This window comes from Ranitomeya variabilis, chromosome 4 (genome assembly GCF_051348905.1).
Source record: "Ranitomeya variabilis isolate aRanVar5 chromosome 4, aRanVar5.hap1, whole genome shotgun sequence".
NCBI classification, from domain to species: domain Eukaryota; kingdom Metazoa; phylum Chordata; class Amphibia; order Anura; family Dendrobatidae; genus Ranitomeya; species Ranitomeya variabilis.
In genome coordinates, this window is record NC_135235.1 from 412,724,532 (window position 1) to 412,846,894 (window position 122,363).

Here is a 122,363-nt window from a genome sequence, read left to right on the forward strand (position 1 = left end):
TTCATCATATAGATAAGTCTATGCCTCCTGGCTTGCTGATAATAGACGTCTGGTTAATTAACCCCTTTCTGCCATCGGACGTACTATCCCATCCATGTGACCTGGGACTTAATTCCCATGGACGGGATAGTATGTCATACGCTATCAGCTGCCTCACGAGGGGAGCGCGGCCAGGTGTCAGCTGATTATCACAGCTGACACCCGGCACTATGTGCCAGGAGTGTTAACGGACCGCTCCCTGCACTTTAACCCCCGAAACACTGCGATTAAACAAGATTGCAGCATTCCGGTGGCATAGGGAAGCATCGCGCAGGGAGGGGGCTCCCTGCGTGCTTCCCTGAGACTTTCAGAACAACGCGATGTGATTGTGTTGTTCCTAGGGTCTCCTCCCTGCAGGCCCCCGTATCCAAGATGGCTGCAGGGTTCTGCAGGGAGGTGGCTTGTCGGTGCCTGCTGAGAGCAGGCGCCGGCAAACCTCCTTCACTGCCTGTCAGATAGCTTATCTTGTACAGAGCCCTGCAAAGTGTCAGATCACCGATTTGACTTTATACAGTGATGTCCCATCCTGGGACAATGTAAAAAAGTAAAAAAAAATTATATATATAATTTTTTTTTTTTCTGTGTAAGTACCGTATATATTTTTAAAGAAATACTAAATAAAGAAAAAAAACACATTTCTTTATGTAAATAAAAAACAAACAATAAAGGTACACATTTAGTGTACCACATCCATAACAAGCCGACCTATAAGTGTCCCACTAAACCCCTTCAGTGAACACCGTAAAAAGAGGCAAAAAACAATGCTTTATCATCATACCGCTGAACAAAAAGTGGAATAATACGCGATCAAAAAGACAGATATAAATAAACATGGTACCGCTGAAAACTTCATCTTGTCCAGCAAAAACGAGTTGCCATATCGCATCATCAGCAAAAAAATAAAAAGTTAAAGCCCTCAGAATAAAGCGATGCCAAAATTATTTTTTTATTATATAAAATAGTTTTTATTATAAAAGCGCCAAAACATAAAATGATTTAAATGAGGTATCGCTGTCATCATACTGACCTGAATAATAAAACTGCTTTATCAATTTTACCACACTTGGAACAGTATAAATGCCCCATGATGTCTTATCTGCTATCCATGAATTGCTGGTTTTTCTTTATTCTGCCTCCCAAAAATTGTAATAAAAAGCGATTAAAAAAAAAAAAAAGTAATGTGCCTGAAAATGATACCAATAAAAACGTCAACCCCGCAAAAAATAAGACCTCACATGACTCTGTGGGCCAAAATATTGAAAAATTACAGCTCTCAAAATGTGGTGAGTCAGAAACTATTTTTTTGCAATAAAAAGTGTCTTTTAGTGTGTGACAGCTGCCAAACAAAAACCCGCTAAAGTAAATCAAACTTCCCTTTATCACCCCCTTAGTTAGGGACAAATAATAAAATAAAAATGTATTTATTCCCATTTTCCCGTTAGGGTTAGGGTTGGGGCTAAAGTTATCGCTAGAGATAAGGTTAGGGTTTGGATTACGTTTACGGTTGGGATTAGGCTTAGGGGTGTGTTCGGGTTAGGGTACCGTCACACAGTGGCACTTTGGTCGCTACGACGGCACGATCCGTGACGTTCCAGCGATATCCATACGATATCGCTGTGTCTGACACGCAGCAGCGATCAGGGACCCCGCTGAGAATCGTACGTCGTAGCAGATCGTTTGGAACTTTCTTTCGTCACTGGATCTCCCGCTGTCATCGTTGGATCGGTGTGTGTGACACCGATCCAACGATGCGTTCGCTTGTAACCAGGGTAAACATCGGGTTACTAAGCGCAGGGCCGCGCTTAGTAACCCGATGTTTACCCTGGTTACCATCGTAAAAGTAAAAAAAACCAAACAGTACATACTCACATTCCGGTGTCCGCCAGGTCCCTCGCAGTCTGCTTCCCGCTCTGACTGTCTGCCGGCCGGAAAGTAAGAGCAGAGCACAGCGGTGACGTCACCGCTGTGATCTGCTTTCATTTTACGGCGGCACTCAGTCAGAGCGGGAAGCAGACTGCGAGGGACCTGACGGACACCGGAATGTGAGTATGTACTGTTTGGTGTTTTTTTACATTTACGACGGTAACCAGGGTAAACATCGGGTTACTAAGCGCGGCCCTGCGCTTAGTAACCTGATGTTTACCCTGGTTACCCGGGGTCCTCGGCATCGTTGGTCGCTGGAGAGCGGCCTGTGTGACAGCTCCCCAGCGACCACACAACGACTTACCAACGATCACGGCCAGGTCGTATCGCTGGTCGTGATCGTTGGTAAATCATTTTGTGAGACGGTACCCTTAGGGTTGGAGTTAGAATTAGGGGATTTCCACTGTTTAGGCACATCAGGGGCTCTCCATACACAACCCGACGTCCGATCTCAATTCCAGCCAATTTCTCCTTTTACCCTTGGTAAAATAAACAAATTGGATCTGAAGTTAATTTTTTGTGGAAAAAAAAAGTTAAATGTTAGTTTTTTGGTTTTTTTTTTTTATTTTTTTAAACATTCCAAAAATTCCTGTGAAGCACCTGAAGGGTTAAACTTCTTGAATGTGGTTTTAAGCACCTTGAGGGGTGCAGTTTTTAGAATGGTTTCACTTTTGGGAATTTTCTGTCATGTACACCCCTCAAAGTGACTTTAAATGTGATGTGGTCCCTTAAAATTAAAAAAAAAATGGTGTTGTAAAAATGAGAAATCACTGGTCAACTTTTAACCCTTATAACTTCCTAATAAAAAAAAATTTTTGGTTCCGAAATTGTGCTGATGTAAAGTAGACCTGTGGAAAATGTTACTTATGCTACGTTCACATTTGCGTCGGGCGCCGCAGCGCACAACGCAAACAAAAACGCAGCAAAACGCATGCACAACGCTGCGTTTTGCGCCGCATGCGTCTTTTTTTTAATTGATTTTGGACGCAGCAAAAATGCAACTTGCTGCGTCCTCTGCGCCCGGACGCAGGCGCCGCAGCGATGCATGCGGCGCAAAACGCAAGTGCGACGCATGTCCATGCGCCCCCATGTTAAATATAGGGGCGCATGACGCATGCGGCGCCGCTGCGGCGCCCGCCGCTAATGTGAACGTAGCATAACTAAGTATTTTGTGACATATCTCTGATTTAAGGGCATAAATTCAAAGTTGGAAAGTTGCGAAATTTTCAAAATTTTCGCCAAATTTCCTTTCTTTTTTTCCACAAATAAACGCAAGTCATATCAAAGAAATTTTGCCACTAACGTGAAGTAAAATACGTCACAAGAAAACAATGTCAGAATGACCGGGATCCGTTGAAGCGTTCCAGAGTTATTACCTCATGAAAGGTACAGTGGTCAGAATTGTAAAAATTGGCCGTCTCATTAACATGCAAACCACCCTTGGGGGTAAAGAAAAATGTTGTCGTCACAATCATACTTTATGGGGGCCATGAATGGAGCCTACGTAAAATTTATCATGCTGAACAGGGGTCCCTAACAATGGCTTTTTCTGCAGTGATGTCTAGTCACATGCAACCATCGCAGTCAATCACAGGCTGCAGTTGTCACATTTGAAGTCACATCATATCTGGAGGGCAGCATACACATACTGTTGGGCTATAAAGTCCTGATACGATAGAAATAACAGAAAATGGGCACAAGCTAAAAGTTAAAGGAGTGCAGTTTACACTACGTGGACGTGGCAATAAGAGAGACATCACCAGCTGCCACCAGATTCCTGAAGAGGCAAGTGGTCAAAAACCATTGTGACTGGTAAAGACCCACAGCAAGAATAGGTGGCAGCAGACAGAGGTTTCAGTTTGCGTAATAATGGTATGTTTACACTGCTTCTTTTTTTGGCTATCAAAAACATCCGTTTTTCAAGCAGAAGATGCTTTAGAAATTGCCACTTTTTTTTTGGAGTTTTGTGAACCTTAAGTGTCTTTTTTGTTTTGTTTAGAATCTTCTGTTTTAATCATTTTTTGGTCACCTTTCTAACGGCAGTTTCCAGACAGTCTTTGAATTCCTTTAAACTATAAAGAAAATGCTATTTTTTTATTTTTTTTTTAAAGCAGAAATGCTGGCAGATTGCTCAAGAAGATCACTGACATCTTTTAGAACCTTCCAGTTGACGTTTGTTCTGTCGAGTACGAAGTGTCTTCCAAGCAGAAATTGCCTGAAGAATGTACAAGTTACTTATTTTAATCACTTGGCGTCCTTGAAAGCTTGATCCGCTTAAAAGACGTTCAAAAACCTGAACGTATTAACAGTAAGTCTTTTTCCAATACAAATTAAGTGGACAGTTCTTTTAATAGTTTTTTTTTTGTGCTTTCTCCGCCATTTTTTGAGGGCACCTACTAAAACAAACGGAGGAAAAAGACGCAGTGTGAACATACCCTAAGCTGCATACTAAATACTGATGGTGTCCATGCCAAACTCTGACATACACCTTTACAGACTCAAATCCAGACAAAAGATATGTGACCCGGCGATGTAGAATCCACTGCACCCTCAAAGGTCTTATTTGTATAAGACTTTCATTTATTGAGAAATCGTTAAAAAATGTGAAAAAAAGCAGTTATATGCAGTCAGATCAAACCAATGGACATCTAGCGCAACATGTTTTGGCCTATAGCGAGGCCTTAGTCATGTACAGACTCAAAAGCGCAAGAAAAGTTGGGTTCAATATGTTCCAAACCACATAAATATGCAAAAATTTGTGGATGCTGTTCTGTCAAGCAATAAAATTAAACTGGATCTTTTCAGACCCATGTCTCGAGCAAGGATTAAGTATACACTGAAAAGAACACCCTGCCTACAGTGAAGCATGGTGGTGGCTCTGCAATACCTATAGTGAAACATGGCAGTGGCTATGTGATCTTCTGGGGCTGCTTTTCTTCCTTTAGCACTGAAAACCTGCAGCGTGTGGAGGGGAAAATGGAGTCAATCAAGTATCAAGAAATGCTTTCGAACTGAAGCTGGGGCATCATTGGACCTTCCAACAGGACAATAATCTCAAGCATAACTCAACATCCAACAAAGCTTGGTTTTAGAAGAAATCCTGGAAGATTTTAGAGTGGCAATTGCAGTTTTCTGACCTGTTTCCAAGAGAAAAAAACTTTGGTGTGATTTTTAAAAAGGCGGTTTCACCATCAAATACAAGAATATTAGTGAGCTGGATGCCAATTCCTAAGAGAAATGAGCTAAGATTCCTCAGGAACCCTGCCAGAACCTGATGTTTTATTATACATAATTTACAGCTGGTTATAACAGGCTAAGATGCTCTGCTAAGTACTAAAGATGATTGTCGGGAAGGGACTGAATAATTCTGAGCCTTCAGTAGTTGATAAAAGACATTTACTTGTTATATTACTTTTGTTTAGAGATCTTGTTTAGTTTATTGCAGTGATTAGAAAGTTTGTACATTTCAGACTGACTTGGGGATTCAAGATCTTTGATTTCAGCAGTATTATCTTCTCTGTATTATGTTTTTATAGCAAATTTATCTAAAATATTTCTTGTCTGATTCTTCTTTGCATCTAGTGTGTACGGGAGAGTCCTAAATGGATGAAATGATTAGATGAGAATGGAAAAAGAGAAAAACCTCATGACCAAAAGTATATTGAACCTCACACTGGAAATCATCTATCTGCTGACTGGAGAGGTGAGGGTTTCTGGAAATGTCACATGACCTTACTCTTAACTGTAAGCAACATGGTTGAAAATGGACATGTGGATGTTAAAATGTATATGTCATTGTTTGACACCACACTCAGGATTACACAGTAGTGAAGAAGACTCCCGGTCAATGTGTGACCACCAGCTGCTCTTATGTGCTAGGAGAATGGAGCAAGACCCAGAACCCCATCAAGGAGCCTCCATTTCGCTCCCTGACAACCGAATATCCTGATAAGAAGATCCTGGACCTCACCAACAAGATGATTGAGCTGCTGACTGGAGAGGTGAGCGCTGCTGGGAATACTGGGGCATTATACAGTAACACAAGGGAAGATGTGTCTGGATGATGACTGTATCATTGTGTGTCAGGTTCCTATAAGGTGTCAGGATGTCACTGTCCATTTCTCCATGGAGCAGTGGGAGTATATAGAAGGACACAAGGATCTGTACAAAGACGTCATGATGGAGGACCACCAGTCCATCATATCACTAGGTAAATCCAGAGTCTTGTTGATGGTGAAGAGCAGTTTTGACGGTCATCTACATAACCTGATAATCACATAACTATATTATTGTCATGTGTCTTAAGTCAATGTGTTTCTTTTTTTATTTTTTTTTATTTATTTTTTTTACAGATAAATCCAGCAACAGACATCTACCAGAAAGATGTGTTAATCCCTTGTGTTCCCAAGATTCTGCAGAGGAAGATCACTGTGAGCTTCAAGATGTTCATGTAACCCAAACTGAGGTTTGAGGTTTTTTATCTTTTCCACCACCACTTTAACCACCATGAAGCATACATACAGTGGTTTGTGAAAATATTCACCTCCTTTTTCTTGTTTTGCTACCTTACAACCTGGAGTTTTACTGTTTTTTTGTTTGCTTGTTTTTTTTTTTAAGGGTTTCAATCAGTTCATGTAAAGAACATGCCTACAATTGGGAACATTTTGTTTTCTTTTTATTCTGAAGCAAACAACAAATGGGACAAAATAACTGGAAACTTCAATGTGCATAAATATTCACCCCCTCCCCCTAAACTCAGTATTTTGTACAGCTGGAGGTCGCTGTGGAAAGCTCAGAGACTTATCCAAATCTTGCCACTTGGGTTTTTGCCCATTCCTCAAGGCAAAGCTGCTCCAGCTCCTTCAAGTTAGATGGTTTCCTCCGGTGAACAGCAATCTTCAAGTTTGACCACAGATTCTCAATTGGATTAAGGGCTGTGCTTTGACTAGGCCACTACAAAACATTTAGGCCATGTGCACACGTTCGGTATTTTTTCACGTTTTTTTCGCTATAAAAAGGTGATAAAAACGCGAAAAAAACGCTTACATATGCCTCCCATTATTTTCAGTGTATTCCGCATATCTTGTGCAAATGTTGCATTTTTTTCCGTGAAAAAATCGCATCGCGGAAAAAAAAAAGCAACATGTTCATTAAATTTGCGGAATTGCGGGGATTCCGCACACCTAGGAATGCATTGATCTGCTTACTTCCCGCACGGGGCTATGCCCACCATGTGGGAAGTAAGCGGATCATGTGCGGTTGGTACCCAGGGTGGAGGAGAGGAGACTCTCCTCCACGGACTGGGCACCCTATAATTGGTGAAAAATAAAAAAAAAAAAATAAATTTTTAAAAAAAATATAGTCATATACTCACCTTCGATGGCCCCCGGAGTCTTCCCGCCTCTCAGCGGTGCACGCTGCCGCTTTCGTTCCTATAGCTGGTGTGTGTGAAGGACCTGCGATGACGTGACCGCGACATCATCGAAGGTCCTGCACACACCATCTATAGGAACGGAAGCCGCTGAGGAGATCGGCTGTCTGCAGAAGGTGCGTATAACTGTTTTTTTATTTTTTTTATTTTTTTTAACATTATCTTTTACTATTGATGCTGCATAGGCTGCATCTATAGTAAAAAGTTGGTCACACTTGTCAAACACTATGTTTGACAAGTGTGACCAACCTGTCAATCAGTTTTCCAAGCGATGCTACAGATCGCTTGGAAAACTTTAGCTAATTACGCTTGCAAAATGCTAAAAAAAACGCGTAAAAAAAGGGAAAAAAACGCAAAAGGAAACATGCGGATTTCTTGCAGAAAATTTCCGGTTTTCTTCAGGAAATTTCTGCAAGAAATCCTGACGTGTGCACATACCCTTACACTTTTCCTCATAAACCACTCGAGTGTTTTAGCAGTATTCTTTGGGTCATTGTCTTGTTGGAAGGTGTATAAAAATCACAAGATTAAGCTGAACAGGCACCAATGTATTTATCATGATTGCCAATCCTCCCTCTATAGTGAACTATGTGCAGCACAGCAGAAGTAACAGTGGTGCTCGCATAAAGTTCATAAGTATGCTGACGAGGAGAAAAAGCGCAGCCTTGACACATTCTGAAGTATAAAAGTCCTTTAATCCAGATGATGGGACATACAGGCAGTGAGCAGGTGTAGAGCGGTGGTTCTAGGGACGACAGCAGTTTCACGCTTACACAACGCTTCTACGGGTCCTAGTCACCCGTACATTAAACTTAAATACTTGACCTTTAAATCCTTTAGATGCTGTTGTCATTTGTGATCGTGATATCTAAGGACTTTTAACAGCGCAAGAGGGCTCTTTGTCAGCCTATCGATGATGACATGATGGAAAGTTTTGGTTCACTGTTGGCAGCAGGGGAGCCTGACACAGGCCCTTATGTCTGCAGTGAGTGTATTTTGCTATTGAAATAATTGTATGTTTAAGTTCCTTCATGGGTCTAAAACATTATGTGAAAAAAAAGTAGCATACAACTAAAATCAAAGGAAAAAAAGCAATGTTTTCTTATAGGAAGAAAAACTAGTTTATAAAATTGGTATCCTGCTTCCCCACACCCCAAAAAAACATGAAAAAAGTGATCAAAGTCATGTTTCCCCTAAATGATAGCAATAAAATTTACATGTTGTGCCTTTAAAGAAAAAAAAAAGTAGCCCTCATACAGGTCCATGGATAAAAACATAAAAATGTTGTGGGCCTTTTAATGTGTTGATATTTAAAACTTTTTGGGCATGACATAAGACTGGTTCATCCAGGTGATGAACAGGGGAGGGGCAAAAGGAAGGCAGAACGATATCCTCATTGATGTAGAAGGAGGGAAACTATCTTGGGAAGGAATGAAGGAACCGGTCTGAGGACAACCTTGTCCTTATGGGGAACGATAAAAGGAGAACGACAGGAGAGACGCCAGTTCTGAAACTCGCCTGATAGACTTGATGGCCACCAAAAAGGAAAGAAGGGAAGTTGTAATGTCCTGTATGGGTTTGAATAGAAAATGCTGAATGGCACATAGGAGCAAGTTAAGGTCCCATGGATCTACTGGTGGCTGATATGGTGGTGCCAGATGATCAACGCCCTTGAGGATGGTCTTGACCTGGGGCTGAGATGCCACATCCCTCTGAAACAGGATTGAGAGAGCAGAGACTTGGCCCTTAAGAGTGCAGAGAGAAAGCTAGGAATCGAGACCAGACTGGAGAAAAGCCAGGATGGATGTAAGTGAGAAGGACATGGGAGAGGACGGATTGTCTTCACTCTAGTGAAAATAGTCCCTCCAGGTTCAATGATGAATGCATGAAGACACAAGCTTTCTCCCAATGAACATGGTATGTATGACCCGAGGTAAAAAAACTTGCTTCCTTCAAAATGCCGGTCTCAACCGCCATGCCATTAAATTCAGCGAATGAGAATTTTGGAAGATGGAAACCTGCAAAAGGAAATCCGGATGGTCTGGAAGTTTCCAGGGAGTGTCTGCGAGCATGTTTACCAGCTCTGCGTACAAGGCCCATCTTTGCCAGTCCGAAGCCACCAGAATTACTGGTACTCCATCTGACTTGATCTTCTTGATGGCTCTCAGAGTCAAGGGGAGAGCTGGCATGAGATATGGAAGGCGAAATAGAGACCAAGACAGGACCAGGGCATCCTGGCCAATCGCCCGAAGGTCGCAACATGGCTATGAAGCGAGGCACCTGTAGCATTCATCCGAGACTCCCATCAGATCTACGTTGGGGGTGCCCCATTTCTGACAAATCTGGTCGAACACTACAGAGTTGAGTGACGACTCGCCCGAGGCAAGACCCTGGCCCAATTTTTTACTCCCTGAATGCGGAGATTGCGGTTACATGATTTTTAGCCCAGACTAGTATCCTAGAGACCTCCGCCAGAAGAGATCTGCTTCACGTTCTGCCCTGGTGGTTTATGTATGTCACGCCCGTGGCATTGTCTGACTGGATGCGAACCAGGTGGCCTGTGAGGAGTTCCTGCCAGTGCAGAAGGGAGATGTAGATTGCCCTGATCTCGAAGATTGGTAGGGTAGCTTCCTGAGGGCTCCAGCGGCCATGGTCTGCATGAATCAGAAGTACTGCTCCACAACCGAGAAGACTTGCATCGGTTGTAACAACCTTGCAATGGAGAGGAAGAAAAGATCTCCTAAGGCGAAATTGACAAGTGAAGAGTCCGCCATGTAAATGACTGACGCACTCTAGGGGGTAGGATAATTGGATGGTCCAAGGAAGACACCTTCTTGTCCCATGCTGACAATAGGGCCATCTAAATTGGACGGGTGTGAAATTGGGCAAAAGGCATGGCATCCATGGCCGCAGTCATTTTTCGCAGCACACTCATACAGAGTCAAAGGGGGTGAGAGGATGGGTTTTTCAGAGAATGGATTCCCTGGTGCAGGGCTGAGATCTTCTCTTCCAGGAGAAAGAATTTGGCACAGTTGATGTCGAACAGCATCCCCAATAAAGTAATTTTTTTTGCACCGGAATCAGCGAAGACATTGTCTTGTTGACTATTCAGCCGGGCAAGAGTGTCCAGGGTAATCTGAAGACTATGACAACAGTCTCTGAAGGAAAGCCCCTTGATTAAAAGGTTTTCCAGGTAAGAGATAATGACAATCCCCTGGAATGCAGGATGGCCTTGACTGACACCATCACCTTCGTGAACACACTGGGAGCAGAGGCCAGACCAAAGGGCAGACGTGTGAACTGATAATGACTTCCCTGAACCACAAATCTGAGAAATCTCTGATGAGGCACACAAATCAGATTGTGGAGATGCACATCCTGAATATCCATCTAGTGGAGAAACTGCTCGGGTTCCTTTGAGGTGATTACCAAGCGGGAGGGACGCCATTTGGAAATAGCAGAGACGGGTGTGTCTGTTCACACGCTTGAGGTCCAGGATTTAGACCGAGAGCCGTCCTTCTTTGGGACAGTGAAAAGATTGGAATAGAAACCGGAAAAATGTTCTTGGGAGGGAACAGGGACGATGACTCCTGCTGGGAGGAGAGAGGAGATGGCTTGAAAGAAACCTGGGACCTGAGCTGGTAGTCTTGGTGGATGAGACATGAAGAACCATTTTGTGGGAGGGGATGAGAATTCTAGCTTGTAGCTGGAAGTCACGATCTCTCTGACCCAGGCGTCATCAACTACCGACAGCCATGCGTCCGGGAAGAGAAGACAGCCGCCCACTCTGGGAGGAGTTCCAAGTGGGTATCACCCATCATGCTGAAGAGAATCTATTGGATCGGGTTAGTAGCTTGTTTAAACGATGGCTTACGTCTCTCCCGCTGAGCGGGTGGACATTCCTGCTGGGAGAGGGTTCCTGTGGAGGGAATTTGCTGAAAGGGACAAAATTGAAAAGAGCGTCTCCTTGGAAAGGGGCGCTTGGGTTGAGGAAGGGAGTTGTTCTTAACCCTGTAGTGTCAATAATTATCTGATCCAGTTTGGTGCCAAAGAGTCTTGCTTCTTGAAAGTGAAGGTTAATGAGCGACTTCTTGGAGGCTGACTCCGCCTTCCAGGCCTTGAGCCAGAGAACTCTCCAAATTGTGACGATATTAGTAGTAACGCAGACAGAGCAGCTAGCAGCGTTTAAAGACTCGGTGAGCAGGTACTTCCCCGCTTGAGCGATCAAGGTCGGCCAGCTTGTCGGGAGGGCAAATGATAGTATGCCCTGCTGGAAAAGTTTTGCCCAGGCGGAAACTGATTTAGCCACCTACGTGGAAGTAAATACAGGGCAGAGGGATGCGCCAGCAGCCTCGAAGGCAGGTATGGTTAAGCCTCGACCTGTATGTCAGTAGAATCCATAAGGGAGGAGATATCCTTAAGACCGTCTTGGCTGACAGATGTGAGACAGGTGGACAGGGAATGGGCATGCCCAAGGTACACTAATGATTGGATGGGCTGGCCATGGGACGGCTTAAAATGAAACACGCGCTGTGACTGGGGCGTTTGAAAGAAGCAAGAGCGCCAAGGTTGCTGTGCGATGACAGGAAAAGAGAGGGTGGGCAGAAAGGGTACGATTATCAGTGCAGCTGGGGAGGGAATATCTGAAAAGGGCGCCGCTCAGAGCATCAGCAGCAACTCTTATGCACCCCCGCCGCATTTTGAAGGAAGAGGGGACAGTACCTGATGAGTAAGTCCCTATTTCTTCTTCGCATTCTTGAGGATGGCATCAGAGGCCTGCTTTCAGAAAAGGACGGCTTCCTGGTATTGATAAGGCGTCCCACTTCCCACACAGTCATGGTCCTTGACAGTGCAGAAGAACATGTCGACTCATGAGAAGGGGTAAGGTCACCTGGGATAGGGACCACCGTCTTCCTCCCAGCCCGCTCCAAGGAGAGGGCTGTGGTGGGATATAAGGCAAGGACCAACCACCGTGAATCACCCTGGACACTAAGAAGTGGCAGGGGATAGGGTCCTACCTTCTGCCCTTGAAGAACCTAAAAGAGAAAAGTGAAAAAGATTAATGGGAACATTAGTGCTACAGACACTAAGCTTAAACTGACTAGCTTTGTGTCTGTTGGTGGGTCTATACTAATGAGGAGGACCAAATTTTTTATTTTTTTTGGGCTAGTGTCAGCCTCCTAGTGACCGCAGCATACACCCATGGTTACCTGTGTTCCTCAAAGAAGCGCTTAAGTAATAGACTTTCAATCTTTTTTTGCTAATTAGTTCTTCCAGGCGGTGTTGTGCAGTGCCTAGAAGAAAACTATTCCTCCGATGTTCATTTGCATATTACCTCCCTTCCATGCACATCACTGTTCCATCTAATAGGTCATCAAAGTTGGATTGTTTGGGGTCCAACACCTGACATTCTCATCGGTCAGCTGTTCTCAGTGTTGTCATCGGCCACCGGCCAGAACTTGTCAATTACGAAGCTGCTCCTTCTTCTGATAGTGACCACGGCAGGGTACTGCACAGCCGCCTCGTATTCACATCAATAGGAGGTGGATGTGCAGTACCCTGCCGCGGCCACTATCAGAAGACTGAGCAGCTCCACAATTGAGAAGTTCCATTTTAATAATTTTTCTTAATGTTTTAATTTAATTTATTTATAGTTTGAATAAAATCTACAGGGTGGGCCATGTATATGGATACACCTAAATAAAATGGGAATGGTTGGTGATATCAACTTCCTGTTTGAGGCACATTAGTATATGGGTGGGGGAAAACTTTTCAAGATGGGTGGTGACCATGGCAGCCATTTTGAAGGTGGCTATTTTGAAGTTGGCCATTTTGGATCCAACTTTATTTTTTCCAATGGGAAGAGGGTCATATGACACATCAAACTTTTTGAGAATTTCACAAAGAAAACAATGGTGTGCTTGATTTTAACATGACTTTATTCTTTCATGAGTTATTTACAAGTTTCTCTTTGTTTACAGCCATTGACCTGTCGCAGAGGTTAATACATGAGGATCGGATAGAAATTGTGTTGGTCTGGTGAATGCAGTACCTGGGTCATTGCAGCAGATTTCAATGCAAGACACCCTACGCAAGAAAACTGTCATCATTCCCATTTTATTTAGGTGTATCAATATAAATGGCCCAGCCAAAAAAGTCTGCCTCATCACTGAACATAATGTTCTGTGTAAACTGAGGGTCCTGTTCCAATTTTTGTTTTGCCCATTCTGCAAATTCAGCGTGCCGATCTGGGTCATCCTCATTGAAATGCTGCAGCAGCTGGATTTTGTAAGGGGTGCCATTTGTCAGTAGCTAATATCTGCCGAAGGGATGTTCGACTGATGCCAGATCGGCGCGCTGAACTTGCAGAATGGGCAAAACAAAAATTGGAACAGGACCCTCAGTTTACACAGAACATTATGTTCAGTGATGAGGCAGACTTTTTTGGCTGGGCCATTTATATTGATACACCTAAATAAAATGGGAATGATGACAGTTTTCTTGCGTAGGGTGTCTTGCATTGAAATCTGCTGCAATGACCCGGGGACTGCATTCACCAGACATCAACACAATTTCTATCCGCTCCTCACATGTTAACCTCTGCGACATGTCAATGGCAGTAAACACAGAGAATATTGTAAATAACTCATGAAAGAATAAAGTCACCATTGTTTTCTTTGTGAAATTCTCAGTAAGTTTGATGTGTCACATGACCCTCTTCCCATTGGAAAAAATAAAGTTGGATCCAAAATGGCTGACTTCAAAATGGCCGCCATGGTCACCACTCATCTTGAAAAGTTTTCCCCCTCTCATATACTAATGGGCCACAAACAGGAAGTTGATATCACCAACCATTCCCATTTTATTTAGGTGTATCCATATACATGGCCCACCCTGTATATAAATGTATTAATAATCTGTATGATAAGAATTGTTACATATGCCGAACACCCACATGAATCCGGATTAACTCTTTGAACTCTATTCAGTCATGTGGCCGGGTTGGCGGGTTTTTTCAAAACATGACCGCTTATAAGATGAACTTTCGTGACCGCTATCCTTTTTTGTTTTTTGTCCTGATGAAGAGGTCATGTAGAACCTTGAAACGTGTTGACTTTTTTAAAAACCTGTAACATTAAACTTTCGATTTGATCTCTGCCTTGAGTGTTATCAGCAGGGCAAGTGAATTACACCACCGGCTTGCACATCAAAGTTCCACCCAGTGGCAGACGCCGGGAACAGCTGATCGGCAGGTGTCGGATAAAGTAGTGGACAGCGTCTTTAACTTGTGTTTTTCATGCAACTTGTATTCTCAACTTAGATGTGTTCACGTTGCTTTCGCCATTCTCTTTATAACGCTGTCAGTGGTTTTGTCAGGCTGACTATCTTAAAAACACATCTTTTTGGCAAAAACAAGCTCTTATTTGGCAATATTGATGGAAACATGCTAAAGTTCTGGTTCTAGGAATGTGTAGATTAAAAAAAAAAGTTCTTGTGACCTGTTGGTGCTGTCCTTAATGGGTACAAGATCAGGTACATAAATCAAACTTTATGTATGGGTTTTGTATGTTCAGGATGAAGATCTGATTCATATTAAAGTTGAAGTTACTGAGGAAGATGAGAATGACATGGTGACTAACGAATTTAAGGAGGAGGAAGACAGTGTATATATCAGCCCAGGTGAGTGACGAGTATTCTGACAACAGACAAATGATAATTGTTATTGTATTAACATTAATTTCCATAACCTCAGTTTAGCAAAACGATGCATCTACTAGACCTTAGTTTGAAAAAAATGCCTGTTGGTGGTTTTAGGATGTCGTATTCACGGTTTTGGCATTGTTCATATATCTTTTGCTTCAGGACTTCGATACATTTTTTTTTTCAAATTATTTTTATTAATTTTTTAGGAAAGGGTTACAATACAGACATAAGGGAATACACATAGAAATAGCAAATGTAACAAGAACAATGGGAGGAAAGGGGCCTGGAGAAACCGAATGTAGATAGGAGGGACATAGGAACATAAATACATATACATAAAAGGTCAACTGAACCTTTCGCACCTTATACAATATTTGCAGAAAAAAAACAACTTAAAGTCTATTCAATCAAAAATAAATGGTATAGATTCCCACTATACATATTTTGATCAAGTTTTATTTTTAAGGACTCCTATTTATGGGGATATATCAAGTTTCATATGGACCATTTCAAGTCGTAACTTGAAAATTAGTAATTTCTGATTGCATATTCAAACATATTATTGTTAATTATTCTGTCTATAACATCTGTAATTGAGGGAATACAAGTCTTTCCATCTAGACAGGACTTCAATAGGTTTTCTGACTTAATGGCTTTTAGATGTTTTTTTTTTTTTTTTTTTTTTTTATTGAGGTAGCATTTGTACAAATTTAATTTCTGTTTTGTTTTTCATTCAACAGGTTTATTGAGCACCACAGAAGCCATAGGTGGACATCTGGTTTTACCTCCAGATTGTAAAAGTATAGTTAACAACTTTACACAAGAATTTGAAGGACAGAATTTTTTTACACCTGATATATCCGCTATCCTGCCCAGTAGCAATTTGTTATTTAATCCGTATGTTGAGGAACATTCGCTGGATAGTTCATTCATTGTTTCAAGTACAGATCACGGAGATGATAAATATTATCCTTGTTCCGAATGTGGGAAGTACTTCAAAAATAGAGCAAATCTTCTTCGGCATCTGAGAATTCATACAGGAGAGAAACCTTTTCCATGTTCTGTATGTGGGAAATGTTTTACCCAAAAAAGTGGTTTTATTCAACATATGAGAATTCACACAGGGGAGAAGCCATTTTCATGCTCTGAATGTGGAAAACGCTTTAGATTGAAGTCTACTCTTGCTCAACATAAAAAAATTCACACAGGAGAAAAGCCATTTTCATGTCTAGATTGTGAAAAATGGTTTGCCAGAAAATCTGAACTTTTTAGACATGTGAGAACTTACCACACAGACAATAAACTGTTTCTGTGCACTAAGTGTGGGGAAAGATTTTCAAAAAAATCTGATTTTATTCAACATCAAAGCATTCATACAGGAGAGAAGTGTTTTTCATGTTCTGAGTGTGAGAAATGCTTTACAAGAAGGTCTAACCTTGTAAAACATCAGAGAGTTCACACAGGGGAGAAGCCATTTTCATGTTCTGACTGTGGGAAAAGTTTTGTGAAAAAGTGTAAACTTGATAAACACTTGAAAATTCATGCTGGGGAAAAACCATTCTCTTGTTCTGATTGTGGAAAATGCTTCATGTTGAAGTTTAACCTTGTTACGCATCAAAAAATTCATACTGGAGAAAAGCCATTTTCTTGTCTGGAGTGTGGGAAATTTTTCTCTCGGAAGGCAAACCTTGTTGAACATCAGAGAATCCATATGGGAGTGAAAAGATTTTCATGTTCTGTATGTGGAAAACGGTTCTCACACAAAACAGCTGTTGTCCAACATGAGAGAAGTCATGTAGGAGAAAAACCATTTACTTGCTTTGAATGTGGGAAATGTTTTACACGGAAAGCCAGTCTAATTGAACATCATAGTATTCACACGGGGGAGAAGCCATTTTCTTGCTCTATGTGTGAAAAGCGGTTTTCACACAAATCAGTCCTTGTACAACATGAGCGATCGCACATGGGAGAGAAACCGTTTTCATGTTCTCAGTGTGGAAAGTGTTATACACGGAAGGCTTACCTTGTTGATCATCAGAAAGTTTGTAAGTTTGGAAAGTCATCTGCATCTATTTGAGAAACCAGCTGCTGTCCGTGGATTTCTACCAAATCCTATTCATCAAAGAAGCCTGGTGATAGGGATGATATTCACATGGTTCTTGTTCCTAGTGATATCTCTTCATGTTCTGAAACATGTTAACCATAATTGATATCGCATGAAAGACACCACTTGAATGCTCTAAAGGGAATAGAATGGTAGACTTAGAAATCTCACATTGTATGACTTCAAAGCAGAATGAGTATTAGCATCTAAGCATAATTTTTTTTTTTTTTGGTTAATCCTGATCTCAAAATCTGTACATATCCATTATCTTCAACTTCCATATCAAATGTACAGTAGACAATAATCATTACTTTTTTTTTCGGTTTTATGTCTTCCTTTATTATAATTTTAACAATTATATGGTCAAAAGTATGTAAAAACCCTTTTGAGTTATTGAGTTGAGGTATTTCAGCTACAGTATTTGCAAACGGATGCATATGGTCATATAATCAACATAGACATTTATACATTGATTTAATGTTGTTCATAAACATATCATTGGCTACTACCTTTGCTGCAAATTAAATTAGTAAACTCTTTCAACTGCTCATTTTCCTGGTCAGCTATACAGTGGATATAAAAAGTCTACCCACCCCTGCTAAAATGCCTGGTTAAATGTCATGTCTTAAAAAAAAAACAAAAAAAAACAAAGCTACACCAAAAGAATAATTTCAGAACTTTTAACACCTTCAATGTTTACCATTATGTGTACAAATCCATTAAGACTGAAATCATTTTGAGAGGGGAAATAAAAATAGACTAAAAAATGTGGTTGCACTAGTGATGTTTCTCTTATAATTGGGGATGTGCTTGTGTTCAGAATTAGCTAATCACATTTAAACGTATGTTGAATAGGAGTAAGTACATCTGCGTTCATTTACAGTGATTCAGATTAACCCCTTATAGCAGTTCTGATTTTTCTGACATTATGTTCTCTTATTGTTGAAACTTATGTCGGGAGAAAGGTTCAAAAAAATGTAAAGGTCATTAAATATACCATGGAACACTGTGAGGTTGGACATCAAGAAGTGGCTTAAATTTGGCACAACAATGACATTAGCTAAAACTGGACGTCCCTCAAAAAATTGATGAAAGACGAGAAGAAATTTGGCCAGCGAGATTTCCAGGAGGTGTAAAGCACCATTAAAGCAGCTGCAGGCATTTCTGGCAAGTACTGAATGTGTGTACTGCGTGTGACGACAATCTCCTGTATTCTTGATTTGTCTGACATGTGTAGTAGGGTGGCAAAATGTAAGTCTTTTCTTATAAGGAAAGACATCCAAGTCTGGATGTGTTTTGCCAAAACCTGCATCAAGTCTGCCAAAAGCACGTGGGAAACGAAGTTATATTCTGATGAGAGCAAGGTTGATTTTTTTTGTCTATAATTCCAAAAGGTATGTTTGGTGTAAAGCCAACACTGTGCATCACCAAAATAATATAAAACCCACAGTGAAGCATGGTGGAGCCAGCAGTGTGTTTTTCGGCAGCTGGAAATAGGGCTTTAGTCAAGGTGGGGGATAGGGTTAGGGGTGTGTTGGGGTTAGGGGTGTGTTGGGGTTAGGGGTGTGTTGGGGTTAGGGTTGGAGTTAGAATTAGGGGATTTCCACTGTTTAGGTACATCAGGGGGTCTCCAAACGTGACATGGTGCCACCATTGATTCCAGCCAATTTTGCGTTCAAAAAGTCAAATGGTGCTCCCTCTCTTCTGAGCCCTGCCATTCACCCAAACAGTGGCTTTTCCCCACATATGGGGTATCGGCGTACTCAGGAGAAATTGCACAACAAATGTTATTCCATTTTCTCCTGATACCCTTGTGAAAATAAAAAAAAAAATTGGTTCCAAAGTAAATTTTTTGTGAAAAAAGTAAAATGTTCATTTTTTCCTTCCACATTGCTTTAGTTCTCGTGAAGCACCTGAAGGGTTAATAAACTTCTTGAATGTGGTGGGATGCAGTTTTTAGAATGGAGTCACTTTTGGGTATTTTCTGTTAAATTAAACCCACCCCCCCACCCCCAAAGTCGCTTTAAATGCAAGGTGGTCCCTGAAAAAATTGGTTTTGTAAATTTTGTTGGAAAAATGAGAAATCGCTGGTCAACTCTTAACCCTTATAACGTCCGAACAAGAAAAATTGTTGCCAAAATTGTGCTGATGTAAAGTAGACATGTGGGAAATTTTACTTATTAAGTATTTTGTGTGACATATCTCTATGATTTAAGGGCATACAAATTCAAAGTTTGAAAATTGCAACATTTTCAAAATTTTCGCCATATTTCCGTTTTTTTCATAAATGCAAGTCATATAGAAGAAATTTTACCACTACCATGAAGTACAATATGTCACGAAAAAACTCTCGGAATCAGTGGGATCCGTTGAAGCTTCCAGAGTTATAACCACATATAATGACAGTGGTCAGAATTGTAAATATTGGCTTGGCCATTAAGAACAAAATTGGCTCTGTCACTAAGGGGTTAATGCTACAACATGCAAACACATTTTGTATTTCAAAGAGTTTATTGAACCATCATACATTGGAAAATAGAAAAGTGGATAAAAAGAATACATAAGTGTTCAAGACATAATAAGCAATATCAAATTTGGCAGCGATGAGTGTGGACAAAATAAAAAAATATGCATACAAATGTATGTGTGTGTAGGGCTGCTATCAGGGCATTACTGCCCTTACTGCTGTAAGGGGCTCAGTGAGCAGAAATAAAGAGGGGAGGCCCGGATCAGTCCGGGCCACCCATCTTGTGCTTCTGTACACTGGGCCCGATGGTATAATAAATTATCGTTCGGCGACGCACATCTCGGCGCAGGGAGTCTTCTTAAAGCTCCACTGCCGTCAAAACTGAACTCTAATGGAGTCTCTCCATCTCTTCTGTGACACGCCAGCACGTACATGCACCACACGCTGGGATACCAGAAGTGGAGCTGCAGGATCTTCTATGAGAGGTAAGTATGAAAAACTTTCTAATTCAAATGGGTTTGGGGAGGAGCAAATTATGAATTGAGGGTATGGGATGGGAGACAGTGAATGATGACGTATTGAGATGGGGGAGTGTCAATGATGATAAATTGGGGTTTGGAACAGCAAATGAATTGAGGGTGAGGACAGCAAATGATGAATTGAGGGTGGGAGACTGGGGACAGCAAATGAATTGAAGGTGGGTGGTGGAGAGAGCAAATGATGATTTGTGGGTGGAGGGAAAGCAAATGATGAATTGAAGGTGGGGTACAGCAAATTGTAATGAATTGAGGGTGGAAGGAGAGCAAATGATGAATTGAGAATGGAGTAAAGCAAATGATAATGAATTGGGGGTTGGGGAGAGTAAATATTGAATTGAGGGTGGGAGATAGACAGGACATGACATAATGAATTGTGGCATGTAAATATAATGAATCGGGGGAGCTGGAGGTACAGAGTGGAGGGTGTTGAGGATGCGGGAGTGTGACTGGTAATGAATTCGGGGGTGAAAGAACTAATGCTAACTAATTTATATATTTATTGGGTGGGGAAAGTGGCTATTTATAGTTAGGTGGGGCCAGTGGTGGATTGTATAATAACTAGTGATGAGATAATAACTTCGAGTCCATGCGGCTGTTAGACAGCTGCAATGCAAGCAGAGATTGTCTAACATACATGCAATCCCTGCATGGATTGCGGCTGGCTAACAACTGCAAAACATGCAGCCGCAGGGACTTGAACATATTATCCGAGTACTTCAAGATACTCGAATAACACGGTATCCGAGCACATTCGCTCATCACTAATAGGGATGGGCGAACCCGAACAGTAAAGTTCAGCGTCCATACCGAACACCTACTGTTCTGGCACGGACATCGAACGTGGACTTCACCAGGAAGTCAGTGTTACTGTTTGGGTTTGGCCTCCTGACTATTGATGTTTTTTGCACTGTCATGTGCATGACAGCGCAGCAAACACCGCTTCTGATCAGCGGTAGAATCATAACCGCCGATCAGACAGCCGTGTTTCTCACGCTGTCAAAAGACCGCATGAGCTCGCAGCTGTGATTGGAGGTATAAAGTTTAAATAATGAAAAGAAAAAGGCGTGGGGTCCCACCATTTTGACAATTAGACAAGCTAAAGCAGACAACTGGGTGCTGGTATTCTCAGGCTGGTAAGGGGCCATGGATATTAGCCCCCCAGCCTAAAAATAGCAGCTCACAGCTGCCCAGAAAAGGCACATCTATTAGATGCGCCAATTCTGGCACTTTGCCCGGCTTTTCCCATGTGCCCTGTAGCGGTGTAGCCTCTCCAGTAGTAATCCGTGAGCTTGATGTCACCTGATAATACAAATGTGACATCAACCCCACAAATATGAACCCCACTTGCCACTGCTGCAGGGCAAGTGGGAAGAGCCAGGCAAAGCGCCAGAATTGGCGCATCTAATAGATGTGCCTTTTCTGGGCAGATGCAGGCTGCTATTTTTAGGCTGAGGGAGGCCAATATCCATGGCCCCTTACCAGCCTGATAAAACCAGCCCCCAGCTGTCTGCTTTAGCTTGGCTGGTTGTCAAAATTATTTAAATTAAAAAATATGGCACGGGGACCTCTCTATTCATGATAACCAGCCTTGCTGATAGCTGAGGGTTGCAGCCCCTAGCTGTGAGTTTTGCCTGGCTGGTTATCAAATATACAGGAGAACCCATACAGTTTTCAACTTTTTATTATTATTATTTATAGCGCAGGCGACGGCTGATGAATACTTCCATCAGTCGCTCCTGCTCTCACTGTTATTAGCATCAGCTGATGGGAGCAATAGTCCCATCAGCTGACACCAGTGACCGAAGGTAAACTTTATACCTCTGATCTCAGCTGCGCATTCACTGATCGGTGGTGATGATTTTACCACCGATCAGAAATGTTGGTTGCCATGCTGTCATGCACATGACAGCGTGGCAAACGGGATGTTCGGGCCCCCCATTCAAGTGAATGGGGTCCGGGTCTGGTTACTGTTCTGGTACCCAAACTTTTTGTAACTGTTCGGCCGAACATCCAGGTGTCCACCCATCTGTAATCACTAATAATAACTAATTATATATTAATGGTGGATGCACATCTGTATTCAGCTGCGTAGTGTATAAGTTGGAGAAAAAGTGGAGAATGTGCTCTAGAAGAAGTTTTCCTCTACATAACTGCGTTATTTTATGCAGAGACGAGTTCTGGCTGGAAGACGTGATGTTGGTTTATACTGGATCAAGAAAAAAAAGCAAAGATGAAGGACTTCAACTACAGACGTAACCAGTGAGTCAATCTATCACCTGTACACTTACACTATATACAGAGCTCTTGTGTATAATGTCACTGGTGATCACTGTATTACCTGTACACTGACACTATATACAGAGCTCTTGTGTATAATGTCACTGGTGATCACTGTATTACCTGTACACTGACACTATATACAGAGCTCTTGTGTATAATGTCACTGGTGATCCCTGTATTACCTGTACACTGACACTATATACAGTGCTCTTGTGTATGTCACTGGTGATCCCTGTATTACCTGTACACTGACACTATATACAGAGCTGTGTATAATGTCACTGATGATCCCTGTATTACCTGTACACTATATACAGAGCTCCTGTGTATAATGTCACAGGTGATCACTGTACTACCTGTACACTTACAGTATATACTATGTACAGTGCTCCTGTGCCTGTGTATAATGGCAGTTATGGTGATTAATAAAAAAAAACCCACAATACTAATATCAGTATTGTAGTATTCGGTTACCTTGTGGTGGTGATATGTGATAAGATCATGGTGTGGTGGTATTTGTCCCTTGTATGTGGTATTATTCCATCACTATGTGGTCTGGTCATGGTGTGACAGTATTTGTCCCTTGTATGTGGTATTGGTCATTTTAAAAATGTATGTGACACATTAAAGAAAAATACAAATGCACCTAAAAAGAGTATAGGATATTTTAAAAAATATTTAATAAGTTAGGGTATTGCACTGCCAAAAGAGTCTACCTTGTTTTGGTGGCAGCCTTAAAAAAAAAAATCTTTTGGCCAAAACAAAATCTGATGGCTATGTATGTAATATGGTGTTTGATGGTAACTGTTAATGTGTGATTGGTGAGTACGTGGTGCAGAAGTGGAGTTTTTCCAAAAGTGGCTGGTGGGACTGTGGAAAGTTTGAGGGGGGGGAGGCGGAGTCTCAAAGGGGCCCCAAAATGTTGCTGGGGCCCTGAAATTCCTGATGGCAGCCCTGTGGGTGTTTTATTATATACACATTAGATCACCAGTACAGTATAACAGGAAATAAAATAAGTCCATGGCCCTGAAGTACTTCCTACACCCTGCTTTCTATTCCCCACCATCCAAGTCAGAGCACAGGTAGTAACCAAGCAACAAAATGAATGAAAGAACAGGATAGAAGTTAGAAAGCGAGAAGACAAAAAGACAAGGCTAAGTAGCAATGGAAATTTAGAGAGCATAGTACTCCGGTCACCAACTCCTCAGGGGTAATCACCTATTTAGTTCATCAGTTCGCTATGTAGAGTAATCGCATATTCTTCGAATATTGCATTCATTGTATCCAGGTCTTCTCATAAAAGTGACCTTATCTATAAGTATACTAGAGAGCTTCTTGTTAATCATGATCCATTTCACCTTTCAGCGGGCGTACCTCAAGGAAAGAAGATGGACGTTGGTATTCCAGACCTGACCAGGTCAACTAAGGCAGTGGGGTTGCACCTGCCTTGGCTGGTGCGGGGTCCTGAAGTGTCAATAGTGGGTCCAGTGAGCCTTCATGGGTAAATGAAAGGAGCACAGCTGCGGCGCCCTAAGGAAGCCACGCTGTGTGGCGATACACGTTGGGTGTCTCCCCCTCCTCCACTACCATGACCGGGTGACTCTTATTTCAGGATCTAACAGGTTCTCTGCAGTCCCATTCCTCCCTCCCTCTTTTTTGATGTTGGACTAATTTGTCCTTCCTCATTGAACTATCTTTAGGGAGAGTTTGGGGTTTTGTGCACTATCACATTCTTTGTCATTTGTCAGCCTGCAGTTTTTTATCCTGTTTATTTGTCTCTGATACTATATATTTTGTGCATATGTATTTGCCCATTCGGGCATATTCCATTCTGTTGAGTCTTTTTAGATTTATATGTAAGATCATCCTGTCCAGCACTTAGTGACTTCAGCTGTTCAGTGTAGTTTACCATAATATACTTCCGGCACATTTAGTGGAGGTAGGTGCTTTCCTTGGGGGGCACCTACAAGTCCCCCTATGGTTTTTAACCTTACAGTTTTTTAATTGTTTGCCTTTTGTTGATATGTTTCAATAAATTTATATATACACCTTTTTGCTATACTGATTTTGGTGATCCTTCCTTATACACGCTACCTTTTTTCTCTTTTTGGTAACATGCATGTTTCTAGCGTGTGGTCAGTGATCCCATATCTAATTATTAGAAGTGCCCTCAAGTCCCCCCTTTTTCCTGATTGTCTCCTACTGCTCATGCACAGGGACGAACTTCCTTATGACGCGGTCACCAGGGTCAGATGACCGGAAGTTATTTTTGTGGAGAGCTGGATGACACTGGAAGGGATGCGCTGTTGGCTGATCCTGCTTTAGAAAGTGGTAGTCTGCCAGAAGAGAAATATGCCTATAGCTCTAACGGTCCCTCAAGGAAAAATAGGAGTCACAGGAGCCAGAATGGCAGCACAAGTAGCAGCAACTCCAGCAGCAAAAGGTGCAGCAGCATGGAAATTGACAGACGACTTCACGGCATCGTGAGCATGGCATTGGACGCTCAGACGGAAGAAGCAGCATGTCCACACAGCAGAGCAGAGGCTCCACAAAGGTGGATAACTCTCTGGCCTTTGGAGAACTATCGGCTGATATGATCCCTCCTACAAATCCGACACCTTTAGGTTGCTCCTGAGTGGAAATTGATCTTCGTACAAGTGCACTATGTAATAAGGATCCCCTTTTCTCATTTTTTTTTTAGTAGAATTCCATTAAATCCTTGACCCAGGAGGAGGGTAGTAAGGATAAAATGAAACCTAGGAAGTGTTGCCCAGAATCTGATGTTTTTGACAGTTCAGAGGAAAAGGGCGAAGAGAGAGCCTACAACCTGCAGTAACCACCGATCAACCAAACCGCTGCATGACCAGCTCTACCCTCACCTACTGTATCCTCACCCATCCCTTGTAGATTGTGAGCCCTCGCGGGCAGGGTCCTCTCTCCTCCTGTACCAGTTGTGACTTGTATTGTTTAAGATTATTGTACTTGTTTTTATTATGTATACCCCTCCTCACATGTAAAGCGCCATGGAATAAATGGCGCTATAACAATAAATAATAATAATTCTGTTCTCATGTCAAACTCCCCCCCTTCTCCACTCCTTTCCCTTCCCTATTTACATCAGCTCATCTACCAATTCTATGTTTGTTAAACTTTAAATTTAAACTTAAATAAAAACCATTAGAAAAAGAAAGTGTTGAGACAAATGAAAAAAACCCACTTCATGTGTGATTCCAGCCTGACACAATCCACACACATCCACGTGTCCCCCCACACATGTGCAGTGAGGGCACAGCGGGCAGCATGCACTCACCTCTAGAGTTGAGCGAATTTGTTCAGGTTCCCCCTTATTCGGCAAGCTATAGCGCTTATCAAATAAGCTGCAGAGGGAAGCGGCTTCCTGGATCGCTCAGCCCCGCAGCTGCACGTGTCCCAGTCACAACACATGGATGGAGAGCACAACAAACAGGCTGTCACACAGCCGGGACACATGCAGCTGCGGGGCCGCGATCCAGGAAGCCGGTTTCCTCGGCAGCTTATTTGATAAGCGCTATAGCTTGCCGAATAAGGGGGGACCCGAACACATTCACTCCTCTCTACCCACAACCAGGATGAAGCTTTAATCTGGAACCTACAGCCTGACTCCTCCTATACATGTGACTGATCACATGGTCATGACATCATCCAGGGTCCTGCTGCTCACTGAAAGGTCCTTGTCCTAACAATATTCATTTGCCAGAAGTAAAACACAGATGTCAGAGATTTGCTTGACGTTTTTCAGGTAAGAGGGGGACGGAGAGCTGGGCAGCGGCCGATGCGATTACATGTGTGTATATATGGCTCCAGCCTTCTCCCAGGCTGGGCACAGGGGCAGAAGTGTCCGAGCTCAGGTGTTACACTCCTCAGTGTTCAAATTGCAACACAATGAAGAAATAGTGGTGGAATGATGGAAATCACAGGCTGGAGTACACACTGTGGCTGCTATTAGTGAGGTTATTAATGGCTGTCTGATAAATCCATACCTCCCAACTTTTGAGCAGAGAGAAGGACCGATAATGCGGTGCACGTAGGGAATTTTGACCCCCGTCCACATCCATTTGCCATTTCTTTCTCCCCAGGCTGGTAGTAAGGGATAGAAGGTGGTAGAGGGGCGCTGGTAGTAAGGGGTAGAGGGTGGTAGAGGGGCGCTGGTAGTAAGGGGTAGAGGGTGGTAGAGGGGCGCTGGTAGTAAGGGGTAGAGGGTGGTAGAGGGGCGCTGGTAGTAAGGGATAGAAGGTGGTAGAGGGGCGCTGGTAGTAAGGGGTAGAGGGTGGTAGAGGGGCGCTGGTAGTAAGGGGTAGAGGGTGGTAGAGGGGCGCTGGTAGTAAGGGGTAGAGGGTGGTAGAGGGGCGCTGGTAGTAAGGGGTAGAGGGTGGTAGAGGGGTGCTGGTAGTGAGGGATAGAGGGTGGTAGAGGGGCGCTGGTAGTAAGGGGTAGAGGGTGGTAGAGGGGCGCTGGTAGTGAGGGATATTCAGCAGACGTCTGAGACTGCAGGGTGTAGACCCAAATCCAGGACAGTTGGGATTAGAGATGAGCGGATGGATTCCCAGGTCAGTGGTACCTGGCGGCAGGACGGGAGGCCGCGGATCTCTAACCTTCCGGTGTCCCCGGTGCGGGTTTTGATCACCCAGGGCCGGTGGGACGTCATCTGTGCGTCCTGCTCATCTCTAGCTGGGACCTGTGGATTATCTGTTCCTTCATTCACAGTCAGAGACGCCAGAACTTTATCTTTATGTAGCTTCTAGTGATGAGCGAACGTGCTCAGATAATGTTAAAGTCCCCATGGCTGCATGTTTTGCGCCTGTTAGACAGCCACAACACACGTGGGGATTGCCTAAGGCTATGTGCACATGTTGAATATTTCATTGCAGAAATTTCTGCATCTCTAGGAATTTGTTGGTGGCAAAAGCACAACAGAAAACACGTGCTTTTATGCTTTTTGTACAGCAATTAATGCTTTTTGGAGCTAAATAAAGATATTTGAAAACAGAAAAAAGATTTGTGATGTAATTTCCTTGTTTAACACCTTGTTTTTCATGCTTATTTGCCCTGTCCCAGCGCTCAGCTCGCTGCCCCAGAAATAGCATTTAAAGGGAACCTGTCACCCCCAAAAATCGTATATGAGCTAAGGCCACCGGCATCAATGGCTTATCTACTGCATTCTGTAATGCTGTAGATAAGCCCCTGATGTAACCTGAAAGGTAAGAAAAACAGGTTATATTAGACTCACCCAGGGAGGGTCCCGGTGCGGTCCGGTCCAATGGGCGTCGCGGTGCGGGTCCGGGGCCTCCCATCTTCATACGATGACGTCCTCTTCTTGTCTTCCTGCCACAGCTCAAGCGCAGGCGTACTTTGTCTGCCCTGTTGAGGGCAGAGCAAAGTACTGCAGTGCGCAGGTGCCGGGCCTCTCTGACCTTTCTGACTACAGAATGCTGTAGATAAGCCCCTGATGGCGGTGGCCTTAGCTCATATACGATTTTTGGGGTGACAGATTCCCTTTAATATTTGAAGCGCCAATTCTAGCACTTAGCCCAGGATCTTCCTGATGCCCTGGCTCAGTCACAGCAGGGTAAGGGTAATGGGATTAGGGTTTGATGTCAGCAGCTGTCGCTGATACCAAACCCTAAGTTTAGTAATGAAGAGGTGTCGGCCAAGAAACCCTCATAAAGCTTTACTTACAGACTTACAGGTTTAGTAAATAACACACCAAGAATAAAATACTTTTTTTGAAATAAAACACACATTCTTTAATTATTTAAATTAACCCAATATACCCACCTAGGTTGGATAGTAATACATGGGTTAAAACGATGTCCCATGTTGTCACCAGCCTATGTAGGAGCGTTCACAGAATGAACATATATGGGCTGTAACCAAACAGCATCTGGCAGAACTCTCTGTGCACCGCAATACTTGGCGGCGGTGACATGCTTGTGGATATTAGAGTTCATATCGGCAGGCTCCCACACTGACATTAGTTTTTTTAATAAATAAAATCAAATAAATTGTGTAGGCTCGCACATAATTTTCATACCCAGCAGAGGGAATGCCGATGTTCAGGTTCTGGGAAGGAGCCAATAGCCAAAGGTTTCCAGGCTATTAATGTCAGCTCACAGCTGTTTGCTTAGCCTTTACTGGCTGGTTTCCAGGGGTACCCCAGAAAAAAAATTGATGTAGGGTCCCCCTAAATCTACACAGCAAAGGCCAAACAGACAGCTGTGGGATGATATTAATAGCCTAGGAAAGTGCCATGTTATTGGCCCCCTCCCAGACTGAAAACATCAGCTCTCAGCCGCCCCAAATATGGCGCATCAATAAGATGCGCCATATCTGGCACTTAGCCTCACTCTTCCCACTTGCCCTGATGCGGTGGCAAGTGGGGTTTTAGGGTTGGGGGGGTTCATGTCAGCCTTGTATTGGCAGCTGACATGAAGCCCAGGGTTAAGTAATAGAGAGACATAATAAAAACACCCAGAATAAAGTCCTTTATTTGAAATAAATGACCACATGGTTTTACATATTTATTTAAAAATAAAAAACGCATTATACTCACCTTAACATCTAATCCCGATGCCCTTGTCCCCTTTAAAAAAAACAAAAAAAACCCCCATAATACTCACCTGTCCGCTGTGAAGAGATAATCCATAATGTTCCACGACGATCCTAATGACTTTGAGAGCAATCACATCAGCAGTCACTGATGTGACTGCTCTCAAGGACAGCAGGCTCACACTGACACAGGAGCGTGTGTTGCGTTGAGCTGCGGTTAGAAAGGTCACTGGAGTTCATTAGCTGATGAACGCCAATGAACTCACTGACGACACTTTCTCACTCAGCGGTGGTGCCGTAAGTGAGATCATCGGAGGCTCACCGGCTGATTAAATTCTGTGAATTTTCTCACCACAGTTCACTGCTATCAGTGTGTAGCCAACCAGCAGCCTGGTAGAGTAGTCGCACCAGCTGATGTGACTGCTCTATAAGTGATCCGAATCGTCGTGAGACAGTATGGATTATGGTGGATAGGTAAGGGATATGGTGGTTTATTATTTTTTCTCTTTTACAGGTGACATGAGCAACGGGGATTAGGCGTTAAGGTAAGTATCAGTGTTTTTTATTTTCGATTTTTTTTCAGAGGACTAGGGCTTCAGGGATTAGGAGTTAAGGTGAGTATAACTGTTTTTTATATTTATTTCAATATTTATTTTAACTTTTTTTTATTTTGAGCACAGGTGCTGGCTGATGACTACGCTCATTAGCGGTGCCTGCTCTCACTGTTATCAGCGACAGGTGTAGGCTGATGGGGATAGTAGTTTCATCAATCGACGTCTGTGACCGGCGATAAGCATCTTACCGCCGGTCAAAGTCACAAACTGCGGACTCACGCTGACAGCGTGATCCCACAGTGATCTGGCTGGCGGTAACAATCTGATCGCCGATTAAAGGCGCCATTATTTTGATCTGGCTGGCGGTAACAATCTGATCGCCGATTAAAGGCGCCAGTATTTCTTGCAATGGAAACACCCAATATAGGAGCTAAAATGTAGCAACTCTGTTGTGATAGTGCACGAGCTGGTCTAAAAAATGTCAATGGACTCACAAAAATTGCTTATGCCACTTACACTACTTCCGCTGCTTATGTTTTGGCGTTAACGAATTGACGTGCCTGTGGTTGGAAGTCTAGAACTGTGGTGTACACTGTGTGCCTCACTGCTGTCCTGGGCAAAACCTCTCTAAGGCTATGTGCACACGTCCGGAATTGCCGCGGAAATTTCCACTTCAATTCCAGAACTCCCTGTCATGGGAAAAACGCATGCGGAATTGGCATGCGTTATCCCCCTAAACACTAGTGTTTTGCAAGCGTAATTAGCTTGCAGAATGCTAGCGTTTTCCAAGCGATCTGTAGCATCGCTTGGAAAACTGATTGACAAGTTGGTCACACTTGTCAAAGTGTTTGACAAGTGTGATCAACGTTTTACTATTGGTGCTGCCTATGCAACATTAAAAATAATTAAAAAAATAATAAATCGTGCTATTCTCACCTTCCGGCGTCCCCGGCAGTCTTCCCGCTCCTCGCGATGCTCGCGTTCCCAGTAATGCCTAGCGGCAATGACCCCAGATGACGTAGCGGTCTCGCGAGACCACACATCATCACAGGTCATTTCCGCAAAGCATCCTTGGGAACGCGACCATCGCGAGGAGCGGGAAGACTGCCGGGGACGCCGGAAGGTGAGAATATCACGATTTTTAAATTTTAATTCTTTTTTTTTTTTTTTAACAATTATATGGTTCCCAGGGCCTGGAGGAGAGTCTCCTCTCCTCCACCCTGGGTACCAACCGCACATGATCCGCTTACTTCCCGCATGGTGGGCATAGCCACATGCGGAAAGTAAGCGGATCAATGCATTCCTATCTGTGCGGAATCCCCGCGATTCCACACAAAGAATAAACATGCTGCGTTGCCTTGGCACCCTGCTGTGTGACAATAGTCTGGAACTTTGAGACAATGTTATCCCATGTAAATGACCGGAATAGTGATGCTGATGATGGCATCGTCAGCACTAACCATGTTAGTAGCCATTCCGAAACTGTGCAGAAGTGTGCAAAGGTCCTTTATCTGTGCCCACTCCATAAATGTGATATATGCCATGTCCGTATTGTGTTGGCCCAGGCTACACGACATGACATACTGCATCAGGGCTCGTTGCTGCTGCCACAGTCGCTGCAACATGTGCGGGGTGGAATTCCACCATATAGGCACATTGCATATCAACCTGTTAACTGGCATGGACAAAGACCTCTGTATCGATGCAAGTCGATGACCCGAGGGGTGCGAACGGCGGAAGTGAGCACACAGCTTATGTGCTTTCTGCAGCAGCTCATCCAGGATAGTGGCGGAGAAATCACTGTACCACCAGGTTCCGGATGTGAGTCATGTAAGGCACGTGTGTGAGCTTGCCTCGGCATAGGGCCGCCACCAAATTTTCACCATTAACGGACACTGCCTTCCCTGGATCCAGTTTCAGTGGAGACAGCCATTGTTCAAACTCTGCCTGGAGAGCTGTCCATAACTCTTCACTCTTCAGCTGTATGAATGTGATCTCTAAGGTATATCAGTTTTAACACTATGAACTGGGATATAAATAAAGCAATGTTCACACTAGCCACCGAACAGAAAAAAAACAAAGACCGAAACATGATTATTATTAAATACCCTGCAGTAAATATATAAATAGCATAGTGCGTGAAAATAATATACGATATTTAGTTAACATCTTTTCTGATTTTAAAAAAATGCTAAATTTGATAATGTGGGCTTCATGCCTTGCTTCGTGCCTCATCTGCACATGTAGGATCAATGATCAGAACTGTCAGATAAGAGTTTTGAAAAGCGAGCCGTGGACCTTAGGGAGAGATTTTTGGAGTGTGGGTGCAGCAAGAGGAGCATTAGAAAATGATTTAATAGAGCAAAAAAGACTTTGACAAATGCTCTATTGTCCTCTAACCAGAATGATAAAAAATCTAATGAGAATGATATGATTTATTTTGACGCATAACCACCAATGGGATACTATGCGAACAATCCTCACAAGACATTGGTCTCTGCTCAGGACTGAGCCCACATTATCAAAATGTCTTCCCAAATCAAAAATGATGATGGCCAGGAAAAACAAGAACCTTAAAGGGAACCTGTCACCACGTTTTTGGAAGATGGGATAAAAATAGCGTTAAATAGGGGCAGAGGTGGGCGTTACATTAGTGTGTGTGTTATGCGTTTATTACCCACCTAAGTTGCCGAAATAACTTTGCAAAGTCTCCGTTTTCGCCTGTCAATCAGGCTGGTCAGGTCACATGGGCGTGGTGTCTTCACCCAGATTTGGCGTAGTTTTCCGTTGGTGGCGTAGTGGTGTGCGCATGCCCAAAGTCCGGAATCCTCTTCCAGGGGATTTAAAATAGCGCGGTGTTCGTTATTGCATTGGTGATCGGTGGGCGCGGCCATCTTCCTTTGGCCGCGCGTGCGCAGAAGCGGCGCTCTGCTGGCCGCGGCTTCAGGAAAATGGCCGCGGGATGCCGCGCGTGCGCAGATGGATATCGCGGCGGCCATTTTCCTGAAGCCGCGGCCAGCAGAGCGCCGCTTCTGCGCACGCGCGGCCAAAGGAAGATGGCCGCGCCCACCGATCACCAATGCAATAACGAACACCGCGCTATTTTAAATCCCCTGGAAGAGGATTCCGGACTTTGGGCATGCGCACACCACTACGCCACCAACGGAAAACTACGCCAAATCTGGGGGAAGACAACGCCCATGCGACCTGACCAGCCTGATTGACAGGCGAAAACGGAGACTTTGCAAAGTTATTTCGGCAACTTAGGTGGGTAATAAACGCATAACACACACACTAATGTAACGCCCACCTCTGCCCCTATTTAACGCTATTTTTATCCCATCTTCCAAAAACGTGGTGACAGGTTCCCTTTAAGGATATCCTCGTCAATAGCTACTAGATAGCAAAATCCCCAGATTTCTTCAAGGCAGGTAAGCCAAAATAGGGCTTTTACCCATGTGGTGGCTGCCTCGCCTGTAGAAATCTGGTACGGCAGTAGCGTAGCTACTGCGGGGGCAGAGGGGGCTATCGCCCCGGGCCCGGTGTTCAGAGGGGGCCCACCCGCAGCTACGCTACTGTAACTGTATTGGTGTGCACAGCGCGCCGATAGTTACATTCTGCGGCAGAGCAGGGAGAATCAATCTCCCTGCTATGGGGCCCCTGAGCAGGCAGGGAGGCGGTGCCAGCAGTGGGCCCCCCGCCTTTCATCGCAGGGTCAGCTGTATCGGCATCTAACCGATACAGCTGACCGCATTGATGAGGGAAGGAGCGACGCCGACACTGACAGGGGGCGCGATGACGTCACTGCCTGGCGCCCGCGGTCCGGAGATGAACGTGAGCAGGGAGCAGCGCAGGAACCAGGAAGAAGAAAGGTATTTATTTATTATTTTTCTTTATGGGGTCTGCCTTCTACTTCAGAGTTTGCCTGTGGGGGGGGGGGTTGCTGCCTTATACTACGGAGTCTACCTGTGGGGGGTGCTGCCTTATACTACAGAGTCTTCCTGGGGGGTCCTGCCTTATACTACGGAGTCTACCTGTGGGGGGTGCTGCCTTATACTACAGAGTCTGCCTGGGGGGTACTGCCTTATACTACAGAATCTGCCTGTGGGGGGGTGCTGCCTTATATTACAGAGTCTACCTGTGGGGGGGTGCTGCCTTATACTACAGAGTTTGCCTGGGGGGTCCTGCCTTATACTTCAGAGTCTGCCTGTGGGGGGTGCTGCCTTATACTACAGAGTCTCTGTGGGGGGGTGCCTGTGGGGGGGTGCCTTATATTACAGAGTCTACCTGTGGTGGATGCTGCCTTATACTACAGAGTCTGCCTGGGGGGTCCTGCCTTATACTACAGAGTCTGCCTGTGGGGGGGGGTGCTTCCTTATACTACAGAGTCTGTCTGTGGGAGGGTGTTGCCTTATACTACAGCGTCTGCTTGTGGAGCGGTTCGGCCTTATACTACAGGGTCTGCCTATTGGGTGCTGTCTTATACTACAGGGGCTGCCTATGGGGTGCATCATCAAGTTGTAATCAAGGTTACCTGGTTAGGGGCCCACTCAAAAGCTTTGCCCCCTGAACCAAAACCTTAGCTACGCCTTTGCCCACATTATTCACTTCATCGGACCGCTGTCAGGAATTTAAAATCAAGGATTATATCACATATAATACAGCTCAACTGTTAGAACACGTGAACATGTGTGAGATATCATAGCCACCCATGAAGTGAATGATATGAGCACCCTTAAGACGATGCCTAGGCATTTTAGGGCAGCCCATAACTAATCTCAATGAGCTAAAGGTATGGAGTATTGACAGGATTCGTACTGGTGTAAGGGAGGAGACAGCAAATGCTTATTAGCGGAAAAAGCCGCCATTCATTTCTTCTCCCCAGCAGCGTTCGCTGGAGAGAAGGAATGAAAAATCAATGTTTTTTTATTATTTTTGTGTTTAAAATAAAGATCCGTGCCACTGCCTCCCACCCCCTGTGCGCCCGCCCGCTGGCATTAAAATACTCACCCAGCTCCCTCAATGCTTCCTCTCAGCGTCGCAGCTTGTCCTGTATGAGCGATCACGTGGTGCCGCTCATTACAGGGATGAATATGCGGCTCCACCTCCCATACCGCTTACACAGGACAAGCTGTGACGCTGAAAGGAAGCATCGAGGGAGCTGGGTGAGTATTTTATTTCCAGCGGGCGGGCGCACAGGGGGTGGGAGGGGGGAGGTTACCGGGAACTTTATTTTAACCACACAAAAAACAAACAAACAATGATTTTTCATTCCTTTTCTCCAGCGAACGCTGCTGGGAAGAAGGAATGAATTCCGGCTTCAGCATTTAAAGCAGGGGACAGCGCTTACTGTAGCGCTGTCTCCTGCATGGTCCGCGTGGTACTCAGTCGGCACACGGGCGGCACACGGCTGCCGCACGTGTGCCACACTGATGTGCCACGTGAGGACACGGATAACTCCGGTACCGATTTTTCCGGTACCGGAGTTATCTGGACGTGTGAGACTGGCCTTACCTGGTAACCCATCCCCCCCAATCCCCATCTCAATATCCTTTATTATCAAACTGATACATCTCCTCTTGATAAATTTATACACAGCTTTACAGAAGCTCAACTGTACAAGTAGAAAGTCCTACAGAAGCAATTAAACGAATCCCAACCTACCCTGCAATAGCTCAGTAGACGCCCCACACATTTTTCGAATTTTGTATGTTGACCTCTCTTAATGTAGATATTCCTTTCCATGAGAACGATCATTTTTATTTTGTTCACAAATTCTCTTTTGACTTGTGGTTTTTCATCCAACCAATGCATCACAATAAGCTTCCTAGCAGCATATAGCAATCTTGCAATAGCCAACCTTCCACATTTATCCGTAGCAATATCATCCATACATCCCAGGAGGCAAGTCAGCGGGTTACGCACAATATTTACCCCCCTCACTTCCTGAATCAGATTGAGCACTTTCACCCAAAAGGGCTGAAGGCGAGAACACGACCACATCATGTGTAGAAGGTCAGCTCCTTCCTCAGAACACCTTGGACATTTTTAGTTTCCTCTCAGACCTGCCTTCATCATCCATAGCGGGGTCCTCTACACTCTCTAAAGACTAAATATAGCTGTGACACCCTTTTAGTCTCACTTATAGTCTTACAATATAGTGTAGTATGGACTCCCACTGAGATTCCGATAAGGAACCCAAGTCTGCCATCCATTTTTCCCTCAACATTAATGGATGTCTCGATAAAAGGTGTCCAACAGGCCTCTATACATTAAAGTAATGAACCCCCTTGTGTTCCTCCGAGGTCCTATGAGGCTCAGCAAACTATCTGACTGCAGAACCACACGCAACACTTCGTTTTGTTTATTTAGGGCATGTGTCAGCTGCAGATCCTGGAAAAAACATCTTCTGGCTCAAAGGAGCATTTCAAATGTCTTGAGAACACCACCAGTCTATGTGGGTGTTTAATTAATTAGATGGATTCAGTGTTCACAATGTCACTCTGCAGGGGCGATCCATTTATACTGACAATGGCTATGCCGATTATCATTGAATTACATCTGTTCCTGTATTTGTGAGACGACTCTAGATATATATTTTATGCCATCAATTATTTGGTTACCAGCACTCTTCCTACTCTTATAGTCATGTGTTGATCCCAGACATCAATTTCCAAGGTCTCTATATATGTATTACATGTTATTGCCCTTTTTTTGTGATTCCGATTTAATAATGATATATCTGCTTTCACTGACAGGCTAGATGACTCCTTGTCTTTAGTATTATAATCCTTGTTCAGAGTGTTCTGTTGATTTTATCTTAGCAGGCCGATTTGGCAGTTAGGCCCCACTTTTACACACGTGATGTTTTCTGTTCTGATTATATTGTTTCAATTGATGGTGAGATTGTTCGGATTATCATGGAGAATTATCCCTTATTGATAAAAAACTCATTATCTCTATCATTTATAGATTGGTTTAAGAGACCACATGACTGCAATTGGCCGACTGTCCGGGACCGATCTGTGAGTTATAATGGACAAGAGTCAGGTGACAGAGAAGATATTACATTTCACCCTGGAGATCATCTACCTGCTGATTGGAGAGGTGAGCGATTTTGGGACGCACAATGTCACATGACTTCATTTACGGCTATTACTGTCAGATTGACATGAAGCAGTTGGTGGAATGTAATCTAGTAATATGTCTTAATACCTTTAAAAGAGCTAGCGATTGTTCATTTTTTCGCTTTAGTTTTTCGCTTCCCTTGTTCCAAGAGCCATCACTTTTTTTATCTTTCAACATAGCTGTATGATATCTTGTTTTTTTGTGGGACCAGTTATATCGAATCACACTATTAATTTTACCGTATAATGTGCTGAAAAAATGGGAAAACAAACTCCAAGTTAAGGTAAAATGGCAATAAAAAATGCAATTCCAAAATTATTATTTTTTTTTTCATTTTGTTATAATGACGTCCATTGTGCGGTAAAATTACCTGGCAATTTAATTCTCTTGGTCAATATGATTACAGCGATGGCAATGTTATTTATGTTGAAGTGGTTAAAAAAAAATTAAGGATTTTGTTTTAAAAAATAAAAAAAATTGTAATTATGAGACCAGTAACTTTTTTTTTTTGTGTCCATGTGTTAGGGTTGGCGGAACGCACTGAGTATATATACAGTATGTGTTATAATAGGTGCGTTCGCAACTCGGGGTCCACCGTGCAGGAGAGAACCTGCTGCTAGCAATTGGCGGCACTATATGGCGGTATAAGCGAACTCTGTTACTTCACAGAATCGCTAAGGCTACGTTCACATTTGCGTTGTGCGCCGCAGCGCACAACGCAAACAAAAACGCGGCAAAACGCACGCTAAAACGCTGCGTTTTGCGCCGCATGCGTCGTTTTTGGCCGAAAGTTGGACGCAAAAAAAATGCAACTTGATGCGTTTCTTGCGTCCAACGCTTGCGGCCATGCGGCGCAAAACGCAGCACAACGCATGTCCATGCGCCCCCATGTTAAATATAGGGGCGCATGACGCATGCGGCGCCGCTGCGGCGCCCGACGCTGCGGCGCTGACCGCAAATGTGAACGTAGCCTAAGATAGGAAAACGCTGTGCCCTGTTAACCTCACAGAGGATCACAGCTACCTAACAGAGCAGAAAGCAAACAGTGGTCATGCAGTCAGCATAGCACACAAACACCTCCTCTCCGGTGGAGCCGGAATTCTAATGGCTATACGCCAGCCCTGAATTCATACACACAAAACTCCTCACCGGAGGTGCCGGTATTCTAGGGGCTTATTTCAGCCAACCCTGACCACATGCAGACATGACCACAAAGTAGCAAAGCTCATGACATAGGTTGATACTAGGGCATGGCGTGCGGCCATGCAAACCTTTTATAGCTGTAGCAGACAAGGACCTTCCTAGTGGTCCAATAGGAGCTGCTACAGGACCTGAGCGTGTGACCCCAGACCTCCAATGGAAGGTCGACCCTTGGGCATGCTCAGTAGAGGAAAAGCAGGATTTAGTCCCAGGAGCATCTGCCCGCCGAAGAATAGTGCTAGTTACAATGGCTGAGCCTGGAAGATCAGTAGTAACCAAGTGCATATTATCTGCCTGAGACTGATGTCTCCGCTGAGCAGGTTCCACTACGGCTGGAGGAGAATGGGAGACCGCAGCGGACATGGTTCGAGATTCCCCCTGTGCAGCAGCGGGAACTCAACACCTAACACCATGTGACATTTTGATCACTTTCAATTGCATTTTTTTAGAGAAGTACTGTGACTGATAAACATCACTTCTTGCATTTCAATTTTTTTTCACTGTTTGGAGTTTAGCACGTGGTTTTGTTAATTTTATATTGTAATAGATATCACTTTCTCAAGCATGGCAATACTAGATTTTTTGTTATTTTATTTATTTTTGAAGGAGACGAATTAAGATTTTATGTATATTATATTTTTGAAAACGTATTTCTTTATTTTTTAAATATCCTTAGGGGACTTGACTCTGCAATCATTTTATTGTTCATACATTATACCACAGTATTGCGGCATATAGTGAAATTTTGGTTCTCCAATGAAATCCTAAGTCTGTGAAACTCCACTACAGATTGGAACTTACGAGGGCCTTCAGTAGACCCCCATCTGCCATAGTAACTCATTGGCTCTCTGTGATACCGTGGTAGTTATAGGTAAATTTGCATTGTAGCTTTAGGCATATTCCAGCTATGTTAAACAGCTAACATCTACCTGGTTTCAAGCAGGCTCAGCTCCTGAGCCCGCTTCATACAGCCCTTAGCAACCTATGAAATAAAATATACGTACTAGGTCGGTAATGGGTTAATATTTATCAGGGTTTTCCATCATACACAGGATTACACCGTTGTAAGAAAGACCTCTGATAAGTGTGTGGTCCCCTGCATATTGGGAAGATGGAGTAGGACACAGAACCCTATCATGGATACTCCACCTCATTCACTGATCTTTGAGTACAATGATCAGAAGATCCTCAGACTCGCCAACAGGATCATTGAGCTGCTGACTGGAGAGGTGAGTGCCGCTGGGAATTCTGGGTCTTTTTTTTAACTCTCTTATATAGCACCAATAATTTGCACAGAATTTACAGATATCATCATCGCTGTCGCTCATGAGTCTCATAATTTAAATATTCAATCAGTATGTCTTTGCAATGTGGAAGGAAACCGGAGAACTATACTGCTAATCACTGAGCCACCGTATTTATTTCTTAAATATAACCCGACAAGCTGAAGAATCAAATGGAACCACAGATCATATAAACAAATAAAGTGCATATAGTATAGTATGCCCAGAAAATAATTAAAGGGGTTTTCCCAAAATTGCAAGTTTTCCCTTATCCAAAGAATAGAGGGTAACTTCCAGATGGCTGGGTTCCAACCAGTGGGATCCCCAGAATTTCTTGGGTTTCCAAAATGGGCCAGAAATGTATACAATCGAACTTTGGAAACCCGAGAATAGGGCTCTGCAGAACATCGTCTTGAATGGAGCCGACATATGCATGCATGGCTTAAGCTCCATTCAAGGGGACTACTGGATATAGCCGAACTCTTTACTCTGCTTGCTCCATAGACAATGAGTGGAGTGGAGGTCAAGGATGTGTACCTCTGTCCCATTCAAACCAGAGCTACAGAGTCCCATCATCACCATTACTGGTGTGCCCAGAGGATGGGCCCCCAGTGATCATTGAGTAATCCCCAACCCATTGGATAGGGGATAACTTGCAATTTTGGGAAAACTCCTTTGTATACTTCTATTCCTTTTATACTTTTTTGAGGGGACTTGCCAGATAGGTAAAGGGATGAAGTATGAAAAAATACAAATAACCAATAAACTGCTAACTAGATAAAGAGCCCTCCTTGCAAATTAGCTTTGTCTGGGGGTGGAAATATGTTTAAACCACTCAAGAATCAATGAATAATTGCAAACAAACCCAAGAGTAATCCAAATCAAATAAGGTGCTAGACAATTAATAGGTCTGCTGCTGTGATCACCCTAAAGACGCTGTGAGGTCATTGTTCAGAGACCAGCGTCCTACCTTACCAGTCTGATACGTGGGAGTAATCATTTTAGTTCTTGATGTCTGGATGATGACTGTATCATTGTGTGTCAGGTTCCTATAAGGTGTCAGGATGCCACTGTCCATTTCTCCATGGAGGAGTGGGAGTATATAGAAGGACACAAGGATCTGTACAAGGAGGTCATGATGGAGACGCAGCAGACCCGCACATCACCAAGTAAGTGGGATTTGAATTGATTGTAAAGAGGAGAGCAGCTTCGGTTATATAACCTTGGTGTATTCAGTCACTATATGTGTGTTTCCCACAGAAGGATCCAGTAAGAGAACTCCACCAGAAAGATGTCTCAGTCCTCTGTATTCCCATAACTGCACAGGGAAAAGTCTATATATTCCACAGGATCAACAGGTAGAAATAGTGGAGGTCTCCCCAAATATCAAACAAGTCTATACAATAAACCATAGCTATGTTTAATGATTTGATTTTATCTGTTTAGGTGGACAATATGGTTGATATTAAAGCTGAAGTTATAGATGATGAAAAGGATACATACGTGATAGCTGAGCAGCAATGTAAGGAGGGTTTGATTTGTAGTATCAGTTTTGAGGGTCACCAAGCTACACCCACTATGTAATCACACATTTGAATAATGTATTGAGTCACTGTGTGTCTTCTACAGATGGATCCAGTAGGAGAAATCCACCAGAGAGATGTTCCAATTCTCTGTATTCTGCGAACTGTCCTGCAGACAATCACAGTGTCCCACAGGATCCACAGGTAGTTGGCCTATAGGTTTTCTCATATAGCAAGCTTTCCTTATTAAAGTATTATTTATTATATAAAGATTATAAAAAATTATAGAGGGAGTCTGGCAGCAAAGAATGACCGTTCAAACCAAGTACAGGCTCTTGGTGCACCATGGTGTGGCCATACATTTACAGTAAGTGCACCTTCCCAAATACTTGTTTTCCATCTACCTACACCTTTCTCTGGCTCCATAAAGCCAGAGCTGTCAATCAAACAAGAGGGGGAGGTGTGGAGATAGATTGAAAATAGGTGGGAAGCTGCACTTAAATGTTTGGCCAAGCCAAGGTTGACCGAGCACCTGTACTTGGTTTGAACGGTCCTTCTGTGCTAACAGTCCCTTTAAACCTTTGTTTCTATTTAGGATGAAGATCTGCTTAATATTAAAGTTGTTGTTATAGAAGAAGAAGAGAAGATGTATACTAGCGATGATGGGCAATTTAAGCAGGAGGAAATTTCAGTAGATATCTGTCCAGGTGAGTAATGACCAAGATAAAAGGGTGTCATGTTTTGTCTCTATATCAACTTCAGTGGACACTATGGATGAGAGTTTGTCCAGTGGTGGGGTAGCGAACTTCAGCCTTTCTAGTATCCTTCAATTATTACATCATTGTTTAATAATGGTTAAATCACAGCAAATTCACAGCTGTACCAAAAATGGCCACTTTTCCAACAGGCAAGCAATTTTTAAAGGGCAGTTGCTTTTTATCTGACCAGATAAGTATGGGAAGAGAAGAAAGACGTGTCTTTTGGTTAATCCTGGTCTCACTGTTTAGTGCAAAACACAGACAGTGTAATAAAGCCATTAACTAACCATAAGGTATTTTCATAAAACCGATTTATAGTGTTAGAATTCTGGATTTAATCCTATATGACGGTCCACATGACATCCAATGGTCGGCATTGCTGAATGTAAGATTAACATTGTTTGGTTATCTTTAGCAGTAAATCAGCTAAGAAGGTGATTCTGGATAAGGGCTAAAAGATCCAGCCATCAGACAAAGCTCCCTAACACACATTGTTCTAATGCTTACTCTGTACTAGTAATGTGTAATGAAACCCTAATGCCAAAAATGATTTTAACCCAAAAATACATACATTAATGTACAAAAATGCCCTTAGAGGGTGTCCCTATCCTATACATTTTGGGACAAGAGTTCTAAGTTTTCAGTATATTGTGAAACTGTACACAAATAAGTGCTTCCTGTTCATCTTATGGCAGCACAGCAATGGGTTAATGCCGAACATCATTTTCAAATGGATTTTTTTTTTCTTTTTGATTATCAGGATTACCTCAACCTCAACCATATTAATTATAAACACATTAAACATGTGATTATACTGCAGCGCAGGTGCCACGGCCGTTGCCTGCCTGCAGAAGAGTTTTGCTGTTTTTTTAATTCAATATGTATATATAATATTCAGTATTTAAACTAGGGGGAGGTCAGTGAGGCATCAGTGATCAGTCAGCAGTCTTCATTATGAATAGCTAATCAGGGCACCACATGAAGACCCCACAGGCCGCCCGAAGCACGAGCATATCATTAGCTAAAAACTGAAAATAAAGATTAAACAACAACAACAAGATGGATTTCATCAACCAAGGTATCATTGTAATCAGTATAACGTGCAGACCTGACACTGTGTGTAGGTTACTGTGCATAATCCTGCTGACAGGTTCCCTTTAACCCCTTTCTGTCCTCTGACGGACTAGTACGTCCGAAGACAGAACCCCCGCTTTGATTCGCTCTTCGGCGGTGAGCCCGCATCAAAGCTGGGACATGTCAGCTGTTTTGTACAGCTGACATGTGCCCGCAATACTGGCGGGTGGAATCGCGATCCAGTTAAATGCCGCTGTCAAACTCTGACAGCGCCATTTAACTAGCGCTTCCGTCCATCGGGCCGGAATTGCGCACATCGCTGACCCCTGTCATGTGATCGGGGGTCAGCAATGCATCGGCACGACAACCAGAGGTCTACTAAAGACCTCTATGGTTGTTGATGCTGGATTGCTGTGAGCGCCACCCTGTGGTCAGCGCTCATAGAAATGCAGGAATTCTACTACATAGGAACGATCTGAGCATCGCTCCTATGTAGCAGAGCCGATCAGGCTATGCCAGCTTCTAGCCTCCCATGTAGGCTATTGATAAAAAGCTGGAAGGAAAGTAAATGCGCAATAGGGTCTTGTCTGGGTATTAAGAGATACCTCTAATCAATTTTTTTCCTGTTTTCTAGTACACGACATGCTAAAACCAATTATGTCGTCCAAAAGTACAACTCGTCCCGCAAAAAATAAGCCCTCACATGGCGATATTGACGGAAAAATAAAAAAGTTACGGCCCTGGAAAGAAGGGGAGCGGAAAACAATAATTCAAAACCGAAAAAAGCTGGGGTCATTAAGGGGTTAACGCTGTCCTTCCCAGCTATGCTAAAAAATATCTATCTATAGGTAGATATAAAAATATATATATATAGATAAGGTAAAATATATTCAATGTAATGTTCAAATAAATCTCTCAGTATTGAAGATGATTTTCATTTCATGGCTCCACATTGAACACCTTGACATACAGACCTTTGTCTGCAGTCTGGCTGCTGACCAGAATTTTACTTTTAGATTTTTGTAACTTTTTCATAATTTTTATGAAAACTAAAATCGTTTCATATTCTTTATGTAGTATGACACTTGGCAAACCCAATTATTGATGAATTATTCATTTCCACTACAGCAGATACAGCTAAGATATCCTAAACCGAATCCTTCTCTAAGCTGTAGTTCCTTACTTTATTAATGTATATGAAGCTTAGTTTACTGAGACTTGACTGTAGTTTCTAAAATAAAAGTTTATGTTCGGGGATTCAGCATCACTTTCTATTTTTTTCATCATTTAACAGGACTAATGAACATCAGAAATATCTCAAATGGACAAGTTATTTTATCTCCAGATTGTGAAAGAGATGTTAATTTTATACAAGATTCTTCAAGACAAAACATGACTCCAAATATGCTCCCAGAACCTTTCAGTCGAGTCATGTCATCTGATACCTTACCTGATAAGAAACATTCTATTGATCTTGCATGTATTGAAAAAAAAGGTGTACATCACAAAGCAGGAAAATTATATCCATGTAACGTGTGTGGGAGATACATTAAATCAAACACAAGTCTTATTCGACATCACAGAATCCACACGGGCGAGAGGCCATTTTCATGTTCTGAGTGTGGGAGATGTTTTACCCAGAAATGTGATTTTATTCAACATCAGAGAGTCCACACAGGAGAAAAGCCATTCTCCTGTTCTGAGTGTGGCAAATGTTTTAGGCGGAAATCTAATCTTGTTGAACATCAGAGAATTCACACGGGGGAGAAGCCATTTCCATGTTTAGAGTGTGATAAATGTTTTACAAGGAAATCCAAACTTTTTAGACAGCAAAAAAATCATCATGCAAACAAAAGGTTGTTTTCCTGCTCTGTGTGTAGGAAAAGTTTTACACAGAAATCTGATTTTATTCAACATCAGAGCGTTCATGCAGCTGAGAATTGGTTTTCTTGTCCTGAGTGTGGGAAGAGTTTTACTAGGAAGTCCAATCTTGTTAAACATCAGCTGGTGCATACAGGGGAGAAGCCATTTTCATGTTCTGAGTGTGGAAAGAGTTTTATGAAAAAGTCAAATCTTGTTGAACATCAGAGAATTCACTCAGGGGAGAAGCCATTTTCATGTAATCATTGTGGAAAATCTTTTACATAAAAGTCTAACCTTGTAACCCATCAAAGAATTCACACGGGAGAGAAACCATATTCTTGTCCTAAGTGTGGTAAATGTTATACACAAAAGGCTAACCTTATTGAACATCTGAGAACTGGCACTTGTGAAAAGTTATTCTCTTCATTATCAGGGAGATAATTAAATAAGTCAAACTACACAAAGGCCCCAAATTCCTAATTTCTGGATATTTGAGGACAAAACTCAAATGACTGGTGCACTCCTTAATCCAAGAAACCTTTGTAATGATACAGGGTGATTTGGTTCCCTATATGGCATTAACTGGCCCATCTAATAAATACCTTTGTGCTGTGTGAAGGGAAAGGGGTGGGCGTGGAACAAAACAAGATTACCTTTTCTAGCGCACATTCGCTCTGTCAGCACCATTATAGTCTATGATCCAGTTATGCAGGGGGTTCGGATATAAGCCCCGATGGAGCCACTGAACGGATGCCTGAACGCAGTGTGAATGTGCCCTCCTAAGGGTAAAGGCACACAAATATTGTAGCTTTATATCTTTAAAACAGAATTAAAGATGAGGGTATTGGTGGTAAAAGTGCTATTTGTAACAGCTCTCAAACTTGACAAAAGTCAGGCTTTAAACAGGTTTTTCATCTTATCAATTACTGGTGTCACTTCGGGAGGCAGTTCAAGGCTATGTGCATATGTTGAGTAAATGAATGCAGAAATTTCTACACCATTTCTGCATATCTTGGAAGCAAAAACGTAGCTGCAAAAATGCGTGTTTTTGATGCGTTGTTGACTGATTCCAGTGACGTCAATTCAGAAAAACGCTGGAAAAAAACGTACAGAGAGCTGACATGCTACAGATTATTTTCTGCACCAAATCTGCAAGTCAAAAATACTCAACTTGTGCATACAGGAAAGATATATATCTTGGTACCGTGTTAGCCAGTAGATAGAAAAATGTTTTGAATTGAGAGTCCTCAGTGGTACCACTGAGGACTCTCAATTCTAAACATTTTTTAGCTTGTGCATGACACTTCAGGTTTCTCATTCACTTTGTTGGCATCAGGATTGCTTCAGGTTATTGTACCAAGTCTGCAACGTGTACACAAGCCCCCTAACATCTGTTAATAGGAGAATTTTAATACGCTTCAGCACCCGGTGGACTTTCTTTGAGTTTGTATGGTGTACTGATTTGCAGATGAACTGTTGTTCTTTCAGAAGCTTTTTTTTTTTAACCCCTTTACCCCCAAGGGTGGTTTGCATGTTAATGACCAGGCCAAATTTTACAATTCTGACCACTGTCCCTTTTCGAAGAAATAACTCTGGAACGCTTCAACGGATCCTGGTGATTGTTTTCTCGTGACATATTGTACTTCCTGACAGTTGTAACATTTCTTTGATATGTCTTGTGTTTATTTGTAAAAAAAATGGAAATTTTGCGAAAATTTTGAAAATTTCGCAATTTTCCAACTTTGAATTTTCATGCCCTTAAATCACACAGATATGTCACACAAAATACTTAAAAAGTAACATTTACCACATGTCTACTTTATATCAGCACAATTTTGGAAACAACATTTTTTTTTGTTAGGGAGTTATGAGGGTTAAAAGTTGACCAGCGATTTCTCAGTTTTTCAACACCATTTTATTTTTTTGGGACCACCTCACATTTGAAGTCACTTTGAGGAGTCTATATGATAGAAAATACCCAAAAGTGACACCATTCTAAAAACTGCACCCCCTCAAGGTGTGCAAAACCACACTCAAAAAGTTTATTAACCCTTCTGGTGCTTCACAGGAATTTTTGGAGTGTTTAAAAAAATAAATAAATAAATAACATTCAACTTTTTTCACAAAAAAATTACTTCAGATCCAAATTTTATTTTCCCAAGGGTAACAGGAGAAATTGGACCCCAAAAGTTATTGTGCAATTTGTCCTGAGTACGCTGATACCCCATATGTGGGGAGGAACCACTGTTTGGGTGCATGTCAGAGCTCGGAAGGGAAGGAGCGACGCTTGATTTTTTTTCAACGCAAAATTGGCTGGAATTTAGATTGGAAGCCATGTCGAATTTGGAGAGCCCCTGATGTGCCTAAACAGTGGAAACCCCCCACAAATGACACCATTTTGGAAACTAGACCCCCCCCCCCCAAGAAACTTATCTAGATGTGTGGTGAGCACTTTGAACCCCCAAGGGCTTCACAGAAGTTTATTACGTAGAGCCGTAAAATTAAAACAATTTTTCCACAAAAATGACCTTTTCACCCCCAATTTTAGTTTTCCCAAGGGTAACAGGAGAAATTGGACCCCAAAAGTTATTGTGCAATTTGTCCTGAGTACGCTGATACCCCATATGTTGGGGTAAACCACTGTTTGGGCGCATGGCAGAGCTCAGAAGGGAAGGAGCACTGTTTGACTTTTTCAATGCAAAATTGGCTGGAATTGAGATCAGATGTCGTGTTGCACTTGGAGATCCCTTGATGTGCTTAAACAGTGGAAACCCCCCCACAATTGACCCCATTTTGGAAACTAGACCCCCCCGAGGATGTGTGGTGAGAACTTTGAACCCCCAGGTGTATCACTAAAGTTTATAACGCCCGGGCGTGAAAATGAAAAAAAGCATTTTTTCCACAAACATATTTTAGTCCCCAATTTTTTATTTTCCTAAGGGTAACAGGAAAAATTGGACCCCAAAAGTTGTCCAATTTGTCCTGAGTACGCTGATACCCCATATGCGGGAGAGAACTACTGTATGGGCGCACGTCGGGGCTTGGAAGGGAAGTAGTGACGTTTTGGAATGCAGACTTTGATGGAATGGTGTGCAGGCATCATGTCGCATTTGGAGAGCCCTTAATGTGCCTAAACAGTGGAAACCCACACAAGTGGGAAACTAGACACCCAAGAAACCTATCTAGATGTGTGGTGAGCACTTTGAACCCCCCAGTGCTTCACAAGTTTATATCGTAGAGCCGTAATATTGAAAATCATATTTTATCCACAAAAATGATCTTTTCGCCCCCAATTTTTTATTTTCCCAAGGGTAACAGAAGAAATTGGACCATAAGAGTTATTGTGCAATTTATCCTGAGTACGCTGATACCCCATATGTGGGGGTAAACCACTATTTGGCCACATGGCAGCGCTCAGAAGGGAAGGAGCCCCAGATTTTACTGTTATGGTTATCAGGTGCCATGACCCACTGGAAGAGCCCATGAGGTGCCAAAACAGCAGAACCCCCCCATAAGTCACCCCATTTTATGAATTATACTTGTCAATGAATTCATCTAGGGGTGCAGTGATCATATTGACACCATGGGTGTGTCACAGAATTTTATACCATTGGGCAGCCATGCGGAGAGACTCGGGAGGAACGGAGCGCTAATTGCCTAGTCAAGTGAATGGGTCTGTGCACATGTCAGTGCGTTTCCCCGGACCGTGTGTTCATGGGCAAAACACGCTGATATGTCCGTTTTTTAATGTCACCATGGGCCAAAAAACATCCAGCACATGTGCATACAGATTAAAACACATATGGATGTCATCCATGTGACACGCATCGGCGCCGGGGAAGAAGCGTTACAGTAAGCGCTGTTCCCCGGCGCCGGGTGCTGAACACTGCACTTCTCATTCTCCCCTGCTCTGCTGGCGATCAGCACAAGCAGGGGAGAATGATTCTTGTGCCGATCGCCAGCAGAGCAGGGAAGAATGATGAGAGCAGTGCAGCACCAAGCATCGGGGAACAGAACTTACTGTAACGCTACTTCCCTGGTGCCTGTCCTTATGGTACTGATGCGGCACACGCATGCCACATGCGTTCTGCAAGTATTACACACACGGACACTGACATCTCTGGTACCGGAAATATCAGGACGTGTGAAAGAGGCGTTATAGCAGATTTTTATGTTTGGCTACTGTCACACACTAAGACGCTTTTTATTGCAAAAAATAGTTTTTGCATCATCATATTTTGAGAGCTATAATTTTTTCCATATTTTGGCCCACAGAGTCATGTGAGGTCTTGTCTTTTTGCGGGACGAGTTGACGTTTTTATTGGTACCATTTTCGGGCACATGACATTTTTTGATCGCTTTTTATTCCGATTTTTGGGAGGCAGAATGAACAAAAACCAGCAAATCATGAATTTTTTTTGGGGGGGAGGTGGGGGTGTTTATACCGTTCCACATGTGGTAAAATTGATAAAGCAGTTTTACTCTTCGGATTAGTACGATTACAGCACTACCTCATATCATTTTTTATGTTTTAGCACTTTTATACAATAAAAGCCATTTTATCTAAAAAAAATTATCTTGCATTGCTTTATTCAGAGAGCTATAACTTTTTTTTATTTTTCCACTGATGGAGCAGCTGTATGGGGGCTTGTTTTTTTGCAGGACAAGATGAAGTTTTCAGCAGTACCATGATTATTTATATCCGTCTTTTTGATCGCGTGTTATTCCACTTTTTGTTCGGCGGTATGATGATAAAGCATTATTTTTTGCCTTTTTTTTTCTTATGGTGTTGACTAAAGGGGTTAACTAGTGGGACATTTTTATAAGTCGGGTCATTACGGACACGGTGATACCAAATATGTGTACTTTTATTGCTTAGATTTTTTATGCAAATATTTATTTATTGATAGAATAAATATTGATTTATTTTATTTTATTTTTTTAATATTTTTACAATTATTTAATTTTTTTTTTATTCCATTCTTGCGTTTACACTTTGTCCCACTATAGGACAATCATTTTGTGCAGGCTGATCGCTTCTATAGCATGCAGATCTGCATGCTATAGAAGCTGTCAGTGCTGCATGTATTTTACACTGACCTGAGAGACTTCCTGATCATCACTGCGCATGACAGGAAGTCTCTCAGCTCTGGAGACCCAGATGTCATCATGACAACATCGGGTCTCCATGGCAGTGATCGTGACATCGCGGCGTGCCGCGGGGTCTCCAATCCAAAGTCAGAGGGGCTGTCAGCCTCTGTGTCGGCTCCGGAACGCTGTGATCATGTTTGATCGCAGTGTTCAGGGGTTAAAGTGTCTTGAGTGGTCTGTGACCGCTCCTGGTACTTAATGCTGGGTGTCAGCTGTTAGAATCAGCTGACACCCGGCCATGATCGGCCGCACACCACCCGTGTGTGCGGCCGATCGACCATGACACACTATCCCGTCCATGGTCAGACGGGCCCAGGGCACATCTATGGGATAGTACGTCCAATGGACGAAAGGGGTTAATTAGGTCATTTTATCAGTGTTTTTTTTAGATAAGTACAATACAAATATGCAAAAACAACAGTAAAATCCCCAATTGCTTTTGATCACAAAAGTAGATGGTATTTGTGCAATATACATAATTTACATGGTTACAGTACTGGTACATTTTGAGAAGATTACAAAATACATTGTAGCAAAGCTTAAGATGCATAACTAGTAATTTGGTTTGTCTGATAAATTGTAGTTGTAAGAATCAACCTGAAAATAAGAGACCATGCATAGCATCAAATGGGGTCCTTTGTAATGGCTTGAAGGGAGAACAGGTGTATCTCCCCAAAGACCCCATATTCTCTGAAATTTAGCAACAGCTTTCCTTTTGAAATACACACCTTTTTCTAATCTAATGATATTCATTCTGTTGATGTATTTAGTAATACAAGGAAAAGCTGGCTGTAGGCAAATGCTCAATATTCCTTTTCATCCAGCAGTCTGAGCATGCCTGTAGCCACATCATTTTCATTAACATTATCCCCCAAATGCCCTAAAACCAACACTTCTAAAGAAATAAATACTGTGAGAATGACAATGTTAAAATACTGGAGGGGAGATTTGTGTCACTCAGAATGTTGACCTCAGTGATAGTATGCTGGAGGATTTTTCCAGGTTCATAAGTGCTGAGAGGGGTTAATCGGCTATATTAACCATTTCCCGACCTGTGACGCCACGTAGGCATCATGAAAGTCGGTGCCAATCTGACCTGTGATGCCTATGTGGCGTCATGGCGGGATCGCGTTCCTGCAGGTCCGGTGAACGGGTTAACTCAAATGTCACCAGACCTGCAGGTACAGGGGGACTTGTACTTGAGCTCAGGGGGGTTGCTTTACCCCTCTGTGGCTACGATCACTTCCGGTGACCTCTTTGACACCACCCCCAGATCTAATTGGAGCTAGAGTCCATGTCACGCTATCTCTCCATTCAGATGTGGAGGGGTGGAGTAAACGATGGCTGCCTCGCTGTCCAGCTTCATGCCGTCTGTGGAAGCTGAACAGCTTCATAAGTAAAGAAAGGGATACTACCCACATATGAGTGCTAATAAGTCAGGTGTGTAGCGATCCAACTAAATGGTATACTCACAATAACTGTGCTGCTAAGATCGCCACACATCATAAATATGCAAAGTGCAACATGTGAGATTGAATAAGTAAACTAATTACCCATATGTGTGAAAAGAGTCCCGTCTGGGTCCTGGGTCACGTACCCCAACGCGCGTTTCGCGTTCGTTTGTCACCGCTTCCTCAGGGGACGTGGCTTAATAAGGATCTCAGTCCTGTTTAAATAACGGTTACATCTGTTCACGTGATTAAGTGACCAGAAACTAGTGCGCGATTGTAAGAATGCTGGCAAGTCCCCACGCTGCGCCCCAAGCCTCTATCCCAGCAGACAAGTCTCAGTCACGTGAGCGGGTCGGCGCCACGCCCACATCATGCGACACAAGACCGCTGCCAGGAAGGAGGTGAGGCACAGCAAGTTATACAAGCCAGCGTGTATTATAAGTGACAGTGCCTACAAAGTGCATAAATACTGTGAAGTGACCAAATAGACAATTGCATTAAAATAAATATTGAAGCGGAAAATAGAATAGTGCGCATGCGTGTGCCGCAAAGGAAATTCCTTTGTATATCTCAGCCCTCTATCCCCATTGGTCGGCCTCAGTCGCACCCACATACTGTGGTGCAGGGACCAGCCTCTGGTAGAATATAATGCTGAGGTGAAAACCTATCAGGTCATGCCAATATCAGACTTAAAGTGACTAGTGCTGTAAGTACCAGATAGGGAAAATTATATATTAACATAAGATAAAAACCTATCGCATTGTACAGATATGGGATTTAAAGTGACTTGTGCAAAGAGTGCCAGATGAACAATATCAATTATCCACTATATAAACTAGTAGTACTGACAACTTTATTCCGCATAGACAAAATGCAACTACATAAATAATTAAAATATACAGACGCCATAGGCAAAGAGTATACTGACACGAGGGACATAACAGAAACATTAAAGATATGCACCACTATTTGCTAATAATGAATATATATGATCACAAAACTAGACAAGCCATAACAATCTGTCAGATACACTAAATAAGTGTCCATCTAATTATATTTAGTAACGAGCAATGCCTATCGTTTCTCATATCAGCTTGAGCATTCCACTTTGGATAGTTGTTATTTCCTCCATCCAAGGAGGAGCTCTCAAATACCCTTTTCTGACGTTTCTGTTACTATATCCCCTAGTTTGAAATCTAACTCTGAGGTCCGCTGCCTGGGCCTCAAATTTAGTGGTGGAGGAGCAGATCCGCTTCATCCTAAGATGCTGACCAACTGGGATGGCTTTGATAGTACTATATGGATGACCCGAATCAGCATGCAGAAGAGAATTGACCGATGTGGATTTCCTGAAGACATCCGTCTGCAAATATCGATCGCCATCGACCTCAATTTTGATGTCCAGAAAATCGTTGGATCAGTATATTGGGCACTATGACACCTATGGGCCTTAATGAAACGCATGGATTTTCTTCTTTCCTATGAAGGAAATGTCTGAGGGGACATATCTATTGTTTTTTTCTTTACCATACATCATCCGTTTTAATTTGGTATCTCTGCCTTTTATACATTTTTAGTGCGCTCATACTTTCGCCCATATCCATATGATTTCTGACGCTGGGGACGTCCATGAGGGAAAATTAAAGATTAGAGAATCCTAAAATCCTTGGATGGAGGAATAACAACTATCCGAAGTGGAATGCTCAAGCTGATATGAGAAACGATAGGCATTGCTCGTTACTAAATATAATTAGATGGACACTTATTTAGTGTATCTGACAGATTGTTATGGCTTGTCTAGTTTTGTGATCATATATATTCATTATTAGCAAATAGTGGTGCATATCTTTAATGTTTCTGTTATGTCCCTCGTGTCAGTATACTCTTTGCCTATGGCGTCTGTATATTTTAATTATTTATGTAGTTACATTTTGTCTATGCGGAATAAAATTGTCAGTACTACTAGTTTATATAGTGGATAATTGATATTGTTCATCTGGCACTCTTTGCACAAGTCACTTTAAATCCCATATCTGTACAATGCGATAGGTTTTTATCTTATGTTAATATATAATTTTCCCTATCTGGTACTTACAGCACTAGTCATTTTAAGTCTGATATTGGCATGACCTGATAGGTTTTCACCTCAGCATTATATTCTACCAGACGCTGGTCCCTGCACCACAGTATGTGGGTGCGACTGAGGCCGACCAATGGGGATAGAGGGCTGAGATATACAAAGGAATTTCCTTTGCGGCACACGCATGCGCACTATTCTATTTTCCGCATCAATATTTATTTTAATGCAATTGTCTATTTGGTCACTTCACAGTATTTATGCACTTTGTAGGCACTGTCACTTTTGCATAATACACGCTGGCTTGTATAACTTGCTGTGCCTCACCTCCTTCCTGGCAGCAGTCTTGTGTCGCATGATGTGGGCGTGGCGCCGACCCGCTCACGTGACTGAGACTTGTCTGCTGGGATTGAGGCTTGGGGCGCAGCGTGGGGACTTGCCAGCATTCTTACAATCGCGCACTAGTTTCCGGTCACTTAATCACGTGAACAGATGTAACCGTTATTTAAACAGGACTGAGATCCTTATTAAGCCACGCCCCCTGAGGAAGCGGTGACAAACGAACGCGAAACGCGCGTTGGGGTACGTGACCCAGACGGGACTCTTTTCACACATATGGGTAATTAGTTTACTTATTCAATCTCACATGTTGCACTTTGCATATTTATGATGTGTGGCGATCTTAGCAGCACAGTTATTGTGAGTATACCATTTAGTTGGATCGCTACACACCTGACTTATTAGCACTCATATGTGGGTAGTATCCCTTTCTTTACTTATGACTTAAATATACTGTGTATTACATTTACTACTGTCCTGTCTTGTTAACCTGGATCATTGGTTGTATCTTTGGATGCAGTCACAATATATTTGTATAAACTATTGATTACTGTATATTACATGCATGCTATTATGTGAAAATTATTGTAAGGAATTTTCAATAAATGTAATTTTTTGCTAATTTATTGGCCAGTTTTTGACTCTCGTTCCTCCGGTTTAACAATTTGCATAAAGAGTCGCCGTATATTTATAGAAAAATTAATAACTGACGCTCCTCTGTTTAAAACCTAAAACATGTAGGCCAAATTACATTTTTTTCACTGTTTCATCGCACTAGTAATTTATTTCCTGTTTCTCAGCATTTTTTATAGCAAAATTATGGTGTCATTCAAAACAATTCATCTCAAGTGTAAGCACTGGTGCTTGTCACCTTATGAACTTGGTCCATCTTACTCTTGGTAAACAAACAACAGCAAGTACTGATGGTTGAGTTTTGTTTTTGTTTTTAAATGTGGCAGAATGTTTATTTTTCTTGACATTCAGACCTCAACATGCCTCCATCTAAAAGATTAGCAAATTGTTAATGTTGTTCATTGAAACAAAGTACTATTGATACTATGTGGCACATCAATAGTCACAAGTTAAACAGGGAACGAAAAATACATGTTGACATATCTAAATACAATACCCTCATTAATCAAAACCAACAGATTTCATGAGGAGGTGTGCTGAAGTCAGACGCTTCTAATTTATTAAGACAGTCAGAAGCTCCTAATTTATTAAGGGTATGTTTCCACGTTCAGGAAACGCTGCGTGTTTGACGCTGCGCAGAGCTGCAGCGTCAAACACGCAGCGTCCAGATGTTACAGCATAGTGGAGGGGATTTTATCAAATCCCGTCTCCACTATGCGTCGTAACACGCACCCGGCGGCCCTGCGATTCCGGACATGCTGCGGGTCTTTTAAGATCGCAGCATGTCCATTTACCTTGCGGCGATGCTGCGCCGCCGCAAGGTAAAACACAGGGCCCTATGTGTGGGGTGCGATGATGTCAGATGTGTGCAATGAACACATCTGGCATCATCGCGTCACAGAAGAGGGCGGAGCGGGTTTGACACTCCGTCCAATCCGCCGGCCATCCTGAAGGTGGAAACATACCAGAGTGTCTGAAAATACTAAAATGAGTCAGGAGTGTCTGAAAATGGGCGTGTATATCTGTGCGCCTCGCCACTAATCTTCAAAAATCAGGAGACAAGGAATGGTCATAAAACAGGCTGCAGTCAGACAACAGGAATACAATAATCAAGCATGAGCAGATAGAACAATACAGAAGCAGAGTCCGAGGTTCAGGAGTTTAAACAGAAGACAGATCGGAACTAGAAATGAATCCCATAGCTCCCCGAGTAGCATCAACGAATCCAGGAATTAAACTTGCGTCTAAAAACTTTAGGCCAAAGTAACATTTTAGTGGAAAAAAATGTTCATTTTCCATTTACTCAGTCCAATGTTATACAAATTTGTGAATTGCCTGAGGGTTAGAAATGCTCACTACTCACCTAAATGGGGTCAGTTGGGGGGAGTTTCCACTGTTTAGGCACATCAGGGGCTCTGCAAACATAACATGGCCTCCGCTATCTATTCCAGTTAATTTTGCATTAAAGTCAAATGGTGCTCCTTCCCTTCCGAGCCCTGCCTTCCACCCAACAGTAGTTTTCCACCACATATGGGGTATTGCTGTAACAGAAGAAATCGCACAACAAATTGTATGGTCCATTTTCTCCTGTTGCCCTTGTGAAAATGAAAAATTTGGGGCCAAATTAAAATTTTTATTTAATTTTTAATGCTCAACGTTATAAATTCTGTGAGGCACCTGTGGGTTCAGGATGCTCACCACACCTCTAAATAAATTCCTTTAGGGGTGTAATTCCCAAAATAGGGTCACTTGTTGCGGGTTTCCACCGGCACAACAGGGACTCGGCAAACGCGACATGGGCGTCTCCTATCTATTCCAGCCAATTTTGCACTCCAAAAGTCAAATGATGCTCCTTCTTTTCTGAGCCCTGCTGTCCAAACAATAGTTTTCCCCCACATATGAGTGTACTCCGGATAAAGGGCTCAACAAATTGTTTAGTCCATTTTTCCCTGTTAGCCTTGTGAAAATAAAAAATTAGGGCCAAAGCAAAATTTTTGTGGGAAAAAGTAAAATTGCTTTGCTTCTAAATTGCTTTAATTCCTGTGAAGCATCTGAAGGAAACTTCTTGAATGTGGTTTTGAGTACTTTGAGGGGTGCTGTTTTGAAAATGGTGTCATTTTGGGGTATTTTCTGTCATATAGGCCCTCAAAGCCACTTTAAATTGGATGTGATCCCTAAAACTAAAAAGAAATTGGTTTTGTAACACTATGGAAGAATTGCATTTCTTTCACTATTCCATCCCACTTAGAAGTTATTCTCTGTATCTTAATATATTGCAGGGCTAAATGATGGTGTCATTCTATATTGCATCTCATCACTCAAAAAAAAACAGCAAAATAAAAAAAATTATGACACCTTTAAAAGAGGAGGGATTAACCCCTTTCCAACGATAGGCATAATAGTACGCCCACTTCGGACTCCCTCCCTTTGATGTGGGCTCCGGCAGTGAGCCCACATCTTTCCCGATACATGTCAGCTGTTTTCAACAGCTGACATGTGTCCAGAATAGCCATGGATGGAATCGCGATCCAACCGTGGCTATTAACCCCTTAAATGACACTGTCAGCGGCATTTAACTCGCGTTTCTGGCCATAAGGCCGGAAATCCGCCCACTGGTGACCCTTGTCACGTGATCGCGGGTCACCGGTTCGTTGGCATGACAACCAGAGGTCTCCTGGAGGCCTCTATGGTTGTCACTGCCGGATTGCTATGAGCCACCTGGTGGTATGTCGCAGAGACGATCAGATTATGGCAGCTTCTAATCTCCCATGGAAACTATTGAAGCATGCCAAAAGTAAAAAAAAAAAAAATGTTTTTAAAATATAAAACAAAAATAAAAGTTCAAATCACCTCCCTTTCGCCCCATTCAAAATAAAACAATAAAAAAATCAAACATACACATAATTGGTATCGCCGCGTTCAGAATCGCCCGATCAATAAAAAAAGGATTAACCTGATCGCTAAATGGCGTAGTAAGAAAAAAGTCAAAACGCCAGAATTACGTTTTTTTGGTCGCCGCTACATTGCATTAAAATGCAATAATGGGCGATCAAAAGATCATATCTGCACCAAAATGAGCCCTCGCCCAACCCCAGATCACGAAAAATGGAGACGCTATGGGTTTTGAATTTTTTTTCACCATTTACCGTATATACTCGAGTATAAGCCGACCCGAGTATAAGCCGACCCCCCCTAATTTTGCCATAAAAAACTGCGAAAACTTATTGACTCGAGTATAAGCCTAGGGTGGAAAATGCAGCAGCTACCGGTGAATTCATTATTGCCCCATAGATGCTCCATATAAAGCTGTGCCATATATAATGCTCCATACCATTGATTATTGCCCCATATATTATCCATATATAGCTGTGCCATATAGAATGCTCTGCACTGTTCATTATGGCCCCATAGATGCTCCATATAAAGCTGTGCCACATATAGAATGCTCTGCACCAGTCATGATGGCCCTATAGATGCTCCTTATAAAGCTGTGCCCTATATGCTCTGCACTGTTCATTATGGCCCTATAGATGCTCCATATAAAGCTGTGCCATATATGCTCTGCACCGTTCAGTTTGGCCCCATAGATGCTCATTATAAAGCTGCCCCATATGGAATGCTCTGCAGCGTTCAGTTTGGCCCCAAAGATGCTCCACATAAATCTGGGCCATATATAACGCTGCTGCTGCTGCTGCAATAAAAAAAAAAAAAAAACACATACTCACCTCTCTTGCTTGCAGCTCCTCAGCGTCCGGTCCCGGCGTCTCTCCGCACTGACTGATCAGGCAGAGGGCGCCGCGCACACTATATGCGTCATCGCGCTCTCTGACCTGAACAGTTAGAGCGGAGAGACGCCGGGAAGACAGAGCGGCGCCCGGCGTGTGGAACGAGGACAGGTAAATATGCGATACTTACCTGCTCCCGGCGTCCCGCTCCTTCCCCCGGACAGCTGGTCTCCGGGTGCCGCAGCCTCTTCCTCTATCAGCGGTCACCGGCACCGCTGATTAGAGAAAGGACTATGGGGCTCCACCCCTATGGGAAGTTTAATGAGCGGTCCCACGTGACCGCTGTACAGGGGAAGAGCTGCGGCACCCGGAGACAGTGTGACGGGCAGGGGGAGCGTCAGGATCGCCGGGACTAGGTGAGTATGCCTCAGCGCCCTCTCCCCCTCACCCGCCGACCCTGCCACAGACCATGACTCGAGTATAAGCTGAGAGGGGCACTTTTAGCCCAAAAATTTGGGCTGAAAATCTCGGCTTATACTCGAGTATATACGGTAGATAAAAAAAAAAACCTAGACATGTTTGGTGTCTATGAACTCGTAATGACCTGGAGAATCATAATGGCAGGTCAGTTTTAGCATTTAGTGAACCCAGCAAAAAAGCAAAACAAAAACAAGTGTGGGATTGCACTTTTTTTTGCACTTTCACCGCACTGGGAATTTTTTTCCCGTTTTCTAGTACACAAAATGGTAAAACCAATGGTGTCGTTCAAAAGTACAACTCGTCCCGCAAAAAACAAGCCCTCACATGGCCATATTGACGGTAAAATAAAAAAAGTTATGGATTTGGGAAGAAGAGGAGCAAAAAATGGAAACGAAAAAAGCTCCGGTCATTAAGGGATTAAGCGGTACTTACTTATCTTTTTCTGTTTCTTCTCTCTGTCAAAAATTATTTTGAAACACAGTGACAGCCACAGATCCCAGTCAACACAGAACTAGACAGTAGTGCAAATAGTAAGCTGCATAGTCAAGTATATCAGAAAAGAGAAATCCCTATGGCTCTTGCCATTCTGAAGTCAATAGGGTCGATCCATCAAGCAGTGTATAGCCAGAATTTTGATAACAAACTGTCACAAGAAGTTGCGTACATTTTTTTGTGACATTCGTTTTTACGGAAGTCCTGGACAACTTTTTCTTTTTTACTGAATCATGTTTATTAAAAAATTTTCAGGTTAGACAGATAAATTCAATTCCGCAAACAGAGCAGAGTAGATTATTAATACAATAAGAAAACAGACATACCAACGCAAGGGAGGGGGGGGGAAAGGGAGTAGGTACACATAGGTATACAACTGTAGATTATTTAGATCAAAGGTCTAAACATAAACTAACCTACTGAAATACAGGTTCCTGAAAGTCAAAGCGACATATAAACTAGACAGCTAGGCACAGTGCAAGATTTTCACGGGTCGGGAGTATCAGATCCCGGATCACAGTAGGACAAGCGTCTTCACGCTGGGATAAAGGAAAACCGGCTATCAAGCCACGGCTCCCAGATCTGAGACTTTTTTGTTTTTGATGACGCAGATAACACCAGTGCCCGTTCGTATTGGCAATGAAGGTTCATCCTATCAATCACAGATTGTATGGTCGGTGCGCTAGTCACTCTCCATTTGGAAGCCACTGCCAGTCTAGCGGCTATAAACAAATGTGAGAACACACCTCTCAGCCCATGTGGGATCTCATCCAAACCAATATGCAATAAAACCATACTAGGTCGCAGGGCCACCCGAATCCCAGTCACCTCCGCTATCACGTCCTCTAAACTAACCCAAAGATTTTGTAATTTCGGACATGACCACCACATATGGCTAAGCGTCCCCAACATACCGCAGCCTCTCCAGCACAATGGGGAGCATTGAGGGCCAAAATGGGCAACTTTAACTGGGTAATAGTACCAGCGTAAGTGGACTTTTTTTAATTGTTCCAGATGGTTTACACATGAGGATACTCTCCGAACCTCTAACACCGCTTCCCGCCACCCATCAGGCGCTAGGGTGACCTGCAAGTCATCCTCCCACTGGCTCATGAATTGCAACTTAACCTCTGGGTCAGGATCATTCAGGGCTCTATACAAAATAGATACATTGCGAGTACTAGGACCAGGCACCAAGAAAAGACCATTTACTGTACGAACTAGGTTGGTATTAAAAAAGGGCGTCAGTTGAGTAGTGTGCATAAGATGTCTTAATTGTAAAAACTGATAAAATCTATGCCGAATATCAGGGTGTTTCGCAACTAGGCGATCAAACGGTTTAATCATTGTGTCATCAAGCAGCTGATGAAGTGATTTTACACCAGCTAGTACCCATGGCTGTAAATCTATATATGGAATATGTGATTCTAGCGCCTTCAGTGACACTTCAGTTAACGGAATTTTAATAAGAGACGGGACCGTCTGTCTCCAAAAATGCAGTGCAGTAGACATGGTCGGTAGGGGGAGACTACCTGTCCGCAGACCCAAAGCTTCAACCTCCAGCATGAATCGGGTGGAGCCTCTAGTTGCATAGAAATTTTCAATTTGCAACCATCTATGATCCTTATCAAGCTGCCACCAGTCCCGCAACCCTGCCACCACCGAGGCCTTATAGTACGCCATCAAATTTGGTAATCCCATTCCCCCCAACTCATAAGGGTAGTACATAAGGGATTTAGCCACTCTAGGAGTTTTGTGGGCCCATATGTATCTATTTGTTAAGCGTTGAAAGTTTGTTATAATTTTGCTTGGAACCCTCAAAGGGAGACATCTAAAATAATATAATATCTTGGGGAGAATTTTCATTTTGAAAATGTTGATTCTGGCCACCCAGGATGTCATAAACATATGCAAGGTGTCTAACTCAGACTTAATCTCTCTGAATAGAGCAGAATAATTCACCTCTATAATATGTTGAGAACATGTAAGCTTTATACCAAGGAAAGGGATACCCTGATCAGTCCAACGAAAGGGAAACTTATTCTCTAATTCAGTTCTGACGACCAAAGGGACCGCGACAGGGAATACCAAAGATTTGGATGCGTTCAGTTTGTAATAGGATACTGACGCAAAATCCTCTAGTTCAGCCATGACTGCCAAGAACGACCGCTCCAGATCCACACAAGTTATGATAACGTCATCCGCGTATAGACCAATCTTATGAGCAGCCGGGCCCACCATCAGGCCTGAAATATCCGAGTTAAAACGGATTTTCTCCGCCAATGGCTCCATGCATAATGCAAATATAATGGGGGATAATGGACATCCCTGCCGCGTCCCATTGGTGATCAGAAAGGGGGCAGATACTACTCCAGAGGCGAGAACTCTGGCAGATGGAGTGGAATATATGGCCGAGATCGCTGATAGGATGGGGCCCTCCAAACCGAACTTCCGAAGAACACTTCCCAAATATCCCCAATGTACCCTATCAAAAGCCTTCTCAGCATCCAAAGACAGAAAGGCACTGGGAAGGCCCGACAGTTCCGCCACCCTGATGAGATTCAACATTCGGCGGGTACCATCCTTAGTTTCCCGGCCAGCCACAAAACCGACCTGGTCAGGAGAGACAAGAGAGGGGATTATCAAATGAAGGCGGGAGGCTAACAATTTGGTATATATCTTTAAATCACAATTCAATAAAGCAATGGGCCTAAAATTTCCAGGACTATCAGGGGTCTTACCTGGCTTAGGGAGAGTGGTAATAATAGCTTCCAGATTGGAGGCAGCAACTTTGCCTGATTCCCTCCAACTAGAAAACAACCTCAATAGATATGGGGCCAGAAGATCCTGAAAAGTGCGATAATATTCATTTGATAGTCCATCCGGACCAGGTGCGGTGTGCAGCTTACTACTTTTAATGGTTTTTTTAATCTCCTCCTCTGTAAATGGGGCATTTAACAAGAGTAATTGTTCTTGGGATACGCATGGTAAATTAACTGACTGTAGATATGAGTCGATTGATACCTGGGTGGGTTGACGGGTCTGCTGGTCAGAATGTAAGTTATATAAATGGGAGTAATACTTTGCAAATGTCTCTGCGATTTCAATCGGATTCCTAACCAAACACCCATTCTGCCCTAGCAAACCATCTAATCTGGATTTAGCCTCTCGCTTGCGTACCCTACGGGCCAGTATAGCTCCCGCCCTATCTCCAGTGGCATAAAAATGAGTTTTAAATTTACGTAAATTATGGGCATAGGTAGAAAGCAAATTCTCCCGCAATTTAAAGCGAACCCCGTATATCTCATCCGATACCGCCTGAGAGGGTGAGGTTTTATTCAGTGATTCCAATTGATCAAGTCTAGTTAAGAGGTCATCCCGTAACCCTCTATTGCGCTTCAGTATGGAGGCTTGTTGTATGAGATATCCCCGAATAACCACTTTATGTGCAGCCCATAGCGTTTCATCTGAAACTTCCCCATTATTGTTAATGTGGAAATAGTGGGTCAGCTCATTAGAAATACCACACGTCACCCTCTCATTTAGTAAGAGAGAAGGGTTCAGGCGCCATCTAAAGGCAGGATTCACATGATGTTTTAATGCTAACTGTAACACAATGTGAGCATGGTCAGACCAGGTAATTAGTCCTATGTTGGAGGAGATGCATCTTGAAAGAACCGTAGTATCTACCAAAATATGGTCTATCCGAGAGTATGTACGGTGTCGGAAAGAATAGAAGGTATAATCTTTTTCACTCGCATGGGAGTACCTCCAGAAATCATGTAGATGATATTCTTTGGTTAAGCCTTTCAACTCTCCCCTAGGCCGAACGCCACCTCATGAAAAGTCTAAATCTCTATCCATGGGGAGATTAAAGTCTCCGCAATATAACTTTTCACCCTGTGCCAAACCATCCACTCTTTGTAATACCTTGCGGATAAATGACTGTTGCGAATTATTTGGGGCATATAGGACTGTGATAGTGTGCAACTCGCCATTCAATGTGCATATGAGGATCAGAAATCTGCCCGCAGGATCCGCCACCCTCCGAATATATTTAAAGGCTAAAGTATTTTTAAAGATGATGCACACCCCAGCTTTTTTAGTGTTATTATTAGCGAAGTAGATATTAGAGAATTGTGGGTGACAAAGCCTAAAATTATCAGCTTCTATCAGATGTGTCTCCTGCAGGCAGATGATCTCCGCACCTGATTTTTTCACTTCTTTCCATAGGATGGACCTCTTACAGGGGGAGTTCAACCCCCTAACATTCAGAGACAAAATGGTAACACTCATAATTGAACATTCTAAACCTTGCTATCACACATACATCTTCATGAACCCACATCACTTGCATCAGTGTACCTGTGTTAGCCACATAAAAGATCACAGGAACCACATTAAAAAGACCCATCTCGGAGGTGTACCTAAAAAAAGAAAGACAAGGGAAACAAAACACAAAGAAAACTAGAAGAACTTCTAAACACAAAGTCATGTAGCCACTAGGCCAAAGGCCAGGCTGGTCAGGCGATAAACACCTAAAAGGTCAGTCCTAGACCGTAGGTGGATGCCAGCTCAGGGCAATTCCAAGAGTCACTCCCAAACAGGTAAAAATAACCAGGAGTTATCTTGGACGGTGTGCTGGAGCAGAGAAAAAAAAGGTGGAGAGAAAAAAAAACCCAAAACAACAAAAATAGAGAAACAGAATATAAGATCCGTAGCACCCTCACAGCATAGTCCTGCATCCGGACAGCAACTCATTCTCCTCTTCAAGTTTGAAACCAGTCCTGAGCAATTTTCTTTCCTGTCGGATTCTGACGGGGAGTGAAGGAAATCTTCCATTCAGTTAGCATGATCTCAGCCTGCTTGGGAGATTGGCAGACTACACCACGACCTTCATAGGAAATTATCAGCTTGACAGGGTTGAATCCCCATTTGTATCGGATATGAACATCACGTAGTGCTTTACAGACATGAGCAAATTCTCGCCTCCTTGCCAGTGTGGGCGCTGATAAGTCAGAGAACACTTGTAAGCCATGGTATTCAGCAGGGAGCTCAGGGGTTTTCCTCATCTTCTGCATGAAGGCGTCTTTGGTAGAATAGAAATGTACGCGCGCCAAAGTGTCTCTGGGCAAGGCTGGGTTCACATGCCGTGGCTTAGGGAGTCTATGTATCCTATCAATTAGGAAATCCCTGGGGAGCAAGGAAGGGAGCACAGATTGCATGAACTAAAGTCAGCTAGATCTTTGTCTGGAATGTCCTCTGGTATACCCCTGACACGTACATTATTTCTCCGTGATCTATCTTCCAAGTCATGCATCTTATCTTGTACCATATCCATATCCTCCCTCAAAGCTTTGTTTTCATCCACTAGAGCATTTATAGCTGTGGCATATTCGGCCATCTTGCTCTCAACATGTGCAGTCCTCTCCCCCAAGGATGAGACTTCCCCCCCTAATCTCTTGCAACATAGACTGCATGTCTTCCTTTAGAGAAGCACGGATGGAGGCTAAAAATTCCTTCATGTCTCCTTTAGTAATAGGAGACAAGTTGCTAAGAGTCTCAGATGTCTCCCTCCCTCCAGAGCCACCAGATGAGTGGGAGGAAGCCGAGGGGGAAGCTGCTGCCATTTTACCTGCCGCATGTGCAGACTGTCTTCTGGGGAAGAAATCTGGGAGCCTCGGTGGGGAACTGCGTTTCTGCGATCTCCCTCGGGTCATCATGTGCCCAAGATCTTCCAGGAGCCGTTACAGTGCACAGAGAGGAGAAGAGATAATAAAAAGTGCTGATATTAGCCGGTTTAAGTCCGGAGAAGCAGGAGCCTGTGAGTTATGCTGCTTCTCTCTCTAGTCGGCATGCAGGCCACGCCCCCCATGAGTCCTGGACAACTTTTTCAATGGTTCGGACAGGACGGGGTGCCAAAAGCCCTCAATAGATTCCGTATAATTTAAGCAACAAAAGTGCTGTAACTTACAAGAAAAATGTAACAGTCTGTGGCCGGTGGACATTTTTCGATGTGGCGAACAGTGGTTGAGAGATGGGATAAAATAATTAAAGAGGTGCACGCCTCCTAATAAATTTGGGGCATCTTACTCCCTTTGTTAATAATGGTGTTGAAAATGCCGCTCTTGATGAATTGGGGCCAATATTCCTTTATCTTCTTCAGTAAAATTGTACACAATGGTGGACACAGTTCGGCAATTCGGCCAACGGCTTGTTCACACTATGAGCACTTTTTCCTGGCCATGAAGACATAACTGTATTATACAAATCATAGATCTTATTTTTAAGTTACACACTCAAATTTTGCTGATTTTTTTTTTTTTTTTTTTGGGGGGGGGGGGGGGATAGGGGGTTTACAATGCACTATAGGTTTTGTCCGGTTAAAGCACCACTACACCACTTTTTTTTTTATTTTACTGCTGGAGTGGTGCTTCTAATGTAAGTTCCCTGACCCTTGTCTAAGGGTATGTGCACACGTATCTGTGTGAGGGCTGCGGATTTTTCCGCAGTGGATTTGATAAATCCGCAGGGCAAAACCGCTGCGGTTTTTCCTGCGGATTTATCACGGTTTCTATTGCGGATTCCGCTGCGGGTTTACACCTGCAGTTTTCTATTGGAGCAGGTGTAAACCCGCAGCGGAATCCGCACAAAGAATTGACATGCTGCGAAATGTAAACCGCTGCGTTTCAGCGCGTTTTTTTCCGCAGCATGTGCACTGCGGATTTAGTTTCCCATAGGTTTACATTATACTGTAAACGCATGGGAAACTGCTGCGGACCCACAGCACAACGTGTGCACATACCCTTATACTTACCAGCCGCTGCCTTCATCTGTTCTCTTCGCCGCTCCAGTCAGTCTCCTGCAGTTTGTGACCTATCGGATGACTCCAATGTTTCATAGAGCGAGAGCAGGAAGTCACTTTTCAATGCAAGTCTGAGAGCCTCGTTCTGGGTCTCATAGACTTGTACTGAGAACTTGTGATGTTACTTCTGACTTCCGGACAGTAAGAAGTTGCAATCACAATGTGGCGGCGCAGAGACCGGAGCTGATAGAAAGTAAAGACGGCGGAGGGTGAGTAGCAGTAGCGTAGCTACCGAGGGGGCAGAGGGGGCCATCGCCCCGGGCCCCGCGCTCTGAGGGGGCCCACCCGGAGCTACGCTACAGTTACATTCTGCGGCAGAGCAGGGAGAATCAATCTCCCTGCTCTGCCGCTATGGGGCCCCTGAGCAGGCGGTGGACCCGGTGCCAGCAGGGGGCCCCCCGCCGTCATCGCAAGGTCAGCTGTATCGGCATCTATCTAGCCGATACAGCTGACCGCGGTGATGAGGGAAGGAGCGCTGCGCTCCTCCCAACATCCCCCGCATCGTCTGACAGCGGGCGCGATGACGTCACCGCCTGGCGCCCGCTGTCAGGAGATGAGCGGGAGCAGGGAGCGCCGTTGGAACAAGGAGGAAGAGAGGTGAGTATTTGCTTTTTTTATGGGGGTGCTGTCTTATATACTGGATCTGCCTATGGGGGGTGTGCTGCCTTACATACAGGATCTGCCTATGGGGGGTGCTGCCTTAGATATATATGATCTGCCTTTGGGGGGTGCTACCTTACATACAGGATCTGCCTATGGGGGTGCTGCCTTATATACAGGATCTGCCTATGGGGGGTGCTGCCTTAGGTATATATGATCTGCCTTTGGGGGGGTGCTACCTTACATACAGGATCTGCCTATGGGGGTGCTGCCTTACATACAGGATCTGCGTATGGGGGGCTGCCTTATATACAGGATCTGCCTATGGGGGGTGCTGCCTTATATATAGGATCTGCCTATGGGGGGCTGCCTTATATACGGGATCTGCCTATGGGGGTGCTGCCTTATACAGGATCTGCCTATGGGGGGGTGCTGCCTTATATACGGGTTCTGCCTATGGGGGTGCTACCTTATACAGGATCTGCTTATGGGGGTGCTGCCTTATATATAGGATCTGCCTTTGGGGGGCTGCTGCCTTACATACAGGATCTGCCTATGGGGGGGTGCTGCCTTATATACAGGATCTGCCTATGGGGGGATGCTGCCTTATATATAGGATCTGCCTATGGGGGTGCTGCCTTATATATAGGATCTGCCTTTGGAGGGTGCTGCCTTATATACAGGATCTGCCTATGGGGGGGTGCTGCCTTATATACAGGATCTGCCTATGGGGGGTGCTACCTTATACTACAGGATCTGCCTATGGGGGGTGCTGTCTTATACTACAGGATCTGCCTAGGGGGGTGCTCCTTATGCTACAGGATCTGCCTATGGAGTGGGGTGCTGCCTTATACTACAGGATCTGCCTATCCTATGGGGGGGTGCTGTCTTATACTACAGGGTCTGCCTATGGGGGTGCTGCCTTGTATTATATTGAGGACTATCTGGAACATTATACTATATGGAGGTTATCTATGGGGGCCATCATACAGTGTGGAGATTACAGCGAAGAGGCCATTATACAGTGCTGGAGCCATCAGTTTGGAGGCTACTAAGGGGTCAGTATACTGTGTGGGTGGTACTATACAGTGAGGTGGCATAATACTGTGTATAGGGGAGCTGTACATGGGGGAGACTCGGGACATTATTAAATGTAAAGTGGGCACTTATTGTTATAGGGGAACTCAGGTTACTGTGACTATCAAAGGGGCACACAGGACAATATTACTTTCTAGGGGGCAAATTGTGGGTGCTGTTTTCTAGGGCACTTGCACCTGGCATTACTATATTATAGAGGGTTACTTTAGAATTTAGAGGGTACAGAGAGCCACACAGCAGGTGCAGTAATAGGGTCACATACGGCAGCAGAGGCTCAGTATCGGGGTATCAGGTGCAGTAATAAAGTCACATACGGCAGCAGCGGCTCAGTATTGGGGTATGTGGTGCAGTAATAGGGTCACATACAGCAGCAGAGGCTCAGTATTGGGGTATCAGGTGCAGTAAAAGGGTCAAATATGGCAGCAGACGCTCAGTATTGGGGTATCAGGCGCAGTAATAGGGACACATACGGCAGCAGCGGCTCAGTATTGGGGTATCAGGTGCAGTAATAGGGACACACGGCAGCAGCGGCTCAGTATTTGGGGTATCAGGTGTAGCAATACGGACACATACGGCAGCAGCGGCTCGGTATTAGGGTATCAGGTGCAGTAATAGGGACACATACGGCAGCAGCGGCTCAGTATTGGGGTATCAGGGGCAGTAATAGGGACACATATGGCAGCAGCGGCTCAGTATTGGGGTATCAGGGGGAGTAATAGGGACACATATGGCAGCAGCGGCTCAGTATTGGGGTATCAGTAGGATGAGGAGTTTGTGCAGGTTGGGAATAGCTGGTGATGGGGCTGGAATATGAGAAGTCAGATGTGTCTTTGTTGTATTCTCTGCAGACGAGTCCTGGCTGGAGAAGTTGTCATGTCGGTCTGGGCCAGATGGAAAAGACAGGAAAAGCAAACTATTCCATCAGAAAGGACATCAGCGGTAAGTCATTATCTGTAACTGTGCTGTGATCTCTTATATGTTCTGTAGGGCTGGTATCTACCATTGACCATATGGCGGTAATATCAGTGCTGGTCTTTATATAGAGATTATTTTCAGTAACATCGCTGTCATCTGCTGAGGTCCTCCTCCACTATTAGGGTGCGTCACCCAGTTGTTATCAAGGTTACCTGGTTAGGGGCCCACTCAGAAGCTTCGCCCCCCCTGAACCAAAACCCTAGCTACGCCTCTGGTGAGTAGACTACGAACAGGGACCTTAGATTAGAAACACCAATCCAGCGCTGAAAAAAACAAATGCTGCAGCGATGCTTTAAAATGTGAGAACTTACTAGGGGTCCCAAACACTTGAACCCGCACTGATTAGCAGATTGGGGAACATTTAACCCTTTAACATATCCTCAATCAACACTTCAGTCATCTTCTATGATGTTGCCAGAAAACAAAGGCAAGTCTCATAGGGAAAGAATGGAGAGCCGGCCGAGTATGTGCACTGCCTCACCACACAATGCCGCCTTCTGCTGATCAATAAGTCATAGGTCATCACTTCCACTGGACAACCCCTTTAAACTGACAACAATGTAGGTTCTACCATAAAACCCCACCAAGGAGTCATATAGTCTGGTAAGCTCAGTAATAAAGAGGAGGAGCCCATACACCCTAGTCGTTAGCAGTAGCCCGGACTCAATATTGGGGCTACCGCCGCAGAACCTACAACAGGCTCATTTACCACAAACGTGACTAGAATATCTTGCCACTCTGAGGGTCCTGTCAGCTGCCCAAACAGCCTGGGCTCAATAAAGACCACCTCTTCCCAGACGTCACCCTACATCAGCAGCAACGATACAGTCCTGTGCTTTCCCAAGTGCTGGCTTCAGCTGAGCGATGACATAGGCTTTCCACGGGACAGAATGAGGCGGCCATTTTCTCGTGGTCCTGAAGACGTCTTTTGCAGCTGACCCTCTCGCTCGTTTTGGCCGGGTAGGGAGTAAGCGCAGGACGTGTCCGCAGCACATTACCGGAGACGGCAGACAAACCAGGTGCGCCGACATTTTGTTGTGGTCCTTTGTTGACCGGCTGCAGACACCCGACTCCCGGGACATTCTGTGCTCTGCCCCTGGCTGCTCTCAGTTCCGCCTCCAGAGAGTGAGCCGGGTGCCTGCTCCTAGAGGTAATACCTAACGGTGCTGCACCGTGCCGTGTATGAGGCGGGTCACAAGGGGCCATGCTGCCTGCTCCCTGCTGCTGCCTGTTCTACGACTCGGTGCATGGGCTGAGCGGAGGGAAAGTGGCATGGAAATCCCCAAATTAGCAACATTTTTGCACAACCATGTGTTTCACAAATATTTTGAGACTTTAAAGCAATTTATGCCAAAATTGCCTTGCTGAATTGGTGCCATGATATTCTGGCTTTACACTAGGTTCCCCCCAGGGAATGTGAATCATAAGGGGTTACTGCCCTTAGTAGTCACAGCACTGTGCACCCTACATATACAGTATATAATTTATTTTTTTAAGCAAGAAAAAGGGGAAACAGGAACAATTGATCATTGGGGGTAGCACAGCTGTAGCCGGGGAGGTATGGTGCAACTAACGCGAAATTCCCTAATTGAACCACTGGCGTTACTAAGCTTTTTCTCTATTTGCGCAGGGATCTGCTTGACATTCAGGCCCCCTGGTCTCTGGCAGCCATGATTGTCTAGATGGAGCTGAAGACGCCCCTGTCAGGACTGGTAAGTGGAGGACTAGCCCCATGGTACATGGATATGCCGTCCGGTCCTAGGACAAACCACCGTGCATTATCCAGTGGTAGGGCTGCCACTTACTGCTTCCCTGACTGAACACCCATGGATTGTGCAGGCTCCTCACCCATTACCTCATGTTAGTAGGGCTGCCCTTGTACCCGGCATGACAGTTTATGTCAGTTTATGTTGATATAAAGCTAAAGCTGTAGAGCTTCTCTTTCCGGTGACTGGGGAGAAGAGTCACTTGTACCACAGCGAGACAGCATTTCCTGAGAACATCTTAGACAGGTTTGAGGCTGACGGAAGCAAAGGGAACCATGGCAAATTCGTGACTTGTGTGGGATCACTAAGTCATTCCATGGTAGCTTACGTTACAACACAATATAGTAACTTACGTTACAAAGATGATGGTAACTTACCTTACAATAAGGTTAATCCATTTGATGTAACTTACTGTAACGCAAGTTACCATCAGCTTAGTAACGTAAGTTATCTATATTTCTTGTAATAAAATCTGTTGCTTGTAACTTGAGAGGTTAAAATAATTTTTTTAAAGTTGATGGGACAGTGGTGTTTTAATATAATAAAAATAGTGCTTCTCCCCTGTTTACCAGAACAGAAAATTTGGCAGACTCATGAAGGACAATTGCCTTTCCTTTTTTTGTAACGTAAGTTACCAAGTAATAACACTGTATTTTGTACTTAATTTGATTGTTGAAAAATCAAACTGTGTTGAAATCTATTGAGAATAGTTTAATGTACAATATACATTCACTCCCTTTTGTGCCTGCCTTCAAAGAACAGTCTGCAGCCAGTTTTTGGCTTGTGAATGTAATGTAAGTTACCATGGAATGACCCAGTAGTGGAGTTTTTCGAAGAGCTCCAATGGTACAAGAGAAACTGTTTGGAACTTTGGAGGACAATAGATCAGACTCGTACAGATGCGCCTGAAATGGAGAGCGTCTTTACATTTTATGACCGTTCGCAACCTTTCATGTGGTATATAGCAGAGGTGAGGAGGTTATGACTAGAGATGAGCGAATTTGATCAGCTCCCTCATTCGGCAAGCTAAGCTGCAGAGGGAACCCAGCTTCCTGGATCGCTCCGGCTGATCGGCGCCGCAGCTGCATGTGTCGCAGCTGTGTGACAGTCACAACACATGCATGGAGAGCCTGTTTGTTGGGCTCAGGATGGACCTGAGCCAGGGCTTGCTTTTTTGTGGAAGCTTTTATTGGGAATATTTTACATAACGTTTGGGAACACATTTATCCTTCGCTCTACTCTGAGCACTTTGCAGTTTCCATCTAAATCTCCAAGTGACGTGACAGATGAATCCTCCAAGGAATCCATTCACTATAATGAGGCTGCAGAGTTACTCTGGACTCAGTCTGGCCTCTGTTCAGAGATGTCCTTTTATAAAGTGCACAAAACTGTGGCCAACCGCTCTTTTATGCAATCCTAAAAAGACGGACACCACCGGATCACAGGTCAGACGGCGTCCACAGTGCCTCCATGTTCCTCATTATAGGGAATCTTCCGCCAGAGGTTCCATCTGAATCACGTATTTCAGAGATTTACACGGAAACCCCGGTGTAAGCGCTCAGTGCGGAGCGCAGAATAAATGTGCGCCGAGCCTTACTGGGATTTTTGAGAGGCAGAATGAAAAAATCAGCAGACACTATAACAGCTTTTAAAAAAGGGCTGGATGATTTCCTTGATACACATAATATTGTGTGTTATCACATAGCAGTGCGGGTTATAGTTAGATTAGTGACGATATGTACAATTGGTGGAGAAAGGTTAAACTTGATGGACCTAGGTCTTTATTCAACCTACGTAACTATGTAATTGGTTCTATATTTTATGCCGTTCCTCATGCGGTATCAGTGATTAGGTGACTTTATTCTTCGGGTCGGTGTGATTACAGCGATACCAGATTTACTGTATATTGGGTTTTTTACGTTTAGCTGCTGTCCCACATGAAAAGATACTTTTTATTGCAAAAACTTGTTTTTGCATTGCCATATTTTGTGACCTATAATTTTTCCACATTTTGGCCAACAGAGTCATGTTAGGGCTTGTTTTTTGCAGGACAAGTTGACGTTTTTATTGTTACCATTTTTGGTCGCATAACTATTTTTTTGCTTTCTAATCTGATTTTTGGGACACAAAATGAACAAAAACCAGCAATTCACAAATTTTTTTTCTAGGGGGTTTATGCTGTTCCGTGTGCGGTAAAATTGATAAAGCAGGTTTATTCTTTGGGTCAGTACGATTACAGCGATACCTCATTTATATTGTTTTTCTTTTTTATGTTTTGGCGTTTTTGACACAATAAAAACTTTTATTGAAAAAATAAATATTTTTGCATCGCTTTATTCTGAGAGCTATAACCTTTTTTTATTTTCCTGGTGATGGAGCTGTATGGCATCTTATTTTTGTGGAACAAGATTTTGTTTTCAGAGATACCATGTTTATTTACATTAGTTTTTTTTATCACGTTTTATTCCACTTTTTGTTTGGCGGTATGATGATGATAAAGAATCGTTTTTTGCTTCTTCTGTTTTCTTTATTTTTTTACAGTGTTCACCAAAGGAGTTAACTAGTGGGACAGTTTTATAGGTCGAGTTGTTCTGGATGCGGCAATACCAAATATGTGTACTTTTTTTCATAAAAAAATTCATATGTACAATATATTTTTATTTTGTGATTTTTATTTATTTTATTTTTTTTACATATTTTTACAATTTGTTTGTGCATCACTGTCTTTTCCAGTTTCCAGCGATGCACCGGTCGGCTTCTCACTCCAGTGACATCTATTCTGATTTACTGAATCGCACTAATGTTTATGCATTTGCCGGAAGTGACTTTTGCAATGTAAATGTATGGAGAGTCAGAACAAGACTCCACCAGCTTACATTGTAAAGAGATTTTCGGCTCATGCTTAAACCACAGTGTGATCCAGCGAGTTGGAATGGATGTCATCTGAGTCAGGAGAGTACTGGAGTGGCACTGGAAACCAGAGAAGACATCGATCGGTGATTATATTAACACACTTACACTATATTACATATTTTACACAGGTTTAAGGAATAAAAAAACATTTGGGTGAGTGCTTCTTCAAACGGAATCTGTTGGCAGGTTTTTGCTATGTAATCAGAGGATAGCATGAGGTAGGGGTTAAAACACAGAATTCATTGATGTGTCACTTACTAAGCTGTGTGCTGTTGTTTACAATGGTTTTATAGCTAGAGTATTATCATTGCCAGGTCTGATGTGCACCCCAACTGCTAGTCCGACATTGCCGCCTCCATGGGAGGGTTTGACTCCAAGTAGCTGAACGCATGTGTAAGGGTACCAAATTCAGAACATTAGCCCCACCTCAGTACATTAAAGGGAATCTGTCACCTACTTTTTCGTATATAAGCTGCGGCCACCGCCATCAGGGGCTTATCTACTGCATACTGTAATGCTGTAGATAAGCCCCCAATGTAAGCTGAAAGATAAGAAAAACAAGTTAGATTCTACTCACCTAGGGGGGCAGTCCGGTCCAATGGGCGTCGCGGTCCGGAGCCTCCCATCTTCATGCGATGACGTCCTCTTCTTTGCTTCGTGTCGTGGCTCATGCGCAGGCGTACTTTATCTGCCCTGTTGAGGGCAGAGCAATGTACTGCAGTGCGCAGGCGCCGGGCTTCTTGGACCTTTCCCGGCGCCTGTGCACTGCAGTACTTTGCGCAGGAGCCGCAGCCGAAAGCAAGGAAGACATCGTCGCATGAAGATGCGACGCCCATCGGACCGGACCGCACCAGACCACCACCCAGGGGAGTATAATATAACTTGTTTTTCTTATCTTTCAGGTTACATGGGGGGAGGGCTTACCTACAGCATTACAGAATGCTGTAGATAAGCCCCTAATGGCGGTGTCCTCAGCTTATATACGAAAAAGTAGGTGACAGATTTCCTTTAACTTTACTCACTGATACCTAAGAGATACAAAGATTCGAAAATTGTAGCCATCACCAACGATATGATTAAGCTGCTGGGAATACTGCGACATTATATTATATGGATGATTATTGTATCATTGTGTGTCAGGATGTCACTGTCATTTTCTTTATGCAGGATTGAGAGTATATAGCAGGACACAAGGACATTGTGATGGAGAACAATATGAATCACATGTCACTAGGTAAGCAGAGGGTTATCAATTCTTGTGAAGAAATTTTGAATATCACCCAGGAACACCCAACTTCCAGCAAAACGTACTGTAAAATCAATGTATTCTGTATCTTCTGAAGGTGGGTCTACAGAGAAAAATTCATCAGAGAGATGTCACACTCCTCTCTTTTCAGAGGAAAATCATCAAGTATGTGACATTGACTTCTATTATGTTTTAGAATTTAAGAACCACGGGATTGAGGCAAAGTTTTTCCATGTGATTTATTTTTTTGGTTTCTTCAGGGTGACAATCTGATTGATATTAAAGTAGAAGTTATTGAGGAAGAAGAGGAGGAAGAAGAGATGTATGTGATGGATGATCAGCAGTGTAAAGAAGAGGAAAGTCCTGTAGAGATCAGCCCAAGTAAGTAATGGCTGCCCTATACATAAGAGTCCAGCACTTTATCTTACACCCTACTCCTATAGAAAAAAATATATAGCATTTGCCGAGTCTCAACCGCTGCTTTCCAAGTATAAGAATTCTGCTTTTGATCAAACTTTGCAATTCAAGTTAATTTGATATCGTGTTTCTTTTACATTTTCTACCTTTAGCTTGTGCTGCAGAAATATTACCCTTTTTGGTTCCTCATCAAAGACTTGAGTCTACTTTACATTTTTTTTTCTGAAGATTTTTTTTTTCTTCATTTTTGGTAAATGCCGTAAGATTTAGCTAATCTTTGCAATATGTATAGTCTGGCCAAGTTTGTAGAAATAAATGAATTGGCTACCCTTATTGATACGTGGGCATCTTATATCAGTTTACATCAATCCACTTTAAGACTATATTGAAGAATATTGTCAATTAATAATCACATGCAATGTATTGTTACTGTTTCTCATTTAGCTAGATCAATGAAGAGAAATAAAGAGCTTCAAGAGATATGTTCAAGTTCTCTTTCCTCCCCAGATGATGCAGAGGAAGAAGATAATCTTGATGTCCAACTGGATCATCAGGTACCATTAATGGAAGTCTCAATAAAGAAAGTGTCAATAGTTATTTAAAACCAGAAGTATTTGTATATCTTACTTTTTTTTAATCTATTTAGGATGAAGATTTTTTTGATATTAAAGTTAAAGTTGTTAAAGAAGAAGAGGAGACGTCAGATATGGAAGGTGATGTGCAGCTCAAAGAGGAGGAGATTCCAGTCGACATCAGCACAAATATGCCCCAAGCTCTTCACAGTAGAGATCCACCATTTGATCCCTCAAATAATGAGGAACATTCTCTTAATACAAGCACAGATAACTTTCGTGGAACCTTATATCCTTGTTCTGAATGTGGAAAGTACTTTAAAAAGAAGGCAAATCTTATCCGACATCAGAGAATTCACACAGGGGAGAAGCCATTTCCATGTTCTGAATGTGGAAAATGTTTTACTCAGAAATGTGACTACATTCAACACCAGAGAATTCACACTGGTGAAAAGCCATTTTCATGCTTAGATTGCGGGAAATCATTTACAAAAAAGTCCAATCTTGTTGAGCACCAGAGAATTCACACGGGGGAAAAGCCATTTTCATGTTTCGAGTGTGAAAAATGTTTTGCAAGAAAATCAGAACTTTTTCGACATGAGCGGAGTCATCACACTGGCAAGAGACTGTTTTCATGTACTGTGTGTGGGAAACGTTTCACTCAGAAATCTGATTTAATGCAGCATCAGAGCCTTCACACAGCACAGAAGTGTTATTCATGTTCTGAATGTGGGAAGTGCTTTACATGGAGGTATAACCTTGTCAAACATCAGAGAGTCCACACAGGGGAAAAGCCATTTCCCTGCCTCGAGTGCGGGAAGTGTTTTACCAAGAAGTGTAACCTTGATGAACATCAGAAAATTCATGCTGGGGAAAAACCATTTTCCTGTTCTAACTGTGGGAAATGTTTTACATCAAAATCTAACCTTGTCACACATCAGCGAATTCACACGGGGGAGAAGCCATTTTCCTGTTCTCAGTGTGGGAAATGTTATACGAGGAAGGCTAACCTTGTTGAACATCAGAAAGGTTGTGAAAAGTAACTGTAGTCACTGTTTCCTCCATTTGTCTTTCACTACTTAAGAAAACTCATGAGTAAAAGGAATGCTATGGATTAAAATGTTAACACGATCACCCTAAATATAAGTCCCCCTATTTTTTGTACTATTGGATGTACCTTACTGAATGATGCATCCCAGATTTAGACAGCAGAAAGTAGAAAAAAAACACAAAACATTTCTTACTACTGTATATACTCGAGTATAAGCTGACCCGAGTATAAGCCGACCCCCCTAATTTTGCAACAAAAACTGGGAAAACTTATTGACTCGAGTACAAGCCTAGGGTGGAAAATGCAGCAGGTACCGGTAAATGTCAAAAATAAAAAGATACCAATAAAAGTAAAATTAATTGAGACATCGGTAGGTTAAGTGTTTTTGAATATCCATATTGAATCAGGAGCCCCATATAATGCTCCATATAGTTCATTATGGCCCATAAGATGCTCCATACAAAATAGGCCCCATATAATGCCCCATACAGTTCATTATGGCCCCATAAGATGCTCCATATACAAATATGCCCCATATAATGATCCATGCAGTTCTTTATGGCCCCATAAGATGCCCCATATAATGCTCCATTCAGTTCTTTATGGGCCCATATAATGCTCCATGCAGTTCTTTATGGCCCCATAGATGCCCCACATAATGCTCCATGCAGTTCATTATGGCCCCATATAATGCTCCATGCAGTTCTTTATGGCCCCATAGATGCCCCATATAATGCTCCATGCAGTTCTTTATGGCTCCATATAATGCTCCATGCAGTTCTTTATGGCCCCATATAATGCTCCATGCAGTTCTTTATGGCCCCATGTAATGCTCCATATAATGCTCCTTGCAGTTCATTATGGCCCCATATAATGCTCCATGCAGTTCATTATGGCCCCATATAATACTCCATGCAGTTATGGCCCCATAGATGCTCCATATAATGCTCCATGCAGTTCTTTATGGCCCCATAGATGCCCCATATAATGCTCCATGCAGTTATGGCCCCATAGATGCCCCATATAATGCTCCATGCAGTTCTTTATGGCCCCATAGATGCTTCATATAGCATTGTGCCACATGTAATGCTGCTGCTGCACTAAAAAAAAAAAAAATGACATACCTCTCGTCGCTGCCCGCTGCTCCTCAGCGTTCCGTCTCTCCGCACTGACTGTTCAGGCAGAGGGCGGCGCGCACACTAATACGTCATCGTGCCCTCTGACCTGAACAGTCATTGCAGAGGACGCGGAAGACGAGGCAGCGGTGGAACGCGGAAAGGTGAATATGAAATACTCACCTGCTCCCGGCGCTCCTGACGTGGTCCCTGCATGTCCCACAGTGTTCGGCGCGGCAGCTTCCTGTAGTGAGCGGTCGCGTGGCACCGCTCATTACAGTAATGAATATGCGGCTCCACCCCTATGGGAGTGGAGTCCATATTCATTACTTTAATGAGCGGTACCAGTGACCGCTGAACAGGGGAAGAAGCTGCCGGCTCCCCAAGACTGTGGGACATGCAGGGACCACGTCAGGAGCGCTGGGAGCAGGTGAGTATTCGACAAGCGTCGCTCCCCCTCAACCGCCGACCCAGACCCCCCCCCGCCTTCCATGACTCAAGTATAAGCCGAGAGGGGCACTTTCAGCCCACTTTTTGGGGCTGAAAATCTCAACTTATACTTGAGTATACACGGTAATTGAAAATTTCCTGGCGGTGGCCATAGCATCATTTTTATGAAGATTTTCCAACTCCACGCTGTATAATCCTGAATGCTTATTGGATGAAGCAGATCAGGTCATGTGTATTTGTATAATGAGGGAGGGTGCGACCTAAGGATACAGCATCCTTAATCAAGGTGTGCAGAATAATTAGGCAGCTTTCTTTCCTCAGGCAAGATGGGCCAAAAAAGATTTAACTGACTCTGAAATGTAAACATTTTTACATAGGGATGCCATACTCTTGACATTGCTAAGATATTGGGGCGTAATCACAAAACCACAAAAAAATTTGTTGCAAATAGTCAACAGTCACAAAAAATGTGTTGAGTAAAAAAAAAAGCATATCTAACTGCCAAAGATAGAAGAATCAAATGTGAAGCGACCAGGAGGCCATTATCCTTCAGTGCTGTCATATTCCAGAACTGCAACCTGCCTGGATTGTCCAGAAGTACAAGGTGTTCAATGGTCAGAGACCTGGCCAGGATAACGAAGGCTGAAACCCGAACACAACTATACAAGACAGATATTTCAAAAGTTTTATGGACTGATGAGATGGACTCTTGATGGACAAGATGGATGGGCCCATGGCTGGATCAGTAACGGGCACAGACCACCACTTCGACTCAGACATCAGAAAGGTGGAAATGGGGTACTGCTATAAACTGGGATTATTAAAAATGAGTTAGTTGGACCTTTATGGGTTGAAGGTGGTCTCAAAGTTAACCTGCACATCTATTGCCAGTTTTTAAAAGACACTGTCTTCAAGCAATGGTACAGAAAAATGTCCTCAACTTTCAAGAAACCCATGATATTTATGCAGAATAATGCTTAATCGCATGCATCAAAGTCTCCACTTGGCTGCCAGTAACAATCTTAAAGATGAAATAATAATGATATGGCCTGACATAAACCCTATTGAGCACTTGTAGGCCCTTGTGGTTGGTGCTGCCCAGAAAGTTGTGACAACAGATTAAGAAACTGACACTCCATGGAGGGAAAGGTTATGACTGTTATTGAAAAGAATGGGGCTATATCGGGCATTGATATATTTTTTTTTAAATGTCAGAAATGTATTTTTGTACATTTAAAGTTGTTTGGCTATTCTCACTTTAACAGGTGAAAATAAATAAAATGTATATTTTTCATTTAGTTGCATAATAATTCTGCACACATAGATATTTTCCGAAGAAAGAGAAAAACTCACTTTTACTTATCCAGGTCTATTAACCTTGTGGATTGACCAACAGAACTGTAGTAAAACAAACAAAAGAATACAGCAGCTTCTGTAGGTCAAACACTTGGACTATGAGCTAAAAGCCTATACATTTAAAGAGCAGGTAGGATTCAGTGCTAATTAATTACTTGCCCTTTAAATTTGTAGGATTTTAGTCCAGGAGAGCCATCTTTAATAATTATTACTTTAGGATCCCATCAAAGAAAGTTACGCCTTGTGGTGCCGCTGGTGGCCACATAAATTGGCTAATGTGTGCACTAAATACTTTCATTTTATAAGTATATTCTATATAGCAGTAATGCAGTCTAAATTTCATATATTCCATGTACATCTTAGCGCTTACAGAGGCTGCTGTATTCTTTTCTTGTATATTATGCAGTCATAGCAGCTTGCACCTGTTCACATCTGCCTTTTTCTGTTCAGAGGGCTGGTCAGTTTTTTGGTTATTGACAGCACTGTAGTTGTTCGATAATATAAAAAAATACAGATTGCCTAATAATTATGCACACAGTGTAAAGAATTGGAGGGGTGAATATTATAAATTTTAATGCATAAAGGTAGAATTGAGATGTAATAGATCTATTGTCAGTGTTCATGTTTATCATACACACAGTTTTATAGCACACAATATATAGTGCAGTGCACACACAGTACATTCACAATACAGCTGCATACACAATACACACAACGCTCTGCTAAATGTGCGCGTGCACACACAGCTCTGCTGCAACCTAGCTAATGCTTAAACTACCTCATTTTGACGTTCCATTCAGGCATGCGACTGATCACATAACCTTAAAGGTCCTTGAATCTAACAGGACCTGCAGCATCCATGCATCTTAAAGCACCACTCAAGCATTTTTTCACACGTAAGTGCAATACATGTAGTCACATTCTCATCTGTAGCGGTTTTCGGCACCACGGGACTGTGGGGCTGTGTTGTGTCCTGCCAATTCACATAGGGGGTTGCTGTCTGAAGCAGAGGTCACTTTTGTAAATCTTAATGCAAGTCTGTCGAAATTCAGGACCAGGCTGTATAGCTGCATTCTTGGTTTCACAGACTAGTATTGAGAAAAGTGATTTCTGGAACATGCACAGCGATCCAGCTGTCGAAAATCAGCTATCTTCAGCTTGCAAAAATAATTATGTGGTGCCTGTTAAATATTAATTGAATTATTCTCAATTCTGTACTGAGCACATTGTTTTTCGCTGACATTACAAAAGCTATTCCTGTATATATAGCTCAGAGTAAGTTAACACCATAGAGAGAACACGTGCTCTACTATGAGACATATGCAGTATATAATCACATCTCTTAGGAGGTGGGAGGGCTGTCACCTTGGGCCTCTTCTTCATTCTCCATTGACGTCAGACGACACACAGAAGAAATGAACAGCTGGTATGTGAGTTAACAAGGATGACTAATACCATACTCCATGTTGGGGACAGAGACCATTTACCATTCAGAACTTTGGGAAAGATGTGGAACAAACGCTGATATGGACAATCTGTTTGTAACTATTTAAATTATTTTATGTTTTGCTGCAATGTGTTTTTTTCTGTGGACAATCCAATAAACCACTACATTTTTAATGAAAATATCATGACATTTTTCTTTAAGGCTATGTGCACACGTTGCGGATTGGGGTGCAGAATTTTCCGCGCAAAATCCGGAACTCCTGGCAGAAAACGCAGGTGCAGATTTGACGCTTTTTTTTAATGCGGATTAATGCGTTTTTTACCACTGCAGATTTCTATAATGGAATGATTCAGAAACGCTGCAGATCCGCACAAAAGAAGTGACATGCTACTTCTTTTGATCCGCAGCGTTTTTCATGCGGAATTTTCCACACCATTAGCATAGCATTTTTTTTTTCTATTGATTTACATTGTACTGTAAATCACTTTGCGGATCTGCGTTTCTGCGCGGAAAAAAACGCTGCGGATCCGCACTTAATCCGCATCGTGTGCACACAGCCTAAGGCCGGCCTCACACTAGCGAGTTTTACGGACGTATGAGCGCATAAACTACGTCCGTAAAACTCGCAAAATAAACGGCACAATTATTCTCAATGGGGCTGCTCCTATTAGCCGTATATTACGGTTCAGTATTATACGGCTTTCTACGGCCGTACAAAATCGCAGCATGCTGCGTTTGTCACCGTATTGCGCAAAAAAATCGCCAATGAAAGTCTATGGGGGGCGAGAAAAATACGGATTCCACACGGACCAGCAGTGTGACTTGCGAGAAATACGCAGCGGTGTTAGTGAAAAGTCGGTAATTCAATTGCCGGCTTTTCATTTCTCCTGCACAAACCCGACAGGATATGAGACATGGTTTACATACAGTAAACCATCTCATATCCCCTTTTTTTTTGCATATTCCACACTACTAATGTTAGTAGTGTGTATGTGCAAAATTTCAGCGCTGTAGCTGCTGAAATAAAGGGTTAAATGGCGGAAAAAATTGGCGTGGGCTCCCGCGCAATTTTCTCCGCCAGAATGGTAAAGCCAGTGACTGAGGGCAGATATTAATAGCCAGGAGAGGGTCCATGGTTATTGGCCCCCCCGTGGCTAAAAACATCTGCCCCCAGCCACCCCAGAAAAGGCACATCTGGAAGATGCGCCTATTCTGGCACTTGGCCACTCTCTTCCCACTCCCTGTAGCGGTGGGATATGGGGTAATGAAGGGTTAATGCCACCTTGCTATTGTAAGGTGACATTAAGCCAGATTAATAATGGAGAGGCGTCAATTATGACACCTATCCATTATTAATCCAATTGTTGGAAAGGGTTAAAAAACACACACACACACATGATTTAAAAGTATTTTAATGAAATAAACACAGCGGTTGTTGTAATAATTTATTGTTCTCGCAATCCATCAGGAACACCCTCGCTTGGAAAAATAATAAACGCACAAGATGCATACCTTCTGGTGAACCGTCTCGTCCCACGAAGTAATCCATCTGAAGGGGTTAACTAATATTACAGGCAGGAGCCCTGCTAAATGCAGCGGTGCTCGTGCCTGTAATCCCCCGGGTGCTGAAAGGAAAGCAGGATCTGTACTTACATTGAGTCGCGGTGAGGCGCCCTCTGGTGGATGTTCTCATGAACTGCAGCCTGGGAACTTTTTCCCACGCTCCAGGTCATATGAGGACATCCACCAGGGGGCGCATCACCGCGACTGAAGGAAATGTAGGTCAATGACCTACATTTCATTCATTCGCCGGGGGATTACAGGCACGGAGCACAGCTGCATTTAGCAGGGCTCCTGCCTGTAATATTAGTTAACCCCTTCAGATGGATTACATCGTGGGACGAGACGGTTCACCAGAAGGTATGTATCTTGTGCGTTTATTATTTTTCCAAGCGAGGGTGTTCCTGATGGATTGAGAGAACAATAAATTATTACAACAACCGCTGTGTTTATTTCATTAAAATACTTTTAAATCATGTGTGTGTGTGTTTTTTAACCCTTTCCAACAATTGGATTAATAATGGATAGGTTTAATAATTGACGCCCCTCCATTATTAATCTGGCTTAATGTCACCTTACAATAGCAAGGTGGCATTAACCCTTCATTACCCCATATCCCACCGCTACAGGGAGTGGGAAGAGAGTGGCCAAGTGCCAGAATAGGCGCATCTTCCAGATGTGCCTTTTCTGGGGTGGCTGGGGGCAGATGTTTTTAGCCACGGGGGGGCCAATAACCATGGACCCTCTCCTGGCTATTAATATCTGCCCTCGGTCACTGGCTTTACCATTCTGGCGGAGAAAATTGCGCGGGAGCCCACGCCAATTTTTTCCGCCATTTAACCCTTTATTTCAGCAGCTACAGCGCTGAAATTTTGCACATACACACTACTAACATTAGTAGTGTGGAATATGCAAAAAAAAAGGGGATATGAGATGGTTTACTGTATGTAAACCATGTCTCATATCCTGTCGGGTTTGTGCAGGAGAAATGAGAAGCCGGCAATTGAATTACCGGCTTTTAACACATATCGCGCTGAATGAAATCTAAATACAGAATATATATATATGTGTCTCAATGACATATATATATATATATATATATATATATATATATATTGTATATATGTTTTCCCGAACATTTGAGCACATAAATCCATTAGATGTCGGTTTTGCAAGCCTGCGCGAAAATCTCGCAGTACGGATGCCATACGGATTACATACGGAGGATGCCATGCGCAAAATACGCTGACACACCCTGACTACGGATCAATATTTTGGGAACATTTCTCCGTATTACGGCCGTAGTACGGACGTATAATACGTGGCGTATTGTCTTACGCCCAGTGTGAGGCCGGCCTAAGAGTAACGCATCTGGTAAAGAGTACTGATTAAATAAATGTGCGAAATAAGCATATTTAACAGCTCCATACCGGGGCTGAAAACAAATGATGACACTGATCCGATGAGCATGTAACTACAGGTCCTTCTCAAAAAATTAGCATATAGTGTTAAATTTCATTATTTACCATAATGTAATGATTACAATTAAACTTTCATATATTATAGATTCATTATCCACCAACTGAAATTTGTCAGGTCTTTTATTGTTTTAATACTGATGATTTTGGCATACAACTCCTGATAACCCAAAAAACCTGTCTCAATAAATTAGCATATCAAGAAAAGGTTCTCTAAATGACCTATTACCCTAATCTTCTGAATCAACTAATTAACTCTAAACACATGCAAAAGATACCTGAGGCTTTTAAAAACTCCCTGCCTGGTTCATTACTCAAAACCCCCATCATGGGTAAGACTAGCGACCTGACAGATGTCAAGAAGGCCATCATTGACACCCTCAAGCAAGAGGGTAAGACCCAGAAAGAAATTTCTCAACAAATAGGCTGTTCCCAGAGTGCTGTATCAAGGCACCTCAATGGTAAGTCTGTTGGAAGGAAACAATGTGGCAGAAAACGCTGTACAACGAGAAGAGGTGACCGGACCCTGAGGAAGATTGTGGACTGAGTCTGGTGTGGAAACATCCAGAGCCACCGTGCACAGGCGTGTGCAGGAAATGGGCTACAGGTGCCGCATTCCCCAGGTAAAGCCACTTTTGAACCATAAACAGCGGCAGAAGCGCCTGACCTGGGCTACAGAGAAGCAGCACTGGACTGTTGCTAAGTGGTCCCAAGTACTTTTTTCTGATGAAAGCAAATTTTGCATGTCATTCGGAAATCAAGGTGCCAGAGTCTGGAGGAAGACTGGGGAGAAGGAAATGCCAAAATGCCTGAAGTCCAGTGTCAAGTACCCACAGTCAGTGATGGTGTGGGGTGCCATGTCAGCTGCTGGTGTTGGTCCACTGTGTTTCATCAAGGGCAGGGTCAATGCAGCTAGCTATCAGGAGATTTTGGAGCACTTCATGCTTCCATCGGCTGAAATGCTTTATGGAGATGAAGATTTCATTTTTCAGCACGACCTGGCACCTGCTCACAGTGCCAAAACCACTGGTAAATGGTTTACTGACCATAGTATTACTGTGCTCAATTGGCCTGCCAACTCTCCTGACCTGAACCCCATAGAGAATCTGTGGGATATTGTGAAGAGAAAGTTGAGAGACGCAAGACCCAACACTCTGGATGAGCTTAAGGCCGCTATTGAAGCATCCTGGGCCTCCATAACATCTCAGCAGTGTCACAGGCTGATTGCCTCCATGCCACGCCGCATTGAAGCAGTCATTTCTGCCAAAGGATTCCCGACCAAGTATTGAGTGCATAACTGAACATTATTATTTGATGGTTTTTTTGTTTGTTATTAAAAAACACTTTTATTTGATTGGACGGGTGAAATATGCTAATTTATTGAGACAGGTTTTTTGGGTTATCAGGAGTTGTATGCCAAAATCATCAGTATTAAAACAATAAAAGACCTGACAAATTTCAGTTGGTGGATAATGAATCTATAATATATGAAAGTTTAATTGTAATCATTACATTATGGTAAATAATGAAATTTAACACTATATGCTAATTTTTTGAGAAGGACCTGTATGTATTACACTCACATATGTGATCCCTAACCAAGAGACTGGCCAAAAAAAGTTTGGAGTGGTAATTTAAGTCTTGCAGGTCCTGCTAGCTTCCCAGACTAATCAGTGATGGGCAAGAGTAGGGGAAACTATACCACTGTATCGTTTTCTCTGTGATTGGGAAGGACATGGTCAGTGATCTCCATTGTAAAAGCGGTCTCCAGACTACAAGGCCACACTGTTTTGTTGCTAAAATGTTCATCTTTTTGTCAAATAAATACATTATTCAATATTTTCTGCTTGAATTAATTTTAAAGTGACACTCTAGGGAGATAAAAAAAAATGTTTGTACTGTCCCAGCCACTATGAAGATGAGATGGCCAGTGCAGTTCCATTATCTTTATAACACTTGTAATTCTGTGTGACAGCAGCTGCTCCCCCATCCTGTCTGGGTCCTGGAGTTGTAAAATGCAATTATTTAAAAATCATACAATGTGATTTTCTGGTTTTTATTTTAAGATTCTGTCTCTCACAGGTGAAGTGTACCTACGATAAAAATTGCAGATCCCTTCATTCTTTGTGTGTGGGAAAAGTTGCAAAATTGGCAGTGTATCAAATACTTATTATATACAGTGGGGAAAATAAGAATGAAAATTACATAATCACATTATTCCAGAACCATGAAAATTTTGGTCATCTGAGATCTAAGTCCCCTTTCACACATCAGTTTTTTGCCATCAGTCACAATCCGTTGGCTCCACGGATCCGTCACAGATTGTGAAAAACTGATGCAATGGATCCATTTTTTTGGACGGATCCGACTAGTGGATCTGGCTAATTGGATAACTTAGACAAGAACGAGCAGGACAACCATAGTCTTCTATACAATTTCTCTTTGCAGCTCTGGAAGCATTCAGAGAAAGCAATGCAGAAAAGAAGGGGAAAGACCAAATACAGAAAATGATCAAAGAGATAACTGAATCACAAGAGGATGGATGCCTGGGAACCATACTTGATAGCTGCCACTCTGCCAAACATTAAGCAGAAGAGACAGTATTTCTCAACATAAATGTACAGTGGCTTTAAAATGTATGCATGAAATATATAAATGCACTAATATGCAACAACAGAGACCTTAAAACAGTTTAGGATAGGAATATACATAAAATGCTAAACATAGAGATTAATGCTGTGCCTATCAATGTGAATCACCTTGTGGATGGGAACGTGGCATAAAAGGTTCCCTTGATGAGTGTTATTCCAAAGATTCTTGATAATCTATGCACGGGATATATTCTCTGGTCACAATGGAGCGTAAAATTCTGTCCATAGCGCCCTGGCAGGTGGCACTTAATCAGACATACAGTAAAAACCTACCGCTGAAGCACTGACGTAACCTGCTACAGGTTCTCCCGGAGGCAATAGTAACATGCGCATTTCAGAAGTAACATCCTTCCTCGGGGATTATGACTCCAATCAGCTTGACACTCTTTTAAAGGTGAGTATGGACATCCTTGGACAAGTCGTGCGCCAATATTGTTATCCAATTATACTTACCAGAAAAGCAAACGATTCTATCTCACTATTAAGACCCGCTGTTTTTAGAGTAACTGAAACTTCCCTGACTATAAGTGACCACTAATGGTTGCTAACGGTTAGTGTCAATAAACCAACATAACTTCCCTGGAGTGTGTCCCACGCGTTTCATCAATATTTCTTACTGCTTTGAGTCATCAGGGACTGGCAGTACATAGCGTAAATAAGATACATTCAAGCTCATGATGCCCATCAATAATGTGTCTGCAATGTCAAAGGTATTGCTGCTGGTCATGGGTGGACATACCGCCTGTGCAACTGCACAGGGGCCCAGAGTGGGAGGCGGCCACCGACGGGCATACAAAGCAATGAATGTGAATGACAGGACATGACAGGAGAAGCAGGGGGGCCCGCTCTGCTGCACGCATGTGATATGACGGTTAAACGGGCCACCCTCCTCACCTACTAGTATATATTATGCTGCTGTCACTGCTGCGGTGAGGTGATGGGTAGCAGACGCTGGACCAGGAAGAGAGGAGGGAGGGGGAGAGCCTCTCAGTCACAGCGAGTCACTGAAGCTTGCTCAGAGCTGCATCCCTCCACCTGCAGAGAGCTGCACATCACAGGAGAGGGGAGGAGTCAGGAGTCACATGATCAGGGGCCTCCGTGTATTGCAGGACTCTGCTGTGCTGTTATGGTGCTAGATGGTAAGCTTATGTGTGGGTTCAGGAGTTGTTTACAGTGTGGATGCAGCAGAGCCATGTGTGTGTACGAGTTGTACAGAGCGGAGCCTTGTGTGTATGAGGTGTACAGAGCGGAGCCGTATGTGTGTATGAGGTGTACGGAGCAGAGCCGTGTTTGTATGAGGTGTATAGAGCGGAGCCGTGTGTGTGCATGAGGTGTACAGAGCGGAGCCGTGTGTGTGTATGAGGTGTACGGAGCGGAGCCGTGTGTGTATGAGGTGTACGGAGCAAAGCCATGTGTGTGTGTGAGGTGTACGGAGCGGAGCCGTGTGTGTGCATGAGGTGTACGGAGCGGAGCCGTGTGAGGTGTACGGAGTGGAGCCGTGTGTGTATGAGGTGTACGGAGCGGAGCCATGTGTGTATGAGGTGTACGGAGCGGAGCCGTGTATGCAAGGTGTACGGAGGGGAGCCACGTGTGTAGGAGTAACTATGTGTGGGCATTATACTGTATGCAGTATCATGTGTGGCCATTATACAGTATGTAGTATCATGTGGGGCCATCATACAGTATGTAGCATCATGTGTGGCCATTATACAGTATGGAGCATCATGTGTGGCCATTATACAGTATGGAGCATCATGTGTGGCCATTATACAGTATGGAGCATCATGTGTGGCCATTATACAGTATGGAGCATCATGTGTGGCCATTATACAGTATGGAGCATCATGTGTGGCCATTATACAGTATGGAGCACTATGTGTGGCCATTATACAGTATGTAGCATCATGTGTGGCCATTTTACAGTATGGAGCACTATGTGGCCATCATACAGTATGTAGCATCATGTGTGGCCATTATACAGTATGGAGCATCATGTGTGGCCATTATACAGTATGTAGTATCATGTGTGGCCAGTATACAGTATGGAGCACTATGTGGCTATCATACAGTGTGTAGCATCATGTGTGGCCATTATACAGTATGGAGCACTAAGTGTGGCCATTATACAGTATGTAGCATCATGTGTAGCCATTCTACAGTATGGAGCACTATGTGACCACCATCACTATGTGTGATCAGCAATACTAAATGGCTGTGGTTGGGATGTGAATATGGGTGTGACTAGTTGTGAAATGGGTGTGGTCAGAGGCGTGGCTTAAAATTTGCCGCGATGCGCGCGCCGCAAACTTTATCCCTCTTTACCCTCTTCAAAAGTTGGGAGGTATGGTTTAACTGCGCCCCTACTTGTATATGTTTGAGGAAAAGGTGTGTGTAAATGGGCGTGGCTTAAAAATGGGTTGGTTTTCCTACACACAAACACAGAACCTTGTGTTAAAAATTTGAATCCCACCCCTGCATATATGTTTACATAACTTTGTTGTGCTATGGAGGGGGGGCCCTGGAAGATTTCCTGCACAGGGGCCCTCTGCAGTCTGTGTCCACCCCTGCTGTTGGTTGCCCGAAGTTTCTGTCTGTTACCCAAAGAATTAAAATAATTTGTAAGGTGGGGAATGAAGACAGAGGCGTACTTCTTATAGTATAAAGCTGAAAGGCCATATTGGCCTGGTCTTTTAAACTGAGTTTTAGTTGATGGATAGCTGTTTCTATTTCGGAAGACATGATGGCCTGATTTAAGAGATCAATTATGTTGGAGTTGAGGACTGGAAGGGAAATAGAGTTAAGGAATGCTTCTATTTTTTTGTGTGTTGCCCGGGGAAGAGTCATTTTATAGTTGCTCGAGTTGCTGTTGGAGCAGGTGTGTGATCTGTTGTGGTTTGGACTGGAGGTAAGATCTGTGTTGGTGTGCAGTCATATTGAGGAGCATGGTATTGAGAGGCATTTCAAGCATCTGGCAAAGTTGGAGTTGTTTTTATTATTTAAGGCACAAAAACGCTGTTGGAATCAACAAAGGGCCCAATCTACATTTTGGAAAGACAAAGATCAAGTTCAGAATGCACATGTGTAAGGTCTCGATATGTAGAGGGGAATGCGAGCTCTTCATCTAGGAACGCTACGGCTACGTGCACACGCTGCAGATTTTGCTGGGGAATTTTCCGCAGCGGATTTGCAAAATCCGCAGTGCAAAACCACTGCGGTTTTCACTGCGGATTTTTGTGCGGTTTCTTCTGCGGATTCCTCTGCGGGTTTTCAACTGCACTTTCCTATTGGTGCAAGTTGAAATCCGCAGCGGAATCCGCAGAAAGAAGTGACATGCTCCTTTTTTTTTTCCGCAGAGAATCCGCGCAGATTTTTCAGCATCGTGTGCACTGCAGATTTTGTTTTCCATAGGGTTACATTGTACTGTACACCGTATGGAAAACTGCTGCGGATCCGCAGCGTCAAATCTGCTGCGGATCCGCCGCAAAATCCGCAGCGTGTGCACGTAGCCTACTACTGACACCTTATTCTCAAAATCAGTTCTAGCAAGTCTTTCTTTTTTTCTTGTGAGCAGTTTCTTGGATGGAGAAGCCTCTGAAAACTGATTTAGGAGCTTCCCAAAGGGAAATTGATGATGTGGCTGTCTGCTGGTTCAAAGAAAAGTAATAATCAAGGTGGTTACCCAATGTTTGGAAAATTTCTGGATAGGAGAGCAAGAAATCGTTCAGAATCCAGTTGAATGAGCGAGGATGTGGATATTATGAGGAACAGGTCAGTTGTATTTGGGATGGTCTGACCAAGGAGTGGAAAGGATTGAAATGTTTGTTATGTTAGGTATGAAGGCTAAGTGAGCGAATATATGGTCTATTTTAGTATAGACTAAATGACGTGGCGAAAAATAAATGTAATATTTGACCGAAGGGTATATCTTAGTCCATAAGTCTATCCACTTATGTTAGGAAAGTTGTTTGCTGAGAGAGACCAAATCTGATGAAAGAGGAGTTGGTGGGGGAGTTGGGGCTGGGAATCTGAAGACTTATTGAGTTTAGGATTAAGTATACAAAATGGGTTTCCACAAAGCAACTTGCAGTTTGAGCATGTTCAGAGACTAGGCCAAGCAGATTTTTATTTATTTTACTCACTTATATAGCGCCATAAATTCACAGCACTTTACAGACATTATCATTTTCCCCACTGGGGATCACAATATAGATTCCCTATCAGTATGTCAGATGGGAGAGAAAGGTAGATTGGTGGCATACTAGGAAGCAAAGGTAACCAGTTTTTCTGAAATGGTACCTATCACAAATAGGTAGCAGCCTTCTTTGTCTTCCACTGATGATTTAAATAAGAAAAGTCTATCACATCCAAACAGAAAACTGGTGTGTACAGGTGCAAACTAAGAGTAGTTATCTTTATACATAAGTACCGTATATACTTGTGTATAAGCCGACCCGAGTATAAGCCGAGGCACCTAATTTTGCCGCGAAAAACTGGGAAAATTTATTGACTCGAGTATAAGCTGAATGTGCATTGTCCCCTAGTCCTTATTCTGGTTTTCATGGCTCCTCATCCCCATCCTCGTCTGCATGGCTCTTCATCCCCATCCTTGTATGCATGTCTCCTTATCCCCTTCCTTGTCTCCGTGGCATCTTATCCCCTTCCTTGTCTGAGTAGCTCCTTATCCCCATCCTTGTCTGTGTGGCTCCTTATTCCCATTCTTGTCTGCATGGCTGCTTATCCCCATCCTTGTCTGTATGGCCCCCATGAGAAAAGCATAAAAAAACATTCTACTTACCTTCCCTGCAAGCCCTTGCAGCATCTCGTTCCAATGCAAGCAGTTCCACTTCCTGTGGCCGAGCGATCTCGCATCCCCCGAGCGATCTCACGCCCCCGCTCAGTAAGGTAATGAATATTTACCTCTCTCCATGCCTATGAGAGTGGAGATAGGTGAATATTCATTACCTTAATGAGCGGGCACTCGCAATAGCCCAGCAGCTTCTGGAAGCCGGTGACTGCTGCTGACACCGTGCACGCGCTATAAGAGAAATGAATATTCATTGCCAGTGCAGTGAATATTATTTTTTTTTTAGCAGTGGGCACAGGTTTTAGCCGCAGCCACCAGCTCCTGTCATCCACCGCTCCCTCTCCCCGGCCGTCTTCTGAGACAATGACTTGTGTATAAGATAAGGGAGGCATTTTCAGCACAAAAAATTGGGCTGAAAAACTAGGCTTATACATGAGTATATACGGTAACAAATAAAGTTGCACTCTGTAGCGCTATAGCATTTAAGCATGAAATATGAATTGCATTACTGCTCTAGGTAATAGAAAAAATGGAAACAGCACATAATTTGGCCAATTCATGCATGTCCAGCAGCTAACGACAAGGCGTTCTCCTGTTGCTGGGGACCTACCCTAATATGAATCCTCTCCTAGGCCTATGAACTTTAGGTATGATGTTTTAGATAAATGGGTCTCTTGCAGGAAGTTGGAAAAAAAAGTTTGCTAGTTGAAAAATTATTACTCTCAGTGGGAAAAACAAAATAATAATCTTGTAGTTATACCTTTTAATGGTGAACAAAAATCAAATAAATGTTACACAGCAAGCTTTATAGACTTCTTAGGTCTCTTCATCATGCACTGAAGGCAGATCACATCTGCTTGTAGTGATCTATAATAGCGGAAAGCTTTAATACATTTCTACAAGGAGTTAAAGGGAACCTGTCACCCCCAAAATCGATGGTGAGGTAAGCTCACCTTCATCAGGGGCTTATCTACAGCATTCTGGAATGCTGTAGATAAGCCCCCGATGTTACCTGAAAGAGGAGAAAAAGAGGTTATACTATACTCACCCAGGGGCAGTCCTGCTGCGGCCCGGTCAAATGGGTGTCTCAGGTCCGCCCCGGCCCCTCCTATCTTCATTCCATGACGTCCTCTTCTGGTCTCCGCGGCTCCAGCGCAGGCGTACTTTGCCCTGTTGAGGGCAGAGCAAAGTACTGCAGTGCGCAGGCGCTGGACCTCTCTGACCTTTCCGGCGTCTGCGCACTGCAGTACATTGCTCTGCCCTCAACAGGGCAAAGTACGCCTGTGCGGGAGCAGCAGCGTGAAGACCAGAAGAGGACGTCATGGAATGATAGATGGGAGGCGCTGTACCGGACCTGAGACACCCATCGGAGCGGGACCGCCCCTGGGTGAGTATAATCTAAATTCTTTTTCTCCTCTTTCAGGTAACATCGGCGGCTTATCTACAGCATTACAGAATGCTGTAGATAAGCCCCTGATGCCGGTGAGCTTACCTCACCATCGATTTTGGGGGTGACAGGTTCGCTTTAAGGCCCCACACATTGTGTGATATGATGGTTAGCGGCATGGTGCTGGTGGTAATGGAATCGCATATATAGCAACCAACTGTGGCCTATAATTGGTATTAGAAGTCCAAGTGTGGGAACAGTAAGTTGTTTTGTATCCTCTCAGGCAAGGGAGGAGGTTAAAGGTTACGTAGAACATTTGAACTAGGGGTTGCGACGTAAATGAAATGTAGGAAATGGGAGGAGGTGGGGTGTGACAGGTATTACAGATGGCTGAGCACAGTGTGTACAGTAGTAACACTGGAGGGTCATGTAAATTTGTAAGGAACGATGCAATTGAATATGTAGTAGCTATAGTGGGGTTTTGGAAAGGGTTGGGATGAGCTGGGTTAGCTTTGGCAGGCCTATGATGCAAATGTTACACTTTTTTTTAAATCTTTCAGTTTATTGTTGAGGGAGTGGATTTCTTCATGAAGCATCTCCATCTTATTTTCATGGCGTAATAAGGGCTGCAATGGTAGAAGAGTCCATCTGGTCTTCAAGATCGGAGGTGTGAGATCCTAATTCTCTGATTTCTTTCGAAAGTACAAAAAACAAAGTCAACACTGGCGCTCGCCCAGATACAAAACTCCCTAGCTGCGAGATTCAAAACCGGGTAGTGCCCACCCGCATGTATACTAAAACAGAAAAATAAAGTAGAAACCGCGCTTAAAGGAAAGAACTAGCGCTGCTGTAACGGTTCACATATGCAGCTCTCAAAGCGGTGCAACACCACTACTCTCCCTGAGAATATCGGCCGTAGTGGTACACCCCCCCTGCTCATAATAAACCCTACAACAATGCCACCCAAGGACTGCTGAAGCTGATCCGCTTACCTATGCGAATATAATGCTTGCGGCGTGTTGGTTATGAATCCTGGGGTTTCCAGTTATATCCACAGTGTACGGTGGAGCCCTATGTCGTGCTCCTCTGAGGATACGGGGAGTTGTCCGTGGTGTATGACACGAACTATGCCAGATGGAGGGGTACGCTTCGGAACCAGGAGCGCTCCGGCCGGTAGCGTTTCCTGGATACCACGAGGAATAAAGCGAAAGAGAAAGCAAAATGGCTGGTAGGCACCGCCTACTAGTGACGACACTAACAGTATGGATCGCCGTAGCGCTCCCAAGACAGGGGGAAAGGAAGGCCTAACCAACGCGTTTCGAAGAGACTAAGCTCTTCTTCATCAGGGCTGTGATGTTTGGCTGTGGTGTTTGGCTATAAATGGCCAATGCTGCTTAGGGAGTCTGGTGGGGCTGATGGTGAAGCAGCTGTGATGGTTCTTCTCCCCACAGGCGGAGCGGGGGGCCCCAGGGCTATCAGACCAATCTATGAGGGGTTGTGGATGTTGGGGTGCAGGAATAATTGGAGGACACAGGGACTATAGTTTCTTTTCCTTTAATTGTAGGTGCAGTCCGGAACACAGGTGGTATTAGATATAGATATTCACATGCAGGCTCCAGACGTAGTCAGCTCCATTCATCTTTTAACTTCCATCTTTTAAATTACATCTTTTTAGTTACTGTGAATTAGACTGAAATTAACTGGAAGGTAACAGAATAACAAACCTCTAAAATGTTTCGGTTATTTTTCTCTTTCACCCCCATACTACTTTCCTTCTTAAAATCTCCTGCAATCCCTCCACTTAGCAAAGAACTACTCATTTCTCCCTAAATACTCCCCAGCCATCTCACCTCCTCAGAACTGTTCCTCCACATACAATCCCTTTCTCTAGACACACGGCCGCCTCATGTCCTATCCTGCTCCCACCTTCTAATTAGTGATGAGCGACTATACTCATTACTCGAGATTTCCCGAACACGCTCGAGTGTCCTCAGAGTATTTTTTGGTGCTCGGAGATTTCGTTTTCATCACCGCAGTTGAATAATTTACATCTGTTAGCCAGCTTGATTACATGTGGGGATTCCCTAGCAACCAGGCAACCCCCACATGTACTTATGCTGGTTAGAAGCTGTAAATCATGCAGCTGCGTCAACAAAAACGAAATCTCCGAGCACTTACAAATACTCGGAGACCCCACGAGCATGCTCAGGAAATCTCGAGCAACGAGTATACTCGCTCATTACTACTTCTAATGCTCTGCTACTCCTCATCTCTGGTGACGTATCCCCAAACCCCGACCCTCAACACATCCCCACACTCATTTCTAACCCCCTGCCACGATCCTCTACACGTTTTCTGTTGTGAATTCCGTTCTCAGACTCCCTCCTGTGGTCATGAATGGTACTTTGGTTAGTTCTGCTCTTGGACTCCCTCTGGTGGCTTCGAGCGGAACTGCTGGTCACTGAGGTTGGCTTTATCAGCTGCCCTCGTTTATTTCTATGCTGGCTTCCCTATTTAACTCCACTCAGATCGTTACTTCATGCCAGCTGTCAATGTTTCAGTATTGGTTCAGATCTCTCTTGGACTTCTCTGAGGACCTGTCTACTCCAGCAGAAGCTAAGTCTTTGCTAGTACATTTGTTGTTACTGCTTCCTGAATATATTTCGTAGTACTGCTAAATTCTAGTCCAGCTTGCTATCATGACATTCCCTTGCTAGCTGGAAGCTCTGGGGGTGCAGAGTGGCACCTCCACACCGTGAGTCGGTGTGGGGAGTCTTTTTGCTTACTCTGCGTGGCTTTTTTTGTAGTTTTTTGTGCTGACCGCATAGTTCCCTTTTCTTTCCTCTGACTATTTAGTTAAGTCTGGCCTCCTTTGCTAAAACCTGTTTCATTCCTGTGTTTGTGACTTTCCTCTTAACTCACAGTCAATATATGTGGGGGGCTGCCTTTACCTTTGGGGAATTTCTCTGAGGCAAGGTAAGGCTTCTATTTCTATCTTTAGGGGTAGTTAGCTCTTAGGCTGTGAAGAGGCGTCTAGGGAGAGTTAGGTACGCTCCACGGCTATTTCTAGTGTGTGTGATAGGAGTAGGGTTTGCGGTCAGCAGAGTTCCCACTTTCCCAGAGCTAGTCCCGATTTTGAGTTTACTCATCAGGTCATTCCGGGTGCTCCTAACCACCAGGTCCATAACAGTACAGCTGGCCCACAAAGTGTTAATGCATCTCAAAAGAGGGATAAGAGAAGTTCTGAACCCATTTTTTTTTCTTTGCAGTGTGTTTTGTCTCTCTTTTCCCCTTAACCTCTGGGTGGTTCAGGACTCAGGTGTAGATATGGATATTCAAGGTCTGTCCTCTTGTATGGATCAACTCACTGCAAGGGTACAAAGCATTCAAGATTATGTAGTTCAGAATCCAATGTTAGAGCCAAGAATTCCAATTCCTGATTTGTTTTCTGGGGATAGATCTAAGTTTCTGAATTTCAAAAATAATTGTAAACTGTTTCTTGCTTTGAAACCCCGCTCCTCTGGTGACCCCATTCAGCAAGTAAAAATTATTATTTCTTTGTTGCGTGGCGACCCTCAAGACTGGGCATTCTCCCTTGCGCCAGGAGATCCTGCATTGCTTAATGTAGATGCGTTTTTTTGGCGCTTGGATTGCTTTATGACGAACCAAATTCAGTAGATCAGGCAGAGAAAATCTTGCTAGCTTTGTGTCAGGGTCAGGATGAAGCGGAGGTATATTGTCAGAAGTTTAGAAAATTGTCTGTGCTTACTCAATGGAATGAGTGTGCCCTGGCAGCAATTTTTAGAAAGGGTCTTTCTGAAGCCCTTAAGGATGTTATGGTGGGGTTCCCCACGCCTGCTGGTCTGAATGAATCAATGTCCTTGGCCATTCAAATTGATCGGCGTTTGCGTGAGCGCAAGCTTGTGCACCATTTGGCGGTGTCCTCTGAGCAGAGGCCTGAGCTTATGCAATGTGATAGAACTTTGACCAGAACTGAACGGCAAGAACACAGACGTCAGAATGGGCTGTGTTTTTACTGTGGTGACCCCACTCATGCTATCTCTGATTGTCCTAAGCGCACTAAGCGGTTCGCTAGGTCTGTCACCATTGGTACTGTACAGCCTAAATTTCTTTTGTCTGTTACTCTGATTTGCTCTTTGTCATCCTACTCGGTTATGGCATTTGTGGATTCAGGCGCTGCCCTGAATTTGATGGACCTGGAGTTTGCCAGGCGCTGTGGTTTTTTCTTGGAGCCTTTGCAGTATCCTATTCCATTAAGGGGAATTGATGCCACGCCGTTGGCCAAGAATAAACCTCAGTACTGGACTCAGTTGACCATGTGCATGGCTCCTGCACATCAGGAAGATATTCGCTTTTTGGTGTTGTATAATTTGCATGATGTGGTCGTGTTGGGTTTGCCATGGCTACAGGTTCATAATCCAGTATTGGATTGGAAATCAATGTCTGTGTCTAGTTGGGGTTGTCAAGGGGTACATGGCGATGTTCCGTTGGTGTCAATTTCTTCTTCCACTCCTTCTGAAGTCCCTGAGTTTCTGTCGGATTTCCAGGATGTATTTGATGAGCCCAAATCCAGTGTCCTACCCCCTCATAGGGATTGTGATTGTGCTATAAATTTGATTCCTGGTAGTAAGTTTCCTAAGGGCCGACTTTTCAATTTATCTGTGCCAGAGCATGCCGCTATGCGGAGTTATATAAAGGAGTCCTTGGAGAAAGGGCATATTCGCCCGTCTTCATCACTGTTGGGAGCAGGGTTCTTTTTTGTGGCCAAGAAGGATGGTTTTCTGAGACCCTGTATAGATTACCGCCTTCTCAATAATATCACGGTCAAATTTCAGTACCCTTTGCCTCTGCTGTCTGATTTGTTTGCTCGGATTAAGGGGGCTAGTTGGTTTACCAAGATTGACCTTCGAGGGGCGTATAACCTTGTGCGTATTAAACAGGGCGATGAATGGAAAACCTCATTTAATACGCCCGAGGGCCATTTTGAGTACCTGGTAATGCCATTCGGGCTTTCAAATGCTCCATCTGTGTTTCAGTCCTTTATGCATGACATCTTCCAAAAGTATCTGGATAGATTCATGATTGTATATTTGGATGATATTTTGGTCTTTTCGGATGATTGGGAGTCTCATGTGAAACAGGTCAGAATGTTATTCCAGGTCCTTCGTGCTATTTCCTTGTTTGTGAAGGGGTCTAAATGTCTCTTCGGGGTTCAGAAGGTTTCCTTTTTGGGCTTCATTTTTTCCCCTTCTACTATTGAGATGGATCCTGTTAAAGTTCAGGCCATTTATGATTGGACTCAACCTACATCTGTGAAGAGCCTCCAGAAATTCCTGGGTTTTGCTAATTTTTACCGTCGCTTCGCTAATTTTTCTAGTGTGGTTAAACCTTTGACTGATTTGACAAAGAAAGGTGCTGATGTGGTGAATTGGTCCTCTGCGGCCGTTGAGGCTTTTCAGGAGCTGAAACGTCGTTTTTCTTCGGCCGCTGTGTTGCGTCAGCCAGATGTTTCGCTCCCTTTTCAGGTCGAGGTTGATGCTTCTGAGATTGGAGCAGGGGCTGTTTTGTCTCAAAGAAGTTCTGATGGCTCTGTGATGAAGCCATGTGCCTTCTTTTCTAGAAAGTTTTCGCCTGCTGAGCGTAATTATGATGTTGGCAATCGGGAGCTGCTAGCTATGAAGTGGGCATTCGAGGAGTGGCGACATTGGCTTGAGGGAGCCAAGCACCGCGTGGTGGTCTTGACGGATCACAAAAACCTGACTTATCTCGAGTCTGCCAAGCGGTTGAATCCTAGACAGGCTCGATGGTCGCTGTTTTTCTCCCGTTTCGATTTTGTGGTCTCATACCTTCCAGGTTCTAAGAATGTGAAGGCGGATGCCCTTTCTAGGAGTTTTGTGCCTGATTCTCCTGGAGTCCCAGAGCCGGCTGGTATTCTCAAAGAGGGGGTAATTCTGTCTGCCATCTCCCCTGATTTGCGGCGGGTGCTGCAGGAGTTTCAGGCTGATAGACCTGACCGTTGTCCAGCGGAGAAACTGTTTGTCCCTGATAGGTGGACTAGCAGAGTTATTTCTGAGGTTCATTGCTCGGTGTTGGCCGGTCATCCTGGGATTTTTGGTACCAGAGATTTGGTGGCTAGGTCCTTTTGGTGGCCTTCCTTGTCACGGGATGTGCGTTCTTTTGTGCAGTCCTGTGGGACTTGTGCTCGGGCTAAGCCCTGCTGTTCTCGTGCCAGTGGGTTGCTTTTGCCCTTGCCAGTCCCGAAAAGGCCTTGGACGCATGTTTCTATGGATTTTATTTCAGATCTTCCTGTCTCTCAAAGGATGTCTGTCATCTGGGTGGTTTGTGATTGCTTTTCTAAGATGGTCCATTTGGTACCCTTGCCTAAATTGCCTTCCTCCTCTGATTTGGTGCCATTATTTTTTCAACATGTGGTTCGTTTGCATGGCATTCCGGAGAACATTGTGTCGGACAGAGGTTCCCAGTTTGTCTCTAGGTTTTGGCGGTCCTTTTGTGCTAAGATGGGTATTGATTTGTCTTTTTCTTCGGCTTTCCATCCTCAAACAAATGGCCAAACCGAACGAACCAACCAGACTTTGGAAACCTAACTGAGATGCTTTGTTTCTGCTGATCAGGATGATTGGGTGACCTTCTTGCCATTGGCTGAGTTCGCCTTTAATAATCGGGCTAGTTCTGCTACTTTGGTTTCGCCTTTTTTTTGCAATTCTGGTTTTCATCCTCGTTTTTCTTCGGGGCAGGTTGAGCCTTCTGACTGTCCTGGTGTGGATTCTGTGGTGGACAGGTTGCAGCAAATTTGGACTCACGTAGTGGACAATCTGACGTTGTCCCAGGAGAAGGCTCAATGTTTCGCTAACCGCCGTCGTTGTGTTGGTCCCCGACTTCGTGTTGGGGATTTGGTTTGGTTGTTTTCTCGTTATGTTCCTATGAAGGTTTCTTCTCCTAAGTTTAAGCCTCGTTTCATTGGTCCTTATAAGATTTCTGAAATTCTCAACCCTGTGTCATTTCGTTTGGTCCTTCCAGCTTCTTTTGCCATCCATAATGTGTTCCATAGGTCGTTGTTGCGGAGGTACGTGGCGCCTATGGTTCCCTCCGTTGATCCTCCGGCTCCGGTGTTGGTTGAGGGGGAGTTGGAGTATGTGGTGGAAAAAATTTTGGATTCTCGTATTTCGAGACGGAAGCTTCAGTACCTGGTTAAGTGGAAGTTCTATGGTCAGGAGGATAATTCCTGGGTTGTTGCCTCCGATGTCCATGCTGCCGATTTAGTTCGTGCCTTTCATTTGGCTCGTCCTGATCGGCCTGGGGGCCCTGGTGAGGGTTCGGTGACCCCTCCTCAAGGGGGGGGGTACTGTTGTGAATTCCGTTCTCGGACTCCCTCCTGTGGTCATGAATGGTACTTTGGTTAGTTCTGCTCTTGGACTCCCTCTGGTGGCTTCGAGTGGAACTGCTGGTCACTGAGGTTGGCTTTATCAGCTGCCCTCGTTTATTGCTATGCTGGCTTCCCTATTTAACTCCACTCAGATCGTTACTTCATGCCAGCTGTCAATGTTTCAGTATTGGTTCAGATCTCTCTTGGACTTCTCTGAGGACCTGTCTACTCCAGCAGAAGCTAAGTCTTTGCTAGTTCATTTGTTGTTACTGCTTCCTGAACATATTTCTTAGTACTGCTAAATTCTAGTCCAGCTTGCTATCATGACATTCCCTTGCTAGCTGGAAGCTCTGGGGGTGCAGAGTGGCACCTCCACACCATGAGTCAGTGTGGGGAGTCTTTTTGCTTACTCTGCGTGGCTTTTTTTGTAGTTTTTTGTGCTGACCGCATAGTTCCCTTTTCTTTCCTCTGACTATTTAGTTAAGTCTGGCCTCCTTTGCTAAAACCTGTTTCATTCCTGTGTTTGTGACTTTCCTCTTAACTCACAGTCAATATATGTGGGGGGCTGCCTTTACCTTTGGGGAATTTCTCTGAGGCAAGGTAAGGCTTCTATTTCTATCTTTAGGGGTAGTTAGCTCTTAGGCTGTGAAGAGGCGTCTAGGGAGAGTTAGGTACGCTCCACGGCTATTTCTAGTGTGTGTGATAGGAGTAGGGTTTGCGGTCAGCAGAGTTCCCACTTTCCCAGAGCTAGTCCCGATTTTGAGTTTACTCATCAGGTCATTCCGGGTGCTCCTAACCACCAGGTCCATAACAGTTTTCCCCACCATGATAACCTCATACCCATTCATCCAGCCCCCACTCCCCTGGTCCCCCCACCTGGTGCACTATGGAATGCATGCTCCGTCTGCAACAAACTGCCATTGATCCATGACATCTTCATCACCAACAAACTCTCCTTCCTCAGCATCACTGAAACCTGGCTCACCCCCTCTGACTCAGCCTCTCCAGCTGCACTTTCCTATGGCGGATTCCACCTTTCTCACACCCCTCGCCCCAGCAACAAACGTGGTGGAGGGGTTGCCTTGCTCCTGTCTGACACCTGCTCCTTTACTCCAATCTCGCTACCACCCTCCACTTCTCTTCCCTCCATCCGCATCTATTCCCCCTCCAACCTCCAGCTGGCTGTCATCTACCACCCCCTAGAAATAGCCATCTCCACCTTTCTCGACCACTTCACCACTTGGCTACTTCATTTCCTCTCTGCTGACATCCCCACTATCATCATGTGTGAATTCAATATCCCCATTGACACTTCCACCTCAGCTGCCTCTAAACTTTTATCACTGACTGCCTCCTTTGGCCTCACTCAATGGTCCTCTGAGGCCACTCACAAAGATGGCCACACACGACCTCATCTTCACCCGCCTCTGCTCCCTTACTAATCTCATTAACTCACCCCTCCCCTGTCTGACCACAACCTACTGACATTCTCTTCCCTCTCCTCTCCTAGTGTGCAACCCCCACTCCACAAACTCACTCACCCTAGCAGAAATCTCAAACACCTCAACTTACAATCACTCTTTGAGTCTCTTCTCCCTCTTACAGACATAGCCTCCCTTCATGACACAGATGCTGCTGCCACTTTTTATAACACCACAATAACAGCAATACTCAATTCGGCCGCCTCGCTCATGCATAGCAAAACTTGTACACTTAACAGGCAGCCCTGGCTGACAAGCCTGACCAAAGAACTGAGACGGGCTTCCAGGATCACTGAGCGGAGATGGAAGCGATCCCGCTCCGCCGACCACTTCACTGCCCTCGGCAGCTTCAAGTCCACGCTCACTGCTGCAAAACAAACTTCTCATCTCTCCTATTCTCCCTGTCTCACAACCCTAAACAGCTTTTCAAAACTTTCAATTCTCTACTCCGTCCCCCCGCACCCCCTCTCATTTCTGCTGAAGACTTTGCCTCTTTCTTTAAACAGATGATCGATACGATCAGAGAAAGCTGTGGCCCGCAGCGCCCAATGCCCCCCTTAGCTGCTCAACCTTGTTCCTCCAAAACCAGCTTCTCCACCATAACAGATCAGCTCTCCACCCTCCTGTCAAGATCACACCTCACCACTTGCATGCTTGACCCGCTACCATCCCACCTCATCCCTAACCTTGCCACTGTCTTCGTCCCAATCTTAACGCACCTCTTCAACCTCTCACTCACAACAGGTGTCTTCCCCTCATCCTTCAAGCATGCCAAGATCACACCCATCCTCAAAAGCCCTCCCTTGACCCTTCCTCTGTGTCTAGCTATCGCCCGATATCTCTTCTCTCTTATGCCTCCAAATTACTGGAACAACACATCCATCTTGAACTGTCCTTCCACCTCTCCTCCTGCTTCCTCTTTGACCAGTTACAATCTTTCTTCCGACCCCATCACTCAACTGAAACTGCCCTAACTAAAGTCACCAATGACATACTAACTGCCAAGAGCAAGCAACACTACTTTGTCCTCCTCCTGTCTTCTGCCTTTGACACTGTGGACCACTCCCTTCTGCTACAGATCCTCTCATCTCTTGGCATCACAGACTTGGCCCTATCCTGGATCTCGTCATATCTGACAGACGGAACTTTCAGTGTCTCCCTCCCCACACCACCTCCTTACTTCGACCCTTGTCTGTCAGTGTTCAAGGCTGTTCTAGGACCCCTACTCTTCTCTATCTACACCTTCAGCCTGGGACCGCTCGTAGAATCCCACGGTATGCAGTACCATCTCTACGCCGATGACACGCAGATCTACCTATCTGGACCTGACCTCACCTCCTTACTTACCAAAATCCCACACTGTCTGTCTGCTATCTCGGCCTTCTTTTCTGCTCGCTTTCTAAAACTGAACATGGACAAAACAGAATTCATCATCTTTCCCCATCTCACTCTACCCCTCCACCAGACCTATCCATCAATGTTAATGGCTGCTCACTTTCCCCAGTCCCACACGCCCGGTGCCTTGGGGTGATCCTTGACTCTGCCCTCTTTCAAGCCACACATCCAAGCCCTTGCCTCCTCCTGCCATCTCAAACTCAAAAATATTTCCTGGATCCGCGCATTCCTTGACCGCGGCACCACAAAAACCCTAGTGCATGCCCTTATCATCTCCCTCCTTGACTACTGCAACCTCCTACTCTCTGGTCTCCCCTCTAGCACTCTGGCACCACTCCAATCCATCCTACACTCTGCTGCCTGACTAATCTACCTATCTCCCCGCTATTCCCCAGCCTCTCCCCTATGCCAAGCCCTTTACTGGCTTCCTATCACCCAGAGACTTCTGTTCAAAACCCTTACAACATACAAAAACATCCACAACATGTCTCCTCCATACATCTGTGACATGGTCTCCTGGTACTTACCTACACGCAACCTCCGATCCTCTCAAGATCTCCTTCTCTACTCCCCCTCATCTCTTCTTCCCATAACCACATCCAAGACTTCTCCCATGCTTCCCCCCTCCTCTGGAACTCTCTACCCCAACACATCAGACTCTCGCCTACCATAGAAACCTTCAAAAAGAACCTGAAGACTCACCTCTACCGACAAGCCTACAGCCTGCAGTGATCCTCAACCTACTGAACTGCCGCTCAACCAGTTATACCCTCTCCTAGTGTATCCACACCCATCCCCTGCAGACTGTGAGCCCTCACGGGCAGGGTCCTCCCTCCTTCTGTACCTGTGTGCCTTGTTTTTTTGCTCATGTTTAATTTATGTCTATATTTGCCCCCTTTTCACATGTAAAGCACCATGGAATAAATGGCGCTATAAAAATGCATAATAATAGAGATCCGGGCAGCCCAGTTCAGAATTCCCCTAGCCAGGTGGGGTGGGAAGCCTCCCTACTGTGTTGCTCTCTGGGTTCCTGATGCTTGTAGTTCTCCTCAAGTCCCTCTTTCAGTCTGTCCACTTAGTGAAACACTACCCGCATGGCAGGCAGCTTGAGCCTGTTCCAGGTGTCAATCCCTCGTGGTGACTCCAGGCTCTTGTAAGCGGCTGTGCCTTCGAGTGTCAGTTGTGGCCAGACCTGCAATCTTCTGCCCTCCGGATTTGGCTGAGGGGCCTGTAGTTCCCACACAATCAGTCTCCGATGTCCGCTCTGTTGCTCTCAATCCTGTGGTGAGCTCAGTTGCAGCTCCACTCCAAGGCTCTCCTCACATGCTTCCTCTCCCTTCACTGTCTCTCACTAAACTCACTAACCACACCTCCAGACCCCAGGCTCCTCTCCTTTGCCTCTTTTCTCACTGTCCCTGCACACACTAACAGACTGCCTAACCCCACCTCCAGGCCAGAATTTTATAGGGAAGATCCCCTGCAATCAGTTTAGAGCTCCCCCTTCTGGTCTGGAGTCAGGACGGTGTTGCATGTCAGTATTACCTGATTAGGGGATCCTTCTTTGCTTCCAGGCATGACATCACCCCCCCTCCCCCGTGAGGAAGGCAATGCCATTGTGGCAACCAGACTCCTGGGGTGCCACTGAAGTACATAGGATATACGTTGTGATTTACGTTGTGGACACTGGAATCATTTCCGAGTCAAATCCATCTGGTATAGAGCAGGATGATTCAGCAAGAGTGTAGTCTGGAAGACATATTGTCACCAAGATCTGCTGGAGGTTGATTCCTGATTTTCGGATGCGCTGAAACAGTTCTGCACAACTTCGATATGAAGGCGGTTAGGCATATTGTGAGTTGTGCTTTATGGGGGTGGAAAGAGGGTTAAGTTATCACAGAAATCCCAGGCTTCTGGCTGTTAGCAATATTGGGCAGGTTTGTTCTCAGGTTCAAGGACATAGCCAGTCAGAGGGGTATCTAGGTTTCCTGGCCCCTGGGGCAAGAATTCAGAAACACCCCCCCCCCCCCCCCCCCCAGCAAGCACATATGCGATTTGCACAATTAGTCACGCGCTGGCGAACTGCTCTTCCTAATTTTCTAAATGTTCAGTGAAAAACAGAGAAGCAGTAAGAGATCGTTTTCATGTGACAATGAGTTTTAAAATCGCATGAGTGAAGCGTCCATGTGATGACTACTGGAACCTGCAGAGCTGAATCCTGACAGTGAGTATATTACACGCTGTTAGGATTGGCATGCTACAGGGCTTCATTTTATAAGTAAAGGGGTTGTCCACATTTGAGATGAAAGTCAGCAGTTACTCGGTGTCACTGCAGGCTTCTGAATTCTCACAGCGCAGGCACTGCACACTTTTAGGATTCTCCCTTGCACATGTGATTTGTATACTTCTGGCCACACTCCGACTAGACTTGTCCAACCTCGCTCAATTCATTTTCATAGAGTGAGGCCACGCATGTCTAGTTGGCATATAACCGCATGTATGCAAATCGCCGGCACAAGAGAATCCTGACAGCGTGCACTGCTCACTGTGAGAATTCAGAAGTCTGCAGTCACATGGAATGACTGCACTCATAAATTTGGGCAATATCTTTAACCCCTTTTCCACCTTGGACGTATAGTTATGAAATTCACCCGCAGCTGTTAATTTGATAAATTCCACTCTCAATCTCTGACAGCGGCATTTAACATGCTCGCACCGGAAGCGTGTCACTAATCCCGCCCATCGGCGACCATGTCACATGACCCAGCGGTCAGCACTCGTAGCAAGTCAGCATTTTAGCTACATAGAGCAGGGCTGAAGTCTAGTGCATATTCTAAAAGGATTCGACCATTGGTAGATGTAGTGGGACTAGTTGTAAAATTCATCTTTCGTCCCACAGATGTATCCTCTGCAGCACTGGAGTCAGAGTCTGTCGTCCATCTGTCTTGATTAGAGCCTTCTTCTATATTGCTTGAATGGTAGATTTTAAATACATTTATTTTTAAAAAACATTTCTATTAGGCCGGCGTCACACTCGGCGTAAGACAATACGGTCCGTATTTTACGGCCGTAATACGGAGAAATGTTCCCAAAATAGTGATCCGTAGGCAGGGTGTGTCAGCGTATTTTGCGCATGGCATCCTCCGTATGTAATCCGTATGGCATCCGTACTGCGATATTTTCTCGCAGGCTTGCAAAACCGACATCTAATGGATTTATGTGCTCAAATGTTCGGGAAAACATATATACAGTATATATATATATATATATATATATATATGTCATTGAGACACATATATATATATATATAAATATATATATATAGTCTGTATTTATATTTACTACAGCGCGATATCTGTGAAAAGCCAGTAATTCAATTGCCGGCTTTTAATTTCTCCTTCACAAACCCAACAGGATATGAGACATGGTTTACATACAGTAAACCATCTCATATCCCCATTTTTTTGCATATTCCACACTACTAATGTTAGTAGTGTGTGTATGCAAAATTTGGGCAAGGTTAAATGGCGGAAAAAATTGGTGTGGGCTCCCGCGCAATTTTCTCCGCCAGAGTGGTAAAGCCAGTGACTGAAGGCAGATATTAATAGCCAGGAGAGGGTCCATGGTTATTGACCCCCCCGTGGCTAAAAACATCTGCCCCCAGCCACCCCAGAAAAGGCACATCTGGAAGATGCGCCTGTTCTGGCACTTGGCCACTCTCTTCCCATTCCCGTGTAGCGGTGGGATATGGGGTAATGAAGGGTTAATGCCACCTTGCTATTGTAAGGTGACATTAAGCCAGATTAATAATGGAGAGGCGTCAATTATGACACCTATCCATTATTAATCCAATTGTATGAAATGGTTAAAAAACACACACACACACACACACACACACACACACACACACACACACACACACACACACACACACACACACGATTTAAAAGTATTTTAATGAAATAAACACAGCGGTTGTTTTAATATTTTATTTCTCTCTCAATCCATTTGCAGACCCTCGCTTGGCAAAACAATAAACCCACAATATACATACCTTCTGCTGACCCGTCACGTCCCACGAGGTAATCCATCTGAAGGGGTTAAAATAATTTACAAGCAGGAGCCCTGCAAATGCAGCTGTGCTCGTGCTTGTAATTCCCCGGCGAATGAAGGAAATGTAGGCCATTGACCTACATTTCCTTCAGTCGCGGTGATGCGCCCCCTGGTGGATGTCCTCATATGACCTGGAGCGTGGGAAAAAGTTCCCAGGCTGCAGTTCATGAGAACATCCAGCAGGGGCGCATCACCGCGACTGAAGGAAATGTAGGTCAATGACCTACATTTCCTTCATTCGCCGGGGAATTACAAGCACAGCTGCATTTGCAGGGCTCCTGCTTGTAAATTATTTTAACCCCTTCAGATGGATTACCTCGTGGGACGTGACGGGTCAGCAGAAGGTATGTATATTGTGGGTTTATTGTTTTGCCAAGCGAGGGTCTGCAAATGGATTGAGAGAGCAATAAAATATTAAAACAACCGCTGTGTTTATTTCATTAAAATACTTTTAAATCATGTGTGTGTGTGTGTTTTTTTAACCATTTCATACAATTGGATTAATAATGGATAGGTGTCATAATTGACGCCTCTCCATTATTAATCTGGCTTAATGTCACCTTACAATAGCAAGGTGGCATTAACCCTTCATTACCCCATATCCCACCGCTACACGGGAATGGGAAGAGAGTGGCCAAGTGCCAGAACAGGCGCATCTTCCAGATGTGCCTTTTCTGGGGTGGCTGGGGGCAGATGTTTTTAGCCACGGGCGGGGGGGGCAATAACCATGGACCCTCTCCCGGCTATTAATATCTGCCGTCAGTCACTGGCTTTACCACTCTGGCGGAGAAAATTGCGCGGGAGCCTACGCCAATTTTTTCCGCCATTTAACCCTTTATTTTAGCAGCTACAGCGCTGAAATTTTGCACATACACACTACTAACATTAGTAGTGTGGAATATGCAAAAAAAAAAGGGGATATGAGATGGTTTACTGTATGTAAACCATGTCTCATATCCTGTCGGGTTTAGGCAGGAGAAATGAAAAGCCGGCAATTGAATTACCGACTTTTCACTAACACCTCTGCGTATTTCTCGCAAGTCACACTGCTGGTCCGTGTGGAATCCGTATTTTTCTCGCCCCCATAGACTTTCATTGGCGATTTTTTTGCGCAATACGCTGACAAACGCAGCATGCTGCGATTTTGTACGGCCGTAGAAAGCCGTATATTACGGATCCGTAATATACGGCTGATAGGACTAGACCCATTGAGAATCATTGTGCCTTATGTTATGCGAGTTTTACGCACGTAGTTTCTGCGCTCTTACGTCCGTAAAACTCGCATGTGTGACGGCGGCCTTACAAGTAAAAATTTGCTGATTATTAAAGTGATTCTGATCTCTAATAAACTTTTCTTTTATTTCCACTTGTGCAGGTACCAGTTTTCAGCTGATTGTCAGTGAGCTCAGTTTTTAATTCCATTTTAGCTTTTTCTAATTAATTTAGTAAGTCCAAAGATTCCTTTTCATTTCTTTTTTAAACCAATTTGAATAGTCTCTGAGAACAGTCCAGGTGAATTTGTTCCCATCACTCGTTGCCTGCAGTCCTCATTGCACCCGTGCCGATTCATCATACGATTTTAGAGACCTAGTCAAAAATAAATGAATTTTTTTTTTCCGAGAGGTTTATCTTGTTTTCTAAAGTTTTTGTGCCCTTGACTTGATTATGTTCTTTGAAGTTGTGGTCTGTAAAAATTCCCTCGCATCTTCCCTACCAGCCATTAAGCAAATTCTCTGATGGTGGCAGTGCCTCGCTTCCATGAAAAAGTGCAAGTGATACGGTACAGGAGTCAAGCTCTATATATACTTATATTTATATTAGTCCTCATACAAGAAATAGCCTTTTGCAGGAAATGTTGGAGGTGCTACACATAAGACATTGCTTGAAATGTGTAACAAACAAAGTAAAATGGCATTCGCCACGAGCTGCAGTAAGAGTCCTTTAATCCAGTATACGTGCCCATGCCACTTTTCTTTGTTCTCTACACACGTTTCAAGCAATGTCTTAGGGTATGTTTCCACTGGGCATATGACATCAGGATTTGCTGCGGATTGGACGCTGTGTACAGCTGGTGTCCAAATGTTACAGCATAGTGGAGGGGATTTTCTGAAATCCCTTCTCCACTATGTGCGCACGGCCGCATCAGGCGGCCCTGCGTATCCGGACATGTGGCACGTCTAACTTGCAACGACGCTCTGTCTCCGCAAGATAAATAACCCAATCTATGAATACGATGAGGTGATTCCGCTTGTGCTCAATGAGCACAGGCGGAATCACCGCGCGTATAAAGGGGGGCAGCACTTTGGGCGGAGCGGGGAATCTGCTGCGTCCAAAGCGCAGCCATTACGCCCAGTGGAAACATAGCCTTATGTGTAGCACCTCCAACATTTGCTGCGAGAGACACATACACACACTTGCAAAAACACACACACACACACACTAGGACTGGTGGCTACACAGCTTCACCCATGTACCGTATCACTTTCATTGGTTGTATTGCATTTAAATAACAGCAAAAGTCATGTAGCAGCACCAGGATGATGCTATAAGTGAACCGTGGAGGGCTACCTGCGGCCTCAAAGTGGTTGTGGAACATGAACTCGTACATATGCTGCTCTGGCAGCGTTCTTTTTTACCTTCTTAAACTTTGCCTTGGTCGTTACAACTTTTCCATTTCCTTATATACTTCGAACAGTCACTGCCTATGTGTATTGTCCACAGCACTCTCTGCAGTGGCCTTATCCATACATAATTATTTCCCGAGACCAGGTTGCCACTGTCCCTTCCTTTTTCTTTTGTGAACTTTCACCTCTATATGTGTATTGCTTTTATTAGTATATTATTCTATACAAATATTAAAGTCCTGCATCTATCCAGTCTAAGGTTTTGCACATCAATTGACACAGTACATGGATATGACAGGCTGAATCATATGGGTTTAGGGACTACAACAATGGATCTTCTCAAGGCTATGCATTCACCTTATAGTTTGCAACTTTGAAGATAATTTAACAGCTTTATTGAAATTGCTAAAATTTGACAGACCTGGTTTAGGCCTCATTGTTGCACATAAGTGTTCTATCTATATTTTTCACAGCTACAGCATGTAGGCATTATCATCTATGCTGCTATTCACATGAGACGCAAAATCAATTACATTTCTAAAATCTCATTTACACAATGTATTTTACTTATTTTTGAGCTGCGGTGCATTTTTTTTTAACCCCTTCATGACCCAGCCTATTTTGACCTTAATGACCTCGCCATTTTTTGCAATTCTGACCAGTGTCCCTTTATGAGGTAATAACTCAGGAACGCTTCAACGGATCCTAGCGATTCTGAGACTGTTTTTTCGTGACATATTGGGCTTCATGTTAGTGGTAAATTTAGGTCGATAATTTCTGAGTTTATTTGTGAAAAAAACGGAAATTTGGCGAAAATTTTGAAAATTTCGCAATTTTCACATTTTGAATTTTTATTCTGTTAAACCAGAGAGTTATGTGACACAAAATAGTTAATAAATAACATTTCCCACATGTCTACTTCACATCAGCACAATTTTGGAAACAAATTTTTTTTTTGCTAGGAAGTTATAAGGGTTAAATTTGACCAGTGATTTCTCATTTTTACAACAAAATTTACAAAACCATTTTTTTTAGGGACCACCTCACATTTGAAGTCAGTTTGAGGGTTCTATATGGCTGAAAATACCCAAAAGTGACACCATTTTAAAAACTGCACCCCTCAAGGTGCTCAAAACCATATTCAAGAAGTTTATTAACCCTTCAGGTGTTTCACAGCAGCAGAAGCAACATGGAAGGAAAAAAATGAACATTTAACTTTTTAGTCACAAAAATGATCTTTTAGCAACAATTTTCTTATTTTCCCAAGGGTAAAAGGAGAAACTGGACCACGAACGTTGTTGTCCAATTTGTCCTGAGTACGCTGATACCTCATATGTGGGAGTAAACCACTGTTTGGGCGCACGGCAGGGCTCGGAAGGGAAGGAGCACCATTTGACTTTTTGAATGAAAAATTGGCTCCAATCTTTAGCGGACACCATGTCGCGTTTGGAGAGCCCCCGTGTGCCTAAACATTGGAGCTCCCCCACAAGTGACCCCATTTTGGAAACTAGACCCCCCAAGGAACTTATCTAGAAGCATAGTGAGCACTTTAAACCCCCAGGTGCTTCACAAATTATTCCGTAAACATGAAAAAGTACTTTTTTTTTGCAAACAAATTATTTTAGCCTAAATTTTTTCATTTTCACATGGGCAACAGGATAAAATGGATCCTAAAATTTGTTGGACAATTTTTCCTGAGTACACCGATACCTCACATGTGGGGGTAAACCACTGTTTGGGTACATGGTAAGGCTCGGAAGGGAAGGAGCGCCATTTGACTTTTTGAATGAAAAAATTATCTCCATCGCTAGCGGACACCATGTCACGTTTGGAGAGCCCCTGTGTGCCTAAACATTGGAGCTCCCCCACAAGTGACCCCATTTTGGAAACTAGACCCCCCAAGTAACTTATCTAGATGCATAGTGAGTAGTGTTGAGCATTCCGATACCGCAAGTATCGGGTATTGGCCGATACTTGCGGTATCGGAATTCCGATACCGGGATTCCGATACTTGCCGCGTATCGGATACCGGAATCGGAAGTTCCCAGATTCAAACTGCACAAATTCAGCCAATGAGAATGATTCCAAGTGTGGGCACATCCTGTTCAGCATGGAGGGCATGAAACTACTGGCATGGCTGTGATTGGCTGCTGAAATGATGTCATGATGCAGTTTAAAAGTCGCTGGCGCCATTTTGCGCTCACTCTGCTGTGAATTCAGTTAGTGACAGGACGCTGTTTGTTGACTGAGGGCCAGTTTAGAGATAGCGATTTGCTTCTTTGTGCTTTTCAAAGGCTAATTTAGCAACCGCTGTGTTCACCTACTATTCACCTTGCTTTTGCCTTGTAGCGCTGTTTTCACAGCGATCTGCAAGGTCTGTGTGTGTGTGTGTGTGAGTGCAGCCCACTCTCTAGTCTGAGTGCAGCCATAGGCCATCCATAGCTGGTTGTATTCAGTTCAGGGAGGGTGGTTCATTGCCTCATACTGTTTTTTTTTTTTTTTTCAAGTAGTGTAGTCTGCTGCTCATTTTTTCAAAAAATTCCTATTAGTGTCTTTCCACCCGTCTCCAGCTAACTTGTGGAAAAACACTACATAGGATAAAGTAGAGGAGGGTTTTTGGGCCTTGCAGCGCCGTTTACGGCTGTCTGCACGGTCTCCGTGTGACTGCAACTCGCCCTGTAGTCTGTGAGCAGCCATAGCCTGGTTGTCTCCAGCTCAGGGTTCTTCACTGCGTCATACCGTAAAATCAATTTTCCTTTTGTTTTAAGTAGTGCAGGCTGCTGCACATTTTTTCAAAAAATTCCTATTAGTGTCTTTCCACCCGTCTCCGGCTAACTTGTGGAAAAACACTACATAGGATAACGTAGAGGAGGGTTTTTGGGCCTTGCAGCGCCGTTTACGGCTGTCTGCACGGTCTCCGTGTGACTGCAGCTCGCCCTGTAGTCTGTGAGCAGCCATAGCCCGGTTGTCTCCAGCTCAGGGTTCTTCACTGCGTCATACCGTAAAATCAATTTTCCTTTTGTTTTAAGTAGTGCAGGCTGCTGCACATTTTTTCAAAAAATTCCTATTAGTGTCTTTCCACCCGTCTCCGGCTAACTTGTGGAAAAACACTACATAGGATAACGTAGAGGAGGGTTTTTGGGCCTTGCAGCGCCGTTTACGGCTGTCTGCACGGTCTCCGTGTGACTGCAGCTCTCTCTGTTGTCAGTTCAGTCCCCAAAAAATAAATAAATAATAAAGTTCACCAAACACACCAGTGACACCACTTAACATTTGTGTAGGCCACATTAGCTCATATTAAAGTCTAGTCCACACTTTAGAAAATGAGTGTTTCTTATACCTGTTAGGAGTTGTTCAGGAATAAGCACACAAAGCCTTTAGTACTTTTCTGCTTATCTTTATCAGTCAACCAAGATGAAGAAGGCAGTGAGTAAGGCACGTGGGCGTGGGCGCGGAGCAGGGAGAGGACGTGGGGATTCTGTGCCTGCTGCGGGCACCGGTGACTCATCAGCACCCACTTTCACCAGGGAACAGTCCTTCATGCGCAGCTTTGTCGCAGAGCGCCGTACACCGCTGCTGCGTGAAGAACAAATTGAAGCCGTTGTCGGATGGATGGCAGCTAATGCATCAACTTCAATTAGTGCCACATCCTCTCAGACACAAAGCACTGGAGAGCAGCCATCTGTCTCTTCACCACCTGCCAAATTGCCCAGGCAGACAGAGAGCCCAGGACAGGAGCCATCTCTACTTCTGTTCTCTGAATCTCTTGGCTTGGAAACAGGGGGCCAGCCAAGCAGCATTGGAGAAATGGAAGAAGAGGCAGGGTGCAGTGATGCCCAACAGCTTTTTCTCTCTTCCTCTGAAGAGGCGGGTGGGCCAGTGCTTCCGGTCACCACATCGCAGGCTGCATCCGCTGATGATGACACTCAGGTGCCACTTTCTGGTGCGTGCTCTGCTGCTGAGACTACCCAGGAGGAGCAGTTGGGGGCAGAGGGTAGTGTAGATGATGAGGTCCTTGACCCATCTTGGCGTGAGGGACAGGAAGGTGGTGGGAGCAGCTCTGAGGAAGAGATTCCCCGTACGGCCCAAAGAGGGAGAGGGAGGGGGAAGACTGCAGATCCTGCAGCCTCCGCTTTGGCACCCGTTAGGAGCATGTCTCTTCCAAAAGCCAAAAAGGGCGCTCCCAAGACTTGCAGTGCCTGGTCCTTTTTTGACACCGTTGCAGATGACATTTGCTATGTCAAATGCAAGGTGTGTCATCACAAAGTAAAAAGAGGTCGAAATGTCAGCAACCTCAATACCTCCAACATGTGGAAATATGTGCGCAACAGGCACGCGGCGGAGTTACAAAAACACACTGAAGAGCTAGGCCAAACAACAGCGGCAGCTACCACCTCTTCAGCTCGTGTTGCCTCTTCCTCCAGCTCACACGCAGCTGGTTCGGCTTCCTCCCAGGATCGCCGTGAAAGAACCTCTGGCCCTGTTGTCCAGAGACCCGCTGTAATTCCACCCGCAGCATCACGTTCCCAGTCATCCACACACTCCCAGCCCAGTGTACAGCCATCGGTAGTACAGGCATGGGAGAAAAGGCGGCCTTTCTCGTCAAACCACCCACGAGCACAGGCTCTGACTGCAGGCATTGCCAAACTTCTGTCACTGGAAATGCTGTCATTCAGGCTGGTGGAGACTGACAGCTTCCGTGACTTGATGTCATTGGCAGTCCCACAGTACAATGTGCCCAGCCGCTTTTACTTCAGCAGGCAAGCCGTCCCTGCCCTGCACAAGCATGTGGAGGGACACATAAAACACGCGCTACTGAATGCCGTCAGTAGCAAGGTCCACCTCACCACCGATGCGTGGACCAGTCAACATGGACAGGGGCGATACCTTTCCCTCACTGCCCATTGGGTTAATGTCGTTGAGCCGGGTACAGATCGTGCGAGTGGCGCAGGACGTGTCCTGCCCACTCCAAGGATTGCAGGAATCCATTCTGTACGCATTGACTCCTCCTCTTACACCAGTTCCTCAGAATCATCGCTGCAGGAGCCGTCACAGTCCACCTCCACATGGACCCGTGATGAACGTTTACCTGTTACGACCGACACGAGCACAGCAAAGGCCAAACGTCAACAGGCCGTCTTGAAATTAATTTCTTTGGGGAATCGAAGCCACACAGCGCAGGAGCTCTGGAATGCCATCAAGCAGGAGAGCGATGTGTGGTTTGTGCCAGCGAATCTCCAGCCAGGCATGGTAGTGTGTGATAATGGCCGAAATCTGGTGGCAGCTCTGGGCCTCGGCAACCTCACTCACATCCCATGTCTGGCACATGTGCTCAATTTGGTCGTGCAGAGTTTTTTGAGGGACTATCCGGATCTTGATGCACTGCTGCACAAGGTCCGCCTAGAGTGTGCTCACTTGCGGCGTTCCAGCACGGCAAAAGCGCGCATTGCGGCTCTGCAGCGCCGACACCACCTGCCGGAACATCGCATCATATATGACCTACCTACCAGGTGGAATTCCACGTTACATATGTTGGAGCGGTTGTGTGAGCAGCAGCAAGCTGTAATGGAGTACCAGCTGCATCAGGCGCAAAGAAGTCGCACTCCGCGCCGTTCAGACTTCACAACCACAGAGTGGGCCACTATGAATGACGTCTGCCAGGTTCTGCGTCCCTTCGATTATTCCACGCGGATGGCGAGTGCAGATGATGCACTAGTCAGCATGACTGTCCCCCTTATCTGCCTGCTTGAAAAATCACTGCAAGCGCTAAGGGATGATGTTGTGGAAGAGGTGGAGGATGAGGATTCAACATTTCCATCATCTTCTGGACAGTCAGCGCCACGTGGTTCCTCACAAACGCGTAGGCAGGGGACAGTTTGTGAGGAGGATGAGGAGGAGTCAATGGAGGAGGAAGACATCCGTCCAGAGGAGGGAGTTACACAATTGTCCAGTACTCAGTGTGTACAGCGAGGGTGGGGTGATGATGAGCGGGCAGAGATCACGCCTCCAGCAGGGGACAGCGTTTCTTGGGCAGTTGGCAGTCTGCAGCACATGGTGGATTACATGCTGCAGTGTCTGAGAAACGACCGCCGCATCGCCCACATTCTCAACATGTCTGAATATTGGGTGTTCACCCTCCTCGATCCTCGCTACCAGGACAACGTAGAAAGCCTCATCACACCGTTGAACCGGGAGCGAAAAATGCGGGAGTACCAAGACACACTGGTGAATTCCATCATCTTCTCCATTCCAAGTGAGAGAAGTGCTGCTAGTGCATTACAAAGCAGCTCAGTGCGTCCAGGCAGTGGTGGAGGCTCTGCACAAAGAGGGAGCAGAAGCAGTGCCTCTGCCCAAGGCAAGAGCAGTATGGCCCAACTGTGGCACAGTTTTCTGTGCCCGCCACAAAAGTCAACACCATCACAGACGGCTCCAGTCAGCAGGAGGCAACGGTTCCGTCAGATGGTGACAGACTACATGTCTTGCCCTCTTGCTGTACTCCCAGACGGCTCTTCACCTTTCAAGTTTTGGGTCTCAAAGCTGGATACATGGCCAGAGCTAAGCCAGTATGCATTGGAGGTGCTGGCTTGCCCTGCGGCTAGTGTATTATCGGAACGCGTCTTTAGTGCTGCAGGTGGTGTACTAACTGACCGTCGCATGCGACTATCCTCCGATAACGTTGACCGGCTTACTTTCCTGAAAATGAACAAGGCCTGGATCTCGCCGGAACTTGCCACTCCTCTTCCTGATTAAATAATTAGGTGACTGTCTACGTTATCCAGGTCTCCTGTTGTGTTCATCTTTCTACCACCTGAACTTAAATTCCTGGGCTCCAACACCGCCAGTTGAGGCTCAGAAGTGCCGTCTGCACAGTCAAAACATACGACCCAGTGTTATTGGGTTTCAGTAACGTCAGCTGATCCCCAGCTGTGTAGCCGGCAATGTGTCCTGCGACCGCCACGCTGACACAACAACTGAAATGTAAGGGAACCTGTCCCCCCCCCCCAAGGCGTTTGTTACTGAAGAAGCCACCTTGTGCAGCAGTAATGCTGCACAAGGAAAAGGTAGCTATTTTTGTTTAGCTCCTTGCACATGCAGAACTTAACACTTATAAAATGTGTCCACTGATACCATAAAACCGTCCCGGAGGTGGGACTTTCCTTCGTAATGTGACGCAGCACAGCCGTCATTCTTACCCCCCCGGCGCGGTGCGCCGGCTGCTCAGCGTTGTTTGATTCCGTCCCAGAGCCTGCGCTGTTATGTTATCCCTTGGCCAGGCACACTTAGCGCTGCCCATCTTCTGACATCATTTGTGTCAGGCTGGCTGCGCCTGTGCGGCCGCGCTGGCCAAGAGCCCGCCTCGCAGTGTCTTCTGATTTAATCCCACTGGGGGCCTGAGATCCATGGACATGCGCAGTGCATATCTGAACCTCCACCTCTCACTCATCTCCCTACGGCTTCTTCAGACTGTGCGGTGTCAGCTGGTTTCTAATAGCATGCCACGGCCGTGACACCGCACAGTCTGAAGAAGCCGTAGGGAGGGGAGTGAGAGGCGAGGATATGCACTGCGCATGGCCATGGATCCCAGGCCCGCGGAGGGATTACATTAGACGACACTGCGAGGCGGGCTCTCGGCCAGCACGTCCGCACAGGCACAGCCAGCCTGACACCAAATGATGTCAGAAGATGGGCAGCGCTAAGTGTGCCTGGCCAAGGGATAACATAACAGCGCAGGCTCCGGGAAGGAATCAAACAACGCTGAGGAGCCGGGGCACGGCGCCAAGGGGGTAGGAATGACGGCTGTGCTGCGTCATATTACGAAGGAAAGTCCCACCTCCGGGACGGTCTCACGGTATCAGGGGACACATTTTATAAGTGTTCAGTTCTGTGTTTGCAAGGAGCATAATGAAAAGAGCCACCTTTTCCTTTTGCATCCTTTGTGCTGCACAAGCTGGCTCTTTCAGCTACAAACGCCTTGGGGGGGTTAAAGGTTCCCTTTCGACTTTCTCCAATCAGGCTTCGGCCTACACTGTGTTCCTCTCCTCCTCCTCCTGTCCCTGGGCTCCAACACCGCTAGTTGTTGCCTGGTAGTGCTGTACGCACAGTCAACAGTCGCTCCTCTTATTGGGGTTCAGTAACGTCAGCTGTTCCCCAGCTGTGTGTGTGGCAATCCCTCCTATCTCCTCCACCTCCTCCTCCTCCTCCTGTCCCTGGGCTCCAACACCGCTAGTTGCCGTCCAGAAGTGCTGTCCGCACAGTCCCAACAGTCCCTCCTCTGTTATTGGGGTTCAGTAACGTCAGCTGTTCCCCAGCTGTGTGTGTGGCAATCCCTCCCATCTCCTCCACCTCCTCCTCCTCCTCCTGTCCCTGGGCTCCAACACCGCTAGTTGTTGCCTGGTAGTGCTGTACGCACAGTCAACAGTCCCTCCTCTGTTATTGGGGTTCAGTAACGTCAGCTGTTCCCCAGCTGTGTGTGTGGCAATCCCTCCTATCTCCTCCACCACCTCCTCCTCCTCCTGTCCCTGGGCTCCAACACCGCTAGTTGCCGTCCAGAAGTGCTGTCCGCACAGTCCCAACAGTCCCTCCTCTGTTATTGGGGTTCAGTAACGTCAGCTGTTTCCCAGCTGTGTGTGTGGCAATCCCTCCTATCTCCTCCACCTCCTCCTCCTCCTCCTGTCCCTGGGCTCCAACACCGCTAGTTGCTGTCCAGAAGTGCTGTCCGCACAGAGCCAAACACCTCGCCAATGTGTTAGTGGGGTTCAGCACCGCCAGCTGTTCCCCAGCTGTGTGTGTGGCAATCCCTGCTATCTCCTCCACCTCCTCCTCCTCCTGTCCCTGGGCTCCAACACCGCTAGTTGTTGCCTGGTAGTGCTGTACGCACAGTCAACAGTCCCTCTTCTGTTATTGGGGTTCAGTAACGTCAGCTGTTCCCCAGCTGTGTGTGTGGCAATCCCTCCTATCTCCTCCACCACCTCCTCCTCCTCCTGTCCCTGGGCTCCAACACCGCTAGTTGCCGTCCAGAAGTGCTGTCCGCACAGTCCCAACAGTCCCTCCTCTGTTATTGGGGTTCAGTAATGTCAGCTGTTCCCCAGCTGTGTGTGTGGCAATCCCTCCTATCTCCTCCACCTCCTCCTCCTCCTCCTGTCCCTGGGCTCCAACACCGCTAGTTGCTGTCCAGAAGTGCTGTCCGCACAGAGCCAAACACCTCGCCAATGTGTTAGTGGGGTTCAGCACCGCCAGCTGTTCCCCTGCTGTGTATACGGCAACGTGTACTGCGACCGCCACGCAGGCACAAGTTAAATTTAAGGGAACCTGTCCCCCCCCCCCCAGGCGTTTGTTACTGAAGGAGCCACCTTGTGCAGCAGTAATGATGCAAAGGAAAAAAGTGCCTCTTTTCGTGGTGCTCCTTGCACATGCTGAACCTAACACTTATGAAATGTGTCCCCTCCTACCGTGATACCGTCCGGTAGGTGGAACTTTCCTTTGTGATGTGACGCAGCACAGCCGTCATTCTTACCCCCTTGGCGCCGTGCGCCGCCTCCTCAGCGTTGTTTGAATCAGTCCCGGAGCCTGCGCTGTTAGGTTAGCCCTTGGCCATGCACACATTTTGCGCTGCCCGTCTTCTGACATCATTTGGTGTCAGGCTGGCTGCGCCTGTGCGGCCGCGCTGGACGAGATCCCGCCTCGTAGTGTCTTCTGATTTAATCCCACTGGGGTCTGAGATCCATGGACATGCGCAGTGCATATCTGAACCTCCACCTCTCACTCATCTCCCTACGGCTTCTTCAGACTGTGCGGTGTCAGCTGATCCCTAATAGCATGCCACGGCCGTGACACCGCCCAGTCTGAAGAAGCCGTAGGGAGGGGAGTGAGAGGTGAGGATATGCACTGCGCATGGCCACGGATCCCAGGCCCGCGGTGGGATTACATTAGACGACACTGCGAGGCGGGATCTCGGCCAGCGCAGCCGCACAGGCGCAGCCAGTCTGACACCAAATGATGTCAGAAGACGGGCAGCGCAAAATGTGTGCATGGCCAAGGGCTAACCTAACAGCGCAGGCTCCGGGACTGATTCAAACAACGCTGAGGAGGCGGCGCCAAGGGGGTAAGAATGACGGCTGTGCTGCGTCACATCACAAAGGAAAGTTCCACCAACCAGACGGTATCACGGTAGGAGGGGACACTTTTCATAAGTGTTAGGTTCAGCATGTGCAAGGACCATAATTAAAAGAGCTAAGTTTACCTTTTCCAGCATTAGTGCTGTACACGATGGCTCTTTCAGCTACAAACGCCTGGGGGGGGGTTAAAGTTTCCCTTTCAACTTGCTCCAGTGCAGGCTTCGGCCTACACTCTGCTCCCTCTCCTCCTCCTGCTGACCCTGGGCTCTAACACCGCCAGTTGGGGCCCAGATGTGCTAGCTGCACAGAGCCAAACACCAGCCAATGTGTCAGTGGGGTTCAGCACCGCCAGCTGTTCCCCTGCTGTGTAGCCGGCAACGTGTCCTGCAACAGCCACGCAGACACAAGAACTGAAATTGAAGGAAACCTGTCGCCCCTCCCCCAGGCGTTTCTACGTTTTACAGCCACCTTGTACGACAGTAATGCTGCATGTGTGCAAGGTGGCTCAGAAACTTATTCTCCTTGCCCATGTTGAACGGAACACGTCTAAAATGAGTCCTCTGCGACCATTAAAACGTCCCTCAGGTGTGATTTTCCTTTGTATTGACACACAACAAGCTCCTTGGTAGCGCTGCCCATCTTCTGGCATCATTGTTTGGCTGCCTGCGCCTCTGCGGCCGCCTTGCCCCACACAACGCCCCTCGGTGTCTTATTTATTTGGACTGCGAGGGTGTGATTGATGGGCATGAACGGTGCATTTCTTCGCCTGTCCCTCATCTCCTTCCGCCTTCTTCGGACTGTGCGTCTTCATGGCCGTGGCATGCGATAAGGGATCAGCTGACGCCGCATAGTCTGAAGCGGGTGTAAGAACCCAAGCGAGAGGCGAACATATGTACTGCGCCAGGCCATGAATCCCAGCCCCGCAGTGTTTTAACAATGTTAAGACACTGCGGGGCTGGGATTCATGGTCATCGCAAACCGCAACGGCCGACATTACATGATGTCAGAGGATGGGCAGCGCTAACAGCGCAAGGCCAAGGGATAACACGAAAGCGCAGACTCCTGTGCAACAAATAACAATGCTCAGGAGGCCGCGCAAAGCACCAAGGTGGCATTTTTGCCAGCTGTACTGCATCTCTTTACGAAGGGAACTCACGCCTCAAAATCAGTTTGACTGTGTAAGGGCCTAACTGTTATACGTGTTCCTTTCAGCGTGTGCAAGGAGCAAAATTAAAAGAGCAACCTTTGACTTGTGCAGCATTACTGCTGCATAAGCTGTGTCTCTTCTAGTTTGTAACACCTGAGGGGGGGTTAAAGGTTACCTTTGAAATTGGTTCAATTAGGCTTCGGCCTACACTCCGCTCCCTCTCCTCCTCCTGCTGACCCTGGGCTCTAACACCGCCAGTTGGGGCCCAGATGTGCTGGCTGCACAGAGCCAAACACCTCGCCAATGTGTCAGTGGGGTTCAGCACCGCCAGCTGTTCCCCTGCTGTGTAGCCGGCAACGTGTCCTGCAACAGCCACGCAGACACAAGAACTGAACTTGAAGGGAACCTGTCCCCCCTCCCCCAGGCGTTTGTATGTTTTACAGCCACCTTGTACAGCAGTAATGCTGCATGTGTGCAAGGTGGCTCATAAACTTATTCTCCTCGCACATGTGGAACTGAACACGTCTACAATGTGTCCCCTGAGACCATTAAAACGTCCCTGAGGTGTGACTTTCCTTTGTAATGACACGCAGCAACCCCCTTGGTAGCGCTGCCCGTCTTCTCACATCATTGTTTGGCTGGCTGCGCCTCTGCGGCAGCCCTGCCCGACACAACGCCCCTCGTTGTCTAATTTATTTTGACTGCGAGGGTGTGATTGACGGGCATGAGCAGTGCATATCTTCGCCAGGCTGTCACTCATCTCCTTCCGCCTTCTTCAGACTGTGCGGCTTCATGGCCGTGGCATGCGATAAGGGATCAGCTGATGCCGCACAGTCTGTAGCAGGTGTAAGGACACGAGCGAGAGGCGAACCTATGTACTGCGCCAGGCCATGAATCCCAGCCCCGCAGTGTGAAACACTGTAAAGACACTGCGGGGCTGGGATTCATGGGCATCGCGAACCGCACTAGCCGACATGAAATGATGTCAGAAGATGGGCAGCGCATGGCCAAGGGATAACGGAACAACGCAGACTCCTGTACATCAAAATGCGATGCTCAGGAGGCCGTGCCACGCACCAAGGTGGTGTTTTTGCCAGCTGTGCTGTGTCTCATTACGAAGGGAACTCCCGCCTCCAAGACAGATTGACTGTATAAGGGCCAAAATGTTGTACGTGTTTCATTCAGCTTGTGCAAGGAACAAAATTAAAAGAGCAACCTTTGACTTGTGCAGCACTACTGCTGCATAAGGCGTGGCTCTTCTACTTTGTAACACCTGAGGGGGGTTTAAAGGTTACCTTTAAAATTGGTTCAATTAGGCTTCGGCCTACACTCTGCTCCCCCTGCAGATCCTGGGCTCTAACACCGCCAGTTGGTGCCCGGTACTGCTAGCTGCACAGAGAAAAACACCAGCCAATGTGTCAGTGGGGTTCAGCACCGCCAGCTGTTCCCCTGCTGTGCAGCCGGCAACGTGTCCTGCAACAGCCACGCAGACACAAGAACTGAAATTGAAGGGAACCTGTCCCCCCTCCCCC

The 122,363-nt window shown here is 44.6% G+C and overlaps 2 protein-coding genes across 3 annotated transcripts in view; both read left to right on the forward strand.

Moving 5' to 3' along the window:
- The window catches only part of LOC143765003 (uncharacterized), a 44,204-nt gene extending 26,352 nt beyond the window's left edge, over positions 1 to 17,852 (forward strand). Inside the window, exons 2-8 of one of the 2 annotated variants that reach the window (XM_077251193.1) lie at positions 3,239 to 3,348; positions 5,545 to 5,665; positions 5,778 to 5,963; positions 6,049 to 6,172; positions 6,315 to 6,427; positions 14,968 to 15,073; positions 15,838 to 17,852. In XM_077251193.1, coding sequence (XP_077107308.1) covers positions 5,582 to 5,665; positions 5,778 to 5,963; positions 6,049 to 6,172; positions 6,315 to 6,427; positions 14,968 to 15,073; positions 15,838 to 17,174 — 1,950 coding nt within the window. In that variant the 5' untranslated portion in view covers positions 3,239 to 3,348; positions 5,545 to 5,581 and the 3' untranslated portion in view covers positions 17,175 to 17,852. The remainder of the gene's footprint in view (positions 1 to 3,238; positions 3,349 to 5,544; positions 5,666 to 5,777; positions 5,964 to 6,048; positions 6,173 to 6,314; positions 6,428 to 14,967; positions 15,074 to 15,837) is intronic. The other variant, XM_077251192.1, reaches the window with a different exon arrangement.
- Positions 17,853 to 26,076: 8,224 nt separating this feature from the next.
- LOC143767901 (uncharacterized) lies at positions 26,077 to 79,163 on the forward strand. Its single transcript, XM_077256422.1, is given in 16 exon segments — positions 26,077 to 26,265; positions 36,599 to 36,733; positions 39,007 to 39,183; positions 40,283 to 40,406; positions 40,498 to 40,595; positions 40,684 to 40,759; positions 40,867 to 40,964; positions 41,356 to 41,467; positions 43,887 to 44,868; positions 63,037 to 63,088; positions 74,197 to 74,254; positions 74,364 to 74,431; positions 74,527 to 74,647; positions 75,128 to 75,237; positions 75,330 to 77,585; positions 77,852 to 79,163. Coding segments are annotated over 14 exon segments (3,117 nt in total). The 5' UTR covers positions 26,077 to 26,265; positions 36,599 to 36,661; the 3' UTR covers positions 76,299 to 77,585; positions 77,852 to 79,163.
- The last annotated feature ends 43,200 nt before the right edge of the window (positions 79,164 to 122,363 follow it).